This window comes from Sylvia atricapilla, chromosome 27, assembly GCF_009819655.1.
Source record: "Sylvia atricapilla isolate bSylAtr1 chromosome 27, bSylAtr1.pri, whole genome shotgun sequence".
In the NCBI taxonomy this organism is placed as follows: Eukaryota; Metazoa; Chordata; class Aves; order Passeriformes; family Sylviidae; genus Sylvia; species Sylvia atricapilla.
This window is the reverse complement of record NC_089166.1, coordinates 3,875,812-3,996,939: the sequence shown is the minus strand read 5'-3', so window position 1 is coordinate 3,996,939 and position 121,128 is coordinate 3,875,812. Positions and strand designations below refer to the sequence as shown.

The 121,128-nt window shown below is 54.9% G+C and overlaps 7 protein-coding genes across 21 annotated transcripts; 4 read left to right on the top strand and 3 right to left on the bottom strand.

Moving 5' to 3' along the window:
- The first annotated feature begins 272 nt into the window (after positions 1-272).
- On the top strand, positions 273-21,528 carry PLEKHM1 (pleckstrin homology and RUN domain containing M1). Of its 4 annotated transcripts, XM_066336676.1 has the most exons (14): positions 273-321; positions 991-1,421; positions 1,923-2,080; positions 5,361-5,442; positions 6,934-7,181; positions 8,443-9,078; positions 10,260-10,611; positions 12,828-13,059; positions 13,490-14,392; positions 15,969-16,114; positions 16,285-16,478; positions 16,919-16,982; positions 17,410-17,567; positions 20,761-21,528. In XM_066336676.1, the coding sequence occupies exons 4-14, from the start codon at positions 5,401-5,403 to the stop codon at positions 20,882-20,884; spliced, it is 3,099 nt and encodes a 1,032-aa protein (XP_066192773.1). In that variant the 5' UTR covers positions 273-321; positions 991-1,421; positions 1,923-2,080; positions 5,361-5,400; the 3' UTR covers positions 20,885-21,528. The 4 variants fall into 4 exon arrangements, with proteins under 4 accessions (XP_066192773.1, XP_066192771.1, XP_066192775.1 ...); XM_066336674.1 differs by lacking the exon at positions 1,923-2,080; XM_066336677.1 differs by lacking the exon at positions 1,923-2,080 and having other exon boundaries at positions 282-368.
- Positions 21,529-21,879: 351 nt separating this feature from the next.
- LOC136372192 (rho GTPase-activating protein 27-like) lies at positions 21,880-32,862 on the top strand. Its single transcript, XM_066336679.1, is given in 17 exon segments — positions 21,880-21,918; positions 21,920-22,227; positions 22,505-23,231; positions 26,318-26,746; positions 27,372-27,587; positions 27,889-27,999; positions 28,091-28,158; positions 28,261-28,348; positions 29,609-29,713; positions 30,102-30,200; positions 30,272-30,365; positions 30,503-30,622; positions 30,984-31,082; positions 31,358-31,435; positions 31,574-31,708; positions 32,051-32,156; positions 32,270-32,862. Coding segments are annotated over 17 exon segments (3,000 nt in total). The 3' UTR covers positions 32,448-32,862.
- Positions 32,863-33,944: 1,082 nt separating this feature from the next.
- Positions 33,945-38,619, top strand: TMEM98 (transmembrane protein 98). 2 transcript variants are annotated; one of them, XM_066336979.1, is made up of 7 exons: positions 33,945-34,021; positions 35,997-36,185; positions 36,576-36,707; positions 36,959-36,992; positions 37,313-37,428; positions 37,858-37,917; positions 38,391-38,619. In XM_066336979.1, exons 2-7 carry the CDS (start codon positions 36,055-36,057, stop codon positions 38,596-38,598), a joined length of 681 nt encoding a protein of 226 aa, XP_066193076.1. In that variant the 5' UTR covers positions 33,945-34,021; positions 35,997-36,054; the 3' UTR covers positions 38,599-38,619. The 2 variants fall into 2 exon arrangements, with proteins under 2 accessions (XP_066193076.1, XP_066193077.1); XM_066336980.1 differs by lacking the exon at positions 33,945-34,021 and adding an exon at positions 35,133-35,202.
- A 2,213-nt stretch (positions 38,620-40,832) lies between these two features.
- On the top strand, positions 40,833-46,350 carry GRN (granulin precursor). 6 transcript variants are annotated; one of them, XM_066337006.1, is made up of 13 exons: positions 40,833-40,870; positions 41,769-41,872; positions 41,942-42,016; positions 42,119-42,203; positions 42,288-42,391; positions 42,474-42,621; positions 42,695-42,801; positions 43,459-43,573; positions 43,652-43,749; positions 44,274-44,516; positions 45,239-45,481; positions 45,823-46,107; positions 46,178-46,350. In XM_066337006.1, the coding sequence occupies exons 2-13, from the start codon at positions 41,783-41,785 to the stop codon at positions 46,274-46,276; spliced, it is 1,692 nt and encodes a 563-aa protein (XP_066193103.1). In that variant the 5' UTR covers positions 40,833-40,870; positions 41,769-41,782; the 3' UTR covers positions 46,277-46,350. The 6 variants fall into 6 exon arrangements, with proteins under 6 accessions (XP_066193103.1, XP_066193105.1, XP_066193100.1 ...); XM_066337008.1 differs by lacking the exon at positions 44,274-44,516; XM_066337003.1 differs by having other exon boundaries at positions 43,459-43,749.
- A 44-nt stretch (positions 46,351-46,394) lies between these two features.
- Positions 46,395-54,544, bottom strand: FAM171A2 (family with sequence similarity 171 member A2). The gene is made up of 9 exons (XM_066336533.1): positions 54,360-54,544; positions 51,399-51,626; positions 50,502-50,594; positions 50,198-50,356; positions 49,935-50,111; positions 49,715-49,831; positions 49,281-49,407; positions 47,444-48,715; positions 46,395-46,685 (listed from the first exon to the last, which is right to left on the bottom strand). Exons 1-9 carry the CDS (start codon positions 54,466-54,468, stop codon positions 46,631-46,633), a joined length of 2,337 nt encoding a protein of 778 aa, XP_066192630.1. The 5' UTR covers positions 54,469-54,544; the 3' UTR covers positions 46,395-46,630.
- A 933-nt stretch (positions 54,545-55,477) lies between these two features.
- On the bottom strand, positions 55,478-63,405 carry ITGA2B (integrin subunit alpha 2b). Of its 4 annotated transcripts, XM_066336530.1 has the most exons (30): positions 63,209-63,405; positions 63,005-63,135; positions 62,831-62,928; positions 62,582-62,747; positions 62,462-62,511; positions 62,088-62,133; positions 61,778-61,903; positions 61,646-61,693; positions 61,355-61,398; positions 61,186-61,245; positions 60,979-61,031; positions 60,636-60,844; positions 60,347-60,529; positions 60,200-60,245; positions 60,018-60,122; positions 59,860-59,915; positions 59,609-59,760; positions 59,265-59,378; positions 58,487-58,557; positions 58,268-58,415; positions 57,731-57,823; positions 57,568-57,647; positions 57,367-57,447; positions 57,196-57,298; positions 56,946-57,098; positions 56,753-56,863; positions 56,471-56,584; positions 56,162-56,269; positions 55,964-56,086; positions 55,478-55,661 (listed from the first exon to the last, which is right to left on the bottom strand). In XM_066336530.1, exons 1-30 carry the CDS (start codon positions 63,352-63,354, stop codon positions 55,572-55,574), a joined length of 3,108 nt encoding a protein of 1,035 aa, XP_066192627.1. In that variant the 5' UTR covers positions 63,355-63,405; the 3' UTR covers positions 55,478-55,571. The 4 variants fall into 4 exon arrangements, with proteins under 4 accessions (XP_066192627.1, XP_066192628.1, XP_066192626.1 ...); XM_066336531.1 differs by lacking the exon at positions 55,964-56,086; XM_066336529.1 differs by lacking the exon at positions 55,478-55,661 and having other exon boundaries at positions 55,690-56,086.
- A 1,295-nt stretch (positions 63,406-64,700) lies between these two features.
- Positions 64,701-120,886, bottom strand: GPATCH8 (G-patch domain containing 8). 3 transcript variants are annotated; one of them, XM_066336525.1, is made up of 8 exons: positions 120,479-120,886; positions 105,059-105,133; positions 97,176-97,248; positions 85,253-85,320; positions 84,744-84,830; positions 80,440-80,583; positions 71,018-71,148; positions 64,701-70,641 (listed from the first exon to the last, which is right to left on the bottom strand). In XM_066336525.1, exons 1-8 carry the CDS (start codon positions 120,521-120,523, stop codon positions 66,825-66,827), a joined length of 4,440 nt encoding a protein of 1,479 aa, XP_066192622.1. In that variant the 5' UTR covers positions 120,524-120,886; the 3' UTR covers positions 64,701-66,824. The 3 variants fall into 3 exon arrangements, with proteins under 3 accessions (XP_066192622.1, XP_066192623.1, XP_066192624.1); XM_066336526.1 differs by lacking the exon at positions 120,479-120,886 and adding an exon at positions 99,315-99,332 and having other exon boundaries at positions 105,059-105,136; XM_066336527.1 differs by lacking the exons at positions 97,176-97,248; positions 105,059-105,133; positions 120,479-120,886 and adding an exon at positions 87,312-87,336.
- Between the last annotated feature and the right edge of the window lie 242 nt (positions 120,887-121,128).

Genomic DNA, 121,128 nt, shown 5'->3' with positions numbered 1-121,128 from the left:
CCCTGGGGACTGTGACAGGGGGGATCCAGGAAGCTCTTGTCGTCCCAGGCAGTCACCGCAGCCCAGCCTCCGGAGCCGCAGCCTTCCCGGGGCCATGACACCCTGGGGGGCACCCTGTGCATGTGACGGGATCCATGTGTGTCCATGTGTGTCCAGCTAAAGTGTCCCTGCGTGCCCGGGTTACCGCGCGCAGCCCCGAGCGGCGTCCTCGGGGCGTGGCCTGGCGCTCTCGGGCCCGCCCCTCCGCACGATGACGTCACGATGGGCTGGACGTGCGCGCTCCCGGCACTTCCGGGTTTCCCGGCCGGAGACGCGGAGCCGGTGAGCGGGGGGCCGGCGGCGCCGGGGGTGATGGGGCCTGGCAGGAGGTGCGGGCTGAGGGGTCCCGTGGGGTGCAGGGAGTGCGCGGTGATGAGAGCCATGGGGTGCTGGGGGGTGCAGACTGACGGCGTCTAGCGAGGGGTGCGGGGTGCTGGAGTCAGCCGGGGTGCGGCCCATGGGGTCTGGCAGTGGGTGCCCGGTGTTGCAAGCGAGCGCTGCTCCCCCAGCTCCCCACGGCCGGGGAGGCCCTGATCCTTCCCCAGCCACCCGGATGCCCCCAGAGCCACCTCCGCCGTCCCCGGCCCGCCCGTGCCAGGGCCTGCACCCTGCACTGCCCAGCCCTGGCCCCTCATTCCTCCTCTCCGTGTCCCCCATGGTGGGGACAGCGGGTCAGATGTGCCTTTGCAAGGGGCTCCACTGAGAGTTGGTATCTGGTCCTCAATTCACTCCCACCAGTGCTGAGACCCCAAATCTCTCAGCCTGTTCCTCCCACCAGCCAGAGATCCCAGCACCTGTGGGATCCTTACAGCTTTCCCTGATTTATCATGTGTTGCATTCTCAATAAATCACGTTTTCTCACATAAAATGAGCAGTGGCAAACAAGCCCTGGTTAATTTTTGTGTAAAATGCAGAGATTAAAAAGCCCTTTCCTCACTGCCTTCCTCACAGCAAACACCATCCCCTTGCCAAGGGATGCGAGCCGCCCACCCAGCCGGATGGCACCAGGAACATCCACGGGGAAACTCCAGCACTGGGAATCCAAAGCAACACACAAACTGGCAATAGAAACCTGGGAACATCTTGCCTCAGCACGCTGGGGCCTTCACAACCTGCTTGGCCTGTACATGGTGGCTCCAGTGGCTGCAGCACCACGGAAAATCAACCCCAGCTCTCCCTGCGGCTCTGGCAAATTGTAGCCTGGTGCAGGAGTAGGTTATAGTCTGGAGGAAATTCCTGGTTTGGAGTGTTTAGGAAGCACAGTCTCACCACCCAGGCTGGGAGCTCAGTGGCTGCTCTTCCTCCCCCCACTGCTCCTGGGCCCCCTCAGGGCAGAAGCTAGACGGGCTCATCGGCGGTGACACTTCTGCAGCCACCACCAGGTTTGTCAGCTGTGACAAATAGGGATGAGGGTGGCGTGATGGTCCCATTCCTCACTCCGTGCCTGTGTTCCTGCCATGGGAATCCCAGCATACTCAGGCTGGGCACAGGGAAGGAGCCAAAGTCAGACCATGAGGGTCCTGCTGGGGCTCTGTCCTCGCCAAGCTGTTCCCAGGGATTTTGTCCTCCAGCCAGCCAGAAGCATCCCTGTGCCATGCTTCTGGCTTTCCTGCTCCTGGGCTGTCTCTGGGCCCAGCTTGCACTCAGCTCTGAGTGGAAAGCAGGAGCTGTGTAGGAAGAGCAGGTTGTCCCCACAGCAGCCCTTGGACCCACTGTGCCACCAGAGCTCCCATGTCCCCAGGGCGGAGGGTGACTGGCACAGCACTCATGCTTGGAAAATTACTTGCTCTGTGTCCATGCCTTGAGTCACCGCTCACGCTGCCGTCGTTGTTTTCCATCCCAGAGCACAGGCAGTGACCTGCTGTTTATTTATAACTCAACAGAGCGTTGCTTCTTGGGAGACCAAGGAGCCAAGCTCTGGGACAGGGGCTCTGCTCTGCTGGCATGAGGCTTGATTCCAGCTGTTTCCAAAGAATCTGGCTGGTTTGCAGCAGTTTAGGAAATCAGCAGCTCTGCCCTCGCACCATGACTCTTCTCCTGGGTAGGTTGGATTCCTTACCTGGGGTTGTTCCTCACCTATTTGCTTTTCCCTATGTCACCCAAGGAGCTGTGGGGTGGTGATTACTTGGAAACCTGGTGGGTTTTCTCGGCTGTAGCTGTGCTTGTGTCTTGTGTTTGCACATTCATCCTATCTCTTTATCTTCCAAGATGACAATGAACAGCCATGGCTTTCCAGGATCCACCTGGAAGTGCTCCAAAGCCCTCTAAGTCTTTCTAAATCCAGTGCCAGGGCTGCTGTTCCAATTTTCCTGTTTCATGTAAGATTCTTTGTGGTGAAATCCTCCTCAGAGCTGCTTCCTTGCACTCATTATTCAGGAAAATGCTGTCCCATAGAAGTGGTGCTGTGTGGATTCATGGCACTGGAACAAACTGGTTGGACTGGTTGTGATGGGAGAGTCCCGTGGTGAGGATGGCAGGTTGTTCTCCTCAGCTCTTGCCTCCTGCAGGCACTGGGAGAGGTGATGCTGGCAAAGGAGAGTGTTTTGGAGAGTAACTCTGACTTTGTAAAACTTAGACCAGGTTTTTGAGTCTTTGAAAAACTAAGATGAAGTCTTTTCTTCTCTCTGTCACCTCTGCTGTCACCCCTTTCTGTATGACTAGCTCAGGACCCCAGGGTGGTCCTGGAGCTGGAATACCTGTGCTGCCTCCCTGGCATGAGAAATACTACCCTGTGCCCCTCCTTGAGTCTCCCACCCTAGGGTCTCATCCTCAGATCTCCCTCAGGGCTCTCACCCTTGAGTCTTCTCCCACATTTGGGTCTCCTCTCACTCTTAGATTTCCCACCCTTGACTCTCCCATCCTTGGGTCTTCCACCTTCACTGTCTCGGGGATGATGTGCCTTTTGTCCTCAGGGTGTAGCAGGAGGTGGTGGGGAAAGGGGCAGAGGCTGCCCAGCCCTGAGCAGCTGGAACCTCCTGTGTGGAAGGCAGAGATGGGGGTGGCTCCCTGCAGTCCTTGTCAACCACTGCTTCCACTTCAGGAGCCCCTCACTCCCCCACCCACCCCCAGAAGCCCCTGAGCCAGAGGTTAACTTTCCTGTGCTCCCCCATTTCTGTGTTGCAACACAGGGAGAGGAAATCTTATGACAAGCCACAGCAAAAATAGTTTCATTTTCTCTGAAATCATCCGGGAGCCCTGGAAACACTGAGGATCTGTCCTGGGTTTGGCCCCAAGGAGTTCTTGTCCTCCTGCTTTCAGGAGGGCCAGCTGCTGTGCTACCTGCACAGGATGCTGTGGGTCTTGGTGATGTCTGGATTTGGGCTGCTCCGGACTTGAGCTACTCTGGGTTTGGATCACTGCAGATTTGGGCCACTCTGGGTTTAAACTGTTCCTGATTTGGATGGTGCTGCCTTCAGGACTGGCTGTGGCCATGTAGGAGCTCCTCAGCAAAGCATATTTCTGCCCAGACCTGGCAGGAGAGGGGCAGGTTGATGCTGTCAGCTCTACTCACACTGGGGATTTTATGTTGGCTTGGAAATAAAATCTGAGACATCAATGCCATTCCAAGCCTGTTGTCTGCTGGAGGTAGATCCAACACTGTGGCCACCAGCTGGGCTCTCCTCCATTTGGATGGCAAGTGATTCCATCTTAAAGGAACAGTTTGATAGGACAAGGTGGAATGGTTTCACACTGACAGAGGAGAGGATTAGATTGGATATTAAGAAGAAATGCTTCCCTGTGAAGATGGTGAGGCCCTGGCACAGGGTGCCCAGAGAAGCTGTGGCTGCTGCTGGATACTTGGAAGTGTCCAAGGCTGGGTTGGACAGGGCTTGGAGCAGCCTGGAATAGTGGGAGGTGTCCCTGCCCATGGGAGGGGGTGTGACTGGCTCATCCTTAAGGCCCCTTCCAGCCCAAACCGTTCTAGGGTTCTATAAATAAATTCCTTCTCCAGCCTTTCATATCCTTAGGAAGCTGTGATCAGTAGCAGGTGCTGGAGCAGCTCTCGGACCTCTTTTCATGCCAGGCCCTGCTGTGTCGGGTCAGGGATCCAGCTGTGGGCTGAGGCACCCAGCCCTGTTTGGAGAGGGACCCAGCTGTGCCATGGGTGTCCTTCTGACACCATGTGTATTTTTCAGAAGCTCTAGGCATAGCAGATGGGGTTTCACAGATGGCTCCAAGGGAGGAGCAGGGCAGGAAGTCCTGAAGTCCAGAGTCAGAAGTCAGAGGTCTCTTGCTGTCCCTGCAGTGGCAGATGACCTGGCCAGTTTGCTCAGATCAGTTGAGTCAGTTCTTTGCAGGGTTTTCCATGAAAGGAGGACACTGTTTTTTTCTCTGTCTCCCACCAAAGCAGCAGAGCAGCCCTGGCACCCCCAGCATGGGAAGATGCTGGGTTTCATTTGCCTCATGGCGAACCAGAAGCCTTCCAGTACTTAGAGGGACTTTTAAAAAATGTGGAGAGGGACTTTACATGGGCCAACAGTGACAGGACAAGGGAGAATGGGTTTAAACTAGAAATGGAGATTCAGATTGGGTATTGGTAAGAAAATCCTCCTGTGATGGTGGGGAGGCCCTGGCACAGGCTGCCCAGAGCAGCTGTGGCTGCCCCATCCCTGGAAGTGTCCAAGGCCAGGCTGGACGGGGCTTGGAGCACACTAGGATAGTGGAAGGTGTTCCTGCCCATAGCAAGGAGTGAAATGGATGGTCTTTAAAGTCTTTTCCAAACCAAACCATTTTGGCATTCCACAGTTCTTTCCCATCTTCCCAGACAGCTCTGTGCTGATAGGGTCCATCCCAGCTGGGTTTGGAGCAGCATCACTCCTATGGTATGTGACTGAGCTTAACTGCTCTCACCTCTCCCCAGGTTCTGCTCTGGGTCACCCCTTGTCTAGGCTACCTAATACCACTCCCATTTGGTTTTTGGGTGCCTTTTCCGGGCTTAGGCATTCCAGGTGACACAGGGACAAGGGGAGCAGTCCCTGGCCATGCTGGCCAGACCTGCCTGGCAGCTCCCCCAGCCTGGGGGCTGCCTGAGGGCCTCTCACAGGGGTTCATTACTCCCTCCTGGTCTCTTGGCCATACTCTGTTTTGCCTGAAACTCTCCTTGACCTTGGCAAGTGTCCCCGGGCATTGTCCCTGGGAATCACGGTACCTTTCCATGTAACTCGTTCCCAGCTCAGATCCCACAGTGTCCTGGCCATGAGCACCTGCAGAGCGCCTGAGGAAAGGATCCATCTCTTTTGGGTGACACCAGAAGCCCTTCTCCTGGCAGGTGAGTTGGGTGGAACCCCTGGGTGCTCAATCACGCCCTCCTTGTCCCACAGGTGACATGTGAAGGCAGCGTGGGGAGCAGCAGCAGCAGAGATGCATTCCAGCCACCCTGAGGACCCCAAGGAAGCCATCCAGGTGAGCCAGACCCCCAGTGCTCCCCAGACAGCTCCCAGTGCAATTCCACACACTTCTGGGGACAGGTAGGACTTGTGGGTGCTGCCAGCTGGGATTAGGATGGTTTATATTGGGATTGGAAAGGGATCCTTGATGGTTTGTCTGGGTTGGGGGATTAAAGGAAGTAAGGGGTTAAATCACAACTTGGCCTTTGTAAGACGTCATGTGGGGCAGGGAAGGTGCTCAGCTCTGATACCTGGATGAAGGAGTGTTGTCCCCATCAATTTGGGATCTCTTCACCTAACTTTGGGAGTCTAAATATATTCAGCAAGCGAAGTTCAACATGAGCAGTTAAACCCAAGTGTTTTATTCATCCCATGGATGAATCTCTGTGTGACTGATAAAATCCTTTGCCTCTTTATTCTTCTCAGCCCTCAGTTCTCCTTCCATGGAGCAGCAGACCTGTGGGGGGCAGCTGAAAAATCTGGAAAACAGCACCCCAAATAAGGAACATACTCTGTTCACTGGAACAAGGCTGTTGTCCTTGAGCTACAGCTGCTGGGAATCTTATTTAGATACTGAAAAAAAAATCCCAGGCTGGAAATTTAATATAGGTTTGTGCAGCCAAACCAGGCTGGAGTCAAAATCTGCAGAGCACTGCTCAGGGAATATTCAGCCTTTGCTGGGAATGTTGCATGGTGCTGAAACATGGATTGTTTGGTTAGAATTTGAGGAGGAATTTGTGATGTTTTCCAAGTGCCTGCTGAGAAACAAAGCCTTGGTTTAAAATAAGACTGGTTGAGATATCCAGGCTCAGCTGCTTTAGGAAAAATCTTCTTCACCAGCATGAAACTGTTAAATTCACCAAACTTGCTGTTTTCAGCTGGTGGAAGAGGAAGTGAAGCTGCTGGAAAGCAAAATTCCCACGTCCCAGCTTCAGAACCCACTGAGTCTGTCTGAGGGCAGCAGCTGAACCCCAATGTCCTTCCAAACCCCGCTGTTTTGGGGCCCCTCCCCTGAGTGTTTACTCAGCACAGCCAGTGAGGTCGATGACTTTGATTTCTGCTGGCAAGCCCCATGTCACATGTCACATGATGCTTGGGCTGACAAGCTCAGGAGATCCATTCCCTCCTCTGAGTTTCTTCTTGCTCACCCACACTTAATCCTCGTGTTTCCCCCGAGAGAGTGCCTGGAAAGAACCAATTCCTTTTTCACCATCCCCTTAAGCCATTTTCTTTCTGCAGAGGAAGCACCACACATTCTAAAGGCAACCCCAGTTCTGAAACACCAGCTAAAATTGCATAAATGATTATTTTTATTACAAAATAAGCCAGATGCCAGGAGTGTGAGTCCCCAGCATGACTGGTTCAGCCGCCCCAAAGGGTGAGGATGAGGCAGGAGTCTCATGGTACTTCACTGTGGATAGGCCTTACTGCTTTTTGAGCTCTTTTACATTAAATCCTTCCTAATATTTTCATTTTATAATCTAAACCTGCACCTCCTGTCTTGCAGCTGATCAAGAAGCAGCTGGTGAATGCCATCAAGGCCCTGCAGAAGCAGTATGTGAGCTCAGATGCCGTGGTCACCAGTGATGACAGCAATGCCAACACGCTCTGCAGCGCACTGGAAGCTGTGTTTGTGCACGGGCTGAAGGCAAAGCACATCAAGGCAGAGAGTGGGGGGAAAGTGAAAAAATCAGGGGGTCGGGGCCCCCTTCCCCAGCCAGTCTTTTGGGGCCTGCTGAAGAGCATCACACATCGGTGAGTGACTCTTGCTGCTGACAGAGATTCACACCCTCAGGTTTAGCCCTTCTTTTGATGCCATCAGATGCAGGGAATAAAGAGGATGGCTCAATGGACAGATGTGTCTCTACCCCATCTGTGTGCTCAGTCCCCTCAGCTGCAGGAAAGGATGCCCACACATCCCTGCTCAGTGTGTGCTGGGGGTGAGATGTCCTCAAAAAGCCGAGGATTGAAACTGAAGGCACACCCATTTCTTATTTATTTCTGGGTGCCAGGCTGGACTTCTGGGCCCAGTGGAACCCCAGTGGCCACACTGGTCTCCAGCAGTGGCTGCTTATGCACAACACAGGATCCGGGTTCTCTCCTGACCTGGATCTGCTGGGACTGGTTGGCCCCGTTTCTTTATGTCCCAGCCAGCCTTTGAGGAGGTCTCTCCTGAGTGATCACTGTTTACTGGGGTTTTCTAAGCCACTCCCTAAGTCAAGTTCACACGCAGTAAATAACAGCCCACACACAAATTGTTCTGAAAGCCTCATCCAGCTCCATCACCAACTCCTGAATTATGAAAGAGCAGAAGAAAATAACTCACATGCTATGGGGGATATTTTGTGCGCTTTGAAGGTTTTTTCTTCTGTCTTGAGAGACAGATTAGAAAAGAAGCCTTACAAAAATCTTTGCTCTGGTTTTTGAGGTGTGTGCAGTGAGCTGGGAGCAGGGAGGATCAGGGAGCATGGTGTCGCTGTTGGATTTTAGGAAAGAACAGCTGAAATCCGGAGTTTGGGATTACATGAGCTCAACCCCAACCAGGTTGTTTTTTTGGGGCTGCCACAACAGTTTTCACTGTGTTTTGACTGCTTTTAAATTTGAAGTGAGAATTTAGACACGTGGCTGTCACCAAGGAGGATCCAGCCAGCACAAACCCAACAAATACACAAAGACAGCAGGAATTCTCCCCTCTGCATCCTCGCCCAGTGCAAGCAATGAGTGGGAGATGCCTCCAGTCAGAGAGGAGGGTCAGCCAGGGGCACCACAGAACTGCCTGGGGTCCTTACCAGATATTTAGTTTGGGCCATTCAGGAGCCATCTCTCTCCATGGAAAACCACACTTTCCATGAAGGAGAGAGATTTTCCACAGCCGATTTTATCCCAACTCCTGAACTACCTGCAGCTGAGCAGGTTGGGCCATGTCTGATGAAGAAGGCTCTGGCCCTCCTGCACCCTGCAATGGACCAAAACAGAGCTGCTCACTCCTGTTCTGTTCTTTTTCCTCCCTTCCCAGAAATATTGTCTCGGAGCTGGAACAACTGATGTTTATCAACACGGACGTGGGGCGCTGCCGGGCCTGGCTGCGGCTGGCGCTGAACGACGGCCTCATGGAGTGTTACCTGAAGCTGCTGCTGCGGGACCGGACCCGGCTGCATGAGTACTACCAAGCCCCAGCTCTGCTCCTGGACACTGAAGAGTGCGAGTTTCTCCTCTGCTACTTGCAGGGTTTATCATCCTTAACCTTTGAGCTCTCCTACAAGTCAGCAGTTCTGAATGAGTGGACCATCACCCCGCTGTCCCTGTCAGGTCTGTGTCCTGTGTCTGAGCTATTGGAGCCCCTCACATCCTCAGCCTCCGAACCCCACAGGAAAGCATCGCTGGGCTCCATCTCCCAGTCCTCGGGCTCGGATGAGATTGAGATCCAAGCCCCTGTCCTACCCATCAGCAAAGCCAGCAGCAAGATCAAGCTCACGTCGTCCTCGCTGAGCTTGAACACCACGAGCTCTTCCCAGCTCTCGTCCAGCCTGGGCTCTGACAGCCTCCCCCCGGTGCCCTGCGCCCGCAGCCTCGAGCGCACCGAGGAGCCACTGTCCTGCGACTCCGACCTGGGCACAGCCACTGCCGAGGACCTGGACAGGTCCCTGCAGGAGTGAGTCTCTCCCCACATCTCTCCAAAGGGATTTTTGTCCCTCTCTGTGTGGGCTCTTGTTACTTTCTCTCTGTCAGCAGGGAGTTTTTCCCCTGTATGCCTTTAACAAGCTCTTTGACCCTTCTGGAAGGAGCTTTTGTTCTTTTCATGAACTGCTCAGCATGGCTTGTTGAGACCCTGCTGCCACTGCAAATGAGCTCATGGCCACTGAAGTGTGTGTGTGTCCTCTATACCAGGGCAGAAATGTCAGAAAAATGCTGCTCCCTGGTTTCAGGAATGTCACATCTTCCTGGCGTACACTGGGGGATGCTCCAGGGCTTTCCACAGGGGAAAGAAATGAGTTTGGTCACAGGGAAGGGTTGTAATTTGCAGCTTCGGCAGATCATTCAGAGAGGGAGGTTGTTGGTTTGTCATCCTTGTGATTTATTCCTGCCAAGCATCCAGCACAAAGATTTCCAGGGTTATATAAACTCTGAGTAATCTGTAAATATTTTGCCTGTCGCTTTTAGAGTATGACTCTGAGGGAGCTGAGCCTTAGGGTGATGCCTCTTCCCAGTCTTCAGGAAGAGTTGGAGCTGCAGATTGTGCTTCCCCATCTGTAACTGCATCATTCCCTACTTCCAGGATTTTGGATCTTCCAGTGATTCTGGGATAACCTGCCTTGATTGGATTTAACTCGTGATGGAGAAGCTCCTTTGAGTTTTCATCTTGGGCTTGATTAATTCTGGGGCTGGCAGTGGAGTGGGACCTCGGGAACAACTGATCCTCTGGCCAAGCTCCACTGTTAATTGCTCATTAATGAAAACAGTTGGAATTTGGCATATAGTCCAAGGCTATAGATTCTTGTCCAGGAGCTGTACATGGGGCTGGAGCTGTGGGGAGCACCCAGTGCTGTCCCTCCACCCACCAAATTAAACCCCATTAATGGGTGTAATTGGAGAATGCTCACAGGCAGGGTCCTGCTCCGTGCTGTGAAGGGGGGATGCTCTGTGGAGCACAAATCCCGCATTTTTCTGTTGGCATCACTGGGATTTTCCAGCCACACTATGCTGCCATCCCACAGAGGCCAGCAGTGACACTGAGCCCTTTTTACATAGTTACAATTTGCAATAACGAGGAGGGGGTGGGTTATAGTTTTTGGCTATTGAGCTGCCTTCAAACGATCTCTTTTCCATTTCAAGGGTGTTGTCTGAGTTCAGCAAGGCCAGGCCAAGCCCAGACGCCCCGGAGGGACAGCTGCTCCCCAGCGTGCTGGGCTGCTCCCCCCGGCCTCCCCCGGGCCCCCCGGTGTTGCCCACCTGCCCGGCACCGACCCACGGGATTCACCAGCAACCTCCCCCCAGCAGTGACATCTCTGCTCAGACGGGAGACCCCGCACCCCCCGGCCATGGGGATGGAGATGCCAGCAGCACATCTGGAATTCCAGCCCCTCGGGATGGTCTGGGCAAAGCAGAGAGTGGTGGCAGCGAGGGGGACCAGGCTGTCCCCAGCCCCACAGCCCAGCGCCTGCTCTCTCCCCTGCTGGGGTGTCCGGTAGGTGCTACAGCTCCCTCTCTTCCCATCTCCTTGGGTTTTTACCCAGTGGTGAAATAGGTACCCAGAAGGGAAATAAAATGGGACAGCTCCAATAGGCAGTGCTTTCCTAGAATCAGGGAATCCCAGAATGGTTTGGGTTGGAAGGGACCTTAAAGTTCATCCAGTTCCACCCACTGCAATCAGCAGGGGCACCTTCTGCTAGACCAGGTTGTTCCAAGCCCCATACAACCTGGCCTTGGACACTTCCATGGATAGATTTCTCCAAACTCTCATCTTCCATGCTGCCCCCACTTGGTTATCATGTGATGATTCCCACCACATGGAGCTGTGGCCATGCAGCTGCTTTGAGAGAAACTGGATCAAAATCTATATTCCCTAGTGAAAGAGGCACCAAAGCTTTTGAAGCCATGCCTGGCCTGTCAGTCATCCCTCTCCAGGAGCAACTGCAGCAGGAAGCTTTGGGTTTGTTACGGATATCTGGAGAGGGGTGAGCTCTTACACAAATCTGGCTGTGGGCTGTGTGCAAGTGATAAAACAGCCCCAGAGTTGAGGTTCTCATGGGGACTTTTCTTCGTTTATGTTCCACGTAAGAGGAGGGAAAAGGGTTGACTGGACAGGAAACAAACTGGTTTCCAGTGGGAAAATCCTTTTGCAGAACATCTGTTCCCAGAGTGGTATGGTATTCCTGGGTGTTGGTCTTGAGCAGCACCGGATTTCCCCTGCTGCCACCAGAAGCAGATCCACATCCACTGGCTTCTGCTTTTATGAAATTCTTTGAACAGCCCTGTCCTCTGCCTAATTTGTTACTGACTGTTCCATCCTGGTTCCTATTGTTTCCATGCTGGTTCCCATCCTTTCCACACTGGTGAGGGTAGGATATACCTCACACCCCCCCAGACGATTTCTCCTTTTGCTCTCTGCTCCTCTCGGTTCCCTCCCGCTTATCCCATTTCCGCTGCTTCCTCCTGGCCCAGAGCCAGTTTGACCTAATCTATGTATAACATACTGTGTCAACAGGAAATTCCCCCTGCTCTCCATGACTCATGGAGCAACCTGCATTCCTGCCCCAGGAGTAATCCAGGAGCTGCCACCCGTGATCCTCCCCGCAGGGTGGTGACAGCTCTTCTGCTGTCACTTAGGTTGTTATTCAAAATAAAAGGCTCTTGGAAGGCCACGAAGGGGAGTTGAAAGTACATTCCTGTTGGGATGCAGCCCTAGAAGGATCTAGAAATGCTGGTCTCTTGTGCCAGGGCACTGAGCAGGGTTGTTTTTTCCTCCTAGTGTTTGCTCTGGGACCTTGTCCCAGAACCTTGCTTCTTTCAGGAGGAATTTCTTCAATGAAAGGGTGGTCAGGCCTTGGAAGGGAGTGCCCAGGGAGGTGGTGGAGTCCCCATCCCTGCAGTGTCCAAGGAACACCTGGACATGGCACCCAGTGCCCTGGTCTGGCTGCCAAGGTGGGAATTTGGCACAGGTGGGACTTGAAGGGCTCTTCTTCCTTAATGATTCTGGGATTCTTGTAGCCAGAAAAGCTCCTGAAGAAGCTGCAGTCAAATTTTTTTCAGCTCATGGATCTCATAACCTCCTGGCACATGCAGAGGCTTCTTCTGCTTTCCCTGCTTTATTTTTCCCCTGCATAGCTCAAGCCCTTGTAGCATCCTCTTGTGAGCCATAGGTTTCTATTTCACCTTGGACATCTCTGTGCCTCTCCCCATCTCTGTTCATCCTGGTGCTGCTGTTCCAGCTCATGCCCTTCCATGGCAGGGCTGGAATTTCAACCCCATCAGTAAAACTTCATGGACCTGTGGTCATTGCAGGGAGTGTGCTCTCCTTCCACAGTGATTTTAGGGGGAGAGAATAGGTTGATTTTTATTTTATTATCCCACCAGAATACAATTCCAGTATTTTCCAGCTGTTGACACAGTTCCATGGATCATTCTCTGACTGGAGGGAGCAGGGGAGCCATCCATCTGGGAACGGCCAGCAGAAAATCAGTCATGGAATGGTTTGGGGAGGAAGGGACCTTAAGACTCATCACATTCCCAACCTCCTGCCATGAGCAGGGACACCTTCCATTAAATCCACACATCTGTGCCTGGGATTTGGGCTGCATAGCAGCAGCCCCCAAGGAGGGGTTGCTGTCAATGCATATGTTTGAGGGGCACAGGGTGTTTGATGAGCTTAATAATTAATAATATTTCATTTTTTATCGGAAGAGCTGGATCTCAGAAGATGATTTCTACAGACCTTCCCCAGGAGTGAGCAGCAGGAGCACAACCGACACCAATGGCTTTGGGCCAGAGGGGGACAGCGAGGGGCCAGCCCCAGGCCTCATCAGTGCTCTGGACTTGGAGAGGCTCTCAGTGTCATCCTCAGACACTGGGAAGCCCAAAATGTCCCCAGAGCGGGAGCAGAAGGGCTTCAGCGTGGTGCACCGCAGACAGATGGGTATGTTCCACCACTGGGGACTGCTCCAGTGGGGATGGGCTGTCTGGGGAGAGCCATTGCCTGATGTGAGCTGATGGCAGCACTGGGAGCTACAGAACGCAGTGGAGCAGCTTCCCAAGGCATTGCTGAGCCCAGGGAAGCTCTGGTGGAAGCATTTTAGTGGGAGAGGGTCTGACCATCCTGTGGGATGCCTTTCCTTTATCCCACTTGTTCCCAGCCTCAAAAACCAAATGCAGGGGGACAGAAACCCAAATGCAGGTGTATAGTGATGGAGACCAAGGTCCCATCAGCTCCTGCCGCAGCCCACCATGTACCAGCGCTGGCTCTCACCCCTGCCATGCCTCTGGGTGCTTGCTTTGAGCCCCTCTTGGCTTTTCTCTCCCCACTAGCTTCCCTTCTCTCACTTAAACTGAGTCATCTATTGCCCCAGGTCTTTCCAACCCTTTCCGTGGGCTGCTGAAGCTGGGCAGCCTGGAACGGCGAGGAGCCATGGGGATTTGGAAGGAGTTTTCCTGTGAGCTGTCCCCGCTGGAGCTGAGGCTCTTCCTGGACCACGAGGAGCGGATCTGCGTGGAGACCTACTCCCTGCTGCGCTGCGAGTCCCTGGCACTGACCCACTCCGACGGCCGCTTCGAGCTGGTTTTCCTGGGGAAAAAGCTCTTCCTCCGAGCCCCTTCCCAGGACGAGGCTGAGGACTGGCTGGACAGGATCCGCGAGGCGCTGCGCAAGTGCCGGCCGCAGCTGGAGGAGGAGGACTGGGAGACTCTGGAGTGTTCCGAGGATGGAGGCGAAGCCCAGCCCAAGGGCGATTCCAGTGCTCTCCAGTACAGTGATGGGCCTGGGAACAGCTTGGACTGGACTTCAGCTCCAGAAGCAGAGCTGGATGCAATCAAAGAGGCTGTTCTGTACATGGACGTGGACAAAACCTGGGTCCCGTTTATTTTTTCCCTGTCTCTAGAAACTCTGAAGTGCTTTAAAATCAGAAACAATGACAAAATTTTAAGCAACAGTTATGGCATAGAGACCATCCAGGACATCCTTCCAGACACAAGCCTGGGAGGACCCTCGTTCTTCAAGGTGATCACCTCCAAGGCTGTGCTGAAGCTGCAGGCTGAGAATGCAGAGGAGGCAGCCTCGTGGCGGGAGCTGGTCCGAGAGGTGCTCATGTCCTACCTGGAGAGTGCTGAGGAGGCGCTGACCCTGGGGGGCAGCTTGGATGGACACTCCCAGGTTGTCCTGAAGAACACTGTGAAGGAAAACAGCTTCTTGTTGCAGTACCTGGTGGCCATCCCCATGGAGAAGGGCCTGGACTCGCAGAGCTTCATCTGTGCAGGTACAGAACCATGGAATGGTTCGGGTTGGAAGGACCCTAAAGCCCATCCAGTCCCACTCCCTGCCAGGGACAGGGACATCTTCCACTGTCCCAGGGTGCTCCAAGTTCTGTCCAAGCTGGTCTTGAAAATCCCCAGGGATGGGGCAGCTGCAGCTTCTCTGTTTTCCCAGGGACCCCAGCAACACAAGATCTCCTTGGTGGGGCTTCCTGTCCCCAGTCAGGGCACCTTTGGCATCCTGCAGGCACAGGGTGAGGCCCCCATGCTGAGTCCCCATCCCACCCCAGCCCAGTCTAACTGGGACGTTACTGGGCTCCCATTTAAGATGCTTTTGGTACAGACAGTGGGAAACTGGGGTTGAAGCAACCTTAGGTGGATCAGGAAGCTCAGGACTCTCTTCCTGGGCATTTTGAGGCCCCAGCCTGTGTGGAAAGTGCAATCTGGAGCAGTTTTTCCAGTAAGGCAGCATGGGAGCAGGGATTGCCATGGGTGTGACAGGCTGATTTTGCAAAACAATCATTTACCATTCCCCTGACGCCTCTCGGCACGCGGGGAGATTTTGATGGCACCTTCACTGACCTCCATGAGAGCTGTAATTTGCTCTTTACCTTGCTAAGTTAATTAAATTTCAGATTTCTCTCCTGCTTCAATTATATTTCTTGTACCCTCCAGCAGGTTGGTTTTTTTTCTTTTAATCTCTCTCGTTTTTTAATATATTTTTTCTCCTGGTCTGTTTGGTCTCTGCCTTCCGTTCCAGACTCTGTCCTGCATCTTCCACCTCCCCACAGCTGGAAGCCACCAGCCAAAAAGACAAATTCACAGTTTTTCTGTGTAGGTTTTTTTTTTAGGGATCTGCCTGCCCTGTTTTCACCCCCCTCCCAGCCTGACACCTGATGTGTTCCCTTCTATCTCAGAGTAATGAGCAATAAAGGCTGTTTTTTCTTATTAATTCAGAAAGCAACACATGATCTCCATGAATATTTTGAGGAGATGAGCTCCAGCTATTCCAGAGTGCAGTGGACGGGGTAGTGAGTTCCCCACTGCTATAATAAAGGTGTTTCGGGGTTAATCCATCCTGATCTCATCCCTTGCAGATGAGGTTTTGGTACCTTGTGGCAGCAGCAGAAAAGAAAAGAAAAGGGCTGAGTGCAGGAAAAATAGTGCAAAGTTACTGGTGGAGGTGATGGGACAGCAAGTGAGATTTAGGTTCTTCCCAAAACCACTGGGATGTTGCCAGAATTCACTTCTCCTAAAAAAAAAAAAAAAACAACAACAACAACAAAGAAACCCCCGAACAATTGAACCACTTGATGGATAAAAATAGGTTCACAGATAGTTCAGCCTCCTTTTTATGGAGAAAGAGTGAAGCAGCAACTGTTGAACCATCATAGGCTTAAATCCATGAGGAGGGGGCTGGAGGCCTCGCACCAACTGTCCTGCAGGTGCTTTAGGTGTTCTCTACCCTCACCCAAAACTTTATTGTTCAAGTCCACGCTGCCAAAAGTTTCTCCCCCATCCCGGCAGTGGTGGGCAGAGGCTGTGGGCAGCACAGTCTCCTCTCACCTCCTGCTCCCACAGGCTGCTCCCGGCAGATCGGCTTCTCCTTCGCCAGGCCCAAGCTCTGCGCCTTCTCCGGGCTCTACTACTGCGACAGCTGCCACCGGGACGAGGAGACCGTCATCCCCTCCCGCCTCATCCACAACTGGGATCTCACCAAACGAGGGGTGAGTCCTGCGCTGGGTCCATGCAGGGAACAGGGAAACGCTCCAGCATCTGCTTCCTGAAGGTCCATCTGGGCATTCCCTGGGCTGGAAATGCCCACTCTCAACCACCCTCTGAGCTCTAGGGCTGCACCATGGTCTGTGTCCACCTGTCCCCTCTGTCTGTGCCCCAGGTGTGCAAGCAGGCCCTGAAGTTCCTCACGCAGATCCGAAACCAGCCACTGATTGACCTGAAGCTGGTCAATGAGAGCCTCTACGAGCACGTGGAGAGGATGGGGCGGATCCTGCGCAGCCGGGAGCAGCTGAAGCTGCTGGGGGATTATCTCATCATGTGCCGCAGCGGAGCCCTGAAGGAGCTCAGCAAACGGTGAGGTCCTTCCCGGGGTGACATTCCCCTCTCTTGGCACTCTGGTGGTCTCCTGGTCCCCCTCCTCACTCACCATGGGAGCAGGGAGCAGTGCTGCCAAGGCTCAGGCTGATTTTTCCCTCCATATTATCTACTCTGAGGAGTTATCCATCTGTTGGCTGGGTCAGCACAATGAGCTGTGACTCAGGAAACACCTTCCTGGCTGAGGAGCTTCTGGCTGGACAGGAAACACCTGGCAAAAGTGATGAGATATTTATTTTCTTTTTCCCCCTCTTTGAAATGCTCTCACATGATTTTCAGTGGCAGGATTTGGGATGTGAAAATGGGCTCTGCAGTGATTCACTTCAAGAGGCTGCTTCATCCAGGCTCCTCCTTGCTCTAAAGCTGTTGGAGGTGTGATGGAGATCATCTGCCCCCTTCCTCTCTATGCTTCTTTGCAGGCTTGATCACAGGCATTACCTCCTGGAGTGTCCCCACAAATACAGTGTGGCTGATCTGAGCCAGGTGAGAGCTGTGCATAGTCATAGAATCACAGAATGGTTTGGGTTGGAAGGAACCTTAAAGACCACTCAGTCGCACCCCCTGCCATCCAGTTCCACCTCCCACTAGACAAGGTATCTCCAGGCCCCCTGGCCTGGTTGTTGGGGTTTTCCAGGTGAAAACACCCGGGTGTCTGTGGGGATGCCACGTGCTGCTCCTTCAGCAGGAGGTTCCAAACAGTTGGGTTTTTCAGTGATTCCCAAGCTGGGAGCCCCATCCTGGCAGGTTGTGGGTGCTGCTGTCAGCAATCCGGGGTCCCATTGCACCCCAGGCATGTGGGGTGGGGGTTGTTTTGGAGGACAGCCCTGCAGGTGGAGCCCAAAGAATGGGTGTGACACAGCAAACCCCGCTGGGGCCGGACTCCAGGAGCGCTGACCCCTGTGTCCCCCAGATCGCTGACGGCGTCTTCGAGACCTTCCTGCAGTCGCTGCTGCAGTTCGCTTCCCACCACGTCTACAGCTGCGACCTGTGCACCCAGCGGGGCTTCATCTGCCAGATCTGCAACAGCAGCGACATCATCTTCCCCTTTGAGTTTGACACTACCACCAGGTGAGTGAGCCACCCCTGCCCCGTCCCACTGGAGCCAGGACACCCAGGGTCACAGGCTGACTGACACCAGGAGCCCAAACCAGTCCCTAAGTTCTGCTCAGGGTCTGCAAGCAGACCCCACATCCAAGGCAGGTGGGAAATTGGAAACAGCTCTGAGGTGGTGGTGCATCCTCATGATGCCCACAACCTTGTGGTTCCAATGTCCCTAACCATGGGAACCATATTGTGGTGCCCATGTCGTTGTGAGAGACACATCCTTGTGGTTCCCTCATCCTCGTGGGACTCATCCTCACAGTTCCCACATCCTTATGCCCATGTCCTCATGGAACTCATCAGATCTAGATGGTCCACACCAAATCCAGGCCATTTGGGCAGGAGCAGACCACAGAGCCAGGATGTCGCCAAGAGAAGTGACTTTGCAGACTGAAGATGCAGAACCACCAGCACCTTGCTGTCAGCCTGAAAAAGCCTTGCTGGGTGCTGGGTGCCAGGGCTGCCAAGCAGCTGGAGGAGGAGGAGAAGGAGGAGGAGGAAGCTTTCGTATGTCCCTGTCTTGCTTACCTGGCCAGTGCCTCTCCACTCAGGGTCAGTCTGACCCCTTGCAGGGACTGCAGGAGGGAAGGGGAAGCAGCAGTGGGACTGTCCTGCATCCCTCTACTGCCACGGAAGGAAGGACACATGGACATAGATCTCATAGAATGCTAAAATGGTTTGGGTCGGAGGGACCTTAAAGCTCATCCAGTGCCACCCTCTGCCGTGGGCAGGGATGCCTTCCAAGTCCTGTCCAAGCTGACCCTGGACACTTCCAGGCCTAGGGCAGCCACAGTTTCTCAGTGAGCAGAGATGGATGGGGGGCAGCACTGTGGGATATGCTAGGGCAGGCTGAGTATGTTCCCAGCAGGAGAGGGGTGATAACTGGCTCACCCTGGGTTTTTCCCCTCCTCACAGAGCTTCCATTCCTTACAAGGCAGAGGGACCTGTCCTGCAGAGGGGTCAGGGTACAGCAGCTGGACAAAAGTTGGAATCAGGATGGGAATGGTGTTAAAAGGGAACTCTTATCCCCACCATCGTCAGGGTTTGCTGAAGAAGTCAAACCCTTCCAGCCAAGGAGCCTGCTCCATTGTAGGTGGAGAGATCCATATCTCCATGGTTATGTCATAGAATCATGAAATCATTCAGGTTGGAAAAGCTCTGTAAGATCGAGTCCAGTTCCCCCAGCACTGGACCACCAAAGCTGCCACTGACCCTTGTCCCCAGGTGCCACATCCACACGGCTTTTAAATCCCTGCAAGGATGGTGACTTCACCACTTGCCTGGGCAGCCTCTGCCAGAGTTGGACAACTCTTTCAGTGAAGAAATTTTCCATAATATCCAACCTAAACCTCCCCTGAGGCAGCTTGAGGCCATTTCCTCTTGTGCTATCGTAGCCTATTTGGCACTGAGCACAATCCTGGCAGAGAGATTTCACAGGCTCATGGGCTGCGTGGCTTCACTTTGCCTGGCAATCCCTAAAAGTGAGCAGCAATACCCAGAACCTGCAGAAAATACCGTGGGATCCGTGGGTGCTCCATGTGTTCCAGGGCTGCGAGTATTTCCGTGGAGGAGGAGGAGCAGTGCTGCTCGCTCCCCTCCCTGCCACAGGGACAGCACTGAGCTCATTATCGAGGACAACAACATCCCCAGGGGACCGATTTTCTCTGGAAAAAGAGCAGCCGGGCTCTGGAAAGTGCTGGCACGCAGGGCTGAGCTGGCTGGCAGCCGGCCGGAGGTCTCCTGTCCCGTGGAGCCGAGCTCTGAAGTTTGTTGACGTCTTTTTTTCTCACCCTGCCGGAGGAGGTTGTGCAGCAGGAAAGCAGCTCAGCCGACATCCTCGCGGAGCTAAACGCGGCTTCCTGCCCCTCTGCCCGCCCTGGGGCCGCCGGGTCACACCGGCACTCGCTGCAGGATGTGTCTGCAACGCCTCAAACAATGACCCCGCCAGCGCAGAACCCTCTCCTGCTCCGGCAGCTCGGGGGGAGGTGGAGACAGGAGATGCCACTTCCCACTCGGAACTACGCCGGGTAAAACCCGGCTTCCCAAATCCCTCCCACACCTGCGGAGCAGCCGCCACCGCCGCTGATCTGGAGAGGCCACATGGAAGCGTGTTCCACCAGGGAAATTCGTATTTTCCATCCTAAATGCTGCCTGTCCAGGCATGAGCCTTTCCCTGTCCCGAGTCCCTTGGGGTTTGTAGCTCCTCTCTGGAGCAGGATTTAGCCCCAGCTGTGATGATGTTGTCCCTTTCCTGGCACTGATGGGTGTTTCTCTGCCTCTGTCCCATGCATCCTTTGGGGAATTAAGGTGTTTCATGCTGTTCACACATGGATTGTGCACCAGGTATTTGCACAGTGAAGGTAAATCTGGCTGCCCCACTGGCATGTGGCTGAGCCACATTTTACTGCCACTGAGGAGTTGGGGATCACAACCCAGAAATTGACCTCAGCCCTCATAGCAGGGACATTTCTGCTGATGACTGAGCAGTGAAACCCCTGCCCTAGCTGGGGTCCTTCACAGCATATCACATTCCTGCTGCTGCTGAGCCAGATCAGGGAGCTCCGACACCTCCACGGAGCCACCTGCTCAAGGGCAGCTCCTTCCTGGCTGCCTGTCCCTTCCCTGCAGCTTCACTGTCTCCACAGCCTCCCTGCCACATGCAGGTCAGGGTGGGGTGTCCCACTCCAGCCATGCCAAGCAGAGGGTCCCAAACAGTGATGCTGTCACAGGGCTTGGTGTCACAAGATTGGTGTCAAGGAATCAGTGTCACAAGGGTCAATATCCAGGGTTTGGTGTCACAGGGTTTGTTGTTGCAGGGGTGTTGTCACACCCTCAAAGCTGTGGTCAGTGCTGGGAGAGCAGGGCACAAACCTCAGCTCAAACCTCACTCCCTTCTCTCACACATTGGCAGCTGCTGGCAGCGCCCACCACACTCCTTCCGGCCAAGCTGCTGCGCTCAAAGCTGCTGAGATGGATGTTCCACTCAAGCAGCTGCTGCTTCTGCACTCAAGGCTCCTCCTGAGCTGGAGCTGGGACTCTGCTCAGTGAGTGCTCAAAACACACCAGGACAGGGAATTGTCCCCTGGTTCAGTGGGGGAAGTTTGGTCTTTGCTCTGATGTTACCAACACAGTGGGTTTGTTTTTTCCCCTTTTTCCCCAGGTGCAGTGAATGCAAAACTGTCTTCCACCGGGACTGCCATGCCCGGGCCCCGTCATGCCCACGCTGTGAGCGGCGGCAGCGGTACCAGCGGCAGCTGGAGGCCAGCACAGAGCCCAGCCTGTAGCCTGGCACTGACCTCGACACTGACCTTGGGATGGGGATGGCGGAAGGAACAGAGCACACCCTCCCTGCCTGAGCCTGTCCTGCGCCTGGTCCCACCCTGGGGACAGGGACAGTGTGGGGTGGGTGCTCCTGACCCACGGAGGGACCTTCTGCCCACCCAGGGCTAAAGAAGGGGGCTGGAAAAATCCATCCCCTTTCACACTAACCAGGTGCTGTTCCCTGTCACCCTTCTGGTGCCAATGTCCCCTCCCAGTGGAACCCAGCAGCTCTTCAGGGTGTCATCCCAGGATTCCAATCAAGAGTGTGGAGAACTGACATTGATCAAAGCTCTAGTTTTTTAGGATACTGAAAACCGGTATTTTTTTATATGGGGGTTTTGCACAACTGGGCTGCTCTGGGTGGTGGACCCATGCAGGGAGGGGACAAAGTGACACTTGTGCCTTTAGGGACCTGCGTGCCCCAGGGGGACTCTGGGTGCCCCGAGCATCTCCTGCTCAGAGAGCCCAGCCAGGGCCGTGGCCTCCGGGGAGAGCCGGGGAGAGCCGGGCTGCTCCTCCCCACCTGCTGCTGCTCATCCTCGGGAAAAGTTTTATTTTCCTTTAACCCCTCCCCACGCAAACATAATTAAAGTCTATTTAACAACAAGTGAAGCTATTTTTGAGTTTGCTTCTCTGCAGTGGGACCTCATCTGAGTTTGAACCTGACACAGTGTCTGTGGGAAGAGGTTTGGGAATGGGGATGCCGCCTGTCCTCCATCCTCCCTGCCCATCCCCCATCCCTCTTGCCCATCCTCCAAGGTTTCGCTTTGTCAAGTGCTTGGGGGTCCCTTCCCCATTTTCCTTCCCGGCTGCTCCACACTGGTGTCAGCCTCCTCCATTGTCTTCCTCACCACTCACGTGCTGGGAGAACTTGGGACGCGGCCACCAACACAGCAGAACTCCCTGGGATGCGTGGGTACAAAAACCAGGGCAGGGCAGCTCCCGTGGGCCCCCCCTAATGGGGTCCCCATCCCACTGCCCAGAGAGGCCGCGCCAGAATCCGGCAGCAGCGCAGATCCCGGCTGAGCCGTGGGGCTGGGCCCTTCCTGCGGCAGGAACCTCCCGAGGAGCCGTTTCCTCGTCGGGCGGCAGCGGGTCCCCTCCGCCACCGTCCCTCCCCGCCCGCCGAGGGCAGTAAAGGCGCCCCAGCACCCCGCGCTGCAGCCGGGGACGGGGCACCCACCCCGCCGCGGAGCCCGGCCCCATCTCTCGTCGAGGCGGCGGCGGAAACCGGGCGAGTTGGGACCGGCCCGGCGCGGGCACGAGCGGCACTGCGGGCGCGCACCCGCCCCAGCGGCGGCCGCAGGTGAGAGCGGGGCTCGGGGGTCCGGGGGCTCGGGGACCGGCGGCTCGGGGGCTCCGGGGGCTCAGCGACTGGGGGCTCGGGGGCTTTGGGCTCTCGGGCATGGTGGCAAGGATGGTGGCGGTGACCCCAGGGCTGTTCCAGCAGGTTCGGGCGGTTTGCGGAGCGGCCGCGTTGGGCTGGAGCTCAGCCGGGACCCCGAGGGAGCTGAGCTGGGGAGTCCTCAGCCCAGGAGGGCTTGGGCGCTGCCGTCACCCTTCCCCTGCCCTGTGTCCCGCAGGCGGAGGCGCGGGGAGGCCATGGAGCCGGCGGAGGAGGCGCTGGTGCTGGTGGAGTACGGCTTCGAGTACCGCGCCAAGGACGGCACCTTGGTCTCCATCAAACCCAACGAGCGCTATGTCCTGCTCAAACGCACCAACCCGCACTGGTGGCACGTCCGCAGGAGCGGGGACGCCCGGCCCTTCTACATCCCGGCCCAGTACGTCAAGGAGCTGCCGCCCATCGCCGCCCCAGCCCCGCTTGAGCCCCCGCCATCGGGACATGCTGCGACAGAGCCGGCCACGCTTGTCCCTCAGCCCCCGCCAGCCTACGAGTATCGGTTCATCGGCACCGCCGAGCCGGGGGAACCGGCAGGAGGGTGCCCGGTGCCCCGCAGGGACTCGGTTCCCAGGAGGGACTCGGTTCCCAGGAAGGACTCGGTGCTCCAGAGGGATTCGGTGCCCAGGAGAGACTCGGTGCCCAGGAGGGACTCACCGCCATCACTCAGCTCTTTTCGGGTCCTCCCGGGGATGACGCCACACCCCGCTGAGCCTGTGAGACCTTCGCACTCCCTGGATGACCTGGCGCGGGTGACTCCAGCATCACGCACTGCCACTGCCATGGGGGCACGCGGGGACCCCCCAGGACAGGCTCGCCCGCTCGGGAAGAGCCGCTCCGAGACGCTCTGCGCCTCCGGCAAGGACAGGGACGTGGCCAGGAGGTGGCCGGGGGCCGGCCCCGCGGCTCAGGTACGGTGACATCCCCACTGCTGTCCCCAGAAGCTGCGCTGGGGGGGGTTAGCGGGTAGGGGTGTGGAGGCTGGGCCCTCGACTGATTCAGTGGCCGTGTTCCCCCACCATAACCCTGTGATCCCCAGCACGGAGTGTGGTGACACCCCGGCACCGTAGTCACTGCTGGGACTCCCCATGTCTCGCCACCGAGCTGACCCCATGGGACAAACCTGCAGGTGACCCCACCGTAGGGGTTGGCCAGAATTAACCATATCGAGGGTGTGAGTGACCCCCCACACAGGGACCCCTCTGCACACACTTCACCCTCAGCCCCCTGGCCCGTGCCTCAGCTCCCCCACCCTCGTGGTCACCCTCACTCTGCAGAACCCCTGGGGCAGGGAAGGGCGCTCGGTGTCACCCAGGGGGTTTTGGAGTGTCCCCCTCGGGTTCCCGGAGCGTTCCGGGATGAGAGGAGGCACAAAGGGGTTAACAGGGAAGCACGGCAGCTCCTCCCTGCCGGGGCGGGAGCCTCACCTGGGTGCAGCACCTATTGACCGAGGTGGGTGCTGGGTGCATCCCGGCATAGGCCAGCGCCCCGACACCCCAAACCCAGGCTCACTCCACACCAGTAAGTAGCAAAGGGCTCTGCCCTGGGCTTGCACCTCCCCGGAGGGGGCACCCAAGGGTGGGCCCCCCCGCCCCCGGCCACCAACGCGGGCTGGGGTACACAGTGTGAGACAGTGACGGCAGAGGGGTGGGTCCCACGACCTTGTCCCTTTCTCACTTGTCCCTGTAGACCTCACTTTGGAGTAACCCCAGGTACCTGGAGCACCCCAAGCTTGGGTGTCCCCCACTTCAATCCAGGGCGGGATTGTGCTGCCTGGGGCAACTGCTGGAGGAAGTGGGGTATTGGTGGCAGGGGGCTGTGTTTTACACCCCATTTTGAGCCCCATTTTCACCTTATTTTCACCCCATTTTACACCCTGTGCCCCCAGCTGTGCCTTTTGCACACTCAAAGCCAATTACTCCCCTCTAGATGTGACCCAATATAGTCCTCAACCCCAGTGCCACCACTGGAGCATTCCCCTTCCCTACCCAAATCCAACCAGTGCCAAAACCATCCAGCATCAGGCATGGCAGGACCATGGTGACCTTGGTACTGCCACCATCTGCACCCCTCCGCTCGTGGGATGGGGTGGAATGGGATGATCCCTGTGTTGTGGGGATGTAGCAGCCCCAGATCAGCTTCTGGTGGAGCAGTGTGACACCAGATGGGCCACCCGAAATTGGGGGGATAATCCCAATGCAATTCCTGCTCGGCATCATCCTGGAGCAATTCCTGCTCGGTTGGCTTTGGCTTTGCTGGAGCGGGTGCCGAGTGGCAGGTCGTGGATGGCGGGTGACAACAACCCCAAGAGAAGCCAGTTCCGCCCTGGGCGTCTCTTCCGCTGCCTGAGCCCCGGCAGGAAGCACCGTGGGTGCAGGGCCCGGCTCAGGGTGCCAGCGGCGTCACCGGAGCCTCACGGTGTCCCCACGGCTGTCCCTCCCTGGTACCCCCAGTGCTGTCCCAGTGTCACCACGATGGGTGACCAGGCACCAGGGGGTCCACAGCGGGCCCGGAGCAGGGTGTTGCAGCTGCTGCACTTGGGGAAGGTAGGCAGCACCCAAGGGTGCACCCAGCCGGGGGACAGGGGGGTGTTTTGGCGTCACCCCTCACCAAGCTTCCCTTTGGGTTTCCCTGCGGGTTTATGGGCACCGGTGGGTGCCACAATGTGCATCCCAAAGCAGGGAGGGGCATCCAGCCCCCCCGGCAGTGAGGAACCCCCAGGGATGCAGCCCTGGGGGAGGGAGAGGTGCTGGGGGGGCTCCATGCCAGGAATCTGCCCTTGCCACCCCCATGTCCCTTGTCCCCAGGAGGAGGGCAGACCCCCCAGCGGCTTCTGGCCTTGCTCACCATGGTGCGGGGGTCATGGGGTAATGGGGGGAGGATGAGGGGTGTCATCGAGCTGCTGTTCCACTCTGAATCAGGGTGTCCCCAGGGACCCACTGTCACCTCCCTTGGGTGGAGACAGGGCTGGAGTTGGGACCTTTGTCCCGCAGCCATTAGTGAGAGACTCAGGCTGTAAAATCAAAGGGTGACAGGAGGGAGTTCCCTGCAGGCAGCACCCTTCTGGTCCCAGGGGACACATCCCCCTACCCCAAGCAGCCCCACAGGTGGGAGTCAGCCAGGCTGGTGCTGGGGATGCTATTTTGGGATGTGGTGATAGGACTGTCTGGTTTGGCATCCGGCTCTGGGCGGGACACCAGGGCTGTCTGTGGGTGCTGGAAGTGTCCCAGGGTGCAGGCAATGAGGGTGCTGGGGTACAAGTGTGGGTGAGATGGGTGTGAGTTTTGGGGTGCTGTTGCTGGAGAGGTGGGAGTGGAGGCTGCGGGTGCAGGGGATGAGCAGGTTGGAAGCGTTGGGACCGCAGATGTCAGATGACCGCAGAGGTTGTGGGTGTTCGTGGTTTGGGTGCCAGTGATGTGGGTGCTGCACAGAGCAGGTGATGCACGTACCAGTGGTGTAGGTGCCAATGATGCAGGTGCTGTATGCAGAGGGTGATGCAGGTACTAGTGATGCAGGTGTGGATGATGCAGGTATCAGTGATGCAGGTGCTGAAGTGGATGCTGATGATGCAGGTACTGATGATGCAGTGACAAGGGAACCAGTGGTGCAGATGATGCATGCAGTTGGTTGTGCATGTGCCAGTGACGTGGTGCTGGTTGTGAGGGTGCTGCCAGCAGCAGATGACACATGCAGTAGTGACACAGGTACTGGCACTGGGGACCTCCATGTCCCTCCATGTGCTCATCCCTGTGTCCCTGGGTGTGCTCTGCCCCACTCTGGGTGCTGTGGGTGCCCCTCTCCACCTCCTCGCCTCCCACACCCCATCACTGGCACCTCCTGCCCCATAATTTTAGGGGCCTGGGCACGAGGGTGACCCAGCAGCCAAGGCAGGATCCAGCTCTTCAGTACCTCACCCATCAGCCACCCGGTCACCATAGTGGGGACGTCCCAGGAATGCCATCCCAGCTGCAGCAGTGACACATGCGTGTTCCCCCAGGCACACAAGGAGTCGGAGGAGACACCTGATCCCATCTACCTCAACATCCAGGAGCTGCGGGAAGAGGCTGCTGCCGCCAGCTCAGCTCCAGAGGAGCCTGGCAGCTCCGTGTCAGACTGGGAAACCCACACGGACACGGACAGTGGACATTTGTTTTATTATAACCCGGTGACGGGCGAGACCACGTGGGATTGTCCCTTCGGGCAGGCGGCCGATGGAGTGAGTCCCGCCGCCTCTCCCGCCTCCTCACTCGCACACAGCCCGGAGCTTCCTGAGTGGGAACAACACGTGGATGAAGGAAGCGGACAGACGTTTTTCTATAATTCGGTGACAGGTGAGACGTCGTGGGACCCCCCCACTGCGAGAGACACAGGCAGCCCCCAGGAGATGCACCCTGGGGGGACGCGGTACGGGCCCATGGAGCAGAGGGTGAGCACCCGGCGAGGCGCGGGGATGGGCTTGGGGTGGGAGCAGAGACGGGGATGGGGATGGAGATGAGAAAGGAGTGGGACGGAAATGGAGACAGACTGGGATTGAGAAAGGTGTGGGAGATGCAATGGAGATTGGGATGGAGATGGAAACAGATGGAGACAGATGGGAAAGAAGACAGATGGACATGGATATGGATACAGGGATGTAAGAAAGGATGAGAATGCAAATGGAAACAGGGGCGGGATGGAAATGGAGGCAGAGCTGAAGATTGAGAAAGGATGGGAGATGCAATGAAGATGAATATGGAAACATTGGAAATGGAGATGGGAACAGATAGAGGGATGTAGAAAGGGAGGGGAATGGAGATGGAGACAGGGATGAAGTTGGAGATGAGAGACAGGGATGAGAATGAAGATGAAGGCGCAGATGAGGATGGAGATGAGAATGGTTACTGGGATTGAGATGGAGATGGCAACAGGAATGGGAATGGAGATGGAGACTGGGATTGAGAGGGAGACGGGAATGGAGATAATGGAGATGGGGCAGCCCTCACCTGGACAAGCAGTACAGGGATGCAGATCTCTTGGTTGGGCCAAGATCTTGAACTGTCTCTTCCCTCCAGCCACCCACTCCAGAAACGGATTATCCTGACCTGTCTCCAGATGAGCTGGAGTGTTATCCTGAGGAGGACTATTCGCCTGTGGGCTCCTATGATCAGGGGGCCTCTCTCTGCCTGTCCCCAAGGCGCCCCGAGGAGCTGGGCTCACCCCCAGGCTGGTACGGGCACAGCCACCCTGAGGGAATCATGTTCTACCCCGAGCACTTCGGCCGTGACAAGGTATGGGACAGGGATGGGAATAGGGATGGGAATGGGGACAGGGAAGAGGACTGGGAATGGAAGATGAACACAGGGATAGGAGCTAGGATGGGGGACAGGGATGGGTTATGGATAAGGACAGGGTTAGCAGTGGGTTTGGGGACAAGATCAGGGACAAAGATGTAGAGAGAGGTGACTGCCAGGGATTAACATACAAGCCCACAGAGCAGGGGTTACAGGGGCTCTGGGGTGCCACTGGTGCACAGCACAGCCCCCTCCTAGCAGGGACACCTTGGGCATCACCTGACCCCTCCCTGCCCAGGTGCCTTTGGGCAGCCGCCAGGAGCGGGCCAGCAGCAGCTCCAGCCAGGACAGCGGGCTCTTTGCCTGGCATGGCGCCATGTCACCGGCACCGGGAAGCAAGGAGGAGAAGGTGAGCATCAGGGAGGGGCACCCAGCCTGCCCTCACCCCAGCACCAGGGAGAGCAAGGGGCAAATTTGACATCCCCACCTTTACTTTCCAGTTTAAATGCCTCGAAAAAGCCGGCGTGCTCAACCGGACCAAGACATTGGACAGAGGGAAGCGGCTCCGGTAAGAACATCCCCGTGTCCCCTGCCACTGGAGACAGGAGACAGCAGGGGGAAGGAGCTGTGCTGTCCCACAGCTCTGTGTGACCCCTGCTCTCCTTCCCAGGAAGAACTGGAGCTCTTCCTGGACCGTGCTGGAAGGGGGGATCCTCACCTTCTTCAAGGACTCCAAGCACTCAGCTGCCAGTGCCTTGGTAAGAGCCTCAATGGCCTTGGGCCAGGGCAGTGCCCATGGGATGGAACCAGCACCCATGGGACAGGGCCAGCACCCATGGGACAGGGCCAGCACCCTTGGGGCAGGGCCAGCACCCTTGGGGCAGGGCCAGCACCCATGGGACTGGACAAGGACTAACAGGATGCAGCCAGCATATGTAGGATGGGGGCAGCACCCACAGGGAACACGGTGCTGGCCTCACCTCTGGGGTGGGGGTTCAGGGCTCTGTCTAGGGGGTGCAGAGGCTTTTGGGGAAGGGAGACCATAGCCTGCACCCACAGAATGGGGCCAGCATCCACAAAATAGGACCAGCATCTGTAGGACAGGACAAGGATCCACAGGGTGGGGTCAAAGCTGCAGGATGGGACCAGCACCCATAGGATGAGGCCGACATCCAGAGATTAGGGCTAGCACCCACAAAACAGGACCCCTGGCACCATGGGGGGGATCAGCACTTGAAGGATGGGACAAGGACCCACAGGCCAGGGCAGGTGCCCTGCACAGAAACCCCAGCACTGGGACACGTCCACTCACCCTCCCAGCACACACACACACTCCCACGGGTGCCAGTGTCGGAGCACCCGGAGCTGGTGGGAACCAGCAGGAGGAAGCAGAACCGGCCTCAATCCCCCCCGCGTCCAGTCCTCCCCCGCAGTGCCCAGCGGCTGCCGCAGGATGCAGAAGTTGCTGTGGGTCTTGCAACACCCTGTGGTGACAGCGGGCGGGGGGGAAGACAGGGAACCCACAGCTGGGGGAGGCAGTGCTGGCCTCCCCTCGGGGGTTCAGGGCTCTGTCTGGGGGTGCAGAGGCTCTTGGGGCAGGGGGATTGTGGCCAAAGTACTCCGAAACCCAGGGCATGGGGGGAAGCAGTGGGTCTGATGCTCTCCCACTGCAAAATTCCCCTCCTTGAGGGCAGCCACCCTCTCCCTTCCTGCAGTGACACTGAGAAGGGACCCCAAAGCTGGGGCCAGCCGGGGTCCCTGGGGAGGGCTGGAAATCTCCCTTGAGATGATGGCAGCCCTGGGACCTGGCCATCCCCAAGCTGGTAGCCATGACCCTCACCCCACCACAGCAGTCCCATGTCCTAGTCTTGCAGAGACCATAGGAGGGGACAGAGGGGTCCCATAGAGGACATCTGGCCACCTTGACTTTCTGGGAGGGCAGCCCACACCCCCCAGCAGGATCCCGGTGTCCCCATCTCCTCTGGGCAGGTGCCACTCTCATCCCCTTGTCCCCACAGCGGCATCCCAGCACCCTGACGACCCCCGAGCACACGGTGGAGCTGCGCGGGGCCACCCTCACCTGGGCTGGCAAGGACAAGTCCAGCAAGAAGAATGTCCTGGAGGTAAGCAGGTGACAGCAGGAGGGACACTGGTCACATCCCAAGGTCCACACGTTGGCCACAAGGCAGTGCCACACCTGCCCAGTTCATCCCAGCAGTGGTGCAGGGGATGGAAGTGGGGACACTGGGGACATGCCAGGGTGGGACGGAGTACAGAGACACTGCACTGCCAGTCACTGTCCCGTTCTGATGGGCACGGAGAGGTCACCAAGGGACATCTTTACTCCCAGAGGGCCTTTGCACAAGGAGCAGCCGCTCCAGCTCCTCAACAAATGGCACCGTCTGCTGTCATCGGAGTTGGCGCCAGGCTCAGCCATGTCCTGGTTCCCAAATCCGAGTGGTTGCAGCAGCCCTGTGCCCTTTCCCTGACCTTTGCCTCTTGCTCTGTCAGCTGAGGACGCGGGAGGGTTCAGAATTCCTCATCCAGCATGACTCGGAACAGATCATCACCGCTTGGCACAGGGCCATCGCCGACAGCATCGGCCGGAGGGTGAGCAAGGTTCCCCGCCCCGCAGCCACCCTGGGGCCAGGCCCCAGCATCTCACAGTGCCCCTTCCTTAGGGCTCTGACATCCCCGGAGAGGAGGAGGAGGCTGAAATTCGGGCTGAATTCGGCTCCCGGGAGAAGCTGGGGGGTGGCGAGGAGAGGAGGGCAGGTGAGCACTGGCACCCGGGATGGGCACGGGGACCCCGGCAAAACCACCCACCCTGCGGGTCCCCGGGCATGGGACGGGCCTGGGAGGCCCTGGTCAGACCCTCAGGATGGTGCTGACGTGTGCCGTGTCTCCACCAGCGGCCGGGCAGGTGACGGGCAGTGCCGAGAATGACACCAGCAGAGTCCGGAACAAACTCCGCAAGTTCCTGCAGAGGCGGCCGACGCTGCAATCCCTGCGGGAGAGGGGCTACATTAAGGGTGGGTATGCGGGGCTGGATCAAGGATACATGCTGAGATGTGGGTAGATCTGGACTAGGTGCTGAGATGGGGTGTCAGGGCCTATCGAGAGTGGGTGCCGAAATGGGCCTGAGTCCCTCGGGATGTCTCCAGGCTGGAGAGCAGGTGGGGACAGCCAAGGATGAAGCTGTGACACCAGGTTGAGTGACCAAGCCCACCCCTGACCCAGCATCTTGGTGTCGGGCTCGAATGTGTCCCATCACCTCCAGCTACCCAGCGAGATACTCCTATGGGAACAAGACCCTCTGTCCCCAACCCTGTCCCCCACTAGCCACCCTCCTGGTGTCCCCTGGCCATGCTCATGTCCCTGCTGTGTTCCTAGACCAGGTTTTTGGCTGCTCGCTGCTGGCGCTGTGTGAGCGGGAGCGGGGCACGGTCCCACACTTCGTCCTGCAGTGCATCTGGACCGTGGAGAGGAGAGGTACTGCCCTGGGGACAGGGACAGCCTGGGGCACTGGTATGGGGAAATGGGGACAGCTCCAGGGACAGCCTACATGGGAAGTTCGGGTTTTCCTTGGAAGCCAGGTGCTGGCTGCTGTGAGCACAGCTCTACCAGTCACTGTCACCATGTGCCACCTGGCTGTGGGCATCCTCTAGGGGACAGCAGAGACATTGGAGTGTCTTCAAGAGTGCCTAATGTCCCATTCCAGGGTGGATTGTTTAACTGGGAGCTTTTCCCTATCTCTGTCTGCCCAGGTCTGGACATTGATGGGCTGTATCGGGTCAGTGGTAACCTGGCCACCATCCAGAAACTGCGCTACAAAGTGGAGCACGGTATGGTCACCTGTGGTGACAGTGGGGTATAACCTCCTCCAGAGGCAGAGGGACAGGGCTGGGGTTGGGGAGGGGGAGCCAGGGACCCCCACCCATCTCTGGGGCTCTGGACACACCTGAGATGCTGCCCACCTCCAGATGAGCAGCTGGACCTGGATGACGGGCGCTGGGAGGACATCCACGTTGTCACCGGGGCGCTGAAGCTCTTCCTGCGGGAGCTGCCAGAGCCGCTCGTCCCCTTCAGCCACTTCGACAAGTTCATCGCTGCCATCAGTGAGAGACAGGGACAGGGCATGGGGTGGGGTGGGGTGGGGAAGGGATGAGGATAGCTATGGGATGGGGACAAGGACGGGGTTGGAATGGGAGGCGATGGATACCAGGATGGGAACTGGGATGGGATGGAATGGAGGTCGAATCGGGAGTGGTATAAGGATGAGGTTGGGGACAGGAATGAGATAGAAGAGGAATGGGAATGGAGACAGGATTTGGGGTGGTGATGGAGATGTGATGAGGGTGGGGATTAGGATGAGGATAATTAGGATGGGAATGGAGGTGGGGACAGGGGTGTTGTGACTGCTGGAGCTAACATCCCACCGTGCCCTCCCTCCCTGGCAGAGATTCAGGACCTGTCTCTGCGGGGCCGCTGCATCCGGGACCTGGTGCAGTCCCTGCCACCCGCCCACCATGACACCATGAAGGTCCTTTTCCGCCACCTCTGCAGGTGACACCCACTTGTTCCCCCAAACCCAGCCCAGTGCAGGAAGGAAGAACATGACTCTGGGGACAAGCCCCAGGGTCAGGGCCATGCCAGTGACACATCCCCTGTCCCTGCAGGGTGGTGGAGCACAAGGAGGAGAACCGCATGTCGGTGCAGAGCGTCGCCATTGTCTTCGGCCCCACCCTGCTGCGGCCAGCCAGCGAGGAGGGCAACATGGCCATGCACATGGTCTTCCAGAACCAGGTGGTGGAGCACATCCTCAACCACTATGGATACATCTTCCCAGATGGATAAACCCTGGGGACACACATGGAGACAATCTCGGCAGTGGGGACTTGATGGAGCAGTGTCTCCAGGAAGAACTTGGCCATGTGTCACCTTGGTGGTGGCTCCATGAGGGGCAGCATGATGACCCGGCTCAAGGGAGGGACACCCAGTGGGTTCTCCTTGGCCACCCTGTCCCACCAGGGCCAGATCCAGGGGGGTTGAGCCCCAGGGGGTGTGTGGGGCTTGGTGGGGTCCCCGTGGTCAGTGGAGCCCTGCAGTGCCCAGCTGGCTGAGCTGGCATTCTCAGGGTGGCAGTGGGGAGTGTCCAGGTGGGCAGGGCCTGCTGGACAGTGGCACCGGCGGGCGGGCAGGGAGAGGCCAGGCAGTGCCGTGGCTGGAGCCCCCCGCCCCGTTCCCAAATAAAGAATCCAGTCAGACACAAGAGTGGGGTGTTGCTGGCAGGACATGGGGACATTCCAGGGACGTGGGTGGCACAGCAGGGGTTCAGTGCTCCTTGGCTCCTGGTGACCCACAGGGACACCACGTGGCCTTTGTACCCCATGAGGATGAGGGGATCTGAGACTGCAGGACACAGCAGTGACTTGGGACACCATTCATGGGTGGCATCACCAAACGCTGTGTCACCACAAATGTCACCAGAGACAATGAGAGCCACACAGTCATGGGACATGAGTTCCCATCACCAAGAGCCACTTCCTGGGCTGGGAGCACTTTGGGTCACCGATGGTGGTGGGCTGAGACACAACCAGGACTGGATGGGATGCAAAAAGGATGGCAAGGGAAGGGACACGACTGAAGTGCTTTGGGACATAATGGGGACAATAAAGGGCATGGCAGGGACACTAGGAGGAGGTGTGAAGACATGGGACTGGCTTTGAAACACAGCAAGGACAGCACATGGCGGCAATTTGGGACACAGGGACGGCTGGGGTACAGAGGGGACACTTGGCGGTGCAGCACGGGCATTTGGGGTGTGGTGGGGATGTAATGGGGACATTTTGGGACAAGACAGAGACACTTCGGGGTGCAGTGGGGTCATTTTGGGGCACAAGGATTTTCAGGATACAAAGTCCAGGAGTGCAGGGACACAATGGGGACAATTTGGGATGCAACCAGGACACAAGGGGACACAACTGGGGACAGGAAAGGGACTATTTGGAATGCAGGGGGTAATTTGGGGGCACAAGGGGATACCTTGGGGAACAAGGTAATGCTTCGAGGGTGCAGCAGGGGCACTTAAGGACAGAACAGAGCCACTGGCATGCACTGGGGCCGCTTTGGAGCACAAGGCGGTGCTTTGTGACAAGAGGGGATTCTTCAGGAGTGCAGTAGGAGCGCTTTGGGACATTCAGCGGCACTTTTGGATGCATGGGACGCACTTTAAGAACTTTGGGAGGCGCAGGGGACCCCCGGGGCGGTGCGGGGCGGGAGGGGGGCGGTCCCGGAGGCAGAGCCCGGCCGATCCCCGCTCCCGGCCCGATCCCACCCCGCTCCCGGCCCGATCCCACCCCGCTCCCGGCCCCGCTCCGCGCCCCCCGCCCGGCTCCATTTTGTTCGCGGCCGCCGCGGAGCCGCTCCAGGTGCGGGGGGCCGGGAGGGGCTGGGGGGATCCGGGAGGGTCGCCGAGGGAGCCGGGAGGGGATCTCCCGGCCGGGACCCCCCCAGCCATCCCCCAGGCGCTGTAGGGCCCCCCTGGGAGCGATCCCTCCCATAGAGCCGTGCCGAGACCCCCAGAGAGCCCCCTCGGGGCCCCCGGAGTGAGCCCCAGGCCCAGGCGGGACCCCCTCAGCCCCCCGGCAGCCGGGGCCGTGCGGGGGCGGGCAGCGCCAGCAGCGACTCCCCCAGAGCCCCCCGGACAAACACCCCGGGTCCCTCCTCCAGCAGCGACCCCCCACACCCCCAGACACTCACAGCGTCCCCTGGGCCCGCTGAACAGCGGAGCTCCCTCCGCCAGATCCTCACAGCGCCCACTCAGCCGCTCATCCTCCCCCACAGAACGTCATGGGACCCCCGGCACCCCCCAGACCCTCACAGGGACTCTCCAGACACCCCCCGGCAGCTCCCGGCCCCCCCAGACCCTCACAGTGCCCTCCCAGCAGCAACCCCCCGCTCCTCGGACCCCCCAGACCCCCCAGCAGTGACCTCCCCTCCCAGTGCCCCCCCAGACTGCCCCTTCCCCCTTGGTGCCGCTCCCACCTTCCCTGGTGCTGCACGGGCAGAGTGCCACCGCCACCCAGCCGGGACAGGGACACCCCCTGGGGCTGGGGGCGGCGCTGGCGACACTTTGGGGGCCCTGGGGACACCCCTCGGGCTGTCCCGTCCCCTCCCCCGCCCAGGACCAGGCACCAGGGGGTTACAGCAAAAGCAGCTTTGGCAGCCAAAATCCCTCCTAAGGCTTTAATCGCAGTGAGAAAGTGGCCGAGAGGGGGCGGGGGCCACCTTGTCCCCCCCTCACTGTCCCCTTGTCGGGTTGCAGGGACAAGTGCAGCCGGGCTGGAAATTTAAGCCAAGTCCCTAAACCTGGCTTAAAACTCAATGGGATTTAGGGGAGAAAGAAAACAAAACCAGGGTGGGAGGAGGAGGGGAGCAGTCGGCCTGGAGGGTTTCGGGGGCCCATCCCGCACCTCCCCTTAGTGGGGGGCCCAGGTGTGAGTCAGGGGGCGAAGGTCGGCGCTGGCCGTGTTTGCACACCCGGCACGGAAGTGGCACCGTCCCCGCGTGTCCCCGTGTCCCGCCCGGCGGTGCCTCCCGGCTGGAGCAGGTAGGGAGGGCAGGGATGGAGCCCCCGGCCCGCGGGGTGGGCACGGGGGTGGTCCCCCCGCAGGGTGGGGACCCGACAGGGACTTGGAGTTCGTTCGTGTGGGGACATGGGGTCCCCTGGGCCTGGTATGGCTGGTGTCCTGCTGTCTATGGGCACAGGGACACACAGGCTCTGCTACGGCAGCAGGGGTGGCTCGAGGGTCCCCATGGCCCAGCTGGGATCAGATTTGGGGCATCCCCATGGAAAGGGGCCTCTGGAGGTCCACATGACCCCATAGGAATCAGAACTAGGGGTGTCTCCTTAGGGACCAGACTCTGGGAGCCCCATGGGCCTGTAGGGAAAGATCCTGGGTGTCCTTGTGGCCCCATAGGGACAGGAACTCTGGGGTCCCTATAGGGATCAGTCTCTGGCGTCCCCATGGCCCCATAGGGAAAAACTCTGGGGGTCCCCATCAGGGTCAGGCTCTGGGGATCTCCATGTCCACATAGGGACAGGGCTGTGGGTGGGGGTCCCCAGAAGGACACATCTGGGGGTACCCACACCCCCCTATGGCCCAAGCCTTGCTCTCCTGATCCTGGCCCCTGTCCCTGTGTCTTCATGGCCATGGTGATGGGATGAGGGCAGCCCCCCAAATCCTGCTGCAACCCACACCCAGAGTCCCCTAGGTGACACTGCCTAGAAAGACCCCGGGGACAGGGCGTGACACCAGGTCCTGGCCGGGCATTTTGGGGTGTGGGGATGGAGAGGAGAAAATCTGTGGGGTTCCAACCCCCCCAATCCCTCTGTCACTGCAGCCCCCAGCGTGCTGTGATGGCATCGGACGCCTGAGCCCCTTCGTCGGGGACAACAGTCATGGAGACAGTTGTCATCGTGGCCATCGGGGTGCTGGCCACCATCTTCCTGGCGTCCTTCGTGGCACTGGTCGTGGTGTGCAGGCAGCGCTACTGTCACCCCAAGGACCTGCGCCACCACTACGACACCAAGTGAGTGAGCCCACAGGGGTGGCAGTGTCCCTGTCCCCACCAGGGAGGGACCCCAACCCCCATGGGCTGGAGACAGTGCGACATGTCAAGGAGACAATGTGGGGGACATGTCCATGGTCATCAGGGGGACAAAGATGGGGACACATCCACCATCATCAGGGGGCGAAGCTGGGGACATGTCCAACATCATCCAGGGAACAAAGATGGGGACACATTCACTGTGATCAGGGGGATGATGCAGGGGACATCATCATAGGGAAGAAGTTTGGGACACATCCACATCACCAGGCGGAAAAGGTGGAAACATGTCCACCAGCATCAGGGCCACGGGGGCTGTGGAACAGCCCAGGGAGGTGGCCCTTGGTGGGATGTCCCCCATGTTTCTGACAGACCCATCGTGGACCTGATGGGGACCACAGAGACGCCGTCAGAGCCCTCGGAGCTGGAGCTGGATGACGTGGTCATCACCAACCCCCACATCGAGGCCATCCTGGAGAATGAGGACTGGGTTGAGGATGCCTCGTGAGTGTCTCCTGTGTCCCCCCCACTGCTAGGGAGCCCTGTGCAGTGCCAGCCCCCCATCATGGGATGCAGGGGACAGATTTGGAGGTCACCAAGGCATGGGTTTGGTCCTCAATATGGTCTTGGGATGGGAATATCCCCATAGGTCGGGGGGGGCACGGGGGTGGGCTGGTGGGAGAGGGGGGACACATGAGGGACAAGGACAGAGCAGGGGGGCACAGGTGGATTCACACCCTTCTCCCTTTCCACAGGGGTCTGGTGTCCCACTGCATCGCCATCCTGAAGGTGAGTCAGGGCATGACACTGGTGGCAGTGGTGACACTGGTGGTACTGGTGAAACTGGTGGCAATGGCAGCACTGGTGGTACTGCTGGAGCTGGTGGCAGTGGTGGCCAGTGGCACTAGTGGCAAGGGTCACACTGGTGGGAGTGGTGGCAGCAGTGGTACCAGTGGCACTAGTGACATTGGTGTCAGTGGTGGGCAGCACTTGCGGTAATGGTGGCAATGGTGTCATTTTTGGTACTGGTGACACTGGTGCTGATGGTAGGTGGCACTTGTGGCACTAGTGGTGATTGGTGGCACTGAGTGCCCACCGCTGTCCCCCAGATCTGTCACACGCTGACAGAGAAGTTGGTGGCCATGACCATGGGCTCGGGTGCACGTGTGAAATCCCCAGCCAGCCTGGGGGACATCATCGTGGTGGCCAAGCGCATCAGCCCCAGGTGACAGGGGATGTCTGGGGGGGTCCCAGGGCTCTCAGGTGGGGTCCTGTGGCTCTGGGGTGTCCCTGGGGACTAGGGGGGGAATTCCAGGACTCTGGAGGGTCCCCAGAGATTTGGGACAAAGTAGGTCTGGAGGGGTCGTGGGGCCTCTGGGGGTGTCCCCGGGCTCTAGGGGGGTTCCTGAGGCACTGGGGGGGACTTGGGGACTCTGGAAGGAAACCTGGGGACTTTAGGGGTGTCCAGGGACTCTGGAAGGTGTCCCAGGGCCCTGGGGTAATTTTGGGACTCTGGGAGGAGTCCTGGGGCTCAGGGGGTTCTTGGGGCTCTAGGGGGGGTCCCAGGGCTCCAAGAGGGCTCTTGAGGCCTGGGGTGGGTATGCTGGAGGTGTCATCACAGTGTCGCCTGGGGTTAATGCTGTCCCCACCACAGGGTGGACGATGTGGTGAGATCCATGTACCCCCCGCTGGACCCCAAACTGCTGGATGCAAGGTGACAGCAGCGGGAAGGACAGGGACACTCCTGGGTGGGGGGATACCTGTGGGTGGGGACACCCCTATCCCATACCATACCTCTGGGGACACCCTTGGGTGACCCAGCAGGACAGGGAGGCCCCTTGGGTGTGAGCAGATCACAGAATATCCCCGAATATCCCAGGCTGGGAGGGACTCCAAGGATCACTCAACAGACCCCCAACAACCCCACCTTGGGCATCCCTGGCAGCGCTGTCCAAAGGCTCCTGGAGCTCGGGCCGGGACCATTCCCTGGGGAGCCTGGGCAGTGCCCAGCACCCTCTGGGGGAAGGACCTTCCCCTGAGCTCCATCCCAAGCCCCCTGCTCCATCCCAACAACCTCAGGCCATTCCCTGGGTCCTGTCTCTGGTCACCACAGACAGACAAACTAGGGGCCGTGGGGCACCGTGGGGCAGGGGGTGACAGGGCGGTGACAGCCCCGTGTCCCCGCAGGGCCGCGGCGCTGCTGCTGTCGGTCAGTCACCTGGTGCTGGTGACCCGCAGCGCCTGTCGCCAGCCGGCCGCCCGCCACTGGGTGGAGCGGTCGCTGGCGGCCGCCGAGGAGCACATGGCCGTGCTGCGCCAGGCTGCCATGGCCACCGAGCCCGAGCGGCCCCCGGGCCCCGCCGAGCCCCCCCGCCAGGAGCAGTCGGCCATCTGACCCCAATAAAGGCCCCGTGTGCCCCCCAAGCTCGGCACCGGCGGCTCTGGCGTGGGCTGGTGATGTGCTGTCTGGATGGAGAGGAGATGGGGAGGGGTCCGGGGTGGGGGAACGGGGGTGTTGAAGGGGAGGTTGGGGGTCTGGGGAGGGATTGAGGGGCTTGGGAGGGAGTGTGGAGGGGGGCTGAGGGGATTTCAGGGCATTGGAGGGGGATTTGGAGGAGCTGGGGGGGTCTAGGGAGGGGTTGAGGGACTTGAAGGGAGTGTGGAGAAAGGTTGGAAGGGGAGTTTAAAGGATTTTGAAGGTCAGAGATGGTTTGCGTGGGTTAGAGGGGATTTTGGGGGGTTGGAGGTGGATTTGGAGGGGGTGGGGGTATAGGCAGGGTTTGGGGGACTTGAAAGGGAGTGAGGATGTGGTTTGGAGGGGTTGGAGGCAGATTTGTTGGGGTTAGAGGTCTAGGGACAGTTTTGGAGGGCTTGGGAGGGAGTTTGGAGGGGGTTTGAGGGGTTTAGAGAGAATTTCAGGGCATTGGAGGGGGATTTGGAGGAGATGGGGGTCTGGGAAGGGAGTGTGGAGAGAGGTTGGCATGGGCTTAAAGGACTTTGGAAAGGTTGGAGGTGGTTTGGGGGGTTTGCAGTGGATTTGGGGTGTTGGAGGGGGAGGTTTGGAGTTTAGGGAGGGTTTGGAGGGAATTGAAATTTAGGGGGGTTGAAGGGAGATTTAGAGAGTGTTGGAGTGGTTGGAAGAGATTTTGAAGTGAATTTATTGGGACTGGGGAGGGGGTGATTTGGAGAAGAAAGAGTTGGTGTAGGAGTTGGGAGTTGAGGGAATGTTTGGGGAGGTGGAAAGGGGTTTGGGGGGAATTTAAGGGAGCTTGGGGAGGGTGGGAAGGGCTTGGAGAGGGAGGTTGGAAATTCTGGGAAGGGTTGGAAAGGTTGAAGGGGTCTTTGGAGCTTAGGGGGTTGAAGAGTATTTGGAGAGGATTTAGGGGCATTGGGAGGGAAGATTGGGGAAGTTTGGGGGGCAAAGATTGGAGTTTTTGAGAAGGTCGGGGAGATTGGGGAGGACTGGAGGAGGCTGATGAAAGTTTAAGGGGGTTGGGGAGGATCTGGGGCGGTCTGGAGATGCTGCCTGCCCTAGGAGCGAGGTCTGGAGGGCTCAGCAAAACCGAGGGGCGAAACCCTGTGACCCGGGCAGCAGGGTCTGTGTGCCCCGGGCAGGGGTCTGTGGGGTCTGTGTGCCCCGGGCAGGGGAGGCTATGGGGTGTGTGTGCCCCGGGCAGGGGTCTGTGGGGTCTGTGTGCCCCGGGCAGGGGGTCTGTGGGGTCTGTGTGCCCCGGGCAGGGGGTCTGTGGGGTCTGTGTGACCGGGGCAGGTCTGTGGGGTCTGTGTGCCCGGGGCAGGGGGCGTCTGTGGGGTCTGTGTGCCCCGGGCAGGGGGGTCTGTGGGGTCTGTGTGCCCTGCGCAGGGGGGTCTGTGGGGTCTGTGTGCCCTGCGCAGGGGGGTCTGTGTGCCCTGGGCAGGGGGTCTGTGTGCTCCGGGCAGGGGAGGCTATGGGGTCTGTGTGCCCCGGGCAGAGGGGTCTGTGTGCCCCGGGCAGAGGGGTCTGTGTGCCCCGGGCAGGGGGTCTGTGGGGGCTGTGTGCCCCGGGCAGAGGGGTCTGTGTGCCCCGGGCAGAGGGGTCTGTGTGCCCCGGGCAGGGGGTCTGTGGGGGCTGTGTGCCCCGGGCAGAGGGGTCTGTGTGCCCCGGGCAGAGGGGTCTGTGTGCCCCGGGCAGGGGGTCTGTGGGGTCTGTGTGCCCCGGGCAGAGGGGTCTGTGTGCCCCGGGCAGAGGGGTCTGTGTGCCCCGGGCAGGGGGGGTCTGTGGGGTCTGTGTGCCCCGGGCAGGGGGTCTGTGGGGGCTGTGTGCCCCGGGCAGAGGGGTCTGTGTGCCCCGGGCAGAGGGGTCTGTGTGCCCCGGGCAGGTCTGTGGGGTCTGTGTGCCCTGGGCAGGGGAGGCTATGGGGTGTGTGTGCCCCGGTCACTGCGGGGGTCCGGCCGAGATCCCCCAGATTCCATCGCCCGGAGCCCCGGGGGGGTGGGGGGTGCGGTCACGTGAGCTCCCGTCACGTGACGAGGGTTGTGGCGGCCGCTGTGCCCGCCCCCTCAGCCCCGGGCTGGCCAATGGGGGCGCGGCGCATAAGGCGGACGGCCAATGGGCGGAGGGGGTGGGGCTTGCGGCCAGCGGGAGGGGGGCTTGCGGCAGGGACCGGGAGAGGGAACTGGGAGCGCTGGTGGGTACTGGGAGGCACCGGGGGTCAGGGGTGACTCGGAGGGACTGGGAGACAGCGGCACACACGGGGGTAACCCTCATGGACTGGGAGCACGGGAGTCACGGGCAGAGCTGGGAGGGACTGGGAGCTGCTAGGAGGAACTGGGAGTCCCGGGAGGAACTGGGAGTCACGGGAGGCGCTGGGAGGTACTGGAGGGACCTGGGAGTCAAACGGACGACGGGGAGGTGCTGGGAGCATTGGGAGGTACTGGGAGGCAGGAGGGAGCGCTGGCATTCCCCGGGAGAACCTGGCGGTCGGGGGGAATGTACGGGGAGTTCCTGCTGGGAGGCGTGCTTCGAGCACTGGGAGCGCTGGGTCTGGTGCTGGGGGATGTCGGGGGTAGAGGCCAGCCCTGCCCTGGGAGGTTGCAGGGGTGGGGGGCGTGCAGTGACACCAGGGTCTCCCCGAGCCGTCCCGGCAGCGAGGGGAGCAGAGCCCCCGCCGTGAGACACAGCGGCCCCTGTGACACCCCTGGGCGGCGGGGAGGTGTCACCAACGGGGAAAGGGAAGTGAAAGTGATTGTGGAAGTGGGACGGGACGGGGAGCGGCGGGGGGGCCGTCCGGCGCCGCAGGGAGATGTTATCGGGGCGCGGTTGGGGTGCCACACGCCGCAGTGCCCCCCCGCTTTCTGTGGGGCACCCCCAGCCCCCTGAGGTGCCCCCCAGCACCCTGGGGTGGGGGACTGGGTGAGGTGGGTAAAACCGGGGGGCTGGGTAAAGGGGGGGGAACTGGGTAAAGCGGAGGTCTGGGGTTTTCCCAACACGTGGTTGAAAGAAGAAGTGAGATTTGGGGGCCAGAGGTGCCTGTCTGCTCAGTGAGAAGGGAAACTGAGGCCGGGGGGTTCGGGGGGGTCCTGCAGGTGCCCCCAGAGTCATGAAGACCCTCCTGCTGCTGTGGGTCGCCCTGGCTGGCGCAGGGGCCCAGCTGCCCTGTCCTCATGGAGGACCCTGCCCCGTCACCCCGGTGAGTGCACAGGGTTTGGGGGGTCTGGGGGGCTCAGCAGGGGATGATAACCCCCCTGTGCCCCCCCAGGTCCTGCCTGCCCAGAGTGCAATGGGGTGCCAGGACAGCTCATCCTGCCCTCCCACCAGCTGCCAGCTGCCAGAGGTGAGCCCCATCCCCTGTGCCTCAGTTTCCCCCCTCTCCTTGTCATCATTTGAGGAGCCCTCCCTGACACCCCTGTCCTCCCACCCCCTTCTTTCTCCTCAGAGTGTCCCCTGCGCTGGGGGCCACCACTGCTGTCCCCGAGGGTCCCACTGCGGTGCTGATGGGGAGTCGTGTGTCACAGACCTGGGTACAGGGACACGGGTGGGTGGGGGTCAGGGGCGGGCCTCGAGGGGACAGGATGGACACGGGGATGCCTCACCTGTCTCTGCAGCCCCCCGTGCTGTCCCCTGTCCTGATGGCCAGTCCGAGTGTCCCGATGATGCCACGTGCTGTGTGACGAGCAGCGGTGCCTGGGGGTGCTGCCCCATGCCCCAGGTATGGGGTGTGGGGACATGGGGACACTGAGGGGGGGACCTGGCGTGGCCATCGCTGTGACGAGCGCGGCTGGCACCCACAGGCCTCATGCTGTGCTGACAAGGTGCACTGCTGTCCCCATGCCACCATCTGCGACCTGACCCACGGGCGCTGTGTGTCCCCCACCGGTGACACTGACGTCCCCCTGAGCACAGCCTTCCCTGCCTGGAAGCGCCAGCCCCCCACCCCAGGTAAGGGGTGTCCCCTCGGGGTGCCCTCACTGTGCCCTCAGAGGGGACATGGTGACACTGTGTGTCCCCTCAGTGGCACTGCGCCAGGTGCTGTGTCCCGACGGCCGCTCGGTGTGTCCTGACGGGGCGACCTGCTGCCAGCTGTCCCCAACGCAGTACGGCTGCTGTCCCCTGCAGAACGTGAGTGCTGGCACAGCCGTGGGCACCCCAGGATGGGCAGCTGTGCCAAACCTCCTGTGCCCAGCACCCCAAACCAGCCACCCCTTACTGAGCACCCCAAACCAAGCACCCCATGCCAGACACCCAAATTCTGGCCATCCTCCATCAGGCACCCCAAACCAAGCACTCCTTGCCAGGCAGTCTGTGCCAGCCACCCCTCACTGGGCACTCCAAACCAGGCACCCCACACCCCCAGCACACACCACTCATCCCATACCAGTCCATGCAGGCACCCTATTCTGGACATCCCAATTCCAAGTATCACACAGTGTTGCCAGGCACCCTATTTTAGGCACCCTGTCCCAATCATCCCACACCAGACACACTTTGCTGGGCATCCTGTGGTAGACACTGGGCCCTGGACACCCCTCCCCGTGCCATGTCCCCATACCAGGCACTCTGCACTGTACTCCAGGCACCCTACGCCATGCCCCCCATGCTCTTCACACTCTGTCCTTGTCCCCAGGGTCCCTGTCATCCCATATCTCTCCCCCAAAGCCATGTCCTGCAGTGATGGGCAAAACTGCTGTCCCCAGGCAACCTCCATACCATGCCCCTATGCTGTGCACCCCCTTGTCCACATCCCCAGGGTCCTTGTCATCCCATGTCTCTCCACAGGCCGTGTGCTGCAGTGACAAGCAGCACTGCTGTCCCCAGGGCACCACCTGTGACCTGGTCCACTCCACCTGCACCTCCCTGGGGGCCTCTGCACCCCTGGCAGCACTGCCCACAGGTGAGATCCCCAGGGAGCAACCACCCCCTGCCATGTCCCGGGGAGGGGACACCAGCCCTAACTGTCCCCTGTCCCCAGCTCGTGATGTCAGGTGCGATGAGAGAACGAGCTGTCCCGATGGGAACACGTGCTGCCGCCTCATCTCGGGGGCCTGGGGGTGCTGCCCCCTTGAGCAGGTATGGCCCCCTAGGACAGGCAGATGTCCACTGTCCCCCTGGGTGGGATAAGGGCAGCTGTGTCTTACTCCACTGAGGAGGACAAGGGTGGGTGTTCTTGTACTTGCCCAGGACAACGTTTGATGTCCACTTTGGGAGGGACAATGATGAGGGTCCCCCCTGGAGGGACAAGGATGCCCCTCCCGGACTGGGAGATGTCCCCAGGAGGGCTCCTGTTCTCTGATGTCACACGGGGATGGGGGTGACACTTTGACAGTCCTCGGTCAGACTCCCTGTACTAACTGGGACCAGTTTGGGGCTCCACTGGTGGGAGGTGGTAAAGGGACATGAAGCCACCAGGATGCTCAGGGATCTGCCCGAGTCCCATTGAGGAGGGAAGTCAAGAACAATGAGGGGGTCCCCATGTCCCCCATTCCTCACTGCTGAGGCAGGGGCAGGAGGGGACACATTTGTCCCCCCTCCTACAGAGCTGGCAGTCCCTGGGGTGTTCCCCTGTGCTCAGCCCCCCCCTCTTTGCCCCCCAGGCTGTCTGCTGCCCCGACCATGTGCACTGCTGCCCCCAGGGCTACACCTGCGACCCCCAGGGGGGCAGCTGCCTGCAGGAGGGGGGCACCCGCCGGCCCTGGGTGCGCAAGACCCCGGCACTGCCCCGGGAGGGAAAGGTGACATCAGGGAATGTAATCTGTGATGAAACGACGAGCTGTCCTGATGGGACCACGTGCTGCCGGATGAGCCTGGGCACCTGGGGGTGCTGCCCTCTGGAGCAGGTGTGGGGGGCTCTGCCCATGGGGGTCCATACCTGTGTGGAGTGGGGGGCCTGGAGATGCACCTAGGGGAGCAAGCTGTCCTGGACTGAGCAGAGATTCCACAGGGTCCTGGGGTGTCCTTGGTAGGGGGGAAAATGCCTCAATGGACCCCAGGTGGGGAGCACCCAACTGGGGAACATGGGAACATTCAGCAGGGCACAGACACTACCTGTTCCCCTCAACAGCCCCATGGACTGAGGGTCTCCTGTGCCCTGAGGGGACAAAGGCCAATGTTTCCTTTTCCCCAGGAGGGTCAAGGCCAGATGTCCCCCTTTGCTGCTTGAAGGATGAGGGCAGATGTCCCTTCTTCTCCAGGATGGGCAGGGCAGGCTCCAAACCCCTGATGTCCCCATGGGACACAGGGCCCCTTTGCTGCCACCCAACCCCAGTCAGACGCCGTCTGCTAACTGGGACCATTTGGGGCTCCAGTGGCAGGTGACACAGGCACACAAGACCACATGAGGATGCTCATGGGACATTTGTGCATCCCACAGAGGGGCAGAAGCATCACAAGGGGCTCCTCATATCTGCCCCCCTCAAAGTGGGGATGCAGCCAGGCTGGGTCTGGGGGGGACACGGAACAGGGGAGGGCAGGAACAGGTTGGAGGGGACTTGTCCCCTGGAGGTCCCCAGCTGTGTTGCTGGGGGTCCCCTGTGCTCAGCCCCCCCTCTTTGCCCTCCAGGCTGTCTGCTGCCCCGACCACGTGCACTGCTGCCCCCAGGGCTACACCTGCGACCCCCAGAAGGGCAGCTGCCTGAAGGAGGGGGGCACCCGCCAGCCCTGGGTGCTCAAGATCCCGGCACTGCCCCGAGGAGGACAGGTGACACTGAAGGATGTCAAGTGTGATGAAAAAATGAGCTGTCCTGATGGGAGCACGTGCTGCCGGCTGAGCCTGGGCACCTGGGGGTGCTGCCCCCTCGAGCAGGTCGGGGGAGTACCTGGAGTTTGGGGTCCTGGGGGTGGGGGCATCCCAGGGATGGGATGTTGTCCTGGGGAATAAGGATTTGGGAGTGGAATGGAAGGGGGTTGGGACAGAGCGTGTCCCCCCCCTTTGGGGACAAGCACAGCTTAGGGGCACCAGGGACATGGGACATTCCCACGTTTCTCACTAGTCCCCTCCATGGATGCTCTGTGGGCACCTTGGGGACAGGGTTTGGCACACTCCCTGGGGCTCTGCCAGGGACACTCGGGTACCTGGGTCCCTGATGTACCTGTGTCCCCCAGACACCCATGTCCCCCACTGACCCCATCCTGAATGTCCCGCAGGCTGTTTGCTGTGGGGACCACCAGCACTGCTGTCCCCGGGGCTACACCTGCAACGTTGCCACCGAGAGCTGTGAGAAGTTGCTGGCGCCCACCCCACTACTGCCAACCCCCGCAGCCCCCCACCAGGCCCCCTCAGCCCCCCGCCGGGCACCCCCCATCCCACTGCGAGCCACTGGCACCCAGCCGGGTGGCCTCGTGCCCTGCGGTGCCGCTGGCTCCTGCCGCAGGGGCCAGCGGTGCTGCCAGGCCCGGGGAGGCTCCTGGGGGTGCTGCCCCTTCGCCCAGGTGAGTGGGGGGACACCAGGGTGGGGGTGGGGGTGGCATCACCCCCCTCTCACTCTGTCTCTCCCTGCAGGGCTCCTGCTGCTCCGATGGCCGCCACTGCTGCCCCGCGGGGTCCCGCTGCACTGCGGGGGGCTGGGGGTGCAGCCCCCAGCGCTGGGACCTGCTCTGACATCTCTGGGGACACCATCCCCCCCCTTCCCTGAGTGCCACCACCCCAATAAACGGTTTCTAGGAGAAACTCCATCCATGGCTCCTGGCGAGGGGGAAACTGAGGCAGGAGGCGGAGGCAGGGGGGATTTTGTGTGTTTAATATATTAATGCCTCTAAGGAGCAGGCAGGACGTGCAGGCAGGTGCAGGCAGCAGCTCCCTGCCCAGCCTGGCACCCGGGGGGGTCCCCATGGCCCTCCCTCTGCCAGCCTGGCCCCAATGACCCCTCTTCATCCTCACCACGTAGAAAACATTTAGAAACACAGTTAAAATTCGAAGGGGGATGAGGGTGGGGGGACCGGAGTCCCCCGGCTCCTATGGCAGCTTGGAGGCACCGCTGGCTCGGGGGGCAGTGCCAGCCCCCCCTGTCCTGTGGGGACACAAGTGGGGACATGGCTCAGGACTGGGGGACATGGAGCATGCAATTCCCACCCCCAAAAGACAGGGAGGTGGATGGTGGTGTTGGGATGGCATGCAGAAGGGACGGGCAGCAGGATCCCGTGTGGCAGAGCAAGCAGATGGAGACACAGGTGGCCTGGATGTGGTCTCTCTGGCCTCTCCCCTGGCAGGACACTGGGAGGGACTGGGCAAGGAACAGGGACCAGAATGGATGAGAAGAGTGGGAGGGCTGATGACAGAAAGAGAGCGTGGTGGTGGGATGACGTGGTGGTGGAATGGGGTTGTGGTGGGGTGGGACAGTGATGTGACACGACGGTGGCAGGAGAGGATGGTGGTGGGCTGGGACAGTGGTGGGAGAGGACAGTGACAAGGCAGGATGGTGTGGGGAGGATGGTGGGATGGCATGGCAGTATAGGATGGGACAGTGACAGACACTGGTGGGAGGGTGGGATGGGGATGACAGTGGAGGGATGAGGTGATGGTTGTGTGGGATTGTGGTGGGATGGGACTGCTGGGACAGGATGACAGATGGGATGGTGGTGGGATGAGATGGTAGTCGGATGGCACAGTGACGAGACAGTGATGACAGAGGACGGTAGTGGGGGACAGTGGCCGGGCGGGACAGTGGTGGGTTGAGATGGGTGACAGCAGCGGTGTCCTCACCATCTCAGCACCCCCCGGGACTCGGCCCCCACCCCGGGACCAGGGGAGTGCCCTCCCCACACTCACTTGACATTGAAGACCATCAGAGGCCGCTCCTCCCGCTTCTGCCAGGGGCTCTTGCGGTCACCCCCCTCGTCCCCTCCGTCGCCCGCCTCGGCCAGCGCCTCCTCCTCGGGGCTGGTCAGGGAGTCTCGGGGGGCGTCGCTGGCGCTGCTGCGCCCGCTGCCCCCCCCTCGCCGCCCCCCGCTGCCCGCTTCCAGCAAGGGCGCCAGCGAGCTGTCCTCGGGGGAGGCTGCGGGCAGCGGGGGCCGGGGCCCCCCGTCCTCCTCCCCGCCTCCGGCGGCCCGGGGAAGGCGGGGAGGGGGCGCGGGGCCGGGGCCCCTCTCGCTGCCCTGCAGGTCGATGTAGGAATGCCGAACCTGGGAGGAGCGCCCGTCCAGGGACACGAACCAGGCTCTCGGGGGTCGCGGCCCCCCAAGTTCCAGGAGCTGCTGCCCCGCCAGCGCCTGCAGCTCCCCGTTAAGCTGGGCCACCGCCGACCCGTCCAGCAGCACCGGGATGGCCACCGAGCCACTCACCGGTTGGGGGGCACGAGCCCCGCCCCAGTTTTCCCCTTCTTCGAAGGGCTGCCCGGAGGACGGGGGGGGCGGGGGCGCGGCCGTCGCCGCCGTTGAACCGGGGCCCCCGTCGGCTTCGGGGGGACCCTCGGGCTCGCCGGGGGCCAGGCGCATGTAGCGGGCGGGGATGAGGAGGGTGGGCATCACCCCCCGGTAAACATCCTCGGCCCCCCCGCCCCGGTCCAGGGGCCCGCAGAGGAGCAGGGGCCCGGGGGGGGCCAGCGAGGGCGGGCGCGGGGGGGGCTCAGGCAGCGGGTGCTCGGTCGGCTGCGCCCCGTAACGGGAGAACGAGGGCGAGGGGGGCCGCGGGGGGAAGGCGGCGGCGGCCCGGGGGTGCTCGTCGGGCGGTTGCAGCCCGTCCACCGAGCGGGCGGCCCGGAGGCCGAAGGCTTCGCCGGGGCGCCCATAGTCCTCGTGGGCGGGGGGCTGGCGGCGGCGGGGGGCCAGCGTGGCGGCCGGGGGCCGGGGGCCGGCGCGGAGCGGGACCGGGGCCGGCGGCTGGAAGAAGTCCGGCCGGGCGGGGGTCAGCTCGCGGGTCGAGGGGGGCAGGCTGGGGGTGGGCAGGTCGGTGTCCCCCCCCGAGGAGGCGGTCTCCAGGTGGCTGCCCCCGCACAGGAGGTCCAGCTGGGACACCGAGGTGGCCTGGTCCCGGCGCGCCGCGTCCAGCGGCCCCGGCAGCGGCAGCTTGCGGTGCTGAGCCCGCGGCTTCAGGCACCGCCGCCTGCGGGGAGACGGGCGCACGTGGGGCCGGGGGTCCCCCTGCTCCTCCCCTCCCTCGCCTGCTGGAAGGAGCTAGAGGAGGGGGGGCTATAGGGCACCCAGGCGTGTTTGGGAGTGGTGTGTCACCCTCCAAAACCAGTTATAGGGCACCCAGGGGTTCTGGAGATTAGTGTCTGGCTCCTAAATTCAGCTGAAGAGCACCCTGAGGTTCCACAGGCTGGTGCCTCCTCTCCATAGCCAACTATAGGGATTTGGGTGGTGACTCCCCAGAATGGCTACAGGGGATTCAAGGGTGCCAGGAGGGTGCTGCCCCTTCCCCATAGTCAGGCCCGAGGCACCTGGGGATGCCATGGGGTGGTACCCCCCCTTCCCAAAGCCAGATATAGAGCACCCAGGGGTACCAGGAGGATGCTGCCCCCTCCCCATAACCCATAACAGGGTGCCAGGAAATGTTCCCCCCCAGCTATGAGGTACCCAGGGGTTACAGGTGCTGACCCCCATTCCCACATGGAATGTCTGATTCTGTTCCCACCCCCCACCGTGGTCAGGACGCAGCCGGTGCTGACCTGCAGTAGTAGATGAGGAGGCAGAGGAGGATGAGGACGAGCAGGGCCAGGGCACCCAGGATGGTGAGGAGGAAGATGGTGTGGTAGGTGGTGATGTCTGTCACACCTGCTGCCATTGCCACCAGCCCTGGGGACAACAGGGTCGGAGGGAGAGCCCCTCCTAAGAGTACCCTGGAGGGCTGCCCCCAGAGAGGCCCAGGACAGAGGGGCAAAGGGAACCCCCCACCAGAGCACCCCAGGGGGCTGCGATGTCTCCCCAGCCTCACACAGCCCTGGGGACAATGGGATATGGGGGAGCCCCCACCCCACCAGGAGCACCCCAGGGTGGTCCCAGCTCCCTTAGGCCGCCCTGCGACGGGGGGGCATAGAGGGAAGCACCCCAAGGTGCTGCCAAGGGACACAGGCTGGGAGGGCACCCACAGATGTCACCTTACCTGTGCTGGGGGAGGGCAGAGCTGCTGCCCAGTATCCCAGCTGGGAGGAGACAAATGTCCAGTACAGCTGCCGGCCTTCCTTTCGGATCAGCCCCGTCCCGTTACGGACCCACAGCCCTGAGGGGACACACCGGGCTGTGACCCCCTCAAACTCATCACACCCCCCGGCACCCCCAGCAGGAGCTGTGTCCCCCTCTGCCACCCCCCAGTCAGCACTCACCGCTCTTGGGGTCAAACCTCCAGGCTGGCACAGTGGTGGCCACCACAGCCGCGGCGTCGGGGCCCAGAGGGATGGACAGGTGGACGGGGCCGGCCAGCGGCACCTCGGTCCCGTTCCCGGTGAACAGGTGGACGCTGACAGCCACCACCGGCGCCAGCTCCAGCCAGGTGCCATTGGCTGCGGGAACAAGGACGGAGACATTCCTAAGGGGAGGCCACATGGGGTGTACCCCCCGCTCCGCAAGGCCCCTGTGTCCCCCGTACCGGTGCCGTCCGGCTCGGCCCCGAGGAAGGCGGGGAAGGCGCGGGCCAGGCTGGGGCCGGAGGCGGTGGTGAGGGACGCGGCGAGCTGGCTGTAGGTGGAGCTGCGGGGGAGGCGGGCTGCCCGCCGTGGAAACTGCGCCCACGGCTGCCCACGGCCACCTGCGGGGACACGGCGGGTGGCAGCACCTGGGGGCGCGGGTGGTGCCACCCAGCTCCAACCCCATGGTTCAGCTGGGGAGTGTAAGGCAGGTGGCAGCATCCGGGGGGGCTGGTGGTGACACCCACTGCCATCCCCGGGTCTCACCTGGGGATCCTAGGAGGATCTGGACCAGGTCCTCGTAGAGGATGAGCGTGGCCGGACGCTCCGGGAGCAAGTAGAGGCTGATGGAGGCGTAGACTGCAAGGGCAAGAAGGGGTGATGGGAGACCCCCAAAATACACACTCCTCCCAGGCTTGTGGGGACTGATGGGGAGAGGGGGAAGATGGGGTCTGCAGAAGCAGTGGGGGAGACAGCAAAGGGTGAGGTGCATTTGGGGACAGGGACTGGAGGAACAGGTGGGGACAGGCAGTGAGCAGGGTGGGACACACCCTCCATAACCCCATCCAGGAACTCTCCATCCCTGTCCCTGTATCACTTCACTCCAGTACCCCCCATCCCCCATCCTGTACCTCACAATCCCTGTACCCCCATTCCCATCTGCTCAGCTGAGTGCTCCCATGTGTGCCACCCCCCCCACAGTGACCCCCATTGATGCCACCCCCCACTCTCCCCTGCCTTGGGGAAAAGAGCTGGAGTGTATCCCAGGGGGCACCCCCAACTTCCCCTGCCCTGGGATGGCATGGGAGGATTCGGGGGCCACTAGGACATGGTTGTCCCCTCCTGAAGGGGACAGACTCCTCCCAAATACCTTTGTGTAAGCAACCCCTAAATTGAAACCTATAAGGGGTCCCCTGTAAAGAAGGGACTGAGGACCCCACAGCAGGGCTCAGAGCCCTCCAGTTAGGAATTGAGGACCTCCAACCAGACCCAGAACCCTCAGGAAGGGATTTGGGATCCCCCATCATGGATCAAATCCCCTTAAGAAGGGATTGTGCCCCCTAGTCAGACCCAGAGACCACGGTAAGGGATTGGGGACCCCCAGCCAGAGCTGCCCAGGAAGAAACTGGGGTCCTCTGCAGGTTTGGGGTCCCGCTGACTCACGTGGCAGTTTGGTGACACGCCAGGGGACGGAGGCGGTGACGTATCCGCGGCACGTGGCGGTGACAAGCAGCCAGGAGCCCAGGCGGTAGGGCACAGGCAGCACCCCGGTGCCCGTGTGGTCGGTGGTTCCGGCTGCCAGCGCGCGGCGGGCGCCAAACACGTCCAGGGCCACCTGTGCCAGTGGGGCCAGCGTCCCGCTCTCAAACACTTGCACCCGCAGCAGCACCTCTGTGGGGACACAGGCGGGGACATTGGCGTGGACACAGGCACGGGCACAGCACTCCAGGAGCATCACCGGCACAGGGACAAGGGTGGGTGGGACACACCTCGGGAGTCACAGCCACCAACCCAGTGGGAACGGCCACCATCCCAGCAGGGGGTGGGAAACAACCCAGGGGTCACAGACACCATCTCAGCAGTTCATGGCCACCATCCCCGGGGGTCACGGGCACCATCCTGACGGATGATGGGCACCGCACCAACAGGTGGTGGGGACCTGTCCTGCTGGGTCATGGCCACCATCCCCATCACAGGCAGTCATGGCCAATAGCACAGGTGTGTCATGGTCACCATCACAGCCACAATCCTGATGGGTGATGCTCACCACCCCAGCAGGTGGTGGGACCTATCCCAGTGGATCCAGGCAGGACGGAGGGACTCACCCTGACAGGTTACAGGCACCATCCCAGAAAGCCATGGGCACCATCCTGGTGGGTCATGGCCACTATCCTAGCAGGTGGTGCACCCATCCCAGTGCCCATCATTCCCAGCAGGTCACAGCCACCACCCAAGTGGGTCACAGGTACTCCCCAGTAGGCAGCAGGCACTGTCCTGAAGGGGTGTGAGCATCACTGTTGTGCCCAACCTGTGCCCCCTTGAGGGGGTGCTGGCCCCAGGGTGCCGTGCCCACCCAGGTGGCTGCACCCAGTCACGTCCTCTCAACCCCCCCAGCAGAGGCCACCCCCAGGTGCTGCTCACCCCTGTCCCAAGGTCGGGTGCCTCGCCCCCAGCGGGCCCCACCAGCAGAGAGGGAGGGATCCCCACGGCAAGTCCCCGCTGCAGGGCCCGGCTCGAGGGAGGGGGGGACCCTAAACCCCCGTGTGCCCCCGACCCCCCCGAGCCAGCGCCATCCTGCGCATGATCCGCAGCCCTTGGCAGCGGTCCCGGCTCCGGCGCCGTCACCCAGGCAACGACCTCCTTCATCCCGCCGCCCCGGGGCTCCCGCCCGGCCCCCCGCAGCCCCGGCCCCCCGGAACCCCCCCACTCCACCGGGCACTCCACCCCGGCCCAGACGCGGCCCAGATGTGGCAATGGGAGAGGGAGGGGGGAAATTCGCAGCAGCTGCTCCAGCGATGCACAGGGGCGGGGGAGCGAGTTCCAGGAATGGAGGGGCCGAGGGTGTCCCCCCCACGGCAGGGACAGCCGGCACCCGCCGGCAGGAATGTCCTCGCGGCCACCCGCAGCTGCCGGGGGACAGCTGGCACCAACTGCCACCCCACTGGAGAGGGGGGGGCCCATTGTGCCACCCCCAGCGCGGGGGCAAAGGCATGGCTGTCCCCATCCCCACTCTCTGTCCCCTCACTATCACCAAAGGGTCCCCGGAGGGTGGCACGGCCACTGCGAGGCACACCGGCCCCTCGCCGGCTCCCCAGTGCCTCCCAGTCTGACCCCAGTGCCTCCAGTCTGACCCCACGGTCCCATGAGGCGCGGCGGAAGATGCCAGGCCCTGGGGTGGCAGTGAGGAGCCCTGTCATGTCTGTCACCCCGCGGGGACGGGGATGGGCAGGGGTGACGCCAGCGAGGAGCTGAGCCAGCACAGACAAGACGAGTTAGGGACCCCTTCGCCCCACAGCCCCTCTCTCACCCCCGGACATGCCTCACCCTGGCACAGGGGCTCTGCCAGGAGGGTTTGGGGTGCAGCAGGGGGTCACAAGGAACCGCGGGGACCCCAAGGCCCACCCTGCCTGCCGGATGCACCCCCCCACCATCCTGCACCCCCGGGTGCTGCTCAGGACCCCCCTGCCCACCCACCATCATGCACCCCTGACCTGGGACCTCCACCCAGCATCAGACACCCTCAAGGTCTACTCAGGACCCCCACCAACCCTCTGCTCTGTCCTCGATCCTCACCCAACTTCCTTCACCCCCTGGTTTGTGACCCCCACCCACCATTACGAACCCTCGGCGTTGCACGGGACCACCCCCCCCCCCATCCTGTACCTTAAGGTTTGGGACCATCCCCACCCTCTCGTCCCCGCAGGCTCTGTCCGTGACCCCCACAAAACCAGCTACACCCCCTGGCACTGCCCAGGCCCCCCACCCATCACCCTCTGGCCGCCGGTGGCCAGAACCGCCCGGGGAGGGGGAGGCAGACGGACAGACGGGGGTGCGGCCGGACAGACAGAGCCGGGAACGGACAACGGGCATGGACGGGGGAAAAGGACGGGGGATCGTGGGCGCGGTGGGGGCGCGGTGGGCAAGGACGGGGATGCCGGAGCTGGGGGGGCCGGGGAGTGTCGGGGCCGAGGGGGCCGGGAGGGGTTGGGGGTGTCGGGATCGTGGGGGTTCGGGGCGAGGGCAGGGCGGGGATGGGGGTGTGGGGCCGGGGGGTGTCGGGGCGGGGGTCGGGAGGGGGCCGGTGCTGCTGAGGGGGTGACGGAGCCAGGGGATGCCGGGGGGGTGTCGGGGCGGGGTTCGAGCGGGAATGAGGGGGCCGGTGCGGGATCGATCGGGGGGTGGTGCGCGGGGGGGGCGATGGGATTCAAAGGATGCCGGGGGGATGTCGGTGCGGGGCTCGGGCGGGGATGGGGGAGTGGGGGCGTCGGTCGGGCTGGGGTGGTGCGGGCCAAGGGGTGGGGACCAAGGGATGCCGGAGGGATGTGGGCGCGGGGGTCGGGCGGGGAGGGCGGCGAGGGTGTTGCCGGCGGCGCCCCCCGCCCCGCACACAAAGGCCGCTCTCACCGTGCGCTCCCGGCTCCGCCGCGCCCCGTGCCCGCCGCCCGCCCGCGGCCGCCAGCAGCAGCAGCACCGGCAGCGGCGGCAGCGGCGGCAGGAGGCGGCGGGGCCGCATGGTGGCTCCGCGCCGTTACCCCGCCATGCCCGGCCCGCCCGGCCCGTCCGCCCGCCCGCCGCGGGGACCGGGCTCCACCTGCCGGAGCCGCCGGGCACGGCCGCCCAGTGCCCACCCCCGGAGCGGCACCGCCCCGGCACCGGGACCACCCCCGGCACCGCCCCGAGACCCCCAGACCAACCCCCGGCACCGCCCCGGAGCTCCGGCACCGCCCCCCACAGTGCCCCGAGCCCCGAGCCCCATCGCCGGTGCTGCAGCAGACGCCGGCACCGCTGCCCGGGACCACTCTGGCACCTAGACCGGCACTCCGTATCGTCACCGGCATCCCGGGATTGACCCTGATACCGGCAGCGGCATCTCAGGACCCACCCCCGACATCGGCCCCGATCCCCGGATCCACCTCTGACACTGCCTCGAGCCCCGATACTATCCCCGGTACCGATCCCGACCCGCTGTATCCACCCCCGGTACCGCCCCGAGACCAGGACCGGGACCCGGTACTGCCGGATTCACTCCGGTACTGGCACCGGCAGTCTTGCACTGCCCCCGGTACCGCACAGGCCTCCCGGGACCCATGCCCGGCTCCACCCCAAGCCCCGGCACAGGGACATGGTACCGGCACCGTCATCCCGGGACTGACCCTGTAGCAGCATCAGCATCCCAGACCCCGCTCGTGGTACTTCCTTGAGCCTCACTGTCGACCCCCGGTACCGCAGCGGCATTTTGGGACTGGCCCTCGGCACTGCCCCAATCCCCCGCTCCCATCCCTGGGACTGACCCCGGTACCGTGACCAACCCACGCTACCAGCACCGGCCCCAGCACGGATCCCCCCAGCCCTGCACCAGCTCCCGGGACTGACCCCGGCACCAACCCCCCCGACTTCCCTCCCGGGGCACCCCACAGGGGCACAGAGTGGTCCCCAAAAGCCTCCCTGCTGTTCCCTGTCCCCTGCCAGACCCCGCCGGTGCAGGTCAACCACATCCACAACCACATCCCCATGCGCAGCACCCGAGGGCGGAGCGGGGATTTATTGCCCGGGCGGGGCAGAGCGGGGTGGGTAATGGCAGCTGCGTGGGGCACAGGGGACACCCCGGGGACGCCGCTAGTCCTCGGCACTGCGCGGCTCCTGGGCCTGGCCGGGCTCCTGCGCGTCCCCCTCGGCAGGCGGCCGCGTCCTCTTGAAGAAACCAGTCTGGAAGGGCACACGGTGACAGTGATCCCACATTATCAGCCCCCCAGAGATCCCCGTGGCTCCACCGCAGGGACCCCATGACATCACTCCTGAGGGGTCCCCTGGCACCAGCCTCTGGGGACCCCACAGTGTCACCCACCTGGACTGCACGGTGTCACCCGGGCTGCTGTCCCCTCGTCCCGTCCCACAGCCCCCACGCCCAGCACTCTGTCCCACGTTTCATGGTCCCTCCGGTGCCGGTGAGGCCCCAGCACCGTGGTGGATGTCACCAGTGTCCCCAGTATCTCCCTGAGCCCACTCACCTTCCACATTAGGAGGATGAGGAGGGTGAGGAGCAGGAGCCCGGCCAGGACCCCCAGCACCACCCACCACACCGGCACAGCCCCCTCGGCCCCGGGGCTGGCGCGCACCACGCGGGTGTCGGTCTGCAGAGGGACAGGCGGGTGACACCCCTGCCATCACGGCCTGTCCCTGTGTCCCCACACCCACGCCAGCCCTACCTCAGCCTTGCCAGTGGGCAGGACCCGGGGCAGGACGCGGTAGGGCATGGCCGAGGTGTTGAACCACGCTTGTGACTGGATGAGGAACTGCGTCAGGAGGTGCTCGTGCTAGGGACAGATGAGGGGACAATCGCGGGACACATGGGGACCTGGCATCAGGGCTGCTGGCAGCTAACTGGGTACCCGTGACCCCACACATGGTATCCTCAGGGTGGTCTCTGGGGACCACCGTGCACGAGGGGACATTGCAGGGACGCCCTGGGGCCGCAATGCCACCGCATCTCCTCTGTCCCCAGGAAGGGACAGTACCTGCTGCAGGGTGTCCATCCAGAGCAGGGCGTGGACGCTGACCAGAGCCCGCTGGTCCTTGCCCAGGCTGGACACGTGGCAAGTGATGTCCACGCACGTGGCATTGTCGCAGTCCTGAGGGACACGGTGGGTGTTGGGGGACCCCCACGGCAGGAAACACTCGCAGCCCTGTGCCCACCATGGGCTGCAGGTGCCCAGGGTCACCCAAGGGATGCGGCCCCACCCTGGCACCCCCAGCCCGGATCCATCGCAGCCCGCAGGTGCCCAGGGCCACCCGCTCACCACACGGACGAGGTCCCCCAGCCCGGCTCCCGGGGGCGGCTCCGCCTGCCGGCGCTCCCGCTGCTGCCTGCGGTTCCCGGGCGCTGCGGCCGTCGGACGGGGGATCTCCAGCTGGAAGGGGACACAGGGGTGACACGCACCTCCCTGACATGACCCAGCGCCCGCCGGTGCGCAGTGATCCCGCAGCCCCTACCTGAGCGGGGTTGAGGGCGGGATGGTGGGAGCAGTTCATGCCCCCCTCGGTGCCCAGCTCCAGCAGGTAGAGCAGGACCTGGTCACCCAGCAGATGGGGGATGGCGAGGCTCAGGGTGACCCCGCTGACGGTGCCGGGACCTTTGTTGTGGAGCTGTGGGAGGACGGTGGGATCATGCCCAGCACAGGGGGTGACGCCAGGAAGGGGACAGAGGAGACATCCCCCAGCAGCCGTGGGTGCCATGTCCTACCTCATAGACATGCTCCACCTTGATGCCGTGGTCCTCAAGCCGCCGGCTGCCCTCCACCCAGTGCCAGCTCGTGGGCAGCACCGTGGTGGCAGGCAGGGAGTTGCTGATGGGAGAGGGGGGTCAGTGTCTCCCTTTGTCCCCCCATTATCCCCACGTGCCCCAGACCCTCACCCTCGCAGCTCCATCTCTGCCTCTGCCTCCACGGGCACTGTCACCGTCACCGATGCATTGCTGGGGCTGGGGCTGTTCTTGCTGTGGGGACAAGCGAGATGTGGGATGGACACTGAGTTTAGGGATATGCAGAGGACACTGAGCCCAAGGTGCCCGTGTCCCAGCAGTGGGTGGGAGACAGGCGGACAAGCAGGGTGTCACCTCCGCAGCTGGAGGTGGAAGGTGATGGCATCCCCCATGTCCTCTAGCCCAGACACGCTCAGCTCCATGTCCACGGTGATCTGGGGGACAGCAGAGGAGAGGGACAGGTGGGTGACCAGCCCCAATGGGTGGCAGGCAGAGCAGGGACCCCCTGTCCCCTTACCCGAGCCCCTGCTTTCATGGGGTTCCCCAACTCGCAGAGCACCACGTGGGTCCCATTCTCCTTCTTGGGGTTGCAGCTGAATTTCTCCTGTCCCTGTGGGGTGGGGACATGGAATGGGGACACATCATGGACCCCTCCATGAACCAACCACCCTAGAGTTCTATATGAGCTGAGGGCAGAGCTTAAGCCCCACACCCCAGACATCCCTGAACACCCATCACCAGTGGGGACCCTGTGGAGAGTGACAGCCACCAAGGGCAGAACATGAACCCCCAACCCAGGATCCCTGGGCACCCATTCCCACCAGACTGCCCCATGGAGGATGATGGAAATGAAGGACACAGTGTGAGGCCTCTGGCCGTCAAGGACACGGTTTGAGCCCCCCACCCTGAGCATCTCCCAGCACCCACCAGCACTGGGCACCCACAAAAAGGGTGACGGCCACCAAAGGCAGGACATGAGCCCCCCCACCCCAGACACCACCAAGAACAGAATATGAGCCCCGGCTAGCCCTGTGACCCCCCACTCGACACCCACTGGGATGCTGCTGCGGGCAGCCTGGTAGTGGGTGCCGGGGGGCAGCTGCACCCTCAGCTCGGCCTCGAAGGCGCCTTCGCCCGCGTTGGTGGCACTGGCACGCAGCGACAGCGCAGCCTCCGCGCCGATCAGCAGGCGTCGGCTGGGCCTGGGGACATGGGGACAGGGCTCAGGACCTCACAGGGACACCAAGCACCCCCTCAACCCCCCGGTGCTCACGTGTCAGCGGCCAGGTGGAGGTCGGGGATACAGAGGTTGTCATCACCACAGTCCTCCAGGATGATGTGGGTCTGGGAGGGGGACAGAGAGGGGACAGGGGGACCCCCCCATCCAGGGTGAGGTGTGGGAGGGGGAGTCACTGGGGACAGCAGGGGCTGCAGGGGGCCATCTCGGGGAAGGATTGGGCTGATGAAGGGGCCAGAGGGGACATCCCAGAGGGGAGATTTGGGACAGTGCAGAGTAGAGAGGAGACATTCCAGGGAGAGACGGGATGGAGGGGAGGGAGGTGACATCCCGGGGGTGACTGGGGACATCCCCTGAGACATGCCAAAGGAGGAGCAGGGACAACTAGGAGACATCCTGGGGAGGGATTTGGGATGGCAGAGGGAACAGAGAGGACATTCTCTGGGTTGGGAATGGGGACAGTGCCGGGTACAGAGGGCACATCCAGGGGAGGGATTGGGGACTGCAGGGTGAGCAGAGGGCAGAACAGGACAGACATGGCAGGGGGTGGCAGGGACAGTGTGGGGGCACATACCAGGGGGATGGAGGGACAGTGTGGGGGGTAGGAACCACACCCTCGTGGAAACTGGGGACAGTGCGAGGGGACAGAGGCAATGTCCCGGAGGGATGTTGGGGACACTGGCACAGGCTGGGGATCCCGGAGCTGGGCACAGCCAAGCTGGGGGTACCCACATGTATCCTGGCCCAGCTGCCAGGGATGAGCTCACCCTATGTCATCACGATGACGTCCCCCCATTGCCATGCCCCCCCCTACCTGTGCCTGCACCAGGGTGTCCCCGTAGAGCACCAACCCCGGGGCCTCTTTGGGCAGTGTCAGGGCCACACTCAGGGCCACCGGGCTCAGCTTGTCCTTGAACTCGGCCTCATCCTGGGGACATCCAAGAGCACTCTGGAGGGCGTGCAGTGCCCACCGCACCCCAGGGCCCCCACCCACCACTGCCTCCATCCCTGTTACCCACCCTCCTGGGAGAGGCAGACACTGTTATCCCTGTCCCCAACCCTGTCCCTATCCTGGCTGGAGACGCCACATCCCCGTTCCTGTCCCCCGCCCTCCACGGATTGTCCCCGCCCTCTGCCGCTCTGTCCTTGCGCCCGTACCCGCAGGTAGGCGGTGAGGTTGCTGCACACAGGGGGTGTCCCCGGTGCCACTACCAGCTGCTCCTGCCAGGACGCTTGGTGTCCCCGCAGCAGCAGGACCCTCCGCGACGGCCGGGGCTTCAGCCGGTCCAGCTGCAGCTCAGCCTCCAGCTCTGGTGGGGAACAGGAGGGTGGCGCTGGTGACACCCGCGGTGACATCCCAGTGGTGTATGTGTGTGACAGCGGTGCCCCCAGGGTGACACTGCACTCACGGATGCTCTGAGGGATGTGCTGGCCCGTCACGCTGACACAAAACACCACATGGAAGCTGCGGGGGGACGACAAAAACAGGTGCTCAGGGCCCTGTCCTGTGCCCACGGTGGTGCCCCATGGTCCCCACAGTGGTGTCACCACGGTAGTGTCCCCTCACCAACTGACACGGACACCGGAGTCGGGCAGGACACAGTCCAGGGTCTCAGGGTTCAATCCGTCGGGGACACTCAGCTGGGTCTTGGCCACCACCACGGGTAGTCCCCTGGGGCACGGGGACATTGCTGTGGTGCCAGGGGATCCAACAGGGAGCCCCGGGCCACCGCAGGGACGGGCACTCACTGGTACACGGCCACCTTGGCCGCCCCGTAAGCCCCCACGAGCAGATCTGCAGGGACAAGCAGCGGGTCGGTGCCGGGGTGGTGACACAGGGGTGGTGACACAGGGGTGGCAGGGCGGTGGCAGGGCCGTGTCGTGCCAGGGCTGTACCCGCGTAGCCGTTGCCGTCCAGGTCGGTGGCCCCACGCAGCGCGAAGCCGAAGGCGGCGGGGCCGGGGAAGGGGCTGTTGAGGCGCTGCGTGGGCACCGGCACCAGCCCCTCGCTCTGCCCGCGGAAGATGAAGACCTGCCCGCTGCCACTGTCACCCCCCTGCGGGGCGCCCACGGCCACGTCTGGGGACAGAAGGGACATGAGCACCCACTCGCGCTCCTCTGCCTCAGTTTCCCCAAGGCGCGGCAGCGGGGAAAGTCCTTCCTCCCCACCCCGCCGCGCTGTTACCGCCGAAGCCGTCGTTGTCCAGGTCCCCGAGGCTGGCGATGGCGGCGGCGAAGCGGCCGTAGGGGTGAGTGCCCGTCAGGGTCTGGGGGGGCCCGGCCAGGGGCTGCTGTCCCCGCGCCAGGTAGAGGTAGAGGCGCCCCAGTTCGCTGCGCTGCCCGTCGGGGCGCCGGGCCATGTACAGGGGCGCACCCACCAGCAGGTCGTCCCGCCTGTGCCCGGAGCGAGGGCAGGGTCAGAGCCCGCAGGTTTGGGGGCTGCGGGTACTCAGCGGTGTGCCAGGCACGGGGAAGCACCCCTGGGTGTCCCCATGGAGGAGGGGGGAGACGACTGTCCCTGCTCTCACCCGTCCCCATCGACATCGGCCACTGCCACCGTGTGCCCGAAGTACGAAGCCACCTGGAAAGGGTCCGGGTAGAGGGTGGCGCCGGGGGGTGCCAGGGGCGCAGTGTCCGGGCAGGCTGGGGGAGCAGGGGGGTGCCGGGGTGCTAGGGGAGGGGGCAGCAGTGCTGTGGAGCACCGGGGGTGCTGGGGGTGGCACAGGGCAGGGTACCTGCTCACTGGCGATGCCCCGCAGCCGGCGCAGGGTGTCCCCCGCAGTGAAGATCTCCACCTGCCCAGGGCAGTGTCAGACGCCGGGCCCAGCCCGGGGCGACACATGGTGGCGTTCCCTGGTTGTCCCCGCGGCCAGGCGCCGGCACCAGGCACTCGGCAGCACTCACCTCACCCCTCGTGTTGCTCTTGTTGGGGACCCCCACCACGTACTCTGTGAGGGAGGAGAGGCCTGAGTGCCCCCAGTGGGACACTGAGGGGGGGCACGGGGATACCCGCGGCGTTGGAGTGGGCACAGGGTTGCCCCTGGTGCGACATAGGGGCATGAGGGCACAGAGATGGACGGGCCCCCTGTCCTGACACAACCTGTCCATCCCCTCGAGAAGGGAAGCAGGGTCACTCTGGAGCCCCGGGGTGCCCCAGGCCCATCAGCCCCTGTTCCCTGCACCCCCCAGCCTTACCTTTGGTTTTGGGGTTGCCGTCAAACTCGCCCACAGCCACCGAGTACCCTGCACGGAGATGGGCACTGGTGACCCCAGGGTATCCCAGCAGGAGCTGGCAGTGGGGCAGGGTGCCCGTGCCCGCTTGCTCACCCCGGTACCCGTCCTCGTAATCCCCGAACACCGGATTTGTGGGGCGCCCGGGGCTCCCCAGCCACAGCAGGGACGTGCCGAGGAAGCGCCTGAGGATCTTGTCCAGCTCCACCGAGTACACGAGCCCTGGGGGGCACCGCGGCGGAGAACACCGGCACTGATGGGCACCCGCTGCCACACGCCCTGAGCTGCCAGTGCCACTGGCCCTTATGGGGTACCCCAACCGGGGCGCCCTCCTCCCGCCGTGCCTACCCAAAGGGACCCCCCGGGAGCACCAGCCGGGGTTGCAACGCCGGCAGGAAGGACTCACCCGAGAAGTAGTACCCGCCGGGGGCACCCAGCACCAGCGTCCCGTCCTGCGGGAGGAGCAGGCTCAGCACCACCCCAGGGCACCCTGGCATCCCCCCAAAGTATCCTCACCCAAGTATTCCCCACCCCAGTGTTTCCCATCCTGGCACTCCCACACCAGCATCCCCCCCACTCCTAGCACCTCTCGTCCTAGAATTCCCACTCCAGCATCCCCCATCTCAGCATCCTTACCCCAACATCCCCCGCCGCGACACCCAAGTCCCGTCCTGGCCACACCCTCTGCATCTCTATCAACACCCCACGGGCGCCGCCGCCTGATCTCCCCAGGGTGCCCGAGCCCCCCGAGTCCCCCAAGCCGTTCAAGTCCTCTCTCACCGGCGTGACAGCGGCGCTGAAGCCGATCTCGCAGTAGCGCTTGTCGTGCACTGAGGGCACAGGGCAGGGTCAGACGGACGCAGGGCTGGTGGCAACCCCCGCAGCCCGGTCCCCCCTCACCGTAGTTCGTCTGGCGGTAGGTGCTGGCCATGGTCTGGTCGCGGCAGGGCGAGTACCACACGGCGCGCCGCTGGCCCGGGCTCCGCACGAAGCAGGCGCCCGTCGGGGTGCGGAACGCCTCGTGCTGCCCCTCTATGGCGTTCCAGTGCTGCAGCGGGGCACAGACCTGGGCACGGCGATGGGACAAGCTGGGTGCCCACCCCGCCGCCACCCACGGCTGCCCACATCCCCCCCCCCGGATGCACCCACCACCAGTTTGCCGTCCCAGCTGGTGACGGACGCTCCCAGCCACTGGTGCGACTTGTAGGTGTGGAACTCCAAGGTGCTCTGGATCTCGCTCTCGTCCCCTGGGGGAGCGGGAGGGGGAATGTGCGGAGCTGGAACCCCCCCGCGCCCACCCCCCGCCCCACGGCGCCCACGCACCTGCAGTGTCGATGGGGAGCGGGTGGCAGGGGGTCTCGTCGGGGGGCCAGGAGCAGAGGAAGACGGCGCCGGGCTGAGCCACGCCGGGCTGGGAGGTGTTGGCACGGGGGGCCCCCACCGCCACGCCGGGCCTGGGCGGCAGAGCGGGTGTCAGGGTCGGCGGCGTGTGCCGTGCCCGACCCCGGTACCCCGGTGCCTCCCTACCTTCCCTCGCCCATATGGAAATCCAGGGCAAAACCGAAATAGCTGCCGGGGGGTCCCTCGTAGATGATGGGGGGGTCCTGGAGAAGCCCCAGCATGGGGGGCAGGCGCAGCCCCCCGAGGAGCAGCAGCACCCGCAGCAGCCCCATCGTCACCCCAAAATGTGGCCACAGCCGCCGTCCCGGGGCGTCCCTGCCTTATCTCGGGGGACGCAGCTGGGGACGGGGCCAGCGGGAAAAGGGAGCACAGGAAGGTTCCCCCCGGACCCACATCCGCTCCTGCAGGAAGCCAGAGAGGTGCGGGGGAGACGGATGCGGCCGAAGTAGGGCGGGGGACACGGTGACAGGGTGGGGGGACACGGCCACCGCAGCCTGAGCCTATCGCCCCCCGGGGCCGCAGCCAGCCCGCCGCGGGGGGGCAGTTTCGGGGTGGCTATTTCGGGGTCTCCATCTTGGGGCGGCTATTTCGGGGTGCAGGCAGCCCCTACCAGCGGAAGGGTGGCGAGGACAGCAGGGCACAAGGCCCGTCCATCGCCCCGATATCCCCTCCGCAGCCGGATGGAGCTGACAGCACTGAGGCCGCCCGCGCTGGGCATCACCCCCACAGTGGCCCCTTTGGGACAGGGACACCCCAAAACCCTGCCAGGGGAGAGGCAGCACCAGCGCTGTGCAGGGCAGTGGCTCTGCCAAGGGCGCGGGGGCAGGGTGAGGGCAGCCCACAGCCAAGTGAAGCCCCTGGAAGAGCCGGCGCTCGCAGCCAGGCCCGGGGCAGCCGCGGGGGCTCAGCCCTGCCCGCACAGCGGCGTCAGCCCCTGAACCCACTCAGAATTCCTTTAAACTCAGTTAAGGACTCTCAGGCTGCCCGAGATCTCCGGGGGCTCCTCCTGCCAACCCAGCACCAGTGGCCGGGAGAAGCCCCAGAGCATCTCCCTGGGAGGCAGCCCGTGTGAAACGGGGGCTTTGGGGGGCACCTTGGGCCCTGACGGGGAACACAGCCCCCGGAGCGGGGTCTGCTCCAGCCCTTCGGAGCAGCTGCAGTTGGAAGAGAGCGGGATTTGCCCAAAGCCGTGGCAGAGCTCCGAGGGGTGGGAAGGGTTTAGCTGAGCCCGGCTCAGCTCCGTGTCCCGGGAGAGGAGGACATCGGACTGAGGACATCGAGGAGGCACAGCTGCTCCTCCTCGGGAGGTCTCGGCCCCAGCAGGCAGCAACACCTCAACGCAGCTGGAGCCCACACCAGACCCCCTCAGGGCAATTCGAGTTCTTTCTTCTGTCCAATTGCTTAATTTCCTGATTCTTTCAGCACTTCTGCACCACCCCTCATCAGCCACCTCCTCCCAGGGCCACCGCCAGGGAAGGGCAGGTGGCACGCTGGAAGCCGACCCTGCTGGCATGCAGGGGGGTGGAGTTTTTTCCTTTAATCAAACCAGGGCTTTGGTTAAGAAAGGAGAAGCTGGTGCTCTATACGGCAGTTCCCCATCACCACACACCATCACATCTTTTTTTTCCACAAATCATTGGTTTATTAGAAAGGTTTTTTCCCTCATTTTACAGCATATATATATATTTATATATATATATATCTTATGTGACAAAGTTAAATACAGTCTGTTTATGCTCATTAAGTAATGACAGGTTAATTATTTTAGCGCTATCCTTAAGTCCAAAAACAATCCCTGCCCACAGCATGATGGGGCTGGGGCACGGATGGGCCCTACAAAGCTCAGCTCTGACAGTAACACTGAATTGTTCGGTATTTACAGGAAATTTGAGTCCCTTTTTTGTGACCGCTGTCACTCTGACCTGCTCCAATTTCTCGTTTACACGGTGAGGGAGCTCAGGGGGTTTTGATCCTTTGACTTTGCCTGGTCTCGTGCTGCACTCCAGGAGGGGACAGGGAAGAGGATGAGGAAGGGGACAGGGAAAGGGATATCACCATATCCCCACACTGCTCTCAAATCCCTCCCTGCAGCGGTGGTGGCCCAAGGGCTGTGACACCGGTAGTGCCCTGTGAGTGGGGACAGCAGCAGCTCACCCCTGCACGGGGGTGCAGAAGCTCCCACGGGCAGTGTCACCTGAGCCAGGTGCTGCAGGAAGAACTGGGAAATCCTTTATGGACCAAGTTGAGGTAACCTTGTGTGCAGGATGGGAACAGCCCCAAGGCTCCTCCTGGACCAGCAGGATCCACACGTTACTGCTTCCAATGGAGGGGGTGGGGTGGGGAAGAAAGGGAAAAAGAAAAAAAAGGGCTCTCCATACTCTGGGAGCACCCTGAATTCCTGCTCCTCCCCAGGCTGCTCCAGTGCCCATTCCTATGGCAGGGAGGAAAGCAGCATTACCTGCCAGAGCCACTGCTACCCCCACACTCCTCACCATGCCCAAGTCTCACCTGTTGATTTTTTTTTTTCTTCTGCAAAATTCTAAATGAAGATTTTTTTGTTTTTACATTTTATAGTACATAAAAACTTCAAAAATACATGAGCTTGATAAAATATACATGCTTAGCTGTTCTGCATCTAGCTGAAACTATAAATTGAACCTTTACAAGTGTCTTGGGTCACCTACAGCAAACATATTTACACAGAAGCCACCAGAACAAGTACCACTAAGAACTGGCTGTAAAAATATTATTGCGATATACTACAAATGTAACCTTTGATAGGAGCTACAAAAGCAGCATCTTTGTTTACAGAGTTCAGTGCAATTCTTTACATTAAAAAAAAATTCCTATAAATTAATAAGGAAACCATCAGTGTTACAGAGGAAAGAACACGCTTTGCATCCCGGCCGCGCTCCCCCATCCTCTGTATTGCTTCAATTCCTAACAGGATTTTCCTTCCCTCTCCCATCCCAGTGCCTCTTTCCCAACACCACAGAAGATGGAACTCAAGAGTGGTATTTTTTCCCCCTTTCAGGAGAAGAGTGGTCAAAGCCCAGGCTGGAATCCCAACCCCTGACCCGAGAACCTCTCTCCAGTCTGGGATATCCAGGCATGGTCCTGGTGCAGGAGAACACAGATGCAGGATGAAGAAGGACGGGAGCTCTGGGCACACACACAAAGTTCCTCCTCCTCTTTACAGTAAGATATTACTTCCAGCTTTGCTGCTCACACCAAGAAAAACCCATGTGTGCAGTGACAGAGACCAAGGAATCTCCTGCAATGCCTGAAAACTGAGGCCTCCAGTGCCTCCACAGCCAACAGCTCCTGATGTTGCATCGCCGATTACAAGCTGGATTCAATCACGCTATTTAATTAGATGACCTCATTAAAAGGATTTTTTAGAGATCTTATTAGTGTGTACGAAACCTCATTTATCATATACAAGGTGGCAGAAGGAAGATGACCAAGTGTGTGAATCCAGGGGGAAAAAAAGCCTTTCCAAGTGTCTCACTGTTCTAAAGGTGAAATGGTTCTTCCAGAGCGGTGCTGCTGCGTGCACGGAGGAGTCGGAGTGAGACATCCCTGGGATGCAGCCAACAGCCCAGCCCTCGAGCCTCCAGCTTCTTTGGCTGCTCAAGAGTGAAAGGAAATGCTCAGGCCTCACCTGCCCACTGGCTCAACTCCAACTCCTTCCTGAAACACCAAATATTCTCCTCCCTCCGAGGTTCCTTCATTTTGTCCTTCATGTGCCGTGACTGGGTGGATGCTGCAAGTCCTGTCCTGAGAAAATGGGGTGCAGCAGGGGGTGGAGGTGCAGGGCTGTGGCGGCAGCAGCGGCTGCGGGCCTCGGAGCCAGGAGGGTCGGGTAGAGAGCGTGGGGAACAGGGTGGAAGGTGAAGGGGCCCGGGTGGATGGCGGATGCTGGAATGATGTGGATCGGGTGGCTGGCCAGGAACGTGGCAGGGTGCCCCGGAATAATGGAGTGGGTCAGGTGGGACAAGGAAATGGGTGTCAGGTGTGGCTGGGGGATGTGGTGGACCTGAGCGAGGGGCTGTGGGTGCGGGTGGGGGTGGATGCCGATGGCGGCGGCGGCGGCGGCGGCGTGGTGCTGCAGGATGGCGTGCTGCACCGTTGTGATGGACGTGGCCGACGCTGCTGCCGGCTGCTGGATGTGGATGGGCTGGAGCGCGGGCGCAGCTGGCGCCAGGGCGGCCGAGGTGGGGAAGGCCTTGACTTGCTTGGCCAGCAGCTGCTGCTGGATGTGCTGCTGGGCGGCCTGCTGCAGCTTGCTGTACTTCTCCATCTCCTCGGGGGTGAAGGTGATGGGCTGGCTCTCCAGTGGGGCTAGAGAGGAATCTTCTCCCCCTTCCTGATCCCCTTCTATGCTCGGCTCCCCGCTCTGAGGCACATAGCCAGGAAAGTGCTCAACATCTGGAACTAGGGGCATCATACTGGTTTCCACTGGGACCGGCTGGTTGCCCCCATCCATAGGCTCCAGCCCGTCACCATCACTCGGATCCGAGAGGAAGCTGTGTGGCATGACCAGATCCCTGGAGCCAAAGCACTCGGGGAGTGCTGGTGCATCCAGGGGAAGGGACTGCATCTCCACAGAGGCTTCATCACATTTCTGCTCATCCAGAGGTTTGTCCTGAATTACCATCACCACATCTTCCAAGAGAGCCTGGCCAGCCAGCTGACCCTCCTCCATGCCTTGGGAACCATCCTCAGCATCTGACAGCTCCTGCTCCTCGCCCCTCTCCAAGCCAGACTCTTCGTATCTTTTGGAGTTTGGTTTCCGAATGGTTGGCAACTTCCCAATTAAGGGCAGAACCGGTTTGTTGCCTAAGGAAGGAGGCAGTTTGGGGCCAAAGTAGCCCTGGGGAGGATCTTTGAGCTTTATGCCCACCTTGTTTGCCCCTGACACCATCTCGTCACTGACACAGGGCTTCTTCTCAACCTTCCTGGACTGCACCTTTTCCAGGAGCAGCTTTGCAGTGACAGAGTTCCTCTCCTCAGGACTGCAGTCCCCTTCCGAGGCCCGTCCCGTGCCAGAGCTGCCACTGTTCTGGGAAAGGGATCCAGATCCTTTCAGATCCTCTCCTTTGCCATCCTCCTTCTTCAGCAGTGACCCTTCAGCTCGGCCTGTCCGGAAACAGTGAGGAGACTGGGAGCGATAGATCTTGGACCTGATGAAGTCCCTTCTGCCAGACCTTCGCTCCTCGGGGCTCTCGTGGCCCCGCGAGCCCTTCCGTGACAGGGACCTCTGCGAGTGGCTGCGGGTGCTGCGGCTGCGGTCCCGGCTATAGCTGCGGCTGCGCTTCCAGCTGCGGCCCGTCACGCTGCGGCTCCTCCTCTTGCTCCGACTGCGGCTGCAGCTGCTGCTGCAGCTCCTGCCACGGCTCCTGGACCTTGACCTGCCTCGAGGGTGGGTTCGGCTCCTGCTCCGACTCCTGGATCTGCTCCTGCTCGAGCTGTAGTCATCTTCCGATGAGGAGTATTTGCGCCGCTTCGAGCGGTGGTTTGAGCTGTTGTAGTCAGAGTCATCCTCTGAGTCCTGGGAGCGCTTGGAGTGGCAGCGGGAGCGGTCACTGTAGTCGCTGTAGCTGTCATCTGAGTAGCTCCTGTGGCGGCTGTAGCGGCTGTGCTCTGAGGACGCATCCGAGCTGGTGGAGTAGGACCTGTGCGAGGAGTGCCTGCGGCCCGAGCGGGAGCGGCTGCGGGAGTGCTCGCTGCCCGAGTCGTAGTCATCGCTGTACTGCGACGGGGACTTCTGGTGGCAGTGCTTGCCGGGGGAGCCCTCGTCGCTGTCATAGTCGCCGCTGCTCTGCCGGCTCCGGCGGCTGCTCCGGGTCTGGGACAGACCTGGGCAGCGCCTCCTTGCACCAGGCACCTGTTGCAGCTCAGTCTTGTGTCTTTTGCTGCCGTGCTCCTGGCAGGAGTTACCCCCGTCCTCTTTTTTACCGCTGCTTCCCTCCTCAGCAGACAGGGATTTCCTCTGGGACTCCTGGGAGCATCGCTTTTTCTTCTGGAAATGGCTGCAATCTTCAGACTGTTCAGGTTTCAGTGTCCGGTCTGACTCTGTCGAAATGGAGGATTTACCTTTTTTGTGCCTGTGCCTTTTCCGTTTCTTGGGTTTCTCTTCCCCCAGCTCAGCTTTCCGGGCCTTCTCCTCAGCTTCCTCCTTGTGTTTGCGTTTGTGTCTGCTGGACTTTTTGTGCTTCTTTTTCTTTTTGTGTTTATGGGACCTTCCAGATTTACTCTTACCCGTTACACTCTTACTGCTGTCCTCCCCCTCTCCCTTACTGACGTTTCCCAGACCAGACTCCTGTTTGCTCTGGGATTTGTTTTCCATTTTTTGAGCAGAACTGTTCCCTACACTTTCAGCCTCCTTGGATTTGCTCACCTCACCAGGTTCTGTGCTCTGACTGTTGTCTTTACAAAGCCCCCCTGGATCCTTGGATTTCTCAGCCCCTTTCCCTTTTGCATCCTTGTTACGGGAGAGCTTGAAGTCGAAGTACAGAGGATTGCAGCTGTAGGACACAGAGGGCTCAGCTTTGGTGAAAATGAGCAACTCTGAAGGCCACTGCAGTGTCGTGCTCTCGTCCTTACTCAGAACAGGGAAAAAAGGTCCCATGGGGTGCTTTGGTCCCTCTGAGCCATCTCTGCAGCCTGAGGCAGGAGGAGGAGCAGTGTCTGGCTCGGGGGGATTGCTCTCTGGAAGGTGCTTGCTCTCCTGTGTATTTTCATTCTCTGGGATGTCTTTTCGTTCTGTTTTGCCTTGCTGAGCTGCACTTTCAGTAGTACTCTGCTCCTTCTGCTGTCCTGTGCCCTCAGCAGCCTTTTCTGTGTGCTTGCTGGGTTTGGGTTTGGGGGAACTCCCCTTTTTCACTTCGTGCGCGTTTTTTTTGTTCACATTTTCTGCTTCTGTTTGCTCAGTAGCCTTCATGAAAAGCAGGAATTGAAAGTTGGGCTTTACTTTACAGTGGGCTGGGGGGATGTAGTGGTAATATTCTGGTTCCACGGCCGTTGGTCCATCTTCTCGTCTCATCTTCTTCAGCTTGGATAAGGTGCTGGCCAGAGCCCCGCTGTCCTTGTCGTGGTGGTCATCATCCTCCGCCTTGCCATCAGAATTACTGGTGCCTTCACCCTCCCCGGACTTCTGCAGGCTGCCAGCCTCTGAGGACCCCTTCTCATCACCTTTTGCCCCATCTGCAGAATTGGACTCATCCACATGGTCCTTGAAAACAGAAGCGATGGTCTCCAGCTTCACTGGGGTCTTCTTGGCGAAGGAAAAGGACACCCCAATCTTCTGCAGAGGAGTTCCCAGAGAGCTCTTAATGCCAAAGCTGATGGCCTGTGCCCCCTGGGCAGACGTCTGGCCTGGCATCACAGTGCCTTGTCCAGTGTTCAGGAAGCCTCTGTCCGTGGTCATCTCTGTGGGCTGGCCAGAACTTGTCTGGATGAAGGAGCCACTGCTGGCTGCGGAATCATCATCATCTCCACCTTCCTCATCCACAGCCACCGTGGTGGTCCTGAACATGGGCCCACTTCCAGGAGCACTGGAACAGGGGAAAGAGAAAACACAGCTGACTGGTGTCCCTAGCCCTCTGCAGGAGGATCCATCCCTCAGCAGAGACAATCTTAACATAGTTCAAGTGCTCTTGCACCCAGACACATGCATTAAAATATCATCAGACAGGCACTCAAAGTTTTTAATGACATTAAATTACTGAAGAAAATACCTATTGCTGGATAAAACAACATACTCTTTATGATCAGTTCAGTGAACTCCTACCAAAACCACAGCATGAACCCCAAACACAGTGTGAAGTTTTGCCCTCAAAGCCTGTGCAGTATCCTAGAGCAGGAATGCCAGCCCAGCCCAGGACTGCAGCCCCCAAGACTCCTGGGCTGCTGAGGACCACCCAGACTCACCACTCAGGCTGCCTCCTCTGCTCAGCCAGCTCGTGCAGGCGCCGCAGGGCTTTCTCCTGCTTCCTCTCATCTTTCCGGGATCTCGACGAGACATTGCGAGCAAATTCCCTTTGCTTGAGATCTTTCAACCTCTGAGGCAAAAGAAAGTAGGGATGAATCAGATCAAAGGTGTTTGTGGTTTATCCAAGAGCAGCTCTTTGCTGTAGCACTGGAAATTGTGGTGTCAAGCCCCTCCCCAGGGACATTCATTGAGCCAGGATGGAGCAACAGGATCTCAGCTCAACAAACCCCACGGAGCACACTGCCATCCTCCCAGCAGCTGAAGGAAAAAACAACCGGTGGTGACTTTTGGCTATGACTTCAAGTTCTGTGTATACCCCCTTCCAATCAACACTACTGGTTTTCTTTAGCATGGACAACAAAGCTGATTTCAAAGCAACAAGCAAATTCTGGAAGGAAAAGGGGAAAAGAAGGAGGATTGTTTACTTTGCTGCCCTTGCAGGGTGCAGATGTACTTGACAAACAGTGCATGACACAAGTCAAGAGCATGGGCCAAAGGACAGGAAGGATTAGCTGGTGCCAGAGTTACCCAGGAATGACATCTGACAAAAGCAATGTACCATTACATTGGAGAAGGAGCCAAAAATCACATGCAAATGATTTTGTAAGCAAATCCAGAATACAACATACACCACAACCAGTTACTTGTTTTCCTGACAGTAGTTCTGAGAGGGTCAAGAAACAAACTGCTCTAAAGGCAGGAGGATGTCTTGGGGTTGAATACTTTGAGGGGCAGAAGCACCATGTTCCCCAGAAATCTTACCACGAGAGAGCAAACCCAATCCCAAGGAATTTCAAACGTACTAATATCACTGAGGAAGTCTAGATAGCCAATTCTAATAGAATATAAGCATCCAAGGCTTCAGAACATTTTGGAAAGTCCTTGTCTCAGAGCACTAGGAGAAGAGGCTGCTGCTTTTCCTTGGAATACATATATATATATGTATGTTGTGGATATTCACATTTTTTTAGAGTGCTTTACAGAAGTTTAAGTAACAGAAAGCAACGAAGACAGACCTTGACCATCCTAAGGGGACTCACTGTTCTTTTTTTAGTGCACAAAAAAAAACCCATTTCAAAGGGCCCAGTTCCAGAACGCATCCTGTACCCAGCTTTTGGAAGAAGTTTCATGTTTTTCAGGCATTTCATGCAGGGCCTGGGAGACTAACAGGACTCAGAGCAGGAGTCACTTTGGAACAATTCTTGTACAGGATGTACAAATCACTGGTGAATTCTAAATACTTCTGGCTGGCTGACTCTGCCTCTTTCCTGGAGCAGAGTCAGACTGCCACACACAGAAACAGTGGAGCTGGAAACCAACCCAAAGCTCAAATTAGAGGAATTAAGCTAGCCCAATGTAAAGAGAACATTGCTTTGTGAAAAAGGGGGAGACTGGACAAGACAGAGGATTCTCTTACCTAATTGTATTTACTAAATGTGGTTGATTGTTACCAAAATCAGACGGGAGGACACACAAATAAGATACAACTACAGACACCAGCAGAAAGAAACTCACTCTTGTGATCTGGACTCCCAAATTAGATGGGTTTGCTTTCAATACATCAGCTGAAAATGTCACATCACAAAGAAAAAAAGAAAGTAAAAATATAACAAGAGTGGAAGATAGAAAAAAAAAAAAAACAACAAACAAAAACAAGCAAGCATTACTAGAGAGCTGTGGGGGAGTGTGCCAGCTATTCTACAGAGCAGGAATGGAGCCAGTGGAGCCACGGGACTGAGCCAGGGTCTGGAGCAGGGGGACACACATGGACACGCACGGACACAGCAATGATCCCACCTGGAACAGCAGAACTACTTTCACCAGGACAAGTAAAGGGCTCAAGGGTTTTGTGGTGTATGTTAAATGTTGAAGAGTAATTTTTTTTCCAAGAGGAAGGAAAAAAATATATATATAGATGGACTGAGCAACGCTATCAGCTTTTTCATGCTGATTTTGAAAGTGTGTCTGAAATGCTCTGAGAAGTTACAGCCACCAACAGCTGACAAAACTATTTAATGGGGGCTGATGCCAAGTCTGGAGATCACTCACCCATTTGGAAAAAAGTATGACCCAGCTATTTACACCAGACATGAACTGTGACCTTTTCCTCTCAAGAGGAAGGTGCAATGGTGCACTCAGAGCCCCCTGTGCCCCCACGCATGGTCCTGATCATCCCCCAGGACACAAACTGGGCTCAGAGCTGTTGGGAACCATGCGGCTGCCCCCAGGCTCTCCTGCCTCCATTACACGGCAATTTGAATGCAGACAGAATTAAATGCCTACTATTAAATGCTGACCTTTGTGTGTCTCTGCTCCCCCAAACCTCTCACTCTCAACACTTAACATTTAGAGGTGTGAAGTAAATTAACTACCCCAAAGCACTGTAACTCTGGAATATGACCCACAACAACTCCCAGCTGCACCCAAACCTGGGCCCTTTTAGCTGACAAACCACTGGCCCTGGTGTCAAGACTGCTGACAATCTGGGGAAATTTTTCTCCAAAAACTTCCAAAATTGGGGAAGAGTTGGTCTGGTTTCCAAAGGGACCAAGAGATCTCAAGGCTGAGTTTCTTTTTGTCACACAGGAGTCAGGAGAAAAAAAAGAGTCTTTCTGGCGAAGTACAGGATAGAAAAGCTCATAAATGCACCATGCCAGCTCCTTGGAAATGTAAAATACAGAACAGAACACAGCTCAGTTTCTTAGACTGACCTAAACCAACACACCTATCATCGGAAATTACACCAGGGGTGCAAGAGACCTGGCTGGACTGCATTATCTTCCCTAAATGCATCCTGAGGGAGGGAAAGGGGGGAAAACAGGAGCCCACACTGCTCATCTGTAAGAACAGCCTGCTGCAGGAATGAAAAATACCCAGAACTTCTCAAAACAACCTGTAACTCTCTCCTCACTTATTGTTTCAAATATGTCACTGAATCCAGTGATTGATCCCCTCAAAGACTGGGTAATCAGTTCACTACAGCCATGTCCACCCTGCTCCCCAGTCCTGACTGGGAAGGAGCAATCTAAAGCCTGAAGTACAATTTCATTGGGTGAAGGGAGCACATGGAGCACTGAAATACTGCTCACACACTCCCAGGTCTCAGCCTGCCCTGGAAATCATTTGAACTAAACAGATATTTATAAGCTCAACTTACACTGAAGAAATTTACATCTAATCCTGAGGAGAGTGTTATTCTAATCCCCCAAAAACCTCTAAATGACTTTTTGGACCACACCATATGTGTGGGTGTGAGGGAGGCTGGAAGAGCATGGTACTGCCCCTTCCCCAGCACCACGGCAAAATTCCAACAAGGATTTAACAAAGCCACTCAACCATCCTCAGGGAGCTTCTCCCCTCCACAAGGAGTCCTGCGAACTCGTACTTTTGGGATGAATCCTTCCTTTTTAAGTCTTCCTATTGTGCTTAGCAGGACGATGATTTTTTCAACAGGATTAGAGCCACAAAACCTGTATTAAATCAAACACATGCTTCATGCTACTACAGGATTTCAAAATTAAGGAGCATTTCTTTCTTCATTTGCAGCATGTTTTCTGAGGAAGCAGCAGTTTATCTAATCAGCAACATCCTTTCAAACTGCAGGAGCATGAGGACCCATAAACCCAAGGAATATTCTGCTGGTTTATTACTTCAGCTGTCAGAAGGGCCACACTGCAGTGACCAGCACTGACACGAATCACTTACATAAAATTTCTCCAGATTTCCAAATGCTGTAGGCAGTAGTTCACTACCTTCAGCCTTCCTGGGGTTTATTAATAGCTGCCACCCCCCTCAGCTTTGGAACAAAGAATTGTATTTTAAGTTTCCAGCCTTGTTTCTAACAAAATTCCAATCTCACCTCCACATTTCCACAGGAGTGGAAATCGAGCTCCTAAAGAGCAGGTTTGGTATCAAATCTGCAGCTACCTCTGGACTGCAGCACAAAGAGGCCACAGTGCTGGATTATCTCCCAATCCCTGCATGGCTCAGGAGGGGCCAAACTGGCAAACACCACAAGTACCTTCCAATTCTCACAAAGCAGCTTAAAGCAGCTGCAGTACAGCACTAATGAAAAGCTCCTGAGAGCCCATCCCAGGCACAGCAAAGTGGGGAAATCAGGGGGGTGAGCAGGAGACAGGAACTGTTGCAACAGGAAAACCACTGGATCATCACAGGATGTCCTAAGCAGGAAGGAATCCCCAAGGATCATCCAGTCCAACCCCCTCAACAATCCCACCCTGTGCATCCCTGGGAGCATTGTCCAAGCATTCCTGGAGCTCTGGCAGCCTCGGGGCCATGAAAAAACTCAGCACACCTCAGATTTTGCTGATGGTACCAGGTAAGATCTCCCCAGTACCCAGCTGGGGTGCAGAGCTTTACAGGTTCAGAACCAGCAGTACATGGATTTTCTCTATTTAAGGTGACAAAGCCACACACCATCACTGAACTGAGGCCCACTGAGAGACATTCTTTGCCTAAAAGTGCAGAACAGTAAGGGCCCCTGTTATTCTCACAAGACAAAAGCACTGTCACCAGACCTGAAGATGTGAGACTTTCATGCCAAACCTTATACTGAGATGGGTCAGAGAAGATCCACCTCTGGGGCTCGAGGCAGGAGGCAGCTCCCATGACATCAGAGCCCCCTCCTCCCTTGCCATTGTTCTCAAGTCTCTCTGGCAACCCACATTAAATAAAATAATAATAATGTACTTTTCATTCTGTGCCAGCAGATTTATGGCTTTCTGAACTTTTGATGTCTGCTCGATTCTTTGCCCCAAAAGCTTCTGGGAGTGAACGACACCATTAAACACAAGCTCAAAGAATGACAACCTTGATCATTTTATTGAAGTGAGAACACAAGCCTGGCTTATCTTTGGTCATCAACATTCTTTGCACACTTATAAATGAAGTTAAAAGAACAGAGAGGAAATGGCCTGCAAATGCAGCTTTATTTCATCTTATTTTCCTCCCTGGAAAGAATCAGTATTTTTCTTAGCTGGGTTAAGAAAAATATAGAATGGGTTGGGTTGGAAGGGACGTTACCCAGTCCCACTCCTGCCATGGGCAGGGACACCTTCCACCATCCCAAGCTGCTCCAAGTCCTGTCCAACCTGGCCTTGGACCCTTCCAGGGATCCAGGGGCAGCCACAGCTTCTCTGGGCAGCCCGTGCCAGGGCCTCCCCATCCTCAATGGGGAGAATTTCCTCATCATCTCTAATCCAAACCTACTCCCTTTTCAGTTAAATCCATTACCCTTTGTTTTATCACTCCATGCTCTTGTCCAAAGTCCCTCTCCAGTTCTCTTGTAGCCCCTTTATTGTTAACTGGTGGGTTTTCTGAGGGCAAAGTATTTCTGAAGCAGAAGAACTTCCCATGTAACACCAAGTACCTCAGAGATTCCCTCCTCAGTCTCCTCCATTCAAGCTGTGCTTGGAGGTCTAAGGTTTTGGAAATCCTGAGTTTCCCCAAAACAAAGTTCAGAGTTTGCATTCAGAATATTCCTCAACCCCAGCACTGACTGTATTGGTAATTTTATTGTGCTTGAACAGATCTCTCCCCCTCGGCATGAGAAGCAAAGATGCAGCTCATTAGGGCACAAAGAGAACTGCACATCTATACTTTCAGTTCTGAGTTCCACCCTCTTTCCCAAAGAACTTCTTTATGGAATACACTCCCTTTGTCCTTTTACAAAGAGAATCTAGACAGAATTAATCACCTACACCTCCAAAACACCACACACTTAGGGGAAAAAATACCCAGCTACATAAAAGCCTGCATTTCAATGCTGGTTTGTGTTCTCCCAGGGAACCTGGCACAGGTTCACTCAGGAACACGTTTGTTTTTCACAGAGAATGCAGAAGAGGAATGTTTTGATTCTGTTGGGTCAGTGACTCAGTAAACAGCTCGAGCCCTCAGCAGGCACACAAGCAGAACGAGGTGACAGTGGGAGATTCTCTCCAAGTTCCTGGATTGTTAAAAACCCCACATAGTAAAAGGTGACTGTAAATGCTACATAACTGATACTCAAGGTAATTCCAACCACAACTTTTGCAGGCTGCTCCAGGTGCTGGGCCCTGCACATACAGGTTTATTTGACAGGAACCCACAGACTGGGCACAACCCAGATAAGGGGCTTGCACTCATCTTCACACAAATCTAACATGAGGCCTTTATCTTAATCTCAAAACCCCAAACCAAATAAGGAGCCCTCACAGGTGTAATGCCTTAAGGACACATTCCCACTGGGTCCAGAGTGTTCTAGGACTGTGGGAGCTGCTAAAGATCAGGACATTGTGGATCTGCAGTAAAGCAGAACAGAAATCACAGAATCACAGACTGGTTTGGCTTAGAAAAGATCCTAAAGATTACCTTGTTCCACCCCCTACCACAGGCAGGGACCCTCTGCACTATCCCAGGTCGCTCCAAGTCCTGTCCAACCTAGCCCTGAACACTTCCAGGGATATACACGGGGTCCATCTTCACCACCCAACTTCTTCTTAGCTGCAGAAGCTTTCTTTCTACATTTGCCACCTTTTGTCTTTTGCTTATTGTTAATTATTACTCTGTTGACTGTCAGGGCTGGGCACCATCAGGAGTGGGGGCCCTTCATAACCTACCAGGCTTTCAAGATCAAAATCTACAGCTAAAAAACCTCACCATTAAAGACATCAGCAGCTGTACAAGTTGTTATGAGATGCAGCCTTTTCCAGTTGCTCACTGAAGGGTGTGTGAGAGAACCGAGCTTATTGTCCCTCCTGCAGGGCCATCTGCACCCACTCAGCTGCTTTCAGGCCCCTGAGAGGGACAGGCCATGTGCTGACCAGAGGGTGACTGGTCCCTTAAAACAGCTGCACTTCTCATCTCAAGTATCAACCTAATTAAAAACAGCTCCAGAACAACACTGCACACCTCCAACACAATGGCTAAAACACGCCAATGGCTTGGAAGAATAAATGCTAGGATCTTTTCCCAGGTAAGGAAATGCTGCCTTTTGGAGAAACTTGGTGTTGAGGTTGATTCAGATGTAGCCAAATGGTCTATGAAACCAGGACAGGCAGGAAATAAAGAGAATAAACCTCCCCTTTAATTGTTTGGTGTTGACACAATTTTGGTGGGTCCAAAATTCATCCGGTTGGGATCAATACACTTACCTATCATCCCTGTTGGGCAATAATCCCGAGTTCCTTCCTGGAATACAAGACAGTGCCTTTATAACTCGGGAGTGGAAAGGGATCTGAGGATGGAACATCTATTTACAGGGACAGCCTAATGCTTGCTGAGCCACAGAGGGATAACCAAACACTCCAACGTCAGGGGGATGTGGAACTAAAAATACTTAAAAGTAAAAATGCTTTGGAAACTGAGCCAAGAAAAAGGCAAAAATGAGCTCTGTTGCCTTAAGAATTACCACTGAGACAACAAAATCTCGCAGATGATGTATACCAAGCTGGGTTGCTGTAACTAAGATACTGCAATGGCCTTTCTTTCCAAGAAAGCCAACTGATGGCCAACTTTTAGGAAAAGCTCATGTTTTTCCTCAAAAACTTTAGGCTCACCTTTCTGCAACCTCACCTTCTTATATCTAAAGAGACATACTATAAAACATCAACATGCAACATATCAAAAGCACAGCTTTTTTTTTTTTTTTTTAAATACTGTTTTAAAATTTAGACTGGACTGCTGGATATGAGCCTTCCTGCAGAAGGAGGGAGCACAGCAGTGAGATAATGTTACTTATGCAAATTCACTGTCATTTTGTCTCGGGGGTTTCAAGTTCACTCCCTGAATGCTGACCCAGTGGGGTCACACATTTCAGCCTGACAAAGCTGGACAAGCAATTTTTTCCCCTAAGCAAAGCATGATTGCTTCTTTGTTTAAATCCCTCTGTAACTAGAAATTAATGCTGGGTGATGCAGCCAGAGTTTGGAGGCTCATTTTCTCCAAAGCCTGCCTAAAGTGACTGCAATGGATGGAATTATCCAAGAACATAATTCCTCTCAACATAATCAGCAGTACTAAGCAACCTCCAAATTCTTTCTCCTGATGAGATGACCCCACCCTGTGGGTGCACAAGACATTTTTCTCTCAGGCCACTCCTGCTGATGACTCCTTTTATTGCTTTCCACAGGTTGGTTTCCTCCTCCACAGCATCTCCAGCTGCTGGAAGAGCTCTGAGCCTGGCCAGGCTCACGTCAGTGCCCCATCAGTCACAGAGGGTTGGAGCAGTTCATGGAATACCACAGCATCAGCACACCAAGAATGTGACACAAACAGGTCCTGCCACCTCCCAGATGAACGCAGGTCACTGCACTCAGGTTTCAGCCAAACTGATGGAGACTTTCCAAGGGAGTTCTCTGCTCTCAGATGTCACGACTGAGCTCAGCCAAAACCACCCCTTTGCCCAATAACCAAAGGAATAAATAATTTTCTGCTCCTGATTCTACCAAACCTCAATTTTTACAGAGCCCAACAGCCCTGCTATGAGAATTCCTGACAAGACTCCCTTAGTTCAAAGCAGATTCTCTGTCAGTCGTATCCTGCACTTAATACACACACACAAAAATCATACTCTAAAGACACATTCTTGTTTTTAAGCTGTTTTCACTGCTATTTTGCAGCTCTACAGCACATCCTCCTTGAGTTACCAGCAGTCTGATGATTGTGTTGTTAGAATTTATGACTAGGAACATCAAATCCCTCCTCTGAGCCCTTTCAGCCCTGGAGGAGCCCAACACTGCTATCTGCTGTGCAGTTACATCTTATTTAGCAGTTTAAATGGTCAAACAGATCAGGCTAACACAAGAACTCCCATTACTTACTGTGCAGCATGAAGACACTACAGTACATCCCTACCTTGGGGAAAAAAGCCAGCTCCACAAAGACTCTGAGCCCACCTTCTCCTGAGAATTACAGAATTTGGGAAATGCTCCTTTCTTAGGATTCCTTTGATACAGCCCATTATTTCCTAGTCTGTTTTCAGTAACTCCACAGAACACAGACAGTAAAATGCTCACATGTGGGGATCATGACACCCCAAAGCTGTACTAATGCTAAATGCAAGCTGGGAGCCATCCACCTCCAAGTGTACTCTCCTCAGTTTAACACCAGCACATTGCTGCCCGTGGGTCTTTCAGAAGTGCGGCTCCTTGATGCCAACCATGGAGTGAGGCTTGGGGTTCTGTTGCTGGTTTGTGTTCTTAAATGAATGATGGGCACAAAAATCTTACCCAGCGACATAAAACACCTATTTCTGGACCAGTAAGGAAAACAGATACATCAGGGAAACTCCAAGTATTGACCACAAACAAGACCACCACAATGAATATCAAACTGATGAACTGTGCTGTCTACAACTGGTTACCTGCTTGTGAGCATGGTCGTAAGAGTTGATGTGGTTGTCAAACTCTTGGTGCTTCTGATACTGCTTGTCACAGAGTTCACAGTAGAAGTTTGCTCTGAGGTCTTCCAAAGCCTTGGCAATGGCCTTTTCTTTATCAACATAATCCTGAAAATTAACAAAAAAAATGCTTCTGTTAAGTGTCCTGTAGAACAGGCTGGAAGTTGGTGGGTTAGTCCTTTAAGGAAAAATAGTGCTTCATAAAAACTTTGTGTACATTGATTGTATTTATTACAGGATCAGTGAGGCTGGAAAACACCCCCAAGATCACTGGGTCCAACCTGTGCCAAATCCCCACCTTGTCCCCAGCCCAGGGCTCTGAGTGCCACATCCAGGCCTTCCTCGGACACCTCCAGGGATGGGCACTCCAAACCTCACTGGGCAGTTCCAAGGCCTGAGCCCCCTTTCCATGGAGAAATTCCTGCTGCTGTCCACCCTGAGCCTGCCCTGGCCCAGCCGGAGGCCGTTCCCTCTCCTCCTGTCCCTGTGCCCTGGGAGCAGAGCCCAACGCCCCTGGCTGTGCCCTCCTGTAAGGGACTTGTGCAGAGCCACAAGGTCCCCCCTGAGCCTCCTTTTCTCAAGGAGGAGTCCCTCTGCCAGCTCCCTCAGCCCTTCCTGGGGCTCCAGCCCACTTCCAGCTGTTCCCTTCTCTGGGCACGCTCCAGCCCCTCAATGTTCTTCCTATCACGAGGTGCCCAGAACTGGACTCAGCACTTGAGGTGCCCCAACAGTGCCAGCTCAGGAGACAGTCAGTCAGTGCCAGCCCTGGTCCTGTTGTCACCCCACCTGGGACAGCCCAGGTGCCATTTGCATCATGCCCACCTGGGCACTTCTGGGCTCATGTGCAGCCGCTGCTGACCAGCACCTCCAGGCCTGCCCAGTTTTCCAGTCACTTTTCCCCCACCTGGAACATCCCATGGAGTTACTGTGACCCAAATGCAGGTCCCAGCACTTGGCCTTACTGAACCCAGCTTACTAAGCTGAGCAGCTTTGGCAAATTCACAGATGGGAATCCAGAACTTTACAATGCTACCAACCTTGGCTCCATTTGCTACCCAGAATCACAGAATATTCTGTGTTGGAAAGAACCCTCAAGGACTGAACATCTCCTGGTCATAGCAGAAGTATCACTAAAAGGAGACTGCTTAAAACAAGACCTGCAGTGCTGATGGGGGAAGGCAGGGCAGCTCTGCCTCATGGGAGCCTCCTGGATTGTTTGTGCTCCAAGGAGAAGTTCAAAACCTCGAGCTAACCCAGAGACACACTGGCATCAAACCTAGGAGGATCCTTGCCTTTGGAACACAACCTTACAACTCTAAAGCTGACACTGCTCCATTTTGAGTGCTATGAGATGTCTGCTTAATCTTGGTTTGGCTGCCTGAATTCAGGTGGGAGGAACATGGCTCTGGCTGGGAATTATCCTTCAGAGCCTGCCAAGCCCCATCCACTGCAGTGAAATATTCCCAGGAGCAGAACTGTCCCTCAGGCTGGGTTCAGCACAGAGCCCACACTGCAGTGGACACAGAGAGCTGCATTTAATGGACAGGGGAGGGAGACAGCCTTGGAGTGCTGAGAGGGTCTTTGCCCTTCTATAACTGAACATTTGCACAGGTGGAAAACCAAACCTCCGGGCAGAGATGAGGTGGCTCATCTGGCAACAGCCATATCCTTCCCTCTTTTGCTACAGGTTTTGAACATGCACTGAGCTCCAGGACTGGGGAAATCCCAGTCCCTCAGGTGGCTGCACTGGCTGGAAATCCAGGCATGGAAGGAGCCTGTGCTGCCCCAGGGTTGCTGCACATCTGGGGGGCTCCATCACACACCTGATGCCGGGACAGAGGGACCTCAGGGCTAAGCAGCTGTTCTCTCTTGCCAGGCTGTATCAATTACAGCCCCACCGGTAGAATTAATAAAACATCACCACTTTTCACGAGCTCTCTGGGGGGGGTTTACCCTGAGGGGGTGGAAGCTTTTACTCAAAATCAGCTACAAATGCTGCATCACAAAGCCCACTGTACTCACTGCAGCACTCCCCATATAACCATTGACCACAGGCATTTCAACTGGAATAAAGAGAAATTATATAAAAAAACAGCCTAACATTAGAGAAAAAGCACTTAAGGATCTTTTTTTCCATCTTCAATACAAACTTCCTATGGGAAGCTTCCTTCCTCAGCAAGAGGAGGCAGCAAACATTTAAGAGAAAACTCAAAGGTTTTTCCTTTGAATTTCAGATCTTGTTCAAAGCAATATGGTTTATCTCCTAGTTACCACATCAAAACTGGCATTAAAATAAAATTACTGAGCACGTTTTATGATGCCAAGTTTATATAAAAAATTTCAACACCCCAGGAGAGGAAAAAAAAAATCTAAAAAATTTTAGTGTTCATGTTTGGGATTGCTTTCAATTTAAAGCACTGTTCATTTCTACATAAAAAAGGAAGCAACTTCCTGCCTCCATCTATTACCAAATGCCCTTGTTAAGGGAAAAAAATAAACCAACAAATCTGGAGTTTTGAGCCTGAAGCAGGTCCCCAGGAAGACAAGAAAGGAAAACAGAGCAGCATGAACTCCACAGAAGACGGACATTTAAAGTTCCTCTGAATCCCAGACAAGCTTCCTGTGCCATGTGTAGGTTTTTTTTTTGAGCAAGCATCCTGTGGCTAAACAATGAAACGCAGCCATTTGAGTGATCAGAATCTATACAAAAAAAGGGAATTAAAAAACCTTTCTTGGCTGCAGAGTTATCCGAAATTCCTGGGAGGCTCCCTGAATGGCTGATCAGGATGCAACGCCATCAGCAGTTACATAATGGGCTCCTGTGGAGCAGCAAAAAGTAACGGCTACAGAGATTTTTCACAGATTAGTACCAAAATGCAAGGGGCTAAGGATGAACTGAGCTAATAAAAACCCACAGGAGCTGGGAGAGACTGCTACTGCTCCAGAGCTCCTGAGAAAAATCTGTGCTGGATGAGGGCACGAAGAGAAAAGACTCTCAGAGCAACACAGGTTGGGCTGCATTCAGAAAGATAATTGCAAACCCCAAGAACTCCAGGATCACAAAATTATTTTGGTTGGGAGGGACCTTAAAGCTCCCCCCAGTCCCACTCCCTACCATGGGCAGGGGCACCTCCCACAAGACCAGGTTGCTCCAAGCCCCATCCAACCTTGCCAGGGATGGGGAGTCCACAGCCCCTCTGGGTACCCAAACACCTGCAGTTCACATACCAAACAAGTCAAGGTCTCAAGGGGGAGAAAAAAAAAAAAGAGGAGAAGAAGCTATAAATTTTCATAGCTGAACAAACTGCCTGAAGAATTAACTGTTCAGCTGGGGAAATGGAATTTTAGATTTGCAGAGGTTATGTTTAATTTTAATGGCATTGAAACTACTTTCCCATTATTTCTCAAATAATTAAAATTTATGCAAGACTGACACTTCATTTGGATGTCTTGAGCTCTTCCTCAACCCTGGTACTCCCCAAATCTCCAGACAATTGAACAAGTAGGCTTTCCTAAGAGCTGATGGACTGAGGGGCTGAGAAGCAGAAGAGTGGATTAAAGGATGAGTAGAGACCATGTCTCCATAGAGAACCCAGTTACAGCTAAGCCAAGAATACTCCTGCATGTCACGCTCAGTCCCAACACCACAGCTCATTTTTATCAGCCCTTGGCTTACAAAATAACCCCACAGGTTTTGTAAATCCCATAGAAATACAGAATTTGTCCTTTTTTTTAATGCTGCCTGAACAATTCCTCCAGAGAGCTCCAGCCCATCCATTTCTCCAAGCTGGAGCCATGTCTTATCTTTCCAAAGCAAGCAGAATTTATGCAATTACATCATAATGTACTGCTCACTCCATACAACACAAGAGCTCCTCCCTTCCCAGCTGGTAACTGCCCCTCTACCACCTGCAGGTTTTGTCCTGACATGGCAGACTCACTCGAAAAATCTAGCAGCCCTGAGTGTAGGGAAGGAAATGTCCTGCTCACCCCAGGACTGTTCATTCCAGAACAGGAGCAATGCACACAGAGAAAGCCCTGCTGCTGTCTGGGGGCTCTTCAGCAGCTAAACAAACAGGAAGGCTGATGCCAGGAAGTGAATAACCAGTGTGTTAAAATACAAATCATCCCCACAATGACCGAACCCAAGAGCAGTGAATTTCTACCACCATCACTGCAGCAGAATGAGGAGAACCCAGCCCCATCAGAACAGATCTTTTCCCAACCAGCCCACAGACACTGTGATGTTGATGCCCCTCTCTCTGTACCTTGTACTTCTTCCTCAGCTCCTCAGTGTCTTCCTTCTCCACCTCCAGCACTCGCCTCCGCTCTGTGGCATCCTCAGCGTAGTCGAGCTGTTTAAAAAAAACAGAAGAGATGCAATTTGGCCCATAAATACATAGCACTATCAAATCTACCAGAAAGCACAACTTAACAACGTCAGCTGAAACAGGATCTATGCAAGCTGTACTTTGCTTTCCCCGTTTTGTCACCACAAGTGTAAATCAGCTCATTAATCCCCCTGATGTGGAGGGCCCTGGCAGGCCCATGGCAGCTTTGGGGAGGGGAAATCTCAGAGCCCAGGGATTCTGGGGAGCATCCAGAGCTCAGAACTCAGGCTCACAGGGATAAACAGAGGATGCAATTTGCAGATGAGTGTTTTCTTACTGCGCTTATTTAAGAGCAAGTTGTTCTTTACCTCGGATGCACAAATTCTCACTTTTCCATGTCTTTCCCACCCACTCCCCAGAAGCCCTGAGGGTTGAGGGGAGCTCACCTCCATCTCCATCCGGCCCATGCCCATGACATCATACTTGACGACGATAGGGATGGGATCCGTCCTCCCTGGAAGAGGAACACACAGAGAAGGGTCAGCAGCAGCCCAGCACCACAGCTCACTGTATACATTGGGTTTGGGTGGTTAGAGATCTTGCCTTGGAGTGCAGAGACCAGAAAGCTACAGTGAACCAAACACGAGCCATTCTCACAGCTTACAGCCAACCCTGCGCCCAGCTCCCAACGGCACCCAGGAAGATAAATGCATTTTCTGAACATTAACTGCTCATGTAAGAGCTTCTCGTGGTTAATGTTGCCCCATGACAAACCCTGGGGCAGGGCTGATAACAGGACTTGAGCCTTTTCCTCAAGGCTTCCACATCAGGCTCCTCATCTCCCCACAAGAGTGAAGAAGCTGCTAATCACATTCCACTGTTGCAGCTCATGAAGAATTGATTGAACTTCCCTGAAAACGATGTGGAAGCCTCCCTCCCACCAGCTTTTGCCCTCCTCAGGAGTAAGGAATGCTGGGGAGAGGATGGCACAGAAGCCAAACTTCCCCCATCCAACCACCCTGTCTAGGCTGGGGTCAGTCCCTGCTCCCCCAGCCCCGGAGCGATGCTCTGGCCCCGCTGTGTCACCTGTAAGCTGTGAAAAGGACTGGTTGCGAAGAAAATTGACTTTGAACTAATCAAACTATGCTGGAGATTTATTTTTTTTAAAAAACGTATCTTTAATCCACTCATAACCAGCCAAACAAAGCAAAATGGGGCAGACAAGCACTTTACTACCACAGCTTTTTTTTTTTTTTTTTTTTTTTTAATTATTATGATTTTGATTTTTACATCACAACTGGCACTGGTGGTTGTGATGTAACCCACTGCCAAAGTACTTACCTTCTCCAATGCAAACCTTGAGTGAAAAAACAGAATGTTTACTTCCCTTATTATTGCTCTTGTTTGGTGTAAACAACTCTTTTGTTATACACACATACACAGGTATTATACCTTTGGGCTAAAAGATCAACAGTCATGCCGAAATATTTCACTGCCATCCACATATGCAAAAGGTTAAAGTCTTTAAAACTGCCTCAGAAAACCTGGAGAGGTGTGAACTCTTTGCCAGCATCAGCCATTACCCCTGCCAAAAACACAGCCCCAGAGGGGCTTTTGAACCTTAAGGTACAGATATGTGGTTTTATTCAGAAATAAAGCCATTTAATTAATTCCTTTACAGCTTCATTGATATGCCCAGGAATTTGACAGGCAGGTATCCAGCAGGTCCAAAAGTAGTGATCACATTAATCTGAAATGGTTTGGATTGAGCTTTCCTTTGTACATTTAATGCTCATCTTTGACAAGGATTCTCTTACGCCCAATGGTATAATACAGTAAGCAGTGACTGCAATTTTTAGCAAAAGGACCAAATTAAAGACAGGTTATAAAAATGACTTCCTAGGTGCAATATCACTTTCATAACGTCTCAGTCAGGGATTTACTGGTAAGCGGTGAAACCAAATTGAATGGCTGGCACCAAGTGCCAACAATTTATTATTCAAAATATTTTCAAGCTTTTTTCTTTTTGTTTTGCTTTGGTTTTGGGTATTTTTGGTTCATTTTTGTTTTGTTTCTCCAGCAATCAAAATCTTTTGATGCAGCCTCATTGCCCTGGTAAACCCCTGTATACAAACAATGCATCAGTACTTTTGCCTTCTAAGGCAGTCAAAGTTTTTGGGTTGGTTCTTTTTAATTCAAAATCTATTTGGAAATTGCAGTAGCAAGTGCTAGTGCCCATCGTGTTGGGGGGGGGGGGGAAATCAAGTTTGGACAGTATTAAAAATTTATGTTTAAACTGATTTTGGCAGTTCTAACACAAACAGAAACATCCCTTCTTAGCAATACCCTTTAATGAACAAGGATCAGACAAGTGTGCATAAAGAAAGGAAAGGAAAGGAAAATGAAAGACCAAGCAGAAGGATGATGGCTACAACAGAGAAAGTAAGCCTAACATTGGTGCACTGATGACAAAAGGAGTAATTCAGTCTGAAAATAAAAAATTACCACTGCTAAGTTTACCATCACCACAACAAGTCCAGGATCATAACGCTGTAAAAAAGAAACACCATTTGTTAGGCAGAAACCATTAGGGGCAGAAAATAGGCCGTTTGGCAGGGAGGATGGGTTACAAAAAATAACAGGAGGCTTCTTGCTCACCCCTCCACCCCACGACCGTGCTGCAGTACCAGGGAGCCACTGGAGCAGCTCTGGCTCCTGCTGGGTGTTGTGAGAGCTCCTGGGGACAGCCTCCCTCCGAAGAGGCACTGAGGCACAGGTAAGCAGGCAATTTAAAAAGGAAACAAATCAAGATCTTAAGGAAGTAACAAATACTCAGGACCAAAAGGAGCTCTGCTTGCAGCTAAGAGAGGATATTCCATATGGAAAGTGATGCCTTTGTTTTAAACTGAACCATCATTTCATTACGAATGGAAACTCATGTGTGTCATCAGGTGACCAGTGGCACATCCAGGAATGTAACACAGCTATGGCAGCAGTGCCAAGCCCACATGGATCCCCCTGGAGCCAGCTGGGGCAGCAGGACATGCTGCTGGGCACTGGGGTGGCCTTGCTCCATGTCCAAGGAAAGCCATGATAGTGAGGGGACAGGGACAGGCTCCGGGCCACCCCTGGCCACTGGCTGCCAGGTGGGACATGGGGAGCAGCCAAAGGGGAAAATGGGACTCTCCAAGTTCAGCTCATTACTCCTCCTTTGAAGGAACTTCCTTGAGCAAAGTTTATCCTACTGCTGACCGTGACAACGGGATCTTTCCCAGCAGGCGAACGTGGCTCAGATGTCAGGAGCCTCCCAGGTTTGGTGTCCCTGCTGAGCCTTTCCTGTACACCAGCATGCTTTGAAGGGAATGTAAGCTTCCAAGGCCCAAAATTCCCACATTTCTTGCAACTCAGCAAGCTGCAAGTAGTGCCACACGGACAGCTAATTTCCAGGGGAAATCCTGCTGTATCCTTGTCCCAGACCCCTGCAGCCCACAGCATTAATTTTCTTTTTGAGGCAAGTTACAACTCCTTCACAGACTGGTCAATGTACAGGCTGCAGACCCCAAAGCAGAGAGGGTTATTGCATAAAAGACTTCCACACACGGGGAAAATCTTGTGGAGAAAACAGAGCAGGAACCTCCAGCAGGATGGGAAACAAAAAAAACAGCTCACACAAGAGTCACAACTTAGAAAATCCAATCTCCAAGTGAATTAGATTAGTAATGATTCCCTGGACTCAGAAATTAAATGAGATTCCCAAACTGACTGGCTGTACCTGTTTTGCTTTCCTCTCCCCAAGAAATGGGAAAACCTTTCTCCCAGCTTGTGAAAAATTGCTCAGACCCAAACAAACCCTGACAGCCACCTCTTCCCAGAGCCCTGCAGTGGCAGGGAGAAGGGAGCACGTGGCCAGGCAGGCTTCTCCAGATTCCCTCCTTTTTAACTGCATAAAGTTACTGGATATGAGCAAATACTTCTCCTCCAGTGCTATAAATGAATAAATCTTTGGAAAATTCATCCTAAGGCTTCAGGGCTTTGGTATCAGACACAGGTCATGGTGCACACGCAGGACTGTGAGTTCAGGGCCATGCCCTGGCTCTGGACATGGTGTGGATGCTGCGCTGCCCTCCTGAACGGGAATACCCCAGCTGGAGCTGCCATCTGAGCCTGCCTGGAAACACCAGCATTGTCAACATCAGCCCATGTCTTAGCCTGCTTTTAACAAGTCAAAACAGAAAACAGTTTTCATCAGATTTGCAGATTCAGAGAAACTCCTCCCTCCAAAAACAGCATCATGGCAATAGAATCCCAGAATGGTCTGGGTTGGGAGGGAATTTAAAAAACAGTTCCTCCATGGAACAGAGACACCTTCCATGAACTCTGGCTGCTCCAAGCCCCCGTCCCTTTGACACTTCCAGGGATGAGGCAGCCACAGCTGCTCTGAGCACCCTGTGCCATGGCCCCACCACAGGGAAGAGTTTCCTCCCAGTATCTCATGTAAATTGTTCCTTTTTAAAAGTTATAACATCTACTACTTGTCCTGTCCCAACAGGTAAATTTCTCCGTTAAAGAGACATTCAGATATAACAGGATGAAAGAGAAGTACCCCAAAAATTCTATGTTAACATAATTCAATCAAATCTCTTCCAGTGCGTCCATTATGCACAGCATGTAAGCATCACAGAAGTGACACAGCAACTGTAATCCTGCTTGTCTTGTTGACATCTTCATAGAAATTCCCCCCAGGTACAAGCTTTGTAGGATCCAATTCTAGAGGACTGATTGATATCACACTTGTCACCAGAGGAGACTTTCATAAACTCAGCATCTCCAGGGGACACAGACAACAGCATCTGATCTTGTTGGACACAGAGGATTTCTCCTTATTTGTTGTCTTTATGCTGCAACTGAAACCCACAGTAAGACACAAACCTTCCAGGGGCTTTTAGCTGCTCCTGGAAAGGGATCATCACCCAGCTGCATGCAAGACAGTTTCATGACCACAGCACTGGGTTGCTCTGGTGGATAAGGGTTGGTTTGTTGAGTCAGTACAAACCCCACTGCAGGCTCTGGAAGGGAAACAGATGCCTGGAGTCAGCAACCAACAGCTGCAGGGATTGATCCACAGGGACAAGGCTCACCTTCAGCTACACTGTCCAGGAAGACAGAGATAGAGAGGAGTCCCTGTGCTCATGAATGAGTTGCATTTTCAAAGACAAGGACTTTGAAACTCGTAACTCAACACTCCTGGGATTGTTTTGATACAGCATGGCAGAGCTGGGCTTTGCTTCCAGGGAACAAGTGACAGGACAAGAGGGAACAGCCTCAAATTGTGCCAGGGAAGGTTTAGGTTGGATATTGGGGAAATTTCTTCATGGGAGGGGTTTTCCAGCCTAGGCAGAGGCTGCCCAGGGCAGTGGTGGAGTCTCCACCCCTGAAGGGACTTAAAAGCTGTGTAGATGTGGCAGCTGGGGACAGGGATTAGTGGTGGCCTTTGCAGCACTAGGCTCCCTAAGAGTCTATGAGAAACCAAGAGCTGTCATGTTGAAAATTCAGACTCCTCATTCAGCATATCAAAAGGGGAGAGGGGAGAAAATCCACTTGTTTTCACTGGTGCAGAAGCCTGGGTTGCTCCTCACTGGGAAAAAATGACACCACATTATCAAACTCATTCCAACTGCTACAAGAAGCAAATGAACGAACAAGGGCAAGCTTTAATCCCAGTCTCCTTTGGGAATTTGATTTGTGAGCTCATCCTGTTTATGTCAGATTTCTGGAAGGGGTCAAAAGCAATCAAGAGATTCAAACAAAGGTCCATCATCCTTGGTGGCAAACAAAGTTCCAGAGAGGAGACAGTGCTCTCCAAGAACACAGAAACTGCCCTGTGAATTTAATCCTTACTAAGCAGGGGAGAGACGACGAGAGAAAGCCAAGTTGTAAACACCCTAATCACATGGAAAACTTCCAACGGGAGCTCAAAACTCCACAGACACACAAACCAAGGATGCCACTTGCAGAAAACCAAGCTGAGGTTTGACACTGAGGCACCAGTGAGCTGAGCTGAGCTGAGCTCCCCGAACTTTTGCAGGGGAAGGAACATGTGGAGTCTGGGTCAAAAAACATCCCTACTCCAAATGCTGAACAATAGATTAAAAAGCAATGCACAAAGTGTTGGAGCAAGAACACAATTCCTGGTTGATTTGGGATAGGATTTCAAGGTAAGAGTTGCTATCTGTGCTCATCTGTGTAAGTGGACAGGACTGAAGGGTCTGGTTTGATTCAGGACTGCACTGAGGAGTGAGGCAGGCTGTGCATGGTCATGGCTTCTCCCTCTCCCAGTTTGATAAAACTGCTCTTCCATTGCACCAGCACAAAGGGTTGTCCCAAACCAGGTGAAGGCTGCCTGTCACAACAAACACGTGGCACTGGAAACACAATGATTTCAGATTTGAAATCTGAAATTTGAGTGGCTACATCCACTCAAGCAACACAAACTCACCACCTGTAATCAAGAGAAGGACTTGCACCTCCAAAAGCAAATGAAGGGGCAACTGCTTCCCCCAAAGGACACTGAGCAAACCTCCTGTTCAGTCTGTGGTCTTCTGGGTTTTAACACAGCAGTGAAGATGGGTATGATGACAGCAGCCAGGTTTCTAAAGCTAAGTTCACATGAAAACATCACTCTTAAAACTACTGGCATGATTTGTGTTGCAAACACAAGCATGGAAATGTTCCTCCATGCCAGGACTGAAGTTCCTGTGAGGACATGTGAAAATAGAGGAAGAAAAGAGAGTGTTCACAGCTATTTCTTGGGTAAGAACCAACCAAAACAACCCATACCTCATGAATAAAGACACTGTTAAGCATTTTTATCTCCTGTGTTTTCCCGTATTTATTACAAAGCTCGAAAACCCAGAAAGAAACCTGATAGCCCTCAGTCCCTCAGATGCTCATTGTTCAACGTTCACAGGCCTGACACACATCCACCGTCTGCCTCCACAAGATCAGAGGAGCCAACAAATGGAAAACACATTAATATCTGAGCTGAAGCCATTTGGTGAGCGGGTGACAGTGCCAGGATTCAAGACCCTGGAATGCAAACCCTGAGCTCATTTCTCCAAGCTGCAGCTGCCAAGTGATCACATTTGTGACTGATCTCAGTTGCTTGAGTGGTCAAAGCTCTGTTTATTGCTCCCCACAGCCCGAGGAACATCCAGCAAAGGCAGCGCCCGCAGCCACCTGGCACCACCTTGGAACGGGGACTCAGATCCGGCTCCATCCCAGAGATCACCCCAGGGGCTGCCAGGAGAGGATATTTCCTGCCTGAGCCACGGGATCATGGCTTCACCTGCAGCTCTGAGCAGCTTCCAGCTCTTGTCAGACGCTTCTGCTCCTCCACTCTGCTCAGCCCTTGGATCAAGAGGGAATGTTTTCCCTTTTCTGAACAGATTTGGGGAGGAATGTGCCAAAGAAGAGCTGCACCATAGTGGTGCTGAGGGGGAAAGTGCTGACTATATTTATCCTTACAGAATTTGCAAGTCAGAGCACAATTCCACTTGTGCTTTTTCTTTTAATTGAAAACCGTGCAACAAAAATACAGCTTAATGGAGGAACTGGATTTTAGCATTTGCTAACAAATTTGCTATACCTGACTTTTCTACCAAGCTGGATGTACTCATGAAAGGAAAAAGTAAACCCAAAGCACTTTTTATTAACTGCTGCTCCCTGTCTCACCAGGATGATTTATACGATCAGTGTGGGGCACACCTTGGTGAACAGGAACAGCACTGCCCTGACAGTCTGTGCAGGTTTATTGCTTTCAGCCTGAGCGGAAGGGAACAAAGATGCAGGAAGGGTTCCCAGCTCTGCATGGCACTGCCAATGACACAGGCACAGCCCTGCCCTCTCCTCACAGCATTACATCAGCAGAGCTACTCCCCAAGGAGATGGAAGCAGCCCTTCCAGAACAGTTACACTGAAACTACGCCAGAACTTGGCCAAAACCATAAGCAAACATGAAGGAAGTTATTACTAAATAGCCAGAGGAAGCAGGGGACAGAAGGCATTCCTTCAGGACCAAAGGCTACAGGGCAAGTTCCTGTCACTGCAAGGACCTGTCCCAAAAGGGAGGTCCCTGCCCTGAACAGAACAACCTGCTGCTTCTACTTCCTGAGTACTGGAGATAATCCAAGTCTCAGTATAGACCAGCAGCCAGCCACCTTGAAACTCCTTTTGGTTTCACTCTGAGCACTTTCATGACAATAACCAAGCACCGAATGAGCTGCCTCAGCCCTTGAGGAGCAAACACAGGAATTCCAGAGCTACACTGAGCCCCCACGTTACCTGAGCTGTTTGATTCACAACTGAGACACTGAGGAGCAGCTCTGCCATGACAAATCGTGTGATTCCTGTTGCCATAGCAAAGTACTACATTGGGATTCACCTCTCAGAGATGCCACAAAAGATCAGGATAATCTTAGTCTTGGGAATATCGTGGGAATGTGCAGTAAATCGATGCCTTTAAACATATCAAATTAATCATACAGAACACACTCTGTGGTTTAGGGGAACTTGTAACTGCTTCTATACAGGTGGGGCTGTTTTTAAAGGGTCAAGGCTGCAATCAGGCAAGAATCTTTACAAAAGAGAACTTGAGAGGTAAATCTGTCTTGAATAATTACAGTTGTTACCCAGACTAGCTAAGGATGAGCTGGACCTGCCCACCAGAGCTGGTCAATCCTTCCTCAGAGTCCCCTCTCTGGGGGGTAGTTAGGCCAGTAAACACCAAACCTTCCTCCTGCCCTCTCCAAACCCTGCAGAGCTGCCCACCCTCCTCAGACCCTGCTATGACCCAAGAAGCAGCAGGATAACCTACTCAGTTTCCCCATGTCTAATTAAATGAGATTAGATTACTGGTTTTAGTCTTGCAGATGAACCTCTAGAGTACTATTACTTCATATTAAACACACAAGTCCAAAAGAAAAAAAAATCCAGAAGTTTTCAGCACAGTTATTTTTCTCAAACAAGACTTGTTAAAAAATTGACAGGGAAAAGGCAAAGAGCTTATAAAAATATTTTCAAATGTACGATTCAAGTTATCCCACTTCTGCACGTCAGTCTCCTGGCTTTTCATAATACTACTTTAACTTGATGGGAAATACTCATTCCAAGAGAAATTATTAGAGTGTGGTTAAATTCAGATTTCCCTCAGCCCTCTCATTCCCCTCCTGACTTACGTAACTCCTGATTTATTCACAATCCTTGGGCTCATTTAGCACAGGACTTCACACGAAGGTCAGGCAATGCTTTTAACCAATCTTTTGCTAGCTTCATTTTTTCAGGAGACCACAAAATTCTGGATTATCAACTACAGGCATGCCCCCCAATGATAAAAGAAGCCACAATCACCATTTTCTGACTTGTCAGAGCACAACCATCACACATCTCTATGGAAAAGTGGCTCCCTAAGCCGTATTTTCCAAATTAAAAAAGATCCCTGTCAACTGGCAACCCTCTCTCCCGCTTTTTCATATTCACTGGCTGTTAGCAAGCTGAAGCACCATTTCCAAATATAACACAAGTTGTTTGTGGGAAAAATGATGAAAAACATCAGGGAAAGAGATGAGCTGAAGGATGACTCTGCTGAATTCCTTCTGAGTACATCTCTGAAGCAGGACCCCAGCACTGGCGTGGTCAGAGTCGACAGCACTGTCCCTGCCTGATGCTCCACTCAGCACACGTCCCTAATTCAGTGGAAGATGCAGATGTTTCAGCCAGAACACAGTTGGTGACAGCTGTGTCACTCAGGCCATGGGCTCTGTGCTTCCCTACCCAAGGGCTCAGCTCTTCTCAGTAACAAGATTTATACCCAAGGCAGCTGCCCCAGGGGGTACAAAACGCCCCTACCTCTGGAATTTTCCTGAGAATGAGCTACCTTGCACCAGCAGATTTTTATCACCAGCAATTGGCAAGTGTAGATTTCAGGCTGTTGCAGGTCAAAAGACAGCTCAACACTCCCCACTGGATTCCATCCCCCAGTGGATAGTCAGGATGAAGGAACCCATCACAGGGTAAAGTCCTGCAGTGTGAGGTTCTTGCTGAACACCACCACAAGAGGACAAGAAAGAAATATTTCTGCTTGGCAGATGTAACACAGCATTACTTTGGGATTCAACAGAACAAAAGAGGGAGCCCCAGCTCAGATGAACAGCTAGAATTAAAAGCAACATCACAAAACTCAGCACACTGAGCTCATCTGCTTCCCTTCAAGTTAAAGTGCACAGAAAGTAGCTGAATGTGGTATCAATTCCATACATGCAACCCAAAATTTTTGAGAGTTTGATGTAAGGACCTTCTGCAAGAGGTCAGACACTACACCCACAGCTCAAGGCTGCTTGAAGGGGTTCTGTTTCTGCTGCATCTCATCATAGGCTGTGTAACACTTTAGGCTCAAACAGTGTCAAGCAAGAAGAATTTAAAAGGAACACACCTACATCTCTTTACATCTCCTGGTCTTTCCTGAACAAGGGAGTGCAGAAGAGGGGAAGAACTTCTGTACTGCTCCTCCCTTCTCACTGCACATCAAATGACTTCACTCTTCAAACTCTCAGAATAAGATTAAATTTGGATGCAAATGCCTCCTTCCTGACATTTTATATTTGGATTTTTGGGCCAATCTAAGATTCATGCAGAAAGGTCACTGGATAATGAATTAAACAATCCCAACACAATCATCACCAACGCCACAGGCACGAGCTCTGTCTGCTGAGAACTCAGAGGATAAAAGCTGGAGCACCAACAGCCTCCCTTCCACATCCTCTGCCTGCCCAGACCTCTGGAGAAGTTGACTGTCAGGTAGACAGGGCACTTCCCTTCCAAAGGGCAGAAATTCCTGCTTATGTTCCAAAGTCTACATTAGGAAGGCCCCAGCACTGAACTGGGTTAAATTGGGTGAGTTATCTTCACTCCTGTGCTCCTGTGACCATGCAGGAGGCACAGGAAAGCCCTCAGAGCCCACATCCATGATTTGCCTGTAGCTTCCACACAGCCCCAATCAGCAGAGCTTCAATGATACGTGAGAGAACCGGAACAGCTCCAGCGCAGTGAGAGGCACAGTGGGAACATCTAAATCTGGACAAGACTCAAACTCACCACCCTCTGCCCTGACTCCAGAGCTCGTCCTGTATTCCATGTTCACTCCAGCACATCTGAGCCTGCAGCACCCCAGGCCCTTGGGCTGTGCCTTGGGATCCACCCAGGGCTGGGACAAGGCTTTTTCCTCTTTCAAGTCTCTGTGTTTTCACACTGATGACACCCAGAGCAATCCAGGGAACCCAAAAGAGAACCACACCAAGTTCCACCCCATGATGCACATCCCACATGCCAAAGGAAAGGCCCAGAGGTGACAGTTACAACCCCACCTGAGGTCTTGCCCAGCAGGGACACGAGAGGACTGGAGAGCACCATGCATCAACTAGAGAACTCCAATGAAACCATGTTAGAGGAAGCCAGAAGCATTAACCAGCAAGGCAGTCCTGCCTGAGAGGTTAGAGAGCCTTAGTCCAAGGGATTAATAAACATTCCCAGAGTTTGGAGAACTCATTACCTCTGCACAGTCCTTCACAGCACAGACACCCCCATCTCTAACGGGCTCACTCATGGAAGATGGATTCCACAAGCTCCCAGGTCTTCAGACTACGGGCATGGGAACATGAGTGAGTTATCGAGGGGCTCAGGGCACACCTGAGCTTCAAACACTTCCACAGGTTTCTACAGAAATGGGGTTTAGTGTCACAGGAAGAATTTAGGCTCAAGACAGCAAGGTCTGGTGTGTGCTGGTTAAACCAGCACTTTGGTGTCCCAGTGAGATTTGCTAATCCCTGACAAACTGCTGGGAACAGGAATAAGTCCAACCTGTGACAGTCCTGTGGAGAAACCAGGAGTGAGCCTCTCCCATGCAGAGAACGTCTGCCACCACTTTCCATCTTCAGTGGGCCCTTTTCTGGCCTTCTAAAGGCTTCTGACCCCAGTGAGCACTGACAGATCATGGGAACTACCTCCAATCTTTAATTCCTTTAACACAAGAACATCAGCACAGTTGGAAGCTGCACGACTCCCTGTCAGTGTGGAAAGTGAATCCTCCTCCCTCCACACTGACTCTCACACATCCACCACACACACAACTGTAACCTGTACCAACAAGTGAGGCAGCAGCTTTCACTTGCAAACTGCCAAACACGAAACTCAACAGTGCATTTGTTTGGATATATTAATAATGGAAAGAAAAGCTAATCTAGGAACAAAAAGCAGAAATAATTTTGTTAAAGACCGAGGCTGGAGTTGAAGGTTTCGGACACAAGGGACTGGACTTACCCTGCAGTGACTTTCCCAATCCCTGGCCCAGCTTCCACCCATGTTTCTGGAGTAAGCGGTGTCCAATATTATCCTGACAGACAGAACAGAGAAAACAAACCAAAAATATTCCAATAATATATTCTTCCCTTCCCGCTGACATTTAAACATGTGATGAGCAAGAGATTTTTCTACATATATATGCATGCAAAAAAATGCTACTGAAAAGGCAATATATGCCCAATAAAGGGAAAGACAAATGTCAAAAATTGCTGGCTAGAATTTTTCCAGGGGGATGGGTATTGGGGACGGCCACTTTCTGATGGTGTGCTGGGCAACTTTTGTGCATCACATTTAAAAGAAATTAAAAAATAATAAAAATAAAAAGCAATGTGGGAGAAAATAAAGTGTACCAATAAAAATTGACAGTAAAAAGCATAAAATCAAGCTATTTATACAATCATATCCATCACCTAGACAGCACCACTTAAGATTTTTTTTTGTAAAGAAAATCTACAATGTGTTTAGTCATTTTGTTTGTGTGTCAGGCTTTTATAATACTGAGTAAGTTGTAAGTGCAAGACTGCCCCACCACTAGAAACCAAAACACAATCAGAGCAAAATCCAGGCTAGACTTGATTGGGTTTTTTAAATATATGTATATATATATATAAACTAGCATGCAGCCAATATTAAACTGAAAAAACAGTGAGGTTAGTAAAACAAAAAAAAAATAAAATCAATTAAATAAAATGAGCTCAAGCACAGACTGGGTGATGCATTTCACATGTAAACTAACAAAAATACTAAGATGTTAGAATGAAACAGGCCTAGCAATAAGTTAACAGCAAGGAACCATTAGTGCATGTAGGGGAAACAATAAGCATAATGTCTCATCTTCCTAAAAAAAAGCTATTTTGGAATAACTGGAAAAGTACTGATGCAGCAATTAAGTGTCAGCTTTTGGCAACGGGGCTGAGCAGGGCTCAGTGTGGAAATTGTGTTTTATGCAAGGTTTCTGCCCCCAGACAAAGAGCAGAGCACTCACAGCACCCTCGAACCATCTCAATCTGCCAGCTCAGTGACCAGTTCACCCAGTTACAAGCAGTGACCAGCTCCTCAGAGAAGGACTCTTGGCTGGGACCATGTTCACCTTCTAATCACAAAAAATAAAAATCAAAATCAGATATGAACTTATTGATTATTCATCATCATCAGGCAAACCACAACCCGAGGTATCAGAGAAATACCCTGAATTATAACAGGATGTGACTCCAGAGTCCTGACTGGTACATGGAATCCTAAAAAATAATTATAACTATATGCTACAGGTTTCTTTAATTAAATAACAGCCATCAACAGAAACCAGAGTAGGTTTTGTCACTCCACAGTGAAGAAGACAACCACAGGGTTTGCACAGCTTTGGTGAACCAGCTTGAAAGGCACAACCTTCCCAAAGATATTGGCTGCATGGATACATTTTTCCTCAAAAAGATGTAATCAAGTACCATTTTTGGATTTTCTTTCTGATATCCTAGTAAAGTCAGACATTTTGTATTCCTGTATTTCCCAAGGAATAATGTACATTTTCCCCACACTACCAGCTCTGCCCCAGGACATAATTAGGGCTACATGGAAGAAAAAAATTAAACCAGGAGACATAAGGTAAATTCTGGGGAAAGGTTAAATGCAAAAAAACCCAAAAAACAAAAAACACCAAACCAAAAATCAAACCAAAAAAAAAACCCAAGGATGGATCCCCACCACAAGCACCATGGAGAAGACTGTCTGTTGGGAAGACAGGAACACTTACCTGCAGGCACACCAATCCCAATGGCCACAGAGTGCCCCGTCCTGGCACAGGGGCTGCAGCTTGGGATATGTTTGGGATAAGGCACTAATTGCCCTACCCTGACAAAGGATCACTGAATCTAAAAGCCGCTGCTGACAAAAATGGCTGCGTTTTCCAAAAGAAAAGAATAAAAAAAATAAAATAAAAATAAAAATCCAAAGGACAAGGAGTACTTTGCAGTCTTGGCCAAGTGGAGATGAGACATTGTGCTGACTGTGTGTGTTATGAATGCACTAAAATAAAGACAGATGAAGCAGAACGCTATTCCAAAAGCAGTGCAAGTGGAGTGAAAGCATTTCCATACGAACCTGGCTTTAAAAACTGGGCTGTCAAAAGAACAGTTAAATGTAACACAAAGTAAGAAACTGTCCAATCACTAATGGTAGTTTTTTTCTTTTGCTTTGTTTTCAATTCACTGCTTGCAAGTAATGTATTTATTAAAGAAGAGTGAAAGCATAAAATAAATTCAACAAGTCAAGACCAGCTGGGAGATTCAAGAGCGGTGTGTTGTGACTGACAGTGAAGGGGGAAACAAATGTTAAAGGGAAAAAGAAAAACTTAGAAAGGTTATACACATTAGCACCACTTTTACAGACCCACTCAAGAGGATGGTCCCGAGTTGTTTGACATAAATTGGAATTATGTCTGAACATTTGCCCTGTCTCAGTCCCCAGGAGGGAGTCGCCTCCCCACAAACTTTTCAATTTGTTTGTTTGTGCAGTGGAACTACTCCTTAATTTTAGATCCTACTCAATTGAAATGGAGCATCTTCTGTTGCACCGAATAAGGAGAACAACTGTAATAATTTAAAATTAACTTTTAAGTTGGGACCTGGCCATCACTTTGCTTCTTTCTGGCTATGTTTAGCTCCTCCTTCCTTTTCCAATGGCTAACCCAGACCTGTGATGGAGGCAAACTGATGGAGCTGCTCTTCAGTGCAAATGCTGCCCTAAAAACTCAATTATGGAAGGCCAGGCTTGCTTGATCCTAAATGAGAGCCTGTCTGCAGAGCCTAGGGAGTAGCCAGGGATATTGGGACCAAAATGTGACATGGGACAACAAATGTTGCAACAGCTGATAGCTTTTCTTTAAAATGCATTTTTAAGTGAAAGTTCTGTAAAAATACAGCTACTTTCATATACAAGAGATGGGGCTTTTCCCTGCAAGCTTCTTGCGCATGTCAAGAACTGTCATTCCTTTTGTTAGGGATGCAATACTGCTGCATACTGCTGCAGTTTTCCTACAGAAGAGCTGCAATGATCCAGAGAAACACCACAGCCTTAGGAAGACACCCCTCATTTCTCAGCAGAGAGCTGACATGAGTGTCCCCACTTTCTTCCTCTGCTATTTGGGAGCTCCTTCTGTTACAACCACAATAAAAATTATTGAGGCCGCCAAAATAAGTCTCCCAAAAGGTGTTTGGGTGAGCAAGGGAGCTCTCCTGGACCATGTGGGCACAGGCTGTGGAATGCTCCACGGAGGGAGAAGGGCTTGGCAGCTCTGGGTAGGACAATGCCAGCTCTGGAGTTGGGCAGCACTGATGCAGAGCTCTGCTCTAATGACAAAGCAGAACTTTTCCAAAGGTGTAGGAAATGCAAGGCCCTGAGTCCACCACACCTTCACAGAGCTGAGTAAAGTGATTGGGAAAACCTCATCCAAATGACTGGGCTCCACCAGCTCTAACTAGTTCCCCATCCTGTGCCCTAATAAGATGCCCTTGTTTGCTTTCCATGGGGATCAGTGATTCCTGAGCACGATATCCCCAGTCCAAATTTCTCATCAAAGTCCTGGCCAATAGGAAAAAAAAAAAAAAAAAAAAAAAAAAAAAAAACAACTTACAATCAAAAGATAGGTAGAAGAAGCTCAAGGTTTGATGATGCCTGTGGGATGTAACCCACATGACCAGTTCTTCCTAGCACAGGTTTTTCATGAGATTCCCACGACTCCATTGCTCATCCCATTGCGGACAGGAACCATTCCTCTCTTGAGTGAATTGTAAACTGTGCTGACTGTGTATGGAGGAATCTATAAGCAAGGATTGGATGCTACTGGGTGAACCCATGCAAACAAGAGGTTGAAAAGATTCCCAAAACAAAACCTAGAGCTCACTACAGATGACACAATGAAGACCAGAGAGAAAAGCCAAATAGTAATGCTACACCATTCAGCTTCCAGAAGCACATTATTTATAGCGCTGTCCACATATGGCTGCTGCTAAATGTCAAATCAGCAGCCTCATCAAATGACACTTTGGAACTAGTGGAGTCCACAGATCCATACAGATTTCCAGTGCCACAACCCCGGCTCCGGCTCGGTCAGGCTGTGACAGCCCCTGGTGCCAAAGCACCACCGACTGCAGCGTGACACGGGGGGGCTCAAGGCGCTGCTTGTGGCACCGAGCAGCATTAGAGAGAGGGGGAAAGGACATTTGTTAGTCAGGACAAGGACAAACTAACAAGCTCCAGGAGAAGTGGGTGATTCCCAGTCTGGCCTCCAACCTGCAGCGGTGACGGCGTGGGTCGACCCCTGACACTGTCTGCATGGGGCCAGGGCTGCTCCTTGGGGGCTCTAAGGGTCTATCGCTGTCTCCTACTCCATCTGCACTGCTGGGATGAGGAAAACCAGGAATTCACAGCAAAGAGACTCAATAAACAAGTAGAGATAAAGGATTAACGTGAAGAAGAAAATCTGGATTCTATTAAAGCTGCAGTAATTTGTGACTTCCCATTCAAGTACCTGAACTCAGTGCACTCAAAATGCCCCGAAACAAATGCATGCAGCTTCTTGAATTTAGAAAAAAAAAAAGGTGAAGTGCTCTGATTTTTCAAGGACACCAGTGATTGCACTGACATGGACAGCCAGTGTAAGTGCAGCATCTTTCAAAGCACAACAAGAAAAAATGTTACTTGTGGGGGGGAAAAAATATCAGTATTTGTAGCTCTGAAGAGTCCATTGATATGAAATACTTTCTTCAATTTAGTAATGGAAAACAGCTGGCACTCATTCAGGCCACGTCCATCCCTAGCTCCTGGCAGCTCTGTTTTCCATAAATGTACTCTGGTTAAGAGTCGCATGTTTCAGTCCAGACATCTTTGGCCTAAACAAGCTGTACACAGCAGGATTTCCACAGGAACAACACCACCAGTAGGCTAATTGAGGACACGTTTCAACATTGTAATGATCTGTAGACTCCCAAACCTATTTTTCCAGCCACCTTTGAGTTGCATGCTGTAGCAGTACAGTCAGCACCTCTCAACAGATAATGCTGCAGAGATGGATGTCACTCACATCAGGGGGCACTGTCACAGGGACACGGCACAGGAGACCCTCCCTGCACCCCCAAACACCTGCAGGCTTTGGAGCACTTTCCTGTCACTAAGATGAGGGAAGCTGCAAGGAGCACATTTATGAGAATACACCTCATCCACTCTTGGTTCTGAAGAATGACATTTTAACTGGGAAGTGCTTTGATCTGCCACGGGTATAAACACAGGATGTTCACCACCCAAACTGCTTCCATAGCACGAAGCACAGGCTCACTCATGACTCTGAGCAGATTCCTTGGAAAAGGCCAGTTGGGCTGCTAACAGAGAACTGGTTAGGGATTAAAACCCAATTTGTTAATATTGAAATACTTAAGATGTATGCTAGTTCTAAAACATAGATTTGTCTTTCCTGCTTCCCTCTCAATTTTGGTTCTGGGTGAGCAAACAGCATAAAACAGAAGGGGAAAAAAGCCAAAAAAGCAGAATGATCACTCCTTTCCTGGTGAAATATCTTCCACTAGAGGTGCCCCACTGAATTCTGCAAAGGAAACTGTTCCTTCTGGTAATGTGTGTAATTTGCCAATTCAAAAAGCCCACTCATCATTAATAGTATTGAAGCAAAACCACCTCCACAGGTGTCAGGAAACACAGTAAAGTAATTCCTGCTTCCCCAATGAGGAATTTAAAAATCAACAATGTATTTTTAAAAAGACCATGTGGACCAAGGGACTAGTTTGTTTCTGACACTAAACTTGTTCAGGAGGCCAAAACCTCACCTTGTGCAGCAGCCACAGCTTTGAAATCCTGGGACTGACACCAGCACGGCTGCCCTGGGAAGCGCTGGAGTCACCACCCCTATGAGGGTTCACAGGCCACGGGGATGTGGCATCTGGGGACACGGGTTAGGGGTGGCCTTGGCAGTGCTACGGGATTGGCTGGACTCAGTGAGCGCTTTTCCAACCTCAGTGATTCTATGATTCTCTTATTTCAGAAAAAAGAGGAGTGGAGTAAACTTGATTTTAAAGAACTATTTGAGGTTTTAACTCTTTCTCCTCCCAAAATAAGCCATTCTCTTGTCCTCTTCATTCAACAGTTTTCAATTAGGTTGAACTGTACCTACCAAGGAGTTGTAAAGATTAAAAATGTCCTGACATTTGGATGGTGAGAGACATACATGAATAAAACATTAAAGCCATAATTTAATTTATTTTTTCTGCTGAAGTTCAGCATTAATCAAACTGCACAAAGCATTACTCCTGTGGATGATGAGAGCTGCACAGTGAGCCCACGTGGGCCCAGGGTACCTGTTCATGCTTTACACACTTCCCTAGGCATCATTCCCTCTGGAACACCAGAGATGTAATCTGTGACCACTTCTATTCCTCTCTTTGGGAAAGCACTTTTGGAAATCAGGTAATCAGTCTAGTCTGTAAGCAGCATTTGAATTATTTTGAAATGCTAATTTCCAGTGTAGCCCATAGTAGGCTATCAACACGCATTTCCCGTGATATTTCCGTTCAGCTTGGCATTTTAATTCAAATCCCCGTGTCCCAAGGTAAGACTGAAGTATTCAGGAGAACAGTGAATACCAATTCCCATCTCTGCAGCATTATCTCATGCGTCATCAATTACTGCCATGCCTAAATCTAGCATCATGCCAGCACATTAAGACAGTAGGTACTATATGCAGTGTTCACTGGACCAGAAGAACAGAAATAAGAAGGGGAAAGGAAACCCTAGAGAAGAAATTAAAAAAGGCAGACCGTGCAATACAAACCAGATCATGGCTGCTTAGCTAATATGGGCCAACTGCTGCGGAAGAAAAATGTCGAACACCCCAAGTTGTGTAAATTTTTGGTAAACATCTAACACACACACAAACACACACAACACCAACCTACACACCAACAAAAATATATAGTGGGCTTTGGCTAACACTTGTTCTTCTAGGGGCTAAGGTGGAAAAACTTTAACTTCAATTAACAGGCAAAAGAAACACTTGACAAGTGCTTTCTTAACAAAAATCTAGACTTAAGCAGAACACCACTAAGTATCCCTTGGTAATTCACTACAAGTTTTCTTGTTTCTGAAGGAAACTGCAAATGAGACTTAGCTAAAGCTAAATGCCAAACGTGGGTCCAGCTTAGGCTGAACAAGCCGTTGTGCCTAAAACCAGTAGAGGGTGCTTTGCAAAGAGAAAAATTAAAAAAGCTCCAAAAAGCTTAAAGAACTAAAACTAAACAAAACCTACTTTTTCTCCATCTTACAGCAGGAGTCTTCACAACTAACTCAAGGTTAAGCAACCTTAGAGAATGGCTTAGGGCAGTTTCAGCTCTGTGGGGAAGGACTGCTGCACTAACACTGATCCCTCTCTCCATACTGCCAGGTGTCATTTTAACACTTTAAACACACCGGTACTTTTCCAAAAATATAAACTAAAAAGGATCAAAATGTATTTTACTATACTATTCCATCAAGTTCACATTTAAATTAAAGTGATTCTTCAAAGAAAAATACAAAAACTTAAAATAAATATCTCTGAATGAATGTATTATTTTAAATAATTCCTGAAATATCATGCTGGGCTCAAATTTCAGGTTTTAGTTTTAAGACTACTTCAAGATTAAATCCCAGGCCCACTTAAGGTCAGCATGCAGTTTACCACCAATTACCCCTCACTGCCAACAAGGTGCCCACTGCTATCAGGTTTGACTGCATTCACATCAAGGACCATCCGAGCACGGCCTAATTCCAGAGGGAACGATGCTGATCGGGGGGGGCCTTACCGATTCGATGGGCTTGTCTAGAGACGCCTGCTCTATCTCCAGGTGCCCCTCTTCATACTGATCAAAGTGATTCCCCTGCAAAGAGAAAACCTGCGTCAGTTCCACAGCACAGCACAAACTTCCGACAGTTTAGTGTCCACACAGGTTTGGTTACAGTGCTATATTTCACATAATTTTGCTAACAAATGAACTTACACTGAATAGTAAGCAAGCCTGTGTTTAGTATCAGCTCTAAGGACAAAAAAAACCCCTAAAAATTAAGTCAATTTGATGACAAACTATTAAAGTTGGCAAAATGCCAAACATTTACAATGATTATGCTTCTGGATTTTTTCCTTAGAAATTCTATGAAAACACTGAGCATAAGCACCAATGCCAGCATGGAAACCACATGCACCAAGGAGCAGCAGGAATGGATGTCCCACCACCAGAAGGCTTTCCCTGAACCAGGCATTTGCTTGAAGGATACATGTGATTTCATACACCTTAAGCCAACAAAACCCCGCAGCAGTACCAAAAGAAACCTGTCCCTGTCCCCACAGTGCTGGTCCATGGTGTGGAGCAGCCCTTTCTGCAAATCTGAACAGCAATCTGTCTGTGGAAGTGCTGCCCCAACACACCACACATCCTTTAGTCCCGACCTGCAGCAGCCCCCATGCCAGCTGACCACTATCCCCCTTGGAAAAATTGCATCTTCCCACGTTTCTGGGTGGATACTGAGAATGCAGGCTCCTGAGCTAGAAAGACAATTGGCAACCTCTGCTCCCCAGAACAAGTGTTGCTGCTGGAACACACCAGTGAAAGGCCATTTCAGGAAAAACAAACACCTCCACTGCAGCTCTGTCATAATTTGAGGTTGCTGAAACCTCAAATTCCTGAGATTTCAAACATGGTGAACCATTTTTGGCTGTTCAAAAGGTCCATGATGCAACACATCCACTGTCACTAGCACAGATCTGGAAAGGAAACACTCGGACTTTCCAGCTGCAAACTCAGAAGCAGAAGTGAGATTCCTGCAGATGGGGTGAGACCAAAAGCCACTGAAGGGGGTGGTTTTAGCGGGCTCTCCTTCACTGCCAGGGCCTGCCCAGTGTCACAGGAACTCCAGGAGGTGCCACGTTTTGGCTGTCAGCTCCCATTCCCTCCTCAGTGCCACTGCAACCTCTGGCTGCTCTGTGCACACCAAACCCTTGGCAGGTTCTATTTGCATCCCAGATCTACAACCCCTTGGAGCAGGAACACACAGCACTGCTGCCAAGAGAAACATGTTGTCACCCTCCTCCTTCCTCCAATACCAACTTTTCCTTCTGCAAGAATTTTAATGGAAGCCAGGATGCCAAAGAGCAAATGACAGTTGTAACACACTGATGGCTGGAATATTACAAGCCAGTCACCAGTCTCCAAAACTCCTCTGGAAGGAGTGTTCCTATCCAGCAAAGCAAATCTGCAAAGGAACATCTTGACTAAAACCTGGTGCCAAGGGAAGGTGCCTTGATGCTGTGCCCCAACTTCCAGCCCATCCATCATCTGCAGGCCCTGGTGGTAAATCCACCCCGTCCATGCTCTGCTCCCAGGCATTGTCTTTCCCATGGCCTCTCCAGAGCAAATCTGGGGTTTAATCTGCAGGCAGCAATCCACTCCCCACCCTTATTTTTTTTGGACAGCCTTCAAGGAGCAAGCTGAAGGCAAACTTACTATGCACAAGCAGTTGTTGAACTGCTTTGGAAGGCTAACAACACGGTGTTGTTAGAGACAGCATGGTGTGGATGCACAGACTTAGTGTGTGAGGCATCCAGCAGCCCACACCAAAAACCTGCTGCAGTGGTTGGGGGACAGCCCAGCCTCCCAAAAAATAGTGCAGAAGAGAACTACAGCAGTCAGGAGTGCACATGCTGCCAACACTGGCAAAAACACATTGCTAAACTTCATCTATTAAAACATTATACCCACATAATGTTCAGTTAACCAACAGCTGAAACCCTCTCAGCACGAACCCAGACACGTCCCTGCGCCTCCTTTCACCTGCTGCCTGCAGGTAGCTCAGCACACACCACTAAATTACCTGGAACAGCTAAATACTCCTGCCAGCTCCTCTGGTGGGCTACCTGCCAAGCACTGAAAGCTGTTTTTACCGAGGCAAGGGTCAATCCCAGTTCGAGGGGAGCACGCCTTGCTGCTCAGAGGCTTCACGAGTCACTTTTTCGATGCTTAAAACAACATCTCCTCCCTGAAACTATGCAAAAAGCTGAGCACTCCCTGTGCCACGGCCAGAGAAACAAAGAGCAAACAAAGCCTTTATCTCTAAGTTCTGGTGATCCCACCACTACCCACTCCATGTATTTTAGGGGTTGTCTTATGCATTCATGTTCTTTGGCATTTATTATCTACTTCATCTCTACTTATTCCTGGTCCAAACAGCTGCAATTCTAAAACTGGAGCTTCCCCAGAGAGGCAGGTGCTGCTTGTCAGCTGGAAGTCCTGGGCAAAAAAAGGCCATGGAGCACAGAGAATAGGTCCCATGGGAATGCTGCCAGCCTGCTCCTGGGTCAGGAGGGTGTTCCAGGCTTGGAAATTCAAGGCTTCAAAATAACAAACTATCCAAACCGAGCTGAAATCAATACTCATCACAGAGACTGCTCTTTATTTATCAATATTTAGAATAAATGATAAAGGAAAAACTCCCTTCCACCATAAAGCAGCTCATCCTGGAAAAAGGCAAGCAGACAATCCGATGGCTATTGTGAAGCTGAATTTATGCGGGTTCAGCCCAGTGATGTTTAATCACGTAAGAGAAAAATGCTTCTATAGCTATGATCACAATGCTGCTTGCCTTCAGGGTGATCCGGAGGCAGCACAGTCTGTCCCTTTGCCTCATCACTGGAACTGGCTAAGGAACAAGTTGGGAGGAATTCCATGTTTCCCCCTCTTTTCCAATCCTACAACCTGGTGCATCAAATGCACCATAAAACATTTCTGTTTTGCTGTACCTTAAGACAATGAAGCAGAAGAACATGAAATACTTTAATACTTAAATCCAACAATTAATTAAACCCCAAATGCTGGATCTGGTGAGAATACACTTCTGGCAAACACGAACCCCAAGCACTGACCACGTTTCAGTTTGATTTTGAAGTGTATCTTCTGCAGACTTGAGGGATGCTTCCCACTTCAGAGAAAACCTCCATGTGAAAAGAAGGATTCAAACCCTTGGATTCAACCCCATGGATACTAGAACATTAAATAACAGCTGCATTAACCCAGCACTACTCAAAACCTATTCCCAAACCTTCTTCCTGTATGACTGTTACAGAGATGCAGTAAATGCCCAGCCCTGGGAGCAAACAGCAGAGCTTCCACCTGCTCCCGTGGACAATGATTTTGGGGCTAACTGCAGCACCCTCCTCCCCCTCATCCTCCACCCCTCCATTTTACAGCTGCTTGTATCAGGGTCTCTGACTTCTGCTTTGTGAAACAAGATGTGTTGCGCTGTCCCTTTCTCACAGACACTTCTCCATCCACCCTGGAACAGCACAGCAAGTAAGATAAGCACTTCAGCAGCATTTATTGCTCTCACTTTATGCTACACCGAGTGCTCCGACACTGGTGCTTCCCTACAACCTCACTGAAATTCAGTACATTTTCCTACTTCGTGAGAAGCAAGGACAAGCCTTCAGAATGCAAACACTCCTCATTATACACCACACACACCACTTGGCTGCCTTGTGCATTCGTCTCCAGCAGCCAACATGTTTGTGCCCTGTAATTTTTGTGTATCATCTGAACTTTGGCTCTCTACCCACTCCGGTTACTCACAGTCACATGTTCTCTGCTCTCTCCTCCACTTTCCCATTGTTTGATCTTTGCTCGAAGCTCTTGGCCAAACCTTCCTAGAGCTCTCGCACACTGAATATGGCATTTGAAAAATCAACCAACAAAAGCTGCCTCCATGCAGCATTTCAACTCTTGTTCTCCCTTTTTTGGACTGTAAATACTTCGGAGCCCCGGCTTGACAAATGCCATTTTGTCCCAGACTATACTCAGTAGAGCTACTGCATTTCCTGAGACAATTCAAGTAAATGGCTCACGGGAAGAGCATTGCTGCTTCTTTCCTACTTACAAGGTCCCAAACATTGTGGCAATGAAACCAAACCCAGTCAGCATAATTTAAAAAAAAAAAAAAATTAAGAACTTAATTACACTTTTATCCCAAAATCCTTAGTGGCAAGAACTGTTGCAAATAAATCGCTCAATGCAAGTGAAATGAATTGTTGATAAAGTCCATTTATCACAGTTTAGTACCACAGAATTCATCCTCTCCTCTACATGAAGTCCCTCCATGAAGGTGGGTCACCACAAAGCCCATAAGACACACAGAATCACTGAGAGGGGGAACCCTGTAAAAGCACCTTCACAATGACAAGCAGAAGAAAATACACTCTCTCTGTCCCTCTCACACCCCAAGGAGCGTATCCAAAACTAGAGCTGGGTCATGAGCACTGCCTGAATTTCTACGTCACCTAAAGCACTACACAATGACAAAATAAGGATGAGTCACTTCAACTGCTTTAGGACCATCAGACCTCCCGGGATATTAATTACTGGACTGCTCTGTGCAATCCACCCGAGCATTAAGATGTCAGCATGCAGAACACATTCCATATAGTGCCCATTCCTGATGGGAATGAGTAGTTTCTGTGATAAGCAGCCCTAAGTTATCCATGTATTATTCCCAAAGAAAATGCTGCAGCCTTCAGCCCAGCAGCTGGGGACACAGAGCTCACATGGAGCCGGGAGTGGGACACAAAGGAGCAGGACAATGGAGCTGGGGATCCTTTCAGGACACCTCCAGCTCAGCTGTCCTTGGGCTCCTGCTCCTGCAGAGCCCCATCACACCAGCCTGCTGTTATTGACACCACAGAGGATAAGGTGAGTTATACGCCCAACACAAGTCAGAAAGCAAGAGCCTAGGATTGGAAAACACTGCCTGCTCCAACCAGAGGGACAATGCCTTCAACGCTGCGAATAGAGCAAAATAGGAAAAGATTCTGGCATAAAACCCTGCGGCTCTGCCTGGGAGCATTAAACAGGGACGGCTGCAGAGGGAATGGGCAGAATGCAGCTGCTGAGACGTCACGGCAGAAACAATCTATTTACGTCCCTACTGGATTTTCAGGAAGGCGCTCAGAAACACCGCTGCCTGAGATCACGCCAATAACAATCTAAAGAAAGCAATTTTGTAGAAAAGCCTTACTATACTCACTGTTATTATTTCTTAAATGCACTGGAAAAGAGCACAGCGTGATCATGACTGCTTAACTGCACTCAAAAAGAGTGCAGTGTGCTCCTTAGATATTCAAAAATTAGTTTTACGCTAGGAGAGTACCAGAAAAAGACTCAGAAAAAAACCCCACATTTATATTGCATTTACCTTAGAAAATGGAATTTTAAAACACTACAGCAAATCAGCACCACTTCTTCATATTCTATTTATCCATCAATTCAATCAATAAATCTTAAATTCCAAAAATATTACGCCAAGCCATAAAATTCATGGTTATTACCCACAAGTATCACTTGAAAGTATTTAACCAAGCCCACTCCCCACTCCCAAAAGCCCTGCAGGCATTAGGCTGCGAACAGCAGCTGAGGCACAGGAATATCCAAAAAGAGAAATGAGTCCTCCCCAAAAAAAGCCATTTTCTAGTGTGGATAAAGCCAGGGCAGGCCGTGTGAGCCGCAGATCCCGGAATGTTTTGCTCCTGCGGCTGGGAAGCACAGCTGACATTTCCTGCAGCCTCTCGGGACGGGTCAGCACAGACACAAGGTCTGAGCACAGGGAACTGGAGCAGCATCTGAGCACAAGGGAGCAAATGCCATCCTGCCAAATCCTCCCTCCCTGCATGCACACAGCACTCCCACAGAGCAGGGAAAAAACCCCTCTGATTCCAGAAGCGAATACCCTGTTAAAACTGAATTCTTTTTTTAAAAAAAGATGCAGCAGTTACAGAATCTTTAGACAGATAAGGCACCCTCATATCCATCTGCTTTTCCCAAAGCTGGCTCCCAACACTCCTGCAAACATCCCATATGCAGGACACCTGGCTGAATGCTGCCTGGCCAGCACCAGCACAGCTGCCAAGAGGCTCAGGCATTGCTCTGCTAAGGCCCTGATGGAGCACCAGCCTCTTGCCTGACCCAAAGACCAGGAATTTCAGCAAACCACCATCAACACTCATTTGGTATTTAGTTCTCTTTTGACAAACCTTTCCTTTCGGGCAGCTGTTCCCAGACACGCTGGTTTCACTTCTCTGCACGAGGCCTGAGGGTGAGACACCCACCACCTGCAGCTCCAGTGACACGTGTGGGACAGGCAGGATAAAAACTCATCCCAGGCATGGATGAGATACAAGAGGTACAAGTGCCAAGGTCTGCCAGTGCTCTGATTTATTTGTGGGGCTCTGTCACCAACATCACCACTGATCTCACGGCGAGTTTCAGCCAACACCAACGGGGGAAGGAAGGCGTTAAATCCAAATGCAGCTCTCCATGACTGATCGTTGTGTTTATTATACACAATCAAAATGTAACGGGTTTCTAATACCTCTGCAAGATCCACACCTCCCTACGCAGGCTGACTGCAGATCACAGCAGTAATTCAGGCTGCCCTTTGCAGCTCGGCAGGGCCTGATGACTCTATACCATGGAAGGGCTCCAAAACGTAATTGATGCAGACAACCATGTTGACGTTTAGAAATCCACCCAAAGAACTCAAAAACAACTCCAGGAAAGTGTAGCTTACAGTGTTTTCTGAATATTCATTATGCAGTCAGAAAAAAATATATTTTTAATATCAACATGCACCTAGGAGACTGCTCCATCCAATCCTGGAAACTTTCCTGGATAATTTTAAAAGACACATGGGTTCTCAAAGCTATAAAAAGCAATACAAAAGCAACTTTGTATTGGCACCTGAAAAGCCTTTGTTAATGCTTCCCAGAACAAAATTATCCTTTTTCCTGTTATTCCCTGTAGTGTTTGCAAAGACACAACAAACCCCACAGATTCTTTCCTAGCAACACAGAGGTGAAGCATTCCCAAAAAACACATTCTCACCACCCTCCACGTTAGGAATTGCTTTCCCAGACCTTTCCCTGCAATACAAGTAGGAAGTACGGACATGGCACATCTGCACACCCCCAGAAACAGCTGAATATTTACAGTCAACATCTTGTGAAAGCTGCAGCAAAACCTCATTTTCAGCAAATGCATACATCAATTATTCTGAGAGTACTTAACAGGAAAATCCTCTCAAGTCAATACAACAAAAGCAATCACTTGAGACTCAGAGATGAATTTAAATTGGCATGGTTTGAAAGAAGCACCTTGGAATTGCACATAGAGAAGTTGACGGTACCTTTTGTTTACCAAACTAAAAACTAATTTTGACAAAACTATCCCTGCTAAATCCAAAAACACTGAAAACTCACTCAGCAGAACACATTTCAGACTAGTCACAGGTCAAGAGGTTTAAACCAGGAAAACGTGCATATAAATACCCACTTAGAGCTGTCTAAATAAAAACATGTTCTACAGCTCAGAGATAAACAGCTTGTACCACACAAGGAGTGGGAGCCAGAGGCAGGTCTCTGCTTTGCATACTTTGGCACCGAACAAGAACAATTTCATGTCTTTCAGATTCCTTCTGCTGCACCAACACCAGCTGTGGATCTGTTCCAGCACACAAGGGATGCTCTGCAGTCCTCCAGCAAGCTCAATCCAAGAGCCAGCACTGGCCTCACTCACACAATTTTCTCTTTGCCATGTTTAACGGGCCCTGGATGCAGAAGTTGCTGCAGCTTCTAGCACCCACACCTTCATGGCTAACCAGAACCTTCAAACAAAGAAAGAATCATGGAAGGGGCTGGATGGCAAAGAAACCTTCAAGATGATCTTGTTCCATCCCTTCCAGGGGATGGACAGGACACCTTCCACTGTCCCAGGCTGCTCCACCTGCCCTTGGACACTTCCAGGGATCCAGGGGCAGCCTCAGCTTCTCTGGCAACCTGTGCCAGGGTCTCATCATCCTCACAGGGAGGAATTCCTTCCCAGCATCCCATCTAACCCTGCTCTTTGTCAGTGGGAAGCCATTCCCCCTTGTCCTGTCCCTCTGTCCCCAGTCCCTCTCCAGCTCCCCTGGAGCCTCTTTAGGCCCTGGAAGGGCTCTGAGCTCTCCCTGGAGGCTTCTTCTCCAGATGAACACCCCCAGCTCTCCCAGCCTGGCTCCAGCCCTTAGAGCATCTTTGTGGCCTCCTCTGGACATGCTCCAGCAGCTGCATGTCCTTTCTGTGCTGGGGACCCCAGGGCTGGAGGCAGCTCTGCAGGTGGGGTGTCACCTGAGCAGGGCAGAATTCCCCCCTCATCTCCTGCCCATGGCTGGTTCCTGGGCTGCAAGTACACACAGCTGAGTCACTGAACTTCTCATCAAACAATACCCCCCGTCCTTCTCCTCAGAGCTGCTTTCAATCCATTCTGCCCCAGCCTGGATTTGTGCTTGGAATTGGCCTGCCCCAGGTGCAGGACTGTGCACTTGCCCTTACTGAACTTCACGAGGTTCACACTGACCAGCCTCTCCTGTCCAGCCCCCTCCAGATGCCACCCCTTCCCTCCCGTGTGTGACACAGCAGATAGTACAAGGCAAAGAGAAATCACCCTGGTGGGACAGGGTGCTAAGTATGTAATATTTAGGGTGTAATCTATTTACCACTATGAACTTCCAAGCTTCCATAATAATATCTGCCTTTTCTTTCTTACTATGATGTCTGACTTGATAAAGAATTGTTTCTAAACCAAAATCTCATAGAAAATCTCCCTCAGGAGCACATTAACAGGATTCAAACTCCATTCAGCACTGTTACCAATGATCAGAGGAAACAGAGCATCTGGCAGCTCAGTTTGCAGATCAGGCAGCCCAAGAAATAGGGAGCAACAGTGAGGACATGTTTGTACAGAGCAACCTGACCCGTGTAAGAGTGGCTTCAACTCCCTAACACCATGTCTGCTTTCACAGAGCCCTGTACAAACACAGCCACAGCACAGGGCTGCACCCAGCAGGCTGAGAAATCCCAGTTAAAACCTCCTCACGCAACACGGTAGCAGAAAGGATAAAAAACCAGTCCAAGGGTGTGTAACAAAGGAACAGCAAACAAGAAGAAAGTAGTAAATAGATGTTTATTTCTCACTAAAAATACGTTTATCTCAGTATGTTAAACCAGGTAAGAGTCTGCTCTAGACTCCTCTGAGCAAGTTTTCTAGTCACAAGTGTGGAGGACTTAGGAGCCAGAAAGTAGTAACAACACAAAGGAGAACAGTAACAGAATTCAGAGCCATTAAGGCTCTCAGAAGAAGCTAAGATTGAGCAGAAATGCTGTATATGTCCTCATGTAAGAGGACACAGAGCAGCAGTATGTGCTTTGGCACAGCATGGAAAGACACAAAGCTTAGCTAAGAGCTGAAAATAACGAAAATCTAGAAGAAAAACCAAGGAAAATGCAGCTCGCAATGACTAAACTACCAGAACCATCTACAAAGGAAAATGTTCCCCATCACCAGTTGTCTTCAAGGGAGAGACACTGCAGCCAAACACAAACTCCTCGATTCAGAACTGGATCAAACAATGGGAATTGAAACCTAAGTGATACCTGGATATTTAAAGCCAGTATCCTGATATTAACTTCTGGCTTTAAAACTGTCAGTGGTCAAAATCTCAAATTAACTGCCCAGAGAGCTGCCTGAAAGGAGAAAGTAGCAAGAATTACTACAGGTTTAAATCCATCCAGTAGGAGAAAAGCTTCTGTCAACTGAGGAAGGGCTGCCCTAGAATTGCAGCAATGCTTTTTAGCACATGAGCTCCTGGAGCTCCACATTCCCACACACCGGGTGGCAGGAGCCTGGTTAGAGGGGTGGGTTTTGTCTTAGGTGGGGTGACTCAGAAGAAGCTGAGGTAGCTCAGCAATGGCTTGTGGGACTTTAGGATAAAGTGTTTTCTTTCCCATTCACTCGGTCTCGGCAATGGAGAACATCACTGTAGGAGAGAAGTGACAACACAGACTGGGGGAAGGCATAACCAAGACAGGAAAGGTCTATACAAAATTACCTCACCACGTGAGCCCCAGAAATCCACACTAAAGTTCAGACCCCACTACTTCTAAAACTGGAACAAATATTACTTGATCTACTTTAGAACACATTTTCCCCCAGAATTCTCCTGCCCTCCTGGCTCACACAGGGAGGTTAAAAAAAAAAAATCAGTCACCGTTCTGCTGTTCCTGCTTTGCCCAACTGAGAGGTCAGAACATCCTGCCAGGGAGGTAAGAGCTGTATTCTTCCTGTGCTGGACCCATACCAGAAATATAACCCGAATCGAATGATAATTTAAATTAAGATCTCTAAACAATTCTAACAGATCTTCTAGAATCTCAGACTAATTCTTCAGTGAGAAAACACTCCATGAAGAGGCACAGGCTGCCTCCTGACTGTTTGCAGCTACTCTGGCCAAAGACAAACTCACACCCCAGGATCTTGGATCAGCTGAAAGCTCAGCGTAACAGATTTTGCAGAGATTCCAATCCTCGTTCCCCCACATTAAGTTTTTCTTTTCCCAATTAGTAAAGGCAGGCAGAGAAAATGACCCTCTTTATCTCTCTGCAGAGCAGACCACAGCCATCAGCTCCCAGTGCCACATCGCCCCGAGCAGCTGGCCCTGCAGAAGGACATGAAAATCAAATGCACTTCCCTTAGGCAGCACCTGGGAAGTGAAGTGAGGCTGCAGCCATGGCCACACTCATTAAGGATGGATTCTAAACCTCCTCGCTGCTGGCCCAGCTGTCCAGTAAAGCGCTGCCTAAGCTGCTTGGGAACAGAACTTATCCCTGACATTCTGCCAATTAAAAAGCATAAAATCCCCCTGCCAGCAGCACTCAGCTCAACCTGCTGGAAGCGGACAGGGCCAGAAGCACAGTGATGTGCTGGCTTAGCTCTTCATATCTTTTGTGGAGGGAAAGAAAAAAACCCACTATCTTCTTGGAATTAACAGGAATACCCGAGCTGAGATTCAGACTGGTCACACTTTCACCCAGCAGGGAAAACCAGGCATGGTTCTTCCTGCTGGGTGGAAGTGTTATTCCATTGCACAGACTACACAACACCAAAAAACCAAGAGACAGAACAGCCTGTGTTCCGTCTGGCTAATGATGCCAGTAAGTGCAATGTACGTAGGAAGAGGAAATTATTGTACACATAGACACATATGGCTGGTAATATTTCTGCTTCAACAATGAAAAGGAGAAAAAATGCAGCAAGAAAACATCTTCTCAACATCTGGGAGTAAGCGGGGGTTCCACTGGATTTCAGCAAGAGAGACATCCACGATATTTATTCTTTGAGCTTGCATACCTAATCTGCAGAATAAAATCATTGCAAATGCAAAAATAGCACTAAAAAATACATTTACTTTTTGCAGCAGTTTCATAGGTTCATACAGCTTTCATTAATGCTCCTACAATATTTTGCTAGCATCATCTACAGCTATTGTTCAGAATTCCTCAAAGTTATGGTGGCTCCCATTTGTCTCTGCCAGGGAAGCCCATCAGTCCAGGGGACAGTGGTACAGACAAGTGACAAACCCTGCGACAGACAAGCTCTCCAATCCTTCACCCCAAGAACTAAGCCTGTCAGAAACCCAAAAATAACCTCTCCTGGATGGAAAACAGTAAAAGGTTGGGATTTATTTAAATGTACCACCCAAGACTTCACCTGCCAGTGCAGAGCCTAGAAAAGAGGCAACAGAAGGAAGGTCAGGGATATCCCTTCTCTCCCACTAATCCATTTCCCTGTCCAAGGCTCCCAAATGAAGCCCTGTGCTGACCTGGTGAGGGAAAGACCTCCCATGACAGGCAGAGCACAGCTCAAGGCCTTTCTGTGGAGCTGCCCTTAGGTTCAGCACCTGCAAAGTACACTCAAAAACAGGGGCTTTCCAAGTTTCTCTAAGGTTTCAGGGCTTAAAGCAAAAAGAGAAGAAGATCTAAGCCTTTAGTGTGGCTTCTAAAGCTACAGAGCACAGCAACAGCACAACAATCCTGTGAGAAAAACCCAAGGGCTGCCTAATCAGCTCACTGCAGTGATATCCTCCAGTGCCGTTCCTGCTCCTTCGGCAATTTCAACTTCCAAATCACCCTCAGCTTCAAGGTTCCTTCCACCAAAACACAGAGAGGAGTCACAACAGTTTCAGTGTATACAATCTTTCTCATCTCCCTCCACACCACAACCTTCATCCTTAGGGATACATGATTTCTTATCCTTACACAAGCCACTCTTTTCTATAGGGCTCCCTACAACTCTGGGAGAAGCATCACTCCTCCTGCAGCGCTCTTCACACCCACCACATCACTGTGGCTGCAGTTATGGGAAGATCCCTCACTTCCTCTTATCTCTCCAGTTCTCAGCTGATCCCTCTGCCCAATAACCCTTCTCCCCTCAGCACCTTTCCATGCTCTTCAGACCACGGATACTTTCTCCTTCCCAGTTGATTTAGGTCCTTCCTTGCTGATTTTCCTGAGTGCTGTATGTTTCCATTCCTACCCCCTCTGATAGCACTGATCTTTCCTCCGTCAGGCACAGGGGAGGGAAGAACAGCTCCCAGTAGATCTCACCTTTAATCCACTTTTCTCCAGCACATCAGAAGCTCAGAAACCCAAGGATCACCTCTGCTAACCCTGCACTGCCAGCTCTCCCCTGCCTACTGTGCTCAGCTTGCACTCTTGCCAAACTGATCCTCCCAACCCAGACTCTTTCCAGCTTCTCTCCAGAAAAGCAGCTGATAACAATAATGAGAAGTCTGAAATACTTTTTTTTATCCAGTGACTTTTCCATTAGCCACATCACTAATCCCAAGATATTTGCCTTTCTTCCAAACAGCTAAAAGGTTCCTTCGACCTATACTCTTTACTCCCGACCTTTTGTTTCTCTCTCCAACTGCTACACATCCTTTCACTTTGAGGAGATCACAAGCAGATCACCCCAGAACAAAATCCGAGAGCCCCCCACAGCCTCCCTCCATCCCTGATCAAGCTGTGTAATTTTAGAGCCTGTCTCCCTCTGGCCATGCTCCCCGGGACTCACCAGCCTGGCAGGGACACAGGATTGCATCCAGAGTCACACCTGCTCCAAGGACACAAATTTCAACTGACAAAGAACTAAAACTGTGTGAAAAGGGCATCCCTAACACAGATAAACACTCCTGATTTTGCATATTTGCAGACCAGGATTTTCTACAGAGGCACAGGAAGGTGTATTTTTACCTATGGCCACAGCAGCCCTGTAAATACCCAGCACAGCAAGCATTTCCTGTATTCCACACCCATGCTACAGCTCAAGCAATCTCTGTCTCAATATGGAGAAGAAAATGCAGAAGTCTTCCCTGAAAGTGACTTTGAACCTCATTTTTCCTTCTTCTTCATCAAAAAGCTTTCCTCAGTCAATACACTTTGGAAAAACTGTCAGACTGCCCATCTGTCAGGGGTAGGTGCACAGGCCCTTGCCTCCTAAAATTCAGAGTGACCTTGTTCCAGTCCCCCTCGAATCATCTCTTCCACAGCTCACTGTTTTCACCTTCAGTCCTCCCCAGCCTCAACCAGCTCTAAACTGCTCTTCCCGAGGGACCAATTCCACTTTCCCCTCACAGGAAGCTTTAATACAAAATAAATTTTCTCTCTTCTCCCTGGCATATTTTCAGACAGGGAAGAACAGAGCAGTGACCCTTCCATAACACCAAACCCTCTCTTTTTGTTTTTCCCTCTAGTCTGTGGGAAAGACAAGGAAAGCCTGGTACTTAGCACAGATAAATCCCAAATTAGAAGAGTGCCCTTTTTTAAAGTCAAGGGGAAACAGGGTTGTGACTTGAGTTATTGTCCCCAAGCACACTCAGCAGCTTCCAAGATCTTGGGATCAGGTAATAGAGCCAAGTTTTCTCCCTGACATCACCACACAGTCCCCTGCGTGCCCAGAGCCACGACACAGTAACAGGTTTTGCCACTACAATTATTTTTCTTGCCATGGGGTTTCCCCACAAAGGGACAGGAACAAGGACACCCAAAGGCAAATGTGTACACGACTGTGTCCATTCCCTGGACACAGCCACAGTACCTGACTTGGTTTAGGTTCTGCATCACCCCTTACCAAAGAATTACAAGAAATGTGTTTTCAAGCCCAAGATCTTGCTCGCTCCACTTCCTGAAACACAAACTTCAAAGCCAAATCAGACTACTTCAGTGTTAATTACGGCTCATTTCTTCATTGAAGGAAATGTAGGATGCAAACGAGCCGATGTTTGGGGCTGTGGCAGGAGCCAAACCTCCATCCTCAGAGCAGGCGATGCCTACACTGCACATAACGACGCCTGCATTTATTTTCTTGTGTGTTTCTAACACAGTTAAGCAACAATTTTTGAAGCGTGCACCCCTTAGAAGCAACATAAATGAGTCACTCCTGGACGTCCTGACTGCTTCCAAGACTGCACCTTAATTCCAGATTAAGCAGAATTACACAAGCTCCACAATATAAAAACCCTCCCAGGTCTTTGGGCGAAAGGCCCGAGTGAGGATGAACGGCACCATTCCAACGCCAAGGCCCCAAAACAAGGACCCGCAGAACAGCTCATCCACGGCTCTCCTCGAGCAGCATTACCCTCGCTCCTTTTGTTTTCCTTTATAACCCCGAGACTCTCTCGGGCTGAAGTCAGAGAACAACATGTCATTGTTCAAGCTTAATGAGTCAACGTTAATTTTCCCATTGTTTATTTAAACCCCTTTTCAAACAGCATCAGTGGCGTTAATCACGTCGAAATACTGATGTTTTGGCGGGGGGGGTGGGGGGGCAGGTGTGAGAAGGAAGAAGCGTTTTCCACATAGAAGGGGTCGCTGGCAGATGTTCAGACGGCGCCGTGCGGGTCTCGGGGGGAGTGCTCAGAGCGCTCACCGTACGGCGGGTGATCCCCTCATCGCGGGGCTGCTTCCCTCACCAGGGAGGGGCCCAACCCCGCACGGGGGGTGGTCGGTCCCATCACTGGTGAAGGGTTGACCCCCTCACTGCCTCCCCCGCCGGGTCCCCCTGCGGGATCAGCCCCTCACCGCCGCCGTCACAACACGCTGCCCGCTGCCCACCGTGCCCGGGCCGCTCTCTCCTGCCGCGGGTCATCTTGAGAGCCGGCCCCGACCCCCCTCGTTGCCCTCAGTGCCGCCCCTCGCCGCGGCGCAGCGCCGGGCCCGCACACAAAGCCCGAGTGTTGGGGGAGGGAGGGGGAGAGGGGAAGGCGGCGGAGTCTTCCGTAAAGGGCCGCGGCCGCGCGGGGCAGCGCGAAGGAAATACCTGGAAATCCCTGTCCTCGTTGAAGCGGGAGAACCTGTCCGCCATTTCACGCCGGCCCCGCTCCAGCCGCCACCGCCTCCGCCCTCAGCGCCGCCCGCCTGCACCGCCCCCGCCGCACCGCGCATGCGCCGCCCACCGGTCACGTGCACCGCAACCACGATCACGTGATCGGTAACGAGGCGGTCCCTCACGGCGGCGCCACCGCGCGGAGCGGAGTGGTTGCTGCAGCGGCACCCGGCGGGGCGGCGGCGGCAGGACCGGCCCGGAGACAGCGGCGCACCGGGGGCTGGCACACCAAGGGGGCAAAACCAGCTCGCACGGCCGACCGCGCCCTCGGGCCTCCGCCGCGGGACAGGTCACGTCCCGCCGAACCTCGCTGCGCATCTGACTGCAGATGGCAGCGCGCATGCGCGCCTCGGTGGCCAATGAGGACGCAAGCGGCGACACGCGCGCATCCAACAACCAATGAGGGCGCGAGCAGCGCACGCGCGTGCCTAGCAGCCAATTAGAGCGCGAGCTGCAGCGCGGCGCGGGGCTCCCTTTCCCGCCCCCTTGTTCCGCGCATGTGTAAAGGCGTCATACGCCGAGGGCTCGGCCCGGAGAACGGAGAGTGCTTCAGCCTTCCCGCTCTCCCACCCGAACCAATGGGA

What these genes read in the sequence shown, in the direction of transcription:
- GRN (XM_066337003.1), top strand. Translation starts at nt 41,783, where the DNA reads ATGAAGACCCTCCTGCTGCTGTGGGTCGCCCTGGCTGGCGCAGGGGCC. An exon ending in GGTGCTGCCCCCTTGAGCAG is followed by an intron (nt 43,750 to 44,273) that starts GTATGGCCCCCT and finishes TTTGCCCCCCAG; the next exon opens with GCTGTCTGCTGCCCCGACCA. An exon ending in GGTGCTGCCCCCTCGAGCAG is followed by an intron (nt 45,482 to 45,822) that starts GTCGGGGGAGTA and finishes AATGTCCCGCAG; the next exon opens with GCTGTTTGCTGTGGGGACCA.
- FAM171A2 (XM_066336533.1), bottom strand. Translation starts at nt 54,468, where the DNA reads ATGCGGCCCCGCCGCCTCCTGCCGCCGCTGCCGCCGCTGCCGGTGCTG. An exon ending in GCGTGTCACCAAACTGCCAC is followed by an intron (nt 50,595 to 51,398) that starts GTGAGTCAGCGG and finishes TTGCCCTTGCAG; the next exon opens with TCTACGCCTCCATCAGCCTC. An exon ending in GATCCTCCTAGGATCCCCAG is followed by an intron (nt 50,357 to 50,501) that starts GTGAGACCCGGG and finishes GTGTCCCCGCAG; the next exon opens with GTGGCCGTGGGCAGCCGTGG.
- ITGA2B (XM_066336529.1), bottom strand. Translation starts at nt 63,354, where the DNA reads ATGGGGCTGCTGCGGGTGCTGCTGCTCCTCGGGGGGCTGCGCCTGCCC. An exon ending in GCCAAGGTGGCCGTGTACCA is followed by an intron (nt 60,123 to 60,199) that starts GTGAGTGCCCGT and finishes CCCGTGCCCCAG; the next exon opens with GGGACTACCCGTGGTGGTGG. An exon ending in CCGCCCTCAACCCCGCTCAG is followed by an intron (nt 56,864 to 56,945) that starts GTAGGGGCTGCG and finishes GTCCCCTTCCAG; the next exon opens with CTGGAGATCCCCCGTCCGAC.
- PLEKHM1 (XM_066336674.1), top strand. Translation starts at nt 5,401, where the DNA reads ATGCATTCCAGCCACCCTGAGGACCCCAAGGAAGCCATCCAG. An exon ending in ACCCCAAGGAAGCCATCCAG is followed by an intron (nt 5,443 to 6,933) that starts GTGAGCCAGACC and finishes CCTGTCTTGCAG; the next exon opens with CTGATCAAGAAGCAGCTGGT. An exon ending in GAGTTTGACACTACCACCAG is followed by an intron (nt 17,568 to 20,760) that starts GTGAGTGAGCCA and finishes CTTTTTCCCCAG; the next exon opens with GTGCAGTGAATGCAAAACTG.
- TMEM98 (XM_066336979.1), top strand. Translation starts at nt 36,055, where the DNA reads ATGGAGACAGTTGTCATCGTGGCCATCGGGGTGCTGGCCACCATCTTC. An exon ending in GACTGGGTTGAGGATGCCTC is followed by an intron (nt 36,708 to 36,958) that starts GTGAGTGTCTCC and finishes CCCTTTCCACAG; the next exon opens with GGGTCTGGTGTCCCACTGCA. An exon ending in GCCAAGCGCATCAGCCCCAG is followed by an intron (nt 37,429 to 37,857) that starts GTGACAGGGGAT and finishes TCCCCACCACAG; the next exon opens with GGTGGACGATGTGGTGAGAT.
- GPATCH8 (XM_066336525.1), bottom strand. Translation starts at nt 120,523, where the DNA reads ATGGCGGACAGGTTCTCCCGCTTCAACGAGGACAGGGATTTCCAG. An exon ending in ACGAGGACAGGGATTTCCAG is followed by an intron (nt 105,134 to 120,478) that starts GTATTTCCTTCG and finishes TTCTCTTTGCAG; the next exon opens with GGGAATCACTTTGATCAGTA. An exon ending in AGCTGAGGAAGAAGTACAAG is followed by an intron (nt 80,584 to 84,743) that starts GTACAGAGAGAG and finishes GTTAATTTTCAG; the next exon opens with GATTATGTTGATAAAGAAAA.